Here is a 144,179-nt window from a genome sequence, read left to right as displayed (position 1 = left end):
TTTTTTTGTCGGTCACACAACATTTTTTGCCAGGCTACAATTAAAAAAATGCCACTGACCCAAACACATCTCTACAAAACACCTCTACAAAAAAGAAAGCCTGTTTGTCCTATGTTTAATATTTCCCATTGACTTTCATGCAATATCTGGAGTTTGCAACAGAAAAAAGAACTACGTGTGACACCAGCCTAGGGCCTCTTTCACACGAGCATGACGGATTATATCTGGAAGCGTTCAGGGTGCGTTCAGTGAAACTCGCACCATTTTGCAAGCAAGTTCAGTCAGTTTTATCTGGAATTGCGTTCAGTTTTTTCTGCACGAGTGCAACATCTCTTAGCAAGCATCAGTGAAAAACACATTTTTCACTGAAGACCCATTCACTTCTATGGGGCCAGGGCTGCATGAAAAACACAGAATATAGAACATGCTTCATTTTTCAAGCAACGCAGAACTGATGTGTGAAAAAAAACGCTCATGTACACAGACCCATTGAAATGAATGGGTCAGGATTCAGTGCGGGTGCCATGCGTTCACGTCATGCATTTGACCCGTGCGGAAAACAGGCTCGTGTAAAAGGGGCCTAAGGCCAGTTTCACACAAATGCATGCCTCTTTGGGAAATATTACCCATATGATGGTCGCATTTTCCAGACCAAACTTAGTTTTGCTGAGCTGAACGCACTGCATAAGCGCTCATGCACATGACTATTGGTGTTTTTGCGCTATACGCCAAACACAGATACCGGCCGTGTGCATTCTGCATTTTGTGGAACAGAATGTCCTGCCCTCTATAGAACGGTCCTATCCTTGTCCATAAAACGGACAAGAATGGGACATGTTCTATTTTTTTGTGGGTGCCGTGGAACAGAACACGGATGTGGACAGAACGCGGTGTGCTGTCCACATCTTTTGCGGCCTCATTGAAGTGAATGTGTCTGCATCTAATCCGCAAAAAATGCAGATCGGATGCCGACAAAAAACATGTTGTGTGCATGAGCCTTTATAATGATTTATGATTCTGCTAGTTCCAGCTCAATCACAGGTCTACTGTCTTGTACTCAAATGCTACTTCAAGTACAGGACAGTAGTCCCAAGATTGAGCTGGGACTCACAGCATCATAGATCACTATGTCGCAGTGAGGCCGTTCCGTGCATTGGGGACCGCAATTTGCAGTCCCCAATGCATGGGCAACTTGAATCGGTCCGTGATCCGTCCGCATAGAAAAAAAATGGAACATGTTCTATTTTTTTGCGGTGCGGGGGCACGGACAGAAACACCACAGACTCACTACGTAGTGCTTCCGTGGGGTTCCGTGCCTCTGTTCCGCACTGCAGCTTCGGATTGCGGACCCATTCAAGTCCCATGGGTCAGCTGCAGAGTGGTCAGAAATGAAGAAGTTACACAGATCGTATTTTCAAAACCACACACGCCATATTAAGGTCACTTTCACAAAGTCAGTAGGGGAGATTTATCAAACTGGTGTAAAGAAGAACTGGCTTAGTTTCCCATAGCAACAGATCACATTCCACCTTTCATTTTTTACAGTCCTTTGGAAGATGAAAGGTGGAATACGACTGGTTGCTATGGGCAACTAAGCCAGTTCTACTTTACACCAGTTTGATAAATCTGCCCCTATATTTCCACAGGATTTTGCATCAGTATTTGCAATACAAAAGGGTGCATTCACATGACCTTATGTATTTTGAGATGCGCAAAATGCAGATCTGCAAAAAATACAGATGATGTCCGTACTGCATCAATTTTTTTGTGGACCCATTATAACAATGCCTATTCTTGTCCGCAAAACGGACAAGAATAGGACATGTTGTATCTTTTTGCAGGACAATGGAACGGACATACGGACAGCACATGCAGATCGGATGCAGACCAAAAATACGGTGATGTGAATGGGGCCAAACTGAGAGAACCTACGCAGAGAAAAAATATTATGGAATCCATGATTATTTATCATGCTGTCAGCTTCTAGCCTGATCGTTGGTTTACTGTCCTGTAGTCACAGACAATTTGAGCATGGGACATCAAGGGGCGGGTTTGTCATAGACCTTACAGGGAAATTTCCCGGTGGGCCGATGCCCACGGGCCAACCTGAGCCCTCCTCACGGCTGGCCAGTGGAAGTTTTTGGGGATGTATTCTGTGCTGCAGGCAGTATTTTGTGATGGGCTGTAACAGTGTCGGACTGGGGTACCTAGGGCCCACCAGTGTAACTGATTCTGGGGGCCCACCTTAGGGCTCCTGCACACAAAGTATTTTTTTTTCTGTGTCCATACCATATATATTTTTTTTGTGGCCTGTATATGAAACCAATCACTTTAATGGGGCCGCAAAAAACGGAAATGACTTCATGTGCATTCCGTATTTGTATGTCCGCATGGCCGTTATGCAAAATTATAGAACATGTCCTATTATTGTCAGCATTACAGACAAGGATAGGACTGTTCTATTAGAGGACAGCTGTCCTGTTCCACATAATGTGGAATGCACACACCCAGTATCCATGTTTTGCAGATCCGCAATTTGCGGACTGCAAAACATCCAACAATCGTGTACATGAGCCCTTACAGTGATAACAGAAATATTAAAGATGAAATATGATGGTAGACACTTACAGAAAAATGCACAAACATACATGTGGCAGAATTTAGGCTACTTTCACACTTGCAGTAACAGGGTCCGGTAGGATGTTCCGGCAGGGGAACAGCCTGCCGCATCTGTGCTAACGCTAGCCCACCGTGCCGCTGGAAGTCCGCTGTAGTGTTTGTCCAGCCGCCTCTCAGCAAGTTTGCCGTGCTGCGGCCGGACCTCCGGCCCGCCCCGATTATAGTGAATGGGTCTGGAGCGGACCTCTGGCGGCATGGTGGCTAGCGTAAGCACGGATCTGGCAGGCTGTTCTCCCACTGGAATAGCCTGCCGGACCCTGCTAGCGCAAGTGTGAAAGTAACCTTACACATATATGGATATCCTGCTCCTAAGTCAGTCAGAAACAAGACACATGCACTTCTTATCACACATAGGAAACATGTAATGCACGCACCAAGACATTTTTTTGCCTAACTCTATTAAGTGTAGCACACTTAAAGGGGCTGCCTCACTTCAACAAATGGCATTTATTATGTAGAGAAAGTTAATACAAGGCACTTACTAATGTATTCTGATTCTCCATATTGTCTCTTTTCCATCACATTATACACTGCTCGTATCCATGGTTACAGACCATCCTGCAATCCAGCAGTGGTGGCCGTGCTTGCACACTATAGGTAAAGGTGTTGGCCTATGCGCACTTGCAGTAAGCCGGATTGGGACTGATGCACATTGGTGCAATATTAATAGTTTTTGTTTGTGACGCTAATTGCAAGGTGCGCAGGTTATAGTCTCAGGGCCCTTTAAGGTGTTATAACTCACGTACCAGATGAGGAATGCCAGAGTGGGGATAATGTCTCTGTGTAATGTTAACGGTGTCTCCTACCTTGGTACGGTTGAACTCCTGGATCCTGGCTCACATGCAATAAAATGAGTGTTGTCAGTAGGAGTAACTGAGGAACTTTGATAGTAAGGAATGAGATCCAGACTGGTGGTATAATCCAACTTGTCTTTACTTAATGCAGCTTGAATCCATACGAGTAACAGCATTAGCCTTGGGTTCCAGCAGGTATTGGCAATATGTGGCAGGAATCAATATATATATTCTGCTTCTTATCATATGCCTAGTGAATCTGGCAGGTATCTATCTTCTGCTCTGTTTGTCTTCTGCTTGATATGGGCCTGACTAGCTGAGGAGGAATTTGGCTTCTCCTGGTCTCTGGATCTGTTACTCACAGTTCTGCTCGCAGGGAATGTTTCTTCCTGGAGATCTGTAGTACTGGAGGTGCTGCTTGCTTTCTACCAGCACTGAGGCAGGTGGCTCAGTCTGGGAATGGAGATCTTTGGCCTCAGCCGAGGCTGGATCCTAGGTTGGGATCCATGTAACTGGGAACTCCTACCAACACAGCCTTCCCCTAGCAGGGGGGCTGGTACACTACTAGAACTTTCCTTCCTCCCCATGAGACAGGACATGGGCCAGCCCACTTCTGCTCAAAGAGGGGGGAGCTAGACTGGAATGAACTATTCCAGTCTAGCAATACTAAACTGGATAAGGTCTTGCTAAACATATTGCTGCCACCTGCAGGTGCACATTGAAATTACAGCATAATATACAAAACAGGCTTAGAAAATACATATAATGAAGAATGCAATGTTAGATTACACCAGATGACAATATACATACACCTAACATGTTGTAGCGGGGAGAAAGAGTTTAGTGACATACTCCGGGATGTTACATTCCCCTTTACTTTAAGGTAAGCCGTCCACGGCGTATGCTTAGGAGGGTGAGAAAGAACCAGCTCTGGGTACCCAATAAATACAAAGTGCTGCATTAAATTACATATAATAACATACATAGACAAAACATGAAACGGATTTCCCCAGGTTCCTGCCCGCTAGAGTAAGGTGTCCAACACACAGTTTCCTTCTCTTGGTATAACAAGGTAACCTAAATACTGCACAAAGCAAAACCTTTACTGACTGACTTTGTATGTTCTGGATCCTTTAAACATCAAAGAAAGCATGGGGGTGTCTTTACTCCGTAATCCCACCATTGTGTAATGGAATGCCCGCAAATGAAAGGGTGGCTTTATCCTGTATTCCCTTTCCTGCACCATAGCCTGAGAAATTTGCTTGTAGCACGATCACTATGATGACTGTGGGGTAGCTAAATTATGGCTCTAAGGCTTGAGGCGCCTTAACTTAGGCAAAAGGCTCAGAAGGGGAGGTATTTATCGTCTCCGTATACTTCTGGCAAGTCACAGGAGGAGGGCAGTACGGTCCAATGGATCTCCTGGAAATGAGACACCTCAGGATGGGAGCAATCCTGAAAATTTAACAAGCGGGAAGGAGCAGCCTAGGGCTTCTAACGATTCCCGAAGCAGCAGGGGTACCTGTGTAGTAACTGGATCTGCCAGGACTTACCACTTGGTCCTACCCTGGGTACCTATGGGTATATATCACCGGGTGTAGGCCATTAGTATTCAGCGTCCGTATGAAGACAGTCCGTATAAAAGGGGGAGAGAACAAGAGCTGTTAAGTTAAGGCATACAAAAGTAAGTTGCTACATTTTTGTTAAGTGCAATGGTAAGTGCAATCCTCATAAACAGTGCATAACTTCACATTGCGGCACCTAGAAGGATAATACACACAATGGGCATGTTATCTTGAACGTTGCATAAAATGTAAACTGGTACTATAAGTGCAAAAACATTATGCAAATATCAATGCAATAATACGTTCAAATATGACTTGAGTCCTTTTACTAGAAGTACTTGACTGTGGACAGGAACAAAAAGTCCATAAGTCACTTGTAATCCAATGGGCAACGATAGAGTTAATTGTAATCCACACAAGGTAGTGGGTAATTGCAATAGTGGGTAGTTTTCCTCACAGGAAAGTCTGGAAAACCTCCTCCTGGATCCCATGTTTGAGGAGGCAAAAGTTCTTCTTTAAGCTGTCTGGCGCTCTCTGCAGCTGTAATGGTGCACCACTGCCATCTTGTGGTGTCTTTTGGAATTGGCTGAGCAGTCAGCCTGGTGAATGCAGCTGTGACATGCTGCAAGCCGGGATCCCTTGCCGGTGCAGAGGTGGACAAAACCTCTGGCTGAAGGGGTTCTGGAAGGCAAACTGAGGGTGCCTGGGACAGCTTCCAGAGCAGTACGTAGGGTTGCACTGTGGGATTGAAAGTCAGGACAGAGTTATTTATTTGCCCCACCTGTAGAGCTGGAGCCGCAGGGATTTCAGGGATCACTATGGGGACCTCAGGATTTAAACGTCCTGGCGGTATTAGCTCTGGGCGGCGGAGTGGAAGTTCTGGCCGCCTCCGCCGCACCAGTATGTGTGCATGGCGGAGCAGGCTTGGGCCTATCAGGGGTATCGGGACCCATAGGGAGCGGTGCAGGGGCAGCTTCGGACTGGGCCTGGGCCTCAGGGAGCGCGTCTGCTCCTACCTGATGTCGCCTGGTGGTGCGCGGGAGCCTCCATGTTAGGTGACGTCATGGTGGCTGTCTCTGAAGCTGTAGATGCCATCAGCGATGCAGGTATGTTCGAGGCCTGGGCAGCTTGGCTGGCGGTGGTATCCGCAGGAGCAGGCTTGATGCTGGCGGCCATCTTGGAGGACGTCTTGTCTGTGCGTTCTGCCATCGCGGAGGGATCCACAGCCTCCGGGGTCCAGACTCGAGATACGACGTCTTCATCAGCGGGAGCGGGTTCAGGAACGGCGGCCATATTTGTTTGAGCAGCGGCAGCCGTCTCGCCACCAGTTGAGGAACTCACAGCCTCCGGGGACACTCCAAAAGCGCTGGGGCCAGCTCTCTTCACAAGCTGGGAGACCCGGATTTCTGGTAGGTGAGCCTTGTACACTGGTTCTTCTGGTACAGCGATGGACTGGCCATCGGGAGTACCGGGAGAATCCCGGTGGGCCGATCGAATTATGGGCCGGCCAGGGCCGCCATCAGGGGGGTAAAGCCGATACCCCAGTAAGGGGCCCGGACCCCGGGGGGGCCCGGCCGGTCCCGAGCCATTTTAATTTTTTTGCTGTCAGTGTGTTAACTAAGTTTAAAATCAGCGCTCATCTCTTTACTATCTTACACTGACTCAGCTCCAGTAACAGCAGGCAGTGTGGGGGCGGCGCTCACTCATTGACGTCACACGCCTGCTCCTCCCACTAGGCGGCGCAGGCGCGTGACGTCAGTGAGTGAGCGCTGCCGCCCGCACTTGTTACTGGAGGCTGGAGGCGGGAGCTGAATGTAAGGTAGTAAAGAGATGAGCGCTGTGTTAAAAAAAATTAAAGTTACTGTCTGCAGCCTGCAGCCAGGATACCGATTTATTAATGTATACTACTGTGAGTGGCGGGGAGGGGGATCTATGGATGACGGCACTGTTATAGGGAGGGGGAGATCTGTGGATGGCCCTGTTATGGGGGGGGGTCTGTCATGTGGATGACACTTATGGGGGGGGGGTCTGTGGATGACACTTATGGGGGGGGATCTGTGGATGGCACCATTATGGATTCCCACAAGTTATTGGTTGAACTGTTTCTTGTTGTTATATTTAAAAATAAGATGTTATTTATAACTGTTTTCCTTATTTATGACACCCGCCATTGAATGGAGTGTAACTTACACATGTCATTCTAAAGGCATCTGTAATGTTGGCATGCATTTTTTTTTTTCTAAATTAAGAGTAAAAATAAAAAACCTGTTTATACTTACAGTGGAATGTTTTTACTTATGTTTTTTTTTGAGTGTGTTTGGGAAAAATAAAGTGGGCCGGTCTGGCTGAAGTCCAGGGCCACTTTATTGTCCCAGTCCATCCCTGTTCTGGTATCGCCATCTGGTCCCACTTTGGCTTTAGGGGCTGCGCCATCTTCCTTGGCTCTTCTGTCACAATCAGTGCAGGAAATCCAGGAAGTGAGGGTGGAGCCCAGAGGGAGGAGTCTGCACTCCCTTGGCTCGCATTGCAAAGTTCTTGGTGGACAGGCTTGAGAGTTCCCGCTTCTAGGGGGGTGTAGTCATCATTTTACATGCTGTGTATAATGTGATGGAAAGGAGGCAATATGGATAATAACAATATATTAGTAAGTGCCTTGTATTAACTTTCTCTACATGATAAATGCCATTTACTGAAGTGAGACAGCCCCTTTAGCCCCTTTAAGCATAAATGTCTGGCATGAAATTTATCAAATCTTAACCTCCTCAGATTGCACATAATCTACAGTATATTTAAAAGGGTTTTCCAACCATAATGACCTATCGCCAATCTACAGGATAGGTGATAAATATCAAATTGCTGGGGGTCTGACTGCTGGAACACCCACTGATCATGAAAAAAGGGGTCCTGAGACATTCAATTACATTACTGCCAATCTATGTACAGAAGGTTCTTAAAGGGGTTGTCTCACTTCAGTAAGTGGTATTTATCATGTAGAGAAAGTTAATACAAGCCACTTACTAATGTATTATTATTATTATCCATATTGCTTCCTGTGCTGGCTGGATTAATTTTTCCATCACATTATACACTGCTCGTTTCCATGGTTACAGACCATCCTGCAATCCAGCAGTGGTGGTCGTGCTTGCACACTATAGGCAAAAGCGTCAGCCTCTCTGGTGGCCGGGACCATGGGAGCGCACATAGGCTAGTGCTTTATCCTATAGTGTGCAAGCACGACCACCACTGATGGATTGCAGGGTGGTCTTAACCATGGAAACGAGCAGTGTATAATGTGATGGAAAAATGAATCCAGCCAGCAAAGGAAGCAATATGGATAATAACAATATATTAGTAAGTGGCTTGTATTAACTTTCACTACCTGATAAATCCGACTTACTGAAGTGAGACACCCCCTTTATTTTAAGACCACATTCCCTTGATCATGGAGGTCCCAGCAGTCAGACCCCCATCAATCAGACACTTATCACCTGTCGTGTCATAGCTATTGGCCCTTTTCACATTCTCTATCCTTAAAGGTTTTCTTTGGGTGTAAATTTTTTTTAAATAAAAATAAAAAATATGTGTCAAACTAAAATAGAAATGCTCGCCTGTTAAAGGGCCTGTGTCCACTTTTCCAGTTATCCTCTATCCACAGGATCAGGAATAACTAAGTGATCCGTGGGGATCTGAATGCTGGAGCCCCCACTTATCCCACTCAAGCATATGCCCTGCCTCTCCATCCATTCTCTATGGGGTCGCCGGAGTTAGCAGAGTACAGCGCTGGCTAATTTCACTGGTCCCAAAGAGAATGAATGGAGCAGCAGGGCGTATGTGTAGCCTGTCACACCATAAAAAGGGGGAACAGGACCCGTTCCTGGGATCAGTGGGGGTTGCAAAATCGGACCCCACTATTTATATAGTTATGCCCTATGGTGTGGAGAGGATAAATTGAAAACCTGCACAACCCCTTTAAATCCTCCACCACTCCACCACCAGTATCTCTTTACATGGCAGCAGTGATGACTGTAAATACAGAATATCATCACTGCCGCCATGTAAACCATACTTTTCAATACTGGAGAATGTGAAGCACTGTGCAGAATTTTCCGGGCATAAGCCCAAGCAAAGGTGCTAGAGAAGCAACGTGAGCAAAGGGCACAAATGGAGGGTCATAACTGAAGCAGAGACATTAGGGTCACCTGAGACAGTGTAATAGTGGGGATCCTGGAGCAGGGGTAACTGGAGAAGAGGCAATATTAGTGGTGCTTTTAGAGTGGGGGCATCTGGAGCTGGGGCACTAATGGGGGTGCACCTAAAGCAGAGGCATTAGGGTCACCTGAGACAGTGTAATAGTGGGGATTCTGGAGCAGGGGTAACTGGAGAAGAGGCAATATTAGTGGTGCTTTTAGAGTGGGGGCATCTGGAGCTGGGGCACTAATGGGGGTGCACCTAAAGCAGAGGCATTAGGGTCACCTGAGGCAGAGTAATAGTGGGGATCCTGGAGCAGCTGCAGGGGTGTTAGGGGGACAACTGGAGAAGATTCAATATTAGGGGTGCTTTTAGAGTGGGGGCATTGGGGGGCATCTGGAGCTGGGGCACTTATGGGGGTGCACCTAAGGGTCCATTCACACATCCGTGGTGTATTGCGGATTCGCAATACACCCAGCCGGCACCCCCCATAGAACTGCCTATTCTTGTCCGCAATTGCGGACAAGAATATGACATGTTCTATTTTTTGGCGGAGCCGCGGCCCAGAAGTTCGGGGCCAAAGCCCGGAAGTTCGGGGTCGCACTTCGGAAATACGGATGCGGAGAGCACATAGTGTGCTCTCCGCATCTCTTCTGGCCCCATAGAGAATGAATGGGTCCGCACCCGTTCCAGATACCTAGGGCAGAGAGCAGCACACATTCATAGATCTGTGTCTGCTATAAACAAATCCCCTATTTCCCCCTTACAGTCTCCTACAGCCCACTACTGTCAGACACCTGAGAAATCAGCCCAGCACCGCAGAGGAGTCCTTCTCTCCAGCAACTACAGTTTTCTGACAGCAGGGAGGGCAGGAGGAGGTAGACACCTTCTCTGCTCCTTCATTGCCAGCAGCCCCAAAAGTCTAGAGCAGGGGTGCACAACCTGCGGCCCGGGGGCCACATGCGGCCCTCGATACCATTCTGTGTGGCCCCCAATCATCTGGTAACAGACATGTATGTCTATGTCTTGTGGCTGCTCACATGTATCTTTCATGTATTTTCCCATTAAATGGGAGTACTAGAAGTGTAACTAGACATTTATGATATATACTGTATGTTCAATATGCCATAAAAATAGTATTTCAGTTGGTATCACCCCTTTAACGTGGCCCCCAACCAGAAAAGGTTGTGCACCCCTGGTCTAGAGGATACTGCGGGGCCTCCTGTACAATGTACACGAGTAGGAGGCTGCATCACTGTGTGATACTGCCACCTAGTGGCTACAATAATTATCTCTCCTGAGAAAGGAGAAATAATTACTCCTCCATTTTATCTCGGGCGCAGGAGACTGGGGACCCACTGAGAAATCCTCCGCCTTCCCGGTGGGCCAGTCCGAGCCTGGACTGTAGTATTTGGCTCTTTTGGGGCGGTATAATGTACCACAACATGGTATTGCTGCCCTGCCTTCCATCAATTTGGACCAACTACAAAACTTTTAGTATTTTTCCAGGGCCACTAAGTTCCCAGTCCATCCCTGGGGACATCAGACCCACAATAGAGCAGGAACTCACAGCATCATAAATCATTACGATGACATATAGACATGTCTGCATGTGGCGTATGTGCTGCCGATTTTCCACAGTGGAATTGTATACCGATAATCCACAGTGTTTACAGAAACAGAAAAGTGGATGAGATTAAAAAAATCTCGGTGCAGATTTTCAATCCTCAACATGGTAATTTTCAAATATAATTTAAAATATGAACAATTCCGGTCACAGAGGATGTCACCTGCAAATCACTGGAGGTAATTGCACTGTAATCACTTAAACATGTCTGTGTACAGCTGGTATCTACCACTTTATGTCACTTAATAGAGGTTATTTTGCTCTTAGTACTGTGTTTCTTTGAGTATTAGGCCTTATTCACACGTTCATGTCCATGATGACATCAGTAACAAGATGGTCAGTGGTTCGTCCTTGAAGATGTCCGTGAAAGATCCATGTTTGATCTGTGTGTCCGTTTTTGGCCCTCCATGTGTCATCCGTATTCCACAAACATTGCTAGGCTGAAAATTGGTTTGCAGAGCATCTCCTACCAACGGTCCATGAAAAACACTGATAGAATGGCTCCATAGACATCAATAAGTGTGTTTAGTCCACATCATGGACCAAAATAGTGTATGTCTCTATGGTTTTTCCACTGACTAATGTTCAGTCGAAAATTACTGATGGGTAAATAAAAACATTAAAATCAATAGATATGTGTGCTGTCCATGGAGAAAATGAACAGCACACGTCCGTGATTTACTGATGTGTAAATAAGCCCTTAGTATGGTGGTAATACTCAGTCACTATGTGGTGGTAAATTTTCATCATGGTCTGGCAATATTATTGTTATTGGCCCTTATCTAGTATTATTATTGGTAAAGCTAGTAAGGATGAGCGAACCAGTTCAGACCAAACCGAGTTTGGTCCAAACTTTGCTATTTTTTTGGACAGCAAGTGAACCCAAATCTTTTGGGGTTCATTTTGGATGAATCCACTAAAACGGCACGTAGCGCCGTTTTAGTGCACATGTTCAAGGGAAAAAAGAACTAGGGAGGTCGAAGAAGGGTTTTCACATGACTCTGAGAGGAAGTTGGGGGAGGGATTGTCCTGATTGGCTCTCAGGCTGACAGACAGCCTGGATGAGCCAATCAGTGCTGCAACAGGCAGAGAAGCGCCCTAGCAGAATGAGCAGAACGGCATTTTGTGCTGGGCTGTGAAAGAGGGTGGTTAGGTCTTATAGTGTCTGCCAGGAAAACGATCTTAGGGAGTCAGGGAGAGTGAAAAAAAATCTATCAGGGACAGTCAGAAGTGCAGGTGCACTACAAATTCAGCTACCTGCAAGCAAATACTTTTACTTTGTTTACCCATTTTTACAGAAATCCTTTTTTTTGTGTGCGGTTCAAAATATAATTAAGCAGTATATATACATACGTGATTACTGCAGCAATACTTACGGTGTGGCAGCAATCTACCTGTGTGTGTTAAGTTGAAAAAGAGCATCACGCCTCAATCGTCCATTTACATATTTTCCGTTTCTACACGGTTGCAATTACATTTTTTTTTGTCGGGGTGCTTTCAATTTAATTAAGCAGCATATATACTGTAAGTGATTACTGCAGCAATACCCAGAGTGTGGCAGCAATCTACCTGTTTGTGTTAAGTTCATCCATTCTCCATTTACGTATTTCCATGCAGTCACAATTTAATTTTTTGGGGGGCGTGCTTTCAATTTAATTAAGCAGCATATGTACGTGATTACTGCAGCAATACCCACCATATGGCAGCAATCTACCTATGTGTGTTGAGTTGAAATTGAGAGTCACACCTCAATCATCCATTCTCCATTTATGTATTTTCAGTTTCCACACGGTCACAATAAAAAAAATTATGGGCAGTGTTAAATGTAATTAAACCAGCCTATATATGTGATTACTACAAGACACAAGATACAGCACTGTGTGCATTAAGCAGAAATTGAGAGTCAAGCCTCAGTCGTCCATTTACGTATTTTCAGTTTCCACACGGTTGGAATTTAAATGTTTTTAGGGACTTGTTCAATTGAATTAAACTAGCATATAGGTGAGCAACACCAATACACAGGCCAGCACACGAAGGTATCTGTGAGGGATAACGAATTTAGACCTAAATCAGTTTCCCTTTATTTCTGTGTTCACAAACACGTTTCCAGTTTTGTTTTTTGTTTTTTTATTGGGAACTGATTAGATTGAAACTAGCAGCATATATACGTGATTACTACACCAATAGACAGCGTAGCATGCAAAATTATCTGGGAGGGAATTTAGACCCAAATCCATTTCTCAATCAATTTTGTTTTAGGGGGATGGTTGATGATTATATTCAAACTAGCAGCATATATACGCGTTTACTACACCAAGACACAGGGTAGTGCACAATATTATCTGATAGGCCCAAAAATGTCTGGGCTATGGAAACGGAAGACCCAGAGCCAGTTTGTGGGTAGTAGCAGCACCATCTATCCGGCCAGAAGTAGCGGTAGTAGTAGTAGTAGGGTGCAGTTGTCCCAGCTGACTTTGGAAAGATGCAACATTATAGTTGAGGAGAAAGAGGATGAGATTTTAGATTAGATGGCTCACTCCTCCTCTCAGTCACAGAAGGATGACGTGGAGATGACTTTAGAGTCCAACACAGTGCTGTGGAGCCAGGGGTCACAGTGTTCCTCCTGCTCCTCCTCTTTGCAACCCCAAAGAAGGCTTTCAAGTCTTCACTGCTCCTTCCTAGAGGGGCGCCTTACTTTTTCCTAAGAAGTGGCAAGAAAACCCCACCACCCTCTACAGCAGATAGTCAAGAGAGTCTCTCTGTTGATGACTTGTGTACGAGCAGTCAGCGTTTGTATGGTGGAGGTAGTAGTAGTAGGTGTAGTAGTGGCCCCCATAGCCATGCTATTGGCATTGGAGGAAGCGATAGTTGCAGTCAGGGAAGAGCAGGGTAGGGGAACCAAATAACCCACCATGATATCCCACAGTCTGATAGAAGCGAAAGGGAGGGTGAGATCTCTGATGACGATTGTGTGCTGGACAGGACCTGAGAGGCAGATCAGGGTGCTGAGGAGGAGGCAACATCAGAGGAGGAGGGGTGGCAGCAATAAAGAGGAGAGGCCACGTACCTCCCAAAGAACAGCCAAGGCCATATCTGATTTGGGATCTGGTGATGCTGCTAACATACCGGGTGGGTTAGGCCCAAAACGTGCCACAGCTAAGCCCAGCTCGGCTGCCTCTACCCCTGTGTGATTATCTCCCATCTGGCAGTTTTTTCCATGCTTCTGGAAGACAAAAGCATTGCCTTGTGCAAGCTGTGCAAGAGCAAAATAAAACGTAGGCAGGCAAACACAAAAGTAGACACCACAGCTCTATTAAACCACATGAAGCGGCATCACCCCATCCCGTGGGCAAATAGAGGTGGCAGCCAGCCAACACAGCAGGAGTTCTCTCCTTCTCCCGGTTCAGCTTGCGGCAGCCATGACGCATCCATAAGCAGTATGGTGTCTTTCACATTGTCATCATCCCTTTCTGCTTCTCCCGCACAGACTCCCACTCCTCCGCTCCACCATCAGCCATCGATAATGAATTGCGTGGCCAGGAAACAGCTCTACGCGCCAAGCAATCTGACGGTGCACAAGCTTTATTCCCACGTGGACAAGTTGCTGACGGTGCAGTTGCTGCCATACCATTTTGACGAGTCTGCTGCCTTTAGAGAGCTAATAGCGTGCGCTCAGCCTTGATGATTCCTAGCTGCCATTATTTCTCCCAAAAAGCCATCCCTGCCTTGCACTCTCACGTGGCAGACAACATGGCACGCTCCCTACGATTCTCACTATGTGGCAAAATTCACACCATGGTGGACCCCTGGAGCAGCTATTACGGGCAGGGACAGTACATGTCTTTCACGGCCCACTGGGTCAACGTATTTTCCAGAAGCGGCGAGGCAGCACTCCGGCAACGAGGCTAGGTCATTTTGACCCGCCCAGGATTGTGTTGGCCTGGCTCCCACACTAGGCACTTATCCACCTCCTCCTCCATGGACATGTTCCCGTCTCCAACAGCAGCTAGGCACAGGATCACTCATACTATCCCTCCTTTCTATCATGTGTCAGGCCAAGCGTTGCCCCGCTGTGTTGGAGCTGATCGGCCTGGGTCAGTAGCCACCCCAGCAAGCAGTTGCTCAAGTACATCAAGCAGAAAACATCCCACTGGCTGTCACTCTGTCGACTCCAACTAGGAAAGGTGGTCAGTGACAATGGGCGCAACATCGTGACCGCCGTGAACCTGGGCAAAATAACACATGCTCCCTGCATGTTGCACGTCATCAACCTAGTGGTCGGGGGCGTGGCCGAGCCAGCATGTGCAGTATCCCAGGGGGTCAATAGAACAGTTTTAGGTATGCGGGGAGTCGTAGTGCAGGGCAACCCACTAACCTGGGATTCACTGTCGTCTTCAATCCGAGTCAATACTGGAACAGGCAGTTGATAAATGTCGTGACGCCAGTGCCAATTAAACGGTGACACACCGTGTAGTGATAAGTGGAATAATAGAGCAGTCCAGATATTCATATAACAGGTCAACTTTACTGGATGAATTTATAGTAGGATGAACAGCCAGTGAATACAGTTCCAGAGTTATTCCACACTTCACCATACAATTAACAGTAGTGGTTCAGGCTTTTACTTACAAAAGGACTAACTTCCAGACAGGCCTCCTAGGATCAGGGATCCCCTCTTATGCTGCTTGCAGCAATACCCTCAAGGTCCAGACACCTAAATCCTGGTGATAACCCTTGAGCAAGGACTTGGTAGAGGTCTTCTTCCCTCCTGATGGCAGGCTCTATCTTTGAAGTACCTCAGGTATAATTAACCTGGAAACTGGGTGGGAATGACCCTCCACACCAGTAGTGCAAGCTCTGCACTCTTGACTGAGCCCTGAATCTCTCAGAACTGACTCTAGAAACTTCTAACTAACTTCCTAGGCTAGGCCCTAGCCTATTTATACTGAACTGGGGGCTCCCTCTGCTGGCTGGAATAAGGATTGCCTGCAACAGGCCTAACTGGCTTAAAGGGGAAATACACATTACAATCTAGCAGTGTCGGGTAACCTACCCGTATGCTGCACACCCCCAGACTTTAACGTGAGTAAGGCCTCGTACTCACACACACCTTCCTGAACCGGCATAACATGGTACATAACTTAAGCATTACATTATAAATATGATAAATAATTATTTCACACAGAAGATGTAACATTTGTAACTCAATGAACAAATAACGCAAGGGAAAGGGGCGTCTTCTTACTTCTTAGACACGGCCGCTGACCTGGCACAGCGGACTTAAGGTGAACCAGGTTAGTCCATTTTTCCTTGGCTGCAGTATAATAACGGAACTACCCAGGGGTTTGCTGCGGGTGTATAACAGGCAAAGGCTCACGTGGGGGAGTCCATTCTTGCGCACAAATGTCCAGCAAGCAATTTCCAGTAGCAACTGCTCGGGAGGAGACACCACCAGCATAGTCAAAGTCCCCTAAACGGACTGGCGGACATCCCCTGTTCATCCGGGTAGACATTCTCAACACAGGGGTCTCCTCTTCCCTTAGCATCGAGGTAGAAGAGAGAGGAGCAACAGGGGGGTCTCCATCAGTGAGACCCTGGTCAGGCACAACAGGAACAACAGGAACAACTAGATCCCCTAGAAGGGGGACTGGATCCGGGGCATCTTGAACCGGCTCATCTGGAGGTGAAGATACAGTAGGGGCCGGAGCGGGCACCAACAAATTCAACCATGGTGTCAGGAGCCAATGCATGGGATCAGTGTCATACCTTAGATTACTGACAGCCTGCATAGGATCCTCGGGCTGTATTGATGGCTCTGACACAGGTGATTCAGATCCAGAACTCTCAGCACTGGGTTCTTGCGTCAGGCAGAGTTTTAACCGGTTTCTGTGCACAATTTGGGATCCCCTGCCTTCCCGGGTGATCTCATAAGTGTGGGTCCCAACATTTGGGATTGCAGTGACAACATAGGGACTCTGCTCCCATTTACTGTCCAGTTTACTTGTACGGCGGTTATTTTTTAACCACACCACAGCCCCTATTGTCAAGGGTTCTGCATGGGCTGCTTGATCATAGTCTCTCTGCTGTCGGTCTCTAGCATAATCCATACGTTCCTGAACAATGGCTTTGGCCGTATTCAATCGCCTTTGGTGCTCAGCAACCCAATCGGTATTAGGTAATGGGTTGATGCAATCAGGTACGTGTATGTCCAAGGAGTGATCAGCAGGCAATGTCCCTTGGCGCCCAAACATCAAATAAAAAGGGGTATACCCAGTGGAACAATGGATGGTATGGTTGTACGTGTACATGAGCTGTGGCAACAGACTGGGCCAATCTCCTCTGGTTTCAGGAGGCACGGCCCTCAGCATCTCTATCAAGGTCTGATTCATTTTTTCACACAATCCATTACCTTGAGGATGGTAGGCTGTTGTCCGGATCTTCTTACAGTTGTGTAAGCGGCACAGTTCATGGAACAGATGGGACTCAAAAGCAGGTCCTTGATCGGTGAGGATCTTTTCTGGACATCCGTAGGGCAGGAGGAAGTGCTTCCAGAACAGTTCGGCTGTAGTCTTGGCCGTCTGGTCTCTCACAGGTACCGCTACAACAAACTTAGTGAAGTGTTCAATAATAGTCATGGCATAAGCATACCCTGAGCGACTAGGCTCCAGCTTCACATGGTTGATGGCGACAAGTTCAAGAGGACGGGTACTTACAATGGGTCTCAGTGGTGCCCTCTGGTCATGGTGCTCACTTCGTTTTAAGGCACAGGCTACACACTCCCGACACCACCTCTCGATGTCTTCTCTCATGCCCACCCAATAAAACCGCTGGCGGATATTAGCCTCAGTCTTTTGGACCCCAAAATGACCGGATTGATTGTGGTACATCTCCAACACCATACCTGCATCTCGTCGGGGTATGAGAATCTGATGCACTCTTTCGTTGGATACTGGGTCTAGGCTTCTCTGTAGCAATAGGCCCTTTTGTATGAAGAGCTGATGGCGCTGTCTCCACAGTTTGATGAGCTCTGGATCGGCACTCTTACGTCTGATTCTCTCAGGAGCTCTGCCACTAGTAATAAAATCCAACAACTCACCCAGCACTCTGCTTTCAGACTGTAATTTCACCCACCTTTCTTCTTTGGGCTCAGGCCTACTGGAGGGTGAAGGGGCTGCGGCTCTGTCATTGGTAGCTCGAGCCTGATCCTGTTGAGCAAATTTGTTATAGAAGGCCGGCATTTCTACATCTTCCCAAGCATCCCGCCCATCATCAGGAGCTGTCTCTGTGGGAAGCCTGGATAAAGCATCAGCATTGTCATTAGTACGTCCAGCACGGTATTTTACAGAGAAATCATAGTTGGCAAGGCGAGAGGCCAATCTCTGCTCCAAGGCCCCCAATTTAGCTGTATTTAGATGCGCCAGAGGGTTATTGTCAGTGAATGCAATGAATGGGGTGGCGGCCAGATAATCTTTGAATTTCTCCGTCACTGCCCACACTAATGCCAGGAACTCTAGTTTGAAGCAACTATAATTCTGGTCATTTTTCTCAGCTCCTTTCAGGGAGCGGCTTGCATAAGCTATCACTCTTTCTTTTCCCTCTTGGATCTGGGCCAACACAGCTCCCAGGCCTCGCTTGCTAGCATCGGTATAAAGATGGAATGGTTTGCTGTAGTCTGGATAACCTAACACAGGAGGCTCGGTCAGTTTCTTTTTTAACAATTGGAACGCTATCTCTCTTTCCTCATTCCACTCAATGGGCACAGGAGTTCTAGGACTTTTCTTGGGTTGCCCCCTCAAGAGTTCCTGGATAGGATCAGCTATCTGAGCAAAATGGGGGATAAAACGTCTATAGTAGCCTGCAAAACCAAGGAAACTCCTCACCTCTTTGACGGTAGTGGGGACCGGCCAATTAAGAACAGCTGCTAGCTTATCAGGGTCAGGCTGCACGCCCTCTGCGCTTACCACATGCCCCAGGTATTTTACTGCAGGTTTGAGCAAGTGACACTTGGATGGCTTAACTTTCAAGCCATATTTGATAAGGATTTCAAATACTTCTGCTAAATGTTTCAGATGGTCCTCATATGTTTTTGAGTACACAATGACATCATCTAGATACAGCAGCACTGTTTCGAAGTTTTTGTGACCCAAACACCGCTCCATTAGTCTCTGGAAAGTCCCTGGGGCATTACACAGCCCGAACGGCATACAATTGAATTCGAACAGGCCCATGGGAGTGGTGAAAGCAGTCTTTTCCCTATCTGCAGGGGCCATGGGTACTTGCCAGTAGCCACTGGTTAAGTCCAATGTGGAGAAATAGGCGGAGGAGCCCAGAGCAGTTAGTGACTCCTCAATGCGGGGCAGTGGGTATGCATCTTTGTGGGTTATTTGATTAATTTTCCTATAATCCACACAGAAACGGATACCACCATCCTTCTTCTTTACAAGGACCAGGGGTGCAGCCCACGGGCTACGGCTGTCCCGGATTACATTAGAGTCTTTCATCTCTTGGATCATTTCTTTTACAGTCTGATATGAAGTAGGCGGTAAGGGTCTGTATCTCTCCTTGACAGGAGGATGAGAGCCAGTAGGTATGGTGTGTTGTATGGCACTAACCTCCCCATAATCAGTAGCATGTTTACTGAAGGCCTGGTGGTGCTCTTTGACAAGCTGTAGGATCCCTTCTTGTTGATGTTGGGGGGTAGTCTCGTCCCCTACATGGAGCTCTTCCCACCAGGGCACTTGTGGCTGGGTCGCCGATGGACGTCCACTGTCTGCAGCTGGCAGCTTTTCTGTCACTGGAAGACGAATGATGTCTTGGAAGGACACCTGGGAAAGCTGGGCAACACGGCAATGCTTAGTAAGCGCAACAGGATGATCACTCAGGTTAATCAGACGGACAGGTACTTTACCTTGGGAGACGTTCACCAGGCACTTGGCAGCTCTCACATAAGGGTAGTTCTCCATCTGGATTGGTTCCACCAGGGCTGGATAATCTTGGCCTTGGACTCCCAGGATAGCACGACACCATAAGAGAGTTTGAGAATTAGGAGGCAAAGTCACAGGCTTAATATCACGGATCCTGGCAGTATAAATTTCTCCTTTTCCATTAGCAAACCTCTGCTGAGCACTTAACACAGTAATAGTCTTCTGAATCACCCTCTTGGATGCAGAGGAAGCAGTGGGCAAAGTCTGGTGTAATACGGCAAGTATTTCAGAATAACAGTTTTTGAAGACATTGGTGCCTAGAATGACAGGATGCCCTCCTCTGTCGCCGGCCTGTACTACTATCACTCCCTGTTGAGGCAAGGTTACTTCTCCCACCTGCAGGGTGGGTTCCCAGTATCCATGAATCTTTACCGGTTTGCCATTGCTGGCGATAATCTCTACCCAGGATTCAGGCGGCTGGGTTAACTGGTTGGTGTCCCAGAACTTTTCAAATGCGGGCAGCTGAATGGCAGTGACCTGGGACCCCGTATCTAATAGGGCTTCAAAGGGGACCCCGTTGATCTTTATATTGATTTTAGGATGGGATCCTACATACCGGGGCATCCAACTTGGATCCTTTGGACCTAATGTTCTACCTCCCGAGGGGTGGTCCTCAGCCTCGAGGGTAGCCCGTTTAACTGCCAGCACGTGGATTCTGTGTGTCCCACCTTTTTACAGTATTTACACACGGGCCGCTTGCGATCTTTGGAACGATCTCTATTACGCCTCCCAGGATCCCTGGGGTGAGTCTCTTGGTATGGAGGTGGGAACGGCCTAGGAGGTGACAGGAACTCTTCCTCTGACATTATGGGTTTTTCCCATTCCTCTATCTTTCTGCACACTCTCTCTAGACTTTCAGTGAGGTGATTTACCTGTTCTGTCAGCATGGCAATAGTATCGGTAGCTGAAGCTTGAACGGCTTGACCGGCCTCAGCTTGGTTAGTGCTAAGCGGTTTTGGCCTGCAGGCTGATGACTCAGGTGGGGTGCTCAACTCAGTAGATACTGCTGACCCCAGAATTCTTATAGCCAGCTCTTTAAAGTCCAGAAAGGTACTGTTAGGGTGCTGGGCTGACAGCATTTTTAATTGAGTCCTTATTTGCTCACTAGACACCCCTGTGATAAATTGTTCCCTCAGGGTCTGGTCCTGATTATCAGCCTCCTTGGGATCTATCTGAATTACAGCCCCCAAAGCCTCCTGAAGTGATAGGGCATAGTCACGGAGGGACTCACCGGACTTCTGCTTCTTGCCAAAGAAGTGCATCTTTATCTCTGAGGCAGTCCTGGTTTCAAAAGTGGCCCTGAGGCGGGTGAATATTTGTTCTAGAGTACTCCGCTCAGCAGCAGGCCAGGATAATACCTCTCTGCGGGCAGCCCCCTCCAGTTGCGCTAGCAGGATTTCCATCTGCTGTTCGGCATTTATGGGGTACAGTTTGAATAATGCCAGCAACTTTTCTTCAAAGTCTCTTAAGGTATGGGTCTCCCCTTTATAGCGGGAGAACCATGGGGCCCCAAAATAGTAAGGCATGGTAAAGGGCATCATGCTGGGGGCTATAGGATGATTAGGAGCCGCAAGCTCTCCCGGGGCCGGCTGCTCGGGAACTCCCGGTTCTGACATGTTAGTTTATTAAGATGTGGCCGTTGGCGACTAAAGGGGCCGGAACAATCCCCTTCCCTCCGGTTACAAGTCCTTACCGGTATCGCCGGGCTTGTGCAGACCAAGTCTCGAGAGACTCCAGACTTCCTGAGTACGCGGTGACGTAGAAGAAGCAGGGCCGCGGCGGTGCGATGATGAAGAGGGGCGGGATTCTCTGTGTCTTTGAAGGGATCCGCCCACGAAGGTCCTCAGCAGCGCGGGAAACTTTACTCCAGGCGGCCGGCGGCCATCTTGGTCACCATTCCCTGACAGCAAGCAGGGTTGTTGACGAGTGAATAAATTGTAATCCACAAACACGATTTTCTTTTCCTGGGGGTAGCGCAACACAGCACAGCGCCTCCGATTCTTCCCAGGCACAATTGTAATCCACCGACTTGGAAATAAAGGGTACAGTCCTTGCAATACGGTGGTGGAATAGTTAAAGCACACAGTTCACACTTCTCTGCACTCCAGAAGCATGCGAATCCTGTTCGTGACGCCAAAAAGAGCGATGCAGTATCCCAGGGGGTCAATAGAACAGTTTTAGGTATGCGGGGAGTCGTAGTGCAGGGCAACCCACTAACCTGGGATTCACTGTCGTCTTCAATCCGGGTCAATACTGGAACAGGCAGTTGATAAATGTCGTGACGCCAGTGCCAATTAAACGGTGACACACCGTGTAGTGATAAGTGGAATAATAGAGCAGTCCAGATATTCATATAACAGGTCAACTTTACTGGATGAATTTATAGTAGGATGAACAGCCAGTGAATACAGTTCCAGAGTTATTCCACACTTCACCATACAATTAACAGTAGTGGTTCAGGCTTTTACTTACAAAAGGACTAACTTCCAGACAGGCCTCCTAGGATCAGGGATTCCCTCTTATGCTGCTTGCAGCAATACCCTCAAGGTCCAGACACCTAAATCCTGGTGATAACCCTTGAGCAAGGACTTGGTAGAGGTCTTCTTCCCTCCTGATGGCAGGCTCTATCTTTGAAGTACCTCAGGTATAATTAACCTGGAAACTGGGTGGGAATGACCCTCCACACCAGTAGTGCAAGCTCTGCACTCTTGACTGAGCCCTGAATCTCTCAGAACTGACTCTAGAAACTTCTAACTAACTTCCTAGGCTAGGCCCTAGCCTATTTATACTGAACTGGGGGCTCCCTCTGCTGGCTGGAATAAGGATTGCCTGCAACAGGCCTAACTGCATTAAAGGGGAAATACACTTTACAATCTAGCAGTGTCGGGTAACCTACCCGTATGCTGCACATGGAGTGAGGAAGCAGGATTGCAGTGCTCCTACAAAATCCTGTGAAATATCCTTTATACACCTGGCATAATCAGGGTTTTTTGAGCGCATTCACTATATGTTGGACCCCTTCATATTTGGGGACACTCTGCCCGGTGCTGGATTGCTGAGTTTTGGCTGTGGTGCTGTGGATGCCGACGGATTGAGGGAGAGGAGCAGAGGGATGCAAACTGAGGAGAGTGTGGAGTGAGGCCGGGACACGATCCGCCACAAGGTACACAGTGCAGGTACGGCTTGCTGAAAGTTGCTAACAACTTACCTTGGACTGCTGCCGATACCTGCTGGAATCTTGAGCCGAAGACCAAGGCGGGAAGAAGCCGCGCGGTGGGCGCCATCTTGCCGTTAAGTGTATGTGCAGCAGCGCTCCTCTCTGCCCCAGCAAACGGAGTGGATCGGCGAAACGCTCTGTATCTCCCTACCTCCACTATTATCCTGAAGTCCTGCAGTGGTAATCCTGTTAGGAGTCCTTATATATGAAAGCTGCAGAGTTCACCACAGTTTATATGAAAGTTTAATGGTGGTGCTGGTGTACTTATCCCCCTCCCCCCTGAGGAATGTAAAGATATCTGGCAGTCTACTTGGCTGTGTGGCAGGACTTGCTGAATTTAACAAAGCCTCATCTTAATTTGCTGCATGAGTGACAAACCCCAGCAGATCTTTAAAGTGTCTGTGGACTATTTCTATGGGCCGCAAAACTTCTTCTGTGGCTCCATCATCTGTTAAACGATTCATGGACGCCATGAGTCAAACTGAACAGGAAAGTGAGGGGTCTCCTGTCCCTGGTTCCTCTGCTGAAGCCTCTCAAATTATGAAAGCTATAGCTGCCTGTCAAGCTGCTCTTACATCAAAGATAGACCATCTACAGTCTGACCTTAGCTGTTTGCGACACGATTTTGACAAAATACGTGAAAGAACATCTGCAGTGGAGCAAAGAGTGAGTGATGTGGAAGATGCGTCCAGAGCAGCTGGAAATAACACCAGGCAGCTGCTGCAACAGGTACAGATGCTGCAAGCCAGGGCGGAGGACGCTGAGAACCGCAATAGACGTAACAACGTCCGTATCCTGGGCTTACCGGAGCGAGCAGAAGGGTCTACCCCAGAAATTTTTGCGGAACAGCTCATAAAAGAAGTGTTACATCCCATCTCACTTTCCAGTTGCTTTGTTATAGAAAGGGCACATCGGATTCCAACCAGGCCCTTACCGCCGGGATCCCCTTCTAGACCTTTCATCATGAAGATCCTGAACTACAGGGACAGAGACGCTATTTTGCTAGCTGCTCGGCAGAAGGGGAATGTCAGCTATGAGAATGTCCGTTTGTCCTTTGACCCGGACTTTACTGCAGAGGTCCAGAAGAAAAGGAAGCAGTTTACTGAGGTCCGAGCGCGGCTGAGGGACAAAAATGTGAAATATGCCATGATCTACCCTTCTCGCTTGAGGGTGCAGGATGGTGAAACAGTCAGTTTTTTTAGTACTCCTGAAGAGGCTACTGAATGGATTGAGAGAAATCTAAATGCAAGGCCTCACCGCTGATGGTTTATACTATAGTGTTGGCAGCTGAAGCAAATAATACTTGATTAAATGTTAAATTGTTTTGCTGACAAGATGGTTGGGGGAGGGGGGAGTATCTGGTTTAAATGCACCATTATTACTCCTGTTAGAATCCCTGTTCTTTGACTTTGTCTATTGATCAGATGTTTAACCCCATATTGGTATGCTGGGTGGCAACACCCTGTATGACTATGCACTGTTGTGGGTAGACGTATATACTTGCTTCCTATCACCAACGTACCTATATGGTATATATGTTCTAATGAGTTAGGGTAGGTTATCGTACCCAGGAGTTGCTAGTTTGGGGTGTCAGGCTCAACCATGTTAGGAAGGTTTGGGCAGGGTGGGTTGGGGAGGTTGGGAGTGGGTGGGTTGGAGAGGGTTTCTCTGTTGAGTGGTTCTTTGATGTGGATTGTGTGTGTGCGTGAATGTGCCTTCATTGGTCGGAAACTATGGAGATGTTATCTTTGGAAGAATAAATGGCGGTAATTAAGCTACTTTTGTGGAATGTTCGGGGTCTGAATGATAAGATTAAACGGTCTTTAGTGTTCAATTATCTGAAGAGGTATAACCCTGACATAATGTTATTGCAAGAAACGCACCTGCAGGGCCAGAAAGTACTAGCTTTGCGGCGCCCATGGATAGGCCCCACATATCATGCGGTTTACTCAAACCACGCTAGAGGCGAGTCTATTTTAATTGCTAAAAGTCTTCCATTTCAAATACTATCTGTGCAGCTAGACCATTATGGTAGGTATGTTATTTTACCTGCTTGTGTCAGAGGCCTGCAGTACCTATTTGTGGGACTATATATTCCTCCGCCTTTCCGCAGAGAGGTCCTAGACTTAATTACAGCTAAAATAGCAGGATTTCCAGCAATACCTTATATTATTATGGGTGACTATAATGCCACTTTAGATCTTATACGGGACAGAAGGGTTCCCCAGGCCTCACACAACAATGTCCTATCACATTGGGCTAATACTTATGATTTAGTAGAGACGTGGCGCTATTTCCACCCCACAGATGCGCAATTCTCTTGCTATTCAGCTTCTACTGGCTCACTCTCTCGTATAGATCTGGCCTTTGTCAGCAGAGACTTATCCCCCTATATCAAGTCTAGTGATTATCTACCGAGAGGAGTTTCAGACCATGCCCCCCTCCTTCTGATACTGTCACAGCCGCTGGCTTCGACTGATAAGCAGTGGCGGTAAAACCCTATGTGGCTTGAGGTATTACCTGTGGTGAGCGAGAGTCTAGATGCAATGGGGAACTACTGGGCAGAAAATGAAGGGTCTACGAATCCTCTGGTAGAATGGGGTGCTTTCAAGTCAGTAATGAGGGGGGCATTGATTGCTGCTATTGCAACTCATAGAAAGGAACTGAATATCAAACGGATAAAACTAGAGACGGAACTAGCTGATAAGGAGAGGTTATATATACTAGATCCGTGCCCTGAGAAACAGACTTTGTGGCTTGAGGCGCAGCGTAGGTTTACTTTGCATTTAACTGAATATACTGAGAAGAAACTTTTAAATCAGAGGCAAACTATTTTTTCAGATGGTGATAAGTGTGGCCGGAGCCTTGGCGTACTTGACTAGATCTGAGACACAGCAAACGGTGGTGGCAGGAGTTCTGAATGACCAAGGGATCTTATTGAGGGAGCCCAGAGATGTCTGCCGACAGTTTGCCTCCTATTATGAGACATTGTATGCCCCCAAGATCACGTGTACTTCGGAGGAAATTGTCAATTTCTTAGCAGGTATTAATATTCCTTCTTTGGACAGAGATGACAGGGGGGCCCTGGCGGCAGACATATCTGACCTGGAGATTGAAACGGCCATTAGTTCCTTAGCAACCAAGAAAACCCCGGGACCCGATGGATTTCCTGCTGAATGGTATAAGCGATTTTCTAAAGACCTGGTTAGTAGATTTGGGAAGCTGTTGAGGTATGCACTGGAAAGTGGTTCGTTGCCACCGTCCTTTCTGGAAGCAACGATAGTAGTGATTCACAAGTCGGGGAAGCCATCTGACCAGTGTAGCTCTTATCGACCTATCTCACTTCTGAATCTTGACGTCAAAATCTTTGCGAAGGTACTGGCGTTAAGATTGCGGGGGGTAATTCTCTCCTTGGTTGGGGTAGATCAATCGGGTTTTATGCCAGGGAAAACCACAGATATTAATTTAAGGCGATTGTTCACTAATCTTCAGGTCAAACATGATAACAGAGGTATGAGGGCTCTTGCGTCCTTAGACAATGGAAAAGCATTTGATTCAGTAGAATGGGAATTTATGTGGGCAGTGCTGACTCAAATGGGCTTTCCGGAGAAATTTTTGTGCTGGTTACAAATGCTTTATAGATACCCTTCGGCGAGAGTCAGGGTGAATGGGTACACATCGGACTCCTTCCCCTTGGGTAGAGGCACTAGACAGGGCTGCCCTCTCTCCCCCCTGTTATTTGCATTAATTATGGAACCTTTGTCGATACTCATATCCTCTAATTCAGGTATAGAAGGCTGGGAAATAGCTGGAATATCAGAAAAGCTTTCATTATATGCTGATGACATGCTGGTTTACCTAGCAGATTCAGGGAAATCCTTGGATACCCTTTTAGGTGTTGTTGATCAATTTGGGGGTTTCTCGGGTCTCCGTGTGAACTGGGCTAAGTCTAGTCTATGTCTGGTTGATGATGTTGACCCAGCTCGCATTTCGGTGAACAATAAGCTTCAGATTGTGGAGCAATTTACATATTTGGGGATTATTGTTCATAAAGAAGTGGCAAAATTTTATGATTTGAATGTTGCTCCTACAATGCAATCCATTACTCGAAAGCTAGAGGCTTGGGAAAACCTTCCTTTAACTCTGGTTGGGCGTATCAATGTGGTAAAAATGATTCTTCTCCCAAAATTGCTATACTTATATAGGGCTGCCCCAGTGTTACTCCCCAAGAGACATTTTGCTACTTTGGATAGAATAATCGCTCCCTTTCTATGGAATAAGTCTTCTCCCAGAATCACGAGATCCACCCTCCAGGCGTCTTACCTGCGGGGGGTCTTGCCTTGCCAAACCTGTACATGTACTATGTAGCAGTGCAGCTGAGCTATGTGGCGTGGTGGGTACGGGCTGACTCAGGTAACCCGGCGGTAGTGTTGGAGGCAGCTTTATTGGGGTCCTATGAGGCACTTACGAACTTGGCGTATAGGAGGGGGGCTAGGTCTGCAGTGCATTACACCCAATCGATGGCAGCTGCAGTACAGATGTGGGTCAAATGGGGTCAGAAATGTAACCCTGATGGGAATGATATTACTTGGTCGCCATATTTGCCTTTGTGGAGAAACAGAGTGCTTCCGGAGCTGTTCTCATTACTGGAGTTTGAATTTTGGCCTCAGAGGGGGGTGCGCTACCTTACCCAACTATATGATAAGGGCCTATTTAGAACCTTTAATAGTTTGAAACAGGAGTTTAATTTGCCCCAGCATTGTTTGTATAGATATCTTCAACTCAGGCATGCCTGTCAGGCTCAGTTTGGTAGAGAACCTTTAAAACTGGAGTGTGGTCCAGTTGAGGCAGTGATTAGGAGGGTTCCGTTGGTCAAACCAGTGTCGACCCTGTATGCGTCGTTGATGGCGTTGCAGGACTCCCCCCTGGACAGGGCATTTGTTAGGTGGAAAAGGGACATTGAAGGTTTGGAAGATGTTCATGTTAAAGAATCTAGCTGTACATGGAGATCTACAGTGGTAAGTGCTAGGGATCAGTTGATTCAAGTTAAATGGCTTCATAGGATTTATTATACTCCTGTGAGACTATTTAAAATGGGTAAATTGCCGAACCCTCATTGTACAAGATGTGGACATGAAAACGGTTGTCTTATACACATGGTTTGGCAGTGTCCGATTATTCATGGCTTCTGGGAAGAGATCCATAAATATTTTAATGACAAACTAGGCTTTCCTAACGTCTGTACTGAACTCACTAGTCTGTTGGGAGTAGCCAACGAGATTGTTCCAACCAAATTTGGCAGGAAGCTGTATAGAATACTCTTACATTATGCTAGGAAAACTATCCTTCTCAACTGGAAACCTCCTAAGAATCCTACTGTGCAACAATGGGTACATCTAGTTAGTGCTGATCTTGAATTATACAAGTTTGTGTATGAGAGAAGAAGGACCCCTGATCGCTTCATGAAGATATGGGACCCCTGGATTGGAGCCCAGACTCTAGTACCATAGATGACTGAAAGACTGTTCTGACCAATGAAGGCGTGTGTGAATGTGTGTGCGTGTGTGCAGTACTTTTAATCTTCCTTAGGATTGATATGTTGGGTACTGTTCATCCTGAAAGTGATATCTTTTTCTTCTGTCCCAAACTTGGGTCATGAGGAACTGTTATGATTGATCCCATGTATTTGATTTGTACTGGACTCAATTGATGATTGTCTGTATTTGATGTGTTTGTTATGCTTTTTGCTAAATTAATAAATAAAAAGATACTATAAAAAAAAAATCAACCTAGTGGTGCAGCACTCTCTAAATAAGTGTACTGGCTTGCGCAAGGTGCTGGCAAACTCCAAAAGACTGTCCAAGCACTTCAGCCACTTACGTGGTTAGAAACGTTCTTTCTGCAGCATCAGAACAGCCTGCCGCTATACCGCTTATTCCGCAACATGCTAACTCACTGGAATTTTACATTGTATATGCTCAAGCGTCTGTATGAGCAGCAGAAAGCCGTGAATGATTGTGTCATGCACCAGAAAGCCTCAGCAGCAGGTAGCATGTGTTGTTTCGAGGTCAGACAGTGGCAGCTCATCCAAGACGCCTGTTGGGTGCTGAAGCCCTACGAAGAGGCCACAAAATTTGTCAGCAGGGACAACTGCGGCATGAACGACATGGTCCCTCTCATATTTATCTTAGAACAGATGCTGACACTCATGCAGCAGGGGTCATGACAGAAGAAAAGCAGCTGACATATCTTGCTGTCCGCCCTATAGCTGTTGGGGATACACAAAGGGAATCTGCCACGGAGGAAGAGGATGACAAAGATGAGGATCAGGAAGATAAGGATAAGGAGCTGCCACTGCAAGAGGACGATGATGAGGATGGCTCCAGCCAAGACACTAATCGTCTCAGTGGGGGCGGAGCTGTAAAGAAGTGGCTTCTCGGGCACAATGGCCAGAATACTGGTTTGTTTACGCAGTGACAGGCGTATAGTTGACATCAAGCAGTCTGATGATTACTAGATAGCCATGCTTTTAGACCCTCGCTACTAAGGCAAAATGGGTGAATGTTTTGGTCTGGCAAAAAGGGAGGATGCTATTGCCAGGAAAGACTGTGTACACAGCTTGCCGCAGCTTACAGTGAGCAGACACCTGCCGCCAGTGTATCTGAAAGGGAGGCCCCTCTCCGCCCCCCGATGAGTCACCCCTCTCCCACCACCATGAGCAGCTGAAGCCGTAGCAGCCATTTCAGTCTCCTCAACATGATGGAGTCGTTTTTCGACAAGCCACGCCTAGCTGAGGCTGGTCAGCAAGCTCCTGCCTCAACGTCCAATTTCAGGCCCACGATGCTAGGGAAGCTTGTCCCCACCGTGGCCTGCTATTGGCCACGTAATGGGTAAATGCAGGAGCGGTGCCCGGGAGCGGGGTAAGTATAATCTATTTGAGGAGCCCGGGCATTGGGGGGCATATGTTAGACTTTAGATAACCATTTTAATACAGAAATTTTCTCACAGTCAAGGCAGGCTGAATGCGATTAATAGACCTCTCCTTGCTGCCGGTGCCCTATCTTTCCACTCTTGCTGTCTGTCTGCTTACCTACCAACACGTTCTGTACAGCTATTGCTGAAGGCACTTGCCAACCATAGCATTCTGAATGGCTGCTGTTGCAGCTTGCATCATGCCACTAATGCCACTTGCCAACCATCACGTTCCCTCAAGCCAATTTTTTTTCTTCTCATAACATCTTATGTGTTTAAACATCATCTGCCCCCGATCAGGGACACGTTTTGGAAACGATGGAATATGAAAAATCATGAGACATGTGCCGAAGCAGTGTCTTTTTAAACACGCTGTATGTTAACGCCGTCAAATGTGCGTTTACCCATTGCTATGTATGTCAGTGTCATTTAGACATCATTTACTATTGCTGTCATTGCGTGCCAGAGCTGGGGGAGGGGGAAAAAATCATAAAAATAAACAACAAGTTTTTCAAAAAATTATGAGTCCTAGGAGGCTATAGGGGGTTATATACCAACTTTCAGGGCAATTGAAGCAACTTCGGTTTGGCCTGAACTGATTCGAGCCCGAACCGAACTTTTTGAAAAATTTGGCGAATCGGACCTAAAAAGAATCTTGACTGGTTCACTCATCTGTAAATACTAGCCTTGGTTACTGTTATTTCTTCAGTAACAGTATGATGGTAATATGTGTTACTTGTACAAGTGATATTTGTTAGTTTTACGACAGTATTATTCAGAGGTCTATTATTAAATGTAGTACATTCTCTTATTGCTTAATAAATGTAAATTGGTGGAGATTTATCAAACTGGTGTGAAGGAAAACTGGCTTAGTTGCCCATAGCAACCAATCAGATTCCACCTTTCATATTCCAAAGGAGCTCTGAAAAATGAAAGTTGGAATGTGATTGGTTGCTATGGGCAATTGAGTCAGTTTTCCTTTACACCAGTTTGATAAATCTCCCCCAGTGTCTTTTGACATTGGATATTTGGCACAGATCCCATGCCAAAAGAAAAAGGGCTGTGGCCGTGCGGACTCCACTCCTATTGTTCTCAACAAAAGGCTATGGTTTATGATGTCATTTGGTGCAGTCATGGCTATAATCCGTGGCCGCATGAACTGCATCGCACTGTCCCACTAAGAACTATAGGAGGAGGATTCTGCATGGCTGTCACTGGCTTTCTGATGTCAAAAGCCTCTTCATCAACAAACCCCCAAGGGTGTATTTAAACATTCCGTTTTTTATCGTTTTATCAAAATCAGACATGTACCGTAAAAAAAGAGCACAAATATATATATATATATATATACCTATATATATATATTTATTTATTTATTTTATTTTTTATGTTTTTGAATCCACTACTGGTTTTGGCTTCTAAAATCTGTCCAAAACCTCACATGGGGTTAAACTTGCAGCCTTCTCCATCAGGTGACATTAATAGGCTGCTCTATAAATCAGGGTGTATAGGAGCTACCTGATTATACATCTGTTATACTGGGCTCAGCTCAGAAGTCAGAAGGCTGCTGTCTAGAGAACTGGGCAATCATGGTATGCAGAGATTTGTTTCTTCCTTTGCCTTGCTTGTGGAATAGGGCAAAAAGCTGTGATGTTTGACATTGTAGTGAAACTGCTGTTTTGCTGTGATTTTTGTGAAAATGTGGGCAATAAACCGATTTGACCACACTAGGTCAATAGACCATAATAGCTTTGATATTTAGTAGGATGCATCCAGATATGCATTTTGCACTGGTGTTCTTGATGTGTTTAGGTCTTTTATGTAGATTTTGAAGCCAAAAGCCAGGAATATCTTCAAACAGTCTCAGCCTTTCCTTTTTATATGCGGCATCTTTTTATAATCAGTTTCTTTCTTTGGCTTCACAAACTGCATCAAAAAGACTTTACGGACAGGGGCAGACTGGCCAGACAGGGAAACTTCCTAATGGGGCCCCTGAGCCTTCCTCCTGATCACTAGCTGTGGTAAGTAATGCTCTGATGCTCCCCTCCTGAATTTAACAGCATTGCTATCCTAAGGAAACTGGAGTAGGAGGACAGAATGTGGCAGCTAGTACTGCTGACCACAGCGGGGTAGCTTTTGGGGAGGTATATTGTGCTGCTGGGGCAGTATTTTGTGATGCATTGCGGTATTTAGCTGGGGTGGTTTTATTTGCTGCAATATGGTATTGCAGGCTCTGCTTACTTGTGTTGACCCTGCTTTGTCAGTTTGAACCCACTACAAAATAGTTTTATATTTATTCATGGCCACTTAAAAAAAAAAAAAAAAAAAAAACATAGCCTTTAGAGGCAGTTTTTTGGTTTGTATTTGGTCTTCATTACAAATATTGAGCAATTCAGTCAAAAATGGTTAACTGTTTTTCTGTGACTGGTACTTTCACTTTCACTTTGACTTTCACTGTGTGCTAGTCCTCTAACAACCACTATCTCTAAACTACCAAGGCTACTTTCACACTAGCGACAGCCTTCTCTGGGGGTGAACAGTCTGCCGGATCCATGCTGCCGCTAGTGCACGTGTGCCGCCAGAGGTCCGCTCCGGCCCCATTGACTATAATGGGGGTGGGCCGGAGTTCTGGCGGCAGCACGGATCCAGCAGGTTGTTAACCTGCTGGAGAAGGCTGCCGCTAGTATGAAAGTAGTGTTGATCGTGACTATTCTAATCGCAAATTTTTTATTGTGAATATTGCCACTTTGAGAATATCTAGAATATAGTGCTGTATCTTAATCGTGAATATTAAAAAAAAAAAAATTCAGCAGTACCCATGATCCCTTGCTGCTTCTTGCTTGTGGGCCAATGAGAAGGCTGCAATATATTTTACTTTAGGAGTAGTGTTGATCGAAAATTTTCCGACTGACAATTTTTGCAATCAAAAAAATGACTGGAGATCACAAATTCTCAATTATGACAAATATTTGCGAAATATTGTGAATTAGAATATTGCCCCTGCCGCTCATCACTGTGTGAAAGTAACCAGAGGTCATAAACACTTATTTAAGCCACATCCTTATGAGAAAGATAAGGATTGAGCTTTGAGTGTTTATAATGACTGAGCCAGTCTGCTCCTCAGATGACGAAAGACCGAAAATTAGAGCATCTCAGTTCTGTACACATAAAAGAATTCCATATTTTTACCTCAAAAGTACAGTGCAATAATAAAAAGCCCCCAAAGGTGTGCAAAGCCTGTAAGTTTGTCCACCCATGTGGGTATGGCTATTTGTGCAGTTTTTGAACCTACATCTGAGTGGCCTAAATAAATAATAGTATCTGTTAAGGCCTCATCTATTTTGTGTTCAGCAAACTGCAGATCTGTAAAACGTGGCTACCGGCTGTGTGCACCCTCCATTGTACCCATTCTGCTCAGCCTGCCCTATGTCAAATGTGTGTTTTTGTTTTTTGTTTTTCCTGCAAAACAGACAAAAATACGACCTGTTCTATCCTCTTGTGGAACAGACAAAGGTATGCGGACAGCACAAGGTGTGCTGTCCACGTTTTGAATTGACCAGTTGCGTGTTCAATCTGAATAGACCAAAAATACAATTGTGCGCATGGGGTTTTATACGTTTGAGTCGCTCAGTTTGGCTTCAAAACGTACACTAAACTTGACTGTTTGGCTGTATCCTAAATGTGGAAGCACAGCCTTGGTGTAAAGGTTTACTTTTATGGCTTTTATTTGAATTTTGCATTTTATTGCTTCAGATGTGTTAGGCAAAATTTTTGTAGTAGGTTTTTATTACATAAAAGTAGTTTTGTTTACATGGCCAGCTGCAGAAAGCTCTTCTGTGATGACTCCTTCAGACTGGCTGACAGCTTGTTCTCCAGCTCTGCTCTTGAATGACGTTCTAAGCTGATTTGTGACCAAATCGGGATAACTTTCTGCAGCTATTAATGTAGTGTAAAACGTTGAAGCTGCATAAGCCATACTATTGCAAAACTTTTACGGTAAATTAACTATAGAACTTCTCTGCTCCTGACCTTTTTTGTATTTTATTTTGCAGAGGGAATGCATTTCTGTCCATTTAGGCCAGGCAGGTGTTCAGATCGGAAACTCCTGCTGGGAGCTGTATTGTTTGGAACATGGAATCCAACCAGATGGTGTTATGTCATCTGATAAGACCATATCAACAGTGGACTCTTCATTTGGCACCTTCTTCAGTGAGACTGGGTCTGGGAAGCATGTGCCAAGGGCTGTGTTTGTTGACTTGGAAGAAACAGTCATAGGTACAGTATGTCTTGAAATTCCAATTAACACTGGAAGATTTATTGAAACTGGTGTAAAAGAAAACTGTATTAGTTGCCCATGGCAACCCATCAGATTTCACTTTTCATTTTTCAGTCTTTTTGAAAAATGAAAGGTGGAATCTGATTTTGGTTTCTATGGGCAACTAAACATGTTTGACTTTACACCAGTTTGATAAATCTCCCCCCACAGTTGCCTATCAGATATTAAAGGTTTTGTGCAGGATTGTAAAGTAGCCCAACAGCAGTGAATATATTCTCCTGAATCCCCCACTGCTCTGGTGCTGCTGCTTTACTGGTCCCCACTGCTGGACTGTTTGATTCCATGCAGAAATGGTGTCTCGCTGGTAAAGACTCAAAGGAACTACTGGAGCAGCGGAGGATTTAAAGGGGTATTCCGGTTAGAGAAGATTATTCCCTATCCATGGATAGGGGATAGCTATTACATTGCTGGGGGTCCCACCATTGGGACCCCACCGATCATAAGAAGCGAGGCCCCACTAAAATGAACTGAGTGGATGGTCAGAAATGTGTACTGCTGCTCCATTCACTTCTATGGGAGATAGCTGAGCCCTGGGAGTGCTGCATTTTTTATATTTTAGTTTATAACTATCTGCTGATCTTACAATTTAAAGAGGTTAATGTTGTAAAATTATTTTCCCTAATCAATTATATTTTTTATTTGTGCTATGCATCAGTACATAACGTGCCCCTGGTCCTAATCTGTGGGCTATGTACATTGTTACAATACTTCTGCTACAATAAGTCTGCTGTGTTTGTAGGGAGCAAGCTGGGGGATGTGACATGATTCACCACTTGCTGTGATGTCCCTGGATGGATCCTTTTCTGCGCTTGTGCAGAACATGTTCATTAATTCAGGGCATTCATGGAAGATCTGTCCAGGTACAGCACAGAAGGCAGTGAATCACATTAACGCCACAATCTTGTGCCCTACGGACACAGTGGACATGGATTGCACTGTGGGGACAAATTATGATCTGAAACGTTTTTCACACAACATATTAGAGGCTATCCGAAAATATTTGTTTAAACTAGCCAATACCTTAATATCTACAGGGTGAACATGTCAACGGTTGTGCATAGGAAAGTCTAGTTCAGAGGTGGAACGACTCCACTTGATGCATTTGCCCTATTAACTATGAATCTTTTAACTTTGTAGATGAGACGAGAACCGGACACTATAGAAGCTTGTTCCATCCAGAACAGCTCATTACAGGAAAAGAAGATGCTGCTAACAACTATGCTCGCGGGCACTACACAATTGGCAAGGAGTTAATAGATTGCGTGCTGGACAAAATGCGAAAGCTGGCAAGTACATTATTCTGACTCCAATTGTTGTAATAGCGATTTATCCCTAGTGAGACCTCTTTGCCTGGCCTGCATGAGCAGATATAATCACTGCGGACAATCCTTATCAGATAGCTTGAACTCACCAACACTGAGTTTATCCGTGTAAGTTGCTTTATTCTGTAAGCCGCAGAACAGATGGATTCTGGTATTGTGCGGTCAAAAGATGATGATTTTGTACACATGCATTCTCATGTAAGCTTACCTGTTCAATGCCTGGAGCAGTAAGGAGAAACAGGAAGTGAGGTACACAGAAGGGGTGGAGCAGTGAAATGAATGACAGATATCACGAACAGAAAAACAAGTGCAATATCAAAAATGGCAACTAGACGGGAGCATATAACCAAATATAGAATATATGAATGGTTTAATGTAATAAACTATAAAGATTTAACTGCATAGCAGCACATACATTCAGGTGTTGACTTGGCCACTGCAATAGCATGTCTGCTTGGCCAGTTCACACTAACTCCTGCCCCACCACTACCAATTTTAATTTTCTACTTTTTTTTTTTTTTTTTTTTTTATATCCATGATATATCATTCGCCATGTTGGTCTGTTGCAGGTTATGAGCGATAACAGCAAAATTGAAGAAAAAAAGCCTGCTCCCTTCCAGAAACTGCACCACACCGGTTGGTTTACTTCCTGGAATTGCAGCTCTGTTCCATTGAGGTGCATTGGTCTGAGCACATTATAACCTGTTGGACAGTTGTCAGTGTTGGCTGCATGCTTTTTTTTATTCTCGAGTTCACTGATCAACAGGCAGTGGACCGGATTCTCAGTCACTCCTTTCGGATTTAGCCCTCTATTAAAGGGATTGTCACCAGGATTAACGCTATAGCGATATTTATGTGCCCATCAGTCTCCTTGCTGTGTTTAAAATGATCCCACTGTCACTGCTCTGTGTTAGATTCTTATAAAAACTGATCTTATTGATATGTAAATTACCTTGGTCAGGAGCCTAAGGGGTTGTCCCGCAATCTGTTGGAGCCCAGCCGCGCCCATTGATCCGCAGCCCAGCACCGCCTACCACTTAATTTATTCACTCCACTTGCACTGACGTAATTTCTTCTCAGTGCCGTAGTCTGCGCCCATGTGGACTACTGGCACTGGCTTCGAGGAGTCGACTGCACATGCACTGGCTCCCTGCACACCACGTTGGCACCAGAAAAGAGCCGGTGCATGCACAGTTGACTCCTCGAAGCCGGTAGTCCGCACGGGCGCAGACTACAGTGTCCACTGTGCCTGCGCGAGACTACGGCACTGAAGAAATTACGTCAGGGCAAGTGGAGTGAATAAATGAAGTGGTAGGCGGTGCTGGGCTACGGATCAATGGGCGCGGCTGGGCTCCAACAGATCGCAGGACAACCCCTTGGGCTCCTGACCAAGATAATTTACATATCAAGATCAGTTTTTATAAGAATCTAACACACAGAGCAGTGACAGTTGGATCATTTTAAACACAGTAAGGAGACTGATGGGCACATATAAATATCTCTATAGTGGTAATCCTGGTGACAGAATCCCTTAAGTGCTGGCAGATGTCAGGAGGGGACCTCTAAAGGGTGGCTAAGCTGTGCTGTAGGGGCCTCTTCCTATGTGATGCTATGCTAACGGCATGGGCAGAGATAATTCTGGCTGCAGATTCAAGGTGGATGTTGCCCTCTGCTCTGAGGTCTGCAGTTAGTGTAAGGTACGCAGGTGGATGGCAACAAACTCGCTCCAACTGAGGGACATGATGGCTTTACTAAAGATGATTTTGCAATTTAGCAACAAACTCTTGTGAAACGGGTAAATTTTATGTTCAATAGGGATGTTGTCTCTCTAAGACTTAGTTGACAGCAAGGACAGTGTAATTAAAGTCGGTGTGGAGAATCTGGCTGGGAACCTCTGAGGCCTTGTCTGTCAGATGTGCTCCATGCACTGGTCCATGTTGTACTCTTCTTTCAGTGCCACATAATGCTGCACTACTTTATTTGGGTGGCCACACCACCCCTGAGCTCTGGTAATGGAAATGAAGATGAGATGTTCAGTGGTCTTGAATAGACAAGGAGGGTTTTGCAGTCCATAAGTACCATCCTTCAAGAGAATAGAAGTTTCCTGATAAAGATTTTCATTCTCTGAACTGTTAAGAGAGATCTGTTAGCTTTAGCCAGGTATACAAAGCTACCAAATTTTGCCTTCTAACAATGGGGGAGAAGAGGTGGATGCTCTGGCCCAACCTTTGGACTTTAAATTGGCTTACAGACTCCCTCCCCTTTCCCTCTTGCTCATGGAGGAACATCTGGGGACAAAGTTGCTCTATGGCCCAAGAAATCTTTTTTTATTTTTTTTCTGTAGCTGAAGTCTCTACAAGGTCCTTGGATCCTTCCATGGATCGAACATCTTTCCCAGGGTTTTTTTTTTTTTTTTTTTTTTTTACCCTAGAATAATCTACATTTAGCAGTTTGGAAGGATAGGATTGATTTTAAAATGGGACTTGGCATTTAGCAGGAAGGGTTTGAAGGCTACAGTCCCACCCTAGTTATGTAATCTGGTATATCTTGCTGTAGTGCCATAGTGGAGGAAAAACAGGATTAGTTACCAGTAATTTCCTTTTTGTGTCCTCCATGACTGCATGTGATATTGCTGCTCAAACTAGCATATATGCCACATGTTAAAATGAAGTGATTAGGTTAAAGGTGCATGTATGTGATCTTAGACTCTCTAGGCTGTCAGTCCAGTAAGACAATGAGGAGGAGGGTCAAATTTATTCTTTGTTCCTTCCTGGTTGGAGGAGGGTCATCTAACTGTAGTGCCATTGCCTCGTAAAAAGGAAATTACCAGTGAGTAATCCAGTTTTTCATTACGCCCCATGACTGCACCTGTAAGACATCCTCCCCTTACAGACAGAAAACAGGAACTTCCCAGATCTTTAAAAGGGTCCTCCATACTCCATGCCTCAAGTTTCTTCCGGGGTTTTTTTTTTTTGGCCCTTTTGCCATGGGTGTGGGGAAGGGGGGGGGATCCCTGACAGCTGCCTCATTCTCTTCTACCTGTGGCTGGGCAAAGTTCCAGTGGGGGGGGAGGAGGTGCGTGCTCTCCTGCATTGCCAGTACGGCACATTCTTGCAGGCCCTGTTTCACGTAGGGAAGGGGAGGGGCCAAGGAAACATGGCGGGTGATGTGCGGCCTGTATAAAGGAGACGCCGGCCAGCTGTCATGGAGGGAAAGAGCAGCAGTGTGGCAAGTTAAGAGAACTGCCAATTTTCCTTCCGGATTCCCCTTTGGTGCACTATCTGCATGCAGGAGGAAGGGGAGACACCACAACACTCTAAACCCAGCATGGTACTCCTGGGGTGTAAGAGGGATCATACCCCACTGTCTCCTATATGGGAGATTATTTTATTTCTGGTGATTTATTGCAGGTTAAGGAGGCCCCCAGTAAAGCTGCCCACAAGACAAAAGGCAGAGTGGGATTTGCAGGAAAAAGGTAAGTCTCTTACCCCAAAGATGGAAGTCTGTTCCTCGGAACAGTTTAAAAAGTTGCTTCCCAGTTATTTTAGGCAGAGGAAGACTCGAGGCATAATCGTACTTTACTGATTCAGAGGAGGGGATAATGGCAAGTTCAGATTCTTCCTCTGAAGATCTTATTGGAAGACCTCTGTTTAAAGTGGAGGATACAGACCTTTTATTAAAGGCGGTGAGGTCCACTATGGAAGTAGAAGAGACTAGATCAAGACAGGAGTTAATGTATGAGAGCCTGAAGCCAAGGAAGGAGAGTGTTCCCTGTTCAGCCTCAGTCCTAACCTCAGTATCTGAGGAAAGGGATTTAGGGGTCATTATTTCAGAAGACTTAAAGGTAGGCAGACAATGTCATAGAGCAGCAGGAAATGCTAGCAGAATGCTTGGGTGTATAGGGAGAGGAATTACCAGTAGAAAGAGGGAGGTGCTCATGCCACTCTACAGAGCACTAGTGAGACCTCATTTGGAGTATTGTGCTCAGTACTGGAGACCATATCTCCAGAAGGATATTGATACTTTGGAGAGAGTTCAGAGAAGAGCTACTAAACTGGTACATGGATTGCAGGATAAAACTTACCAGGAAAGATTAAAGGACCTTAACATGTATAGCTTGGAAGAAAGATGAGACAGAGGGGATATGATAGAAACTTTTAAATGCATAAAGGAAATCAACAAGGTTAAAGAGGAGAGAATATTTAAAAGAGAAACTGCTACAAGAGGACATAGTTTTAAATTAGAGGGGCAAAGGTTTAAAAGTAATATCAGGAAGTATTACTTTACTGAGTAGTGGATGCATGGAATAGCCTTCCTGCAGAAGTGGTAGCTGCAAATACAGTGAAGGAGTTTAAGCATGCATGGGATAGGCATAAGGCCATCCTTCATATAAGATAGGGCCAGGGGCTATCCATAGTACTCAGTATATTGGGCAGACTAGATGGGCCAAATGGTTCTTATCTGCCGACACATTCTATGTTTCTATGTTCAGGACTGTATTAAGGAGTTGTTAAAGCGAGAATGGAACAAACCTGATCCTCCTCTCCCCTCCCTTAAATCAGTTAAAAGAAAATACTCCTTTCATTTTCAAGATGTCAGTCTGGCAGGATGTACCTGGGGTAGATGCCACAGTTGCAAAAGTTAATAAAGTCAGCACTCCATTTGAAGATCTGGGTTCTCTTAAAGACCTGATGTATAAAAGGGCTGATGCCTATTTTAGAAAGAATTGGGAAGCGTCTAGCTCTTCAAGCCGAATAGTGCTACATCGGTTGTAGGGTCATTTAAAATCTCGTTGGGGGAATTAGAATCGCATATTGCTAACAGAACCCCAAGGGAGCAGCTACTAGAAGTGATGCCTACGATGATAGAAGTAGTAGACTTTATTTCGGATGCGTTGGTTGACTCTCTGGTTATCGGCCAGAGCGGCAGCATTGTCAAACTCGGCCAGAAGATCCCTTTGGCTGAAGGGATGTAAAGGAAACGTCGCTTCTAATTCCAAGTTGTGTACCCTTTCTTTCCAGGGAAATTTTTATTCAGCCTGACGCTAGATTATATATTGGACAAAGCATCTAATAGGAAGAAGGGATTCCTCCTCTCCTAAGCAGAGCCATTTTAGTTTAGAGATAAAAGGGAGTAGGCTAGAGTCCAAAAGAAAGGCCCTTTGATTTAAAAGTCCAAGCCCCAGTGTTTCTCAGCAATGATGCCAGGTCTCGGGTGGGGGGTCGACTCTTATTCTTTCAAGCCTGGCAAAATATCACATCAAGTGCCTGGGTAAAAGATATAATAAAGGAAGGATACTGTTTAGATTTCAAAAGGCCCCCACCAGAAAGGTTAATAATTACGTCTTTAGACAAGCATTCTCCCAAACAGGCTGCGTTATTAGGAGAAATAAGAAATCTCCTGGAAAGTCAGTTCTTGTCCCAGTTCCTAGAGTAGAAATGGGAAGGGTTTTATTCAATTCCTCCAAGCCGCATGGGTTTTATCGGACAATAAAAAACCTAAAGGACCTAAATTTATATCTAACGGATCAGAAATTTCAGATGGAATTGATATCCTCAATGATTCTTCAATTTCCCAATTGCATCATGGCTTTTAGAGATATCAAGGATGCCTATTACTACTGTACATGAACATACATCCCTCATCTCAAAAATTTCTCAGGGTAGCAGTGTGGATAGAGGTCAATTCTTCATCTACAGTTCAGAGCTCTCCCCTTTGGAATATTTCAGGCATTGAGAATTTTCACAATGCTGGCACAAATAAGGATCATAATTTAGTTATACCATACCTAGATGACCCTCTTGTGGTAGGACAGTCAAGTTCCCTTTCAGCCTAAATTCAGGAAGTGTTAAAGATATTGATGGGCTTGGGTTGGATAGTAAACTGGGAAAAATTATGTCTGATGCTGAGTTACTGCCCCCCCCTTTAGGAATTCTGCTAGATTCCTTATCCCAAAAGTCCTACCTCCCAGAGGGGAAGTGCCTTTCAATACAGTAAAGGATAGGGAAATTCAGCCAAACCAGGGTGACTACTCTAAGGGGAGGCCAAGTCAGTTCTAGGTTTGACATGTATACCGGCGGTAAAATGGGGACAGTTCAGGTCCAGGAGTCTTCAGGCGCACATTCTATCACATTGGAACAAGGAGCTGTTATCACTAGATTATAAATGTCCGATGCCCATGTCAGTAAGGGATTCCCTTTTGTGGTGGACAAGCACAGAAAACCTAAGTCAGGGAGTGGCATAGACAAAAGGCAATCCTTTAATCACAACAAATGCCAGCCAACAGGGGTGGGGTTCTCGCTCAGTTTTGGAGTTTTCCTAAGGTCAGTGATCAGTGTTTCAAAGCAAACAGTCCCAGAATTAGAGTGCTGAGGGTGATATATTGTGCTCTAAAATAATGTTTTCCCTCCCTCATAGACATGTCAGGATTCTGCCAGTGACAGCAGTAGCCTATGGAAACAGGCGGGGGGACAAGATCACCTTAGTTACTGGATCTGATGTACAAGATTTTCAAATACTAGAAGGGAGTACTTTATCTTTCAGCAGTGCACCTAAAAGGCTTGAACTGTCAAGCAAACTTCCTGAGCAGGCACAAGATCAGTCAGGGTGAATGGTGCCTTTCCAAGGAAGTATTCGACCAGTGCATCTGTGGGGGACCCCATCAATGGACTTTTTTGCTTCCAGAAAAACAGTGCTAGAGGCTTTGTCTCAGCCCAGAGGATCAGGCCCAGGGGATAGATGCTCTATCTCAACCTTGGCGCGAATTACCGTCTACCAGTCACCAGGGTCAAGAAGGAATCTTTTAATGCAGCAATACAACGCGTTTCGGGGAATCACTCCCCTTCATCAGGTACAAAAGAGCTGCACAAAGTTGTGCAGCTCTTTTGTACCTGATGAAGGGGAGTGATTCCCCGAAACACGTTGTATTGCTGCATTAAAAGATTCCTCCTTGACCCTGGTGACTGGTAGACGGTAATTCGCGCCGTGGGACGTGTTTTGTTTTCTTGCACTACTATCTTAAGGGCTCCAGGCTTCTCCTTTTGAAGATCCCTCGTGGTCCCGAGGCTGCAGACCGCCATATCCAGACGTCCAGGCTTGTTTGAAAATACCTACAATAGTGTTGTGCCTATATCCGCACAACCACACAAGGTGAGCCTTGCCAATTCTTTTTGTTCACCATTATACACCCACAGAATTACCCTATGGTGCGCCCATCTGTTTCTCTACAGATTTAAAACCAGCCTGCTACATCACATATCTCAACCTTGGGGCAAGGATCTGGCTTTTGCATTTACGCCTCTCACTCGTAAATGCAAAGGTTACCTCTGATATGAGGATATGGAAAACCTTTTCTTTGCTAGGTTGGATCTGTCAGCCCCTCCAGATCCATAAAATTTTTAGAAGAAGGGTCTCAATAAAAAAAATTAAAGCCTAGCACATTAAAGGTTCAGGTTTCAGCCCTTAGTGGTCTGTTTGACAGCCCATCCCTGGATTAAAAGGTTCATAAAGGAATCTATTAGGCTAAATCCCTCCATTAAACCCAGATCATCGCCCTGGGATTTAAATGTTGTACTTTTATATGCTAACCCAAAGTCCATTTGAACCTTTTAGATTCGATCTCTATGAAGATGTTGTCTTACAAGACAGCATTCCTGGTGGCCATTACGTCAGCCAGAAGGGTAGGGGAGATTTCTGCCTGGTCTGCTCCCCCCACTTATACCACTGTCTTGGAAGACAGGATTGTTTTTAGACTGAATCCTGCTTTTTCTTCCAAAGGTGGTTTATGACTTTTATAGGTCTCCAAAAATCATTTTGCCCTTTCTGCCAAAATCCCAAAAAATGAAGGTGAGGAGAGGTTCCATACACTAGATGTATGTGTCCACCAAAGAATGGAGTAAAGCCCCTTGGGTATTCAATTTCAGGGTCCTAACAGGGGTCTAAAGGTTACAAGTCTTACTATAGACAGGTGGATAATGAGAACAATAGGTCTAACCTATTCGGCGGGTCTTCAAGTTCCTACGGGGTTCTCGGCCCACTCCACAAGAGCTATAGCTTCTTCCTGGGCAGAGGCTGCAACCATTGACCAAATTTGTAGAGCTGCTACCTGGAGCTCTCAAAATACCTTTTACAAACATTATAGATTGGATCTATCCTCTGCTCAAGATTTGTCCTTTGGGAGGAAAGTCTTTGTAGGTGGTAATCCCACGCTAGATTTATCTAGTCTAATCGCTCACAGGTACTGTCGTGGGGCGTAATGGAAATACATTGCGCTTACTGGTAATCCGTTTTCCATGAGCCATGACAGCACCTACATTATTCCACTAATATATAACTTTTCACAAGAGTCCACCCCTCACATGTTTGTAAATATTTTATTATATCATTTCATGGGACAACACTGAAGATATGACACTGATACAATGTAAAGTAGTCAGTGTACAGATTGTATAGCAATGTGAATTTGGAGAGCCTTCTAACTCAATACAGCCATTGTCTAAACCACTGGCAACAAAAGGGAGTATACCCCCTAAGTGAAAATGGCCAAATTGTGCCCAAGTGTCAATATTGTGTGGCCACCATTTTCCAGCACTGCCTTAACTCCATGGAGTTCACTAGAGCTTTACGGGTTGCCACTGGAATCCTCTTTCACCAGCTCCGTGATGTCATTGAGAAGTGTATGTTGGAGATCTTGCTCTCCTCAACCCTCCATTTGAGGATGCCCCACAGATGTTCAAAAGGGTTTAGGTCTGGAGACGTGCTTGTCCAGTCCAGCAGTTTTGCCTGCAGTTTCTTTAGCATGGCAGTGGTTGTTTTGGAAGGGTGTTTGGGGTCGTTAAGTTGGAATACTGCCCTGCAGCCCAGTTTCTGAACGGAGGGTATCATGATTTGCTTTAGTATGTCACAGGACATGTTGGCATTCATGGTTCCCTCAATGAACTGTAGCTCCCCACAGCTGGCAGCACTCGTGCAGCCCCAAACCATGACACTCCAACCACCATGCTAGACTGTAGGCAAGACACACTTGTCTTTGTACGCCTCACCTGGTTGCCAACACACTTGACACCATCTGAACCAAATAAGTTTATCTTGGTCTCATCAAACCACAGGACATGGTTCCAGTAATCCATGTTTTTAGTCTGCTTATTGTCAGCCTGCAAAAAGTTTGCTTTCTTGTGCATCATCTTTAAAGGAGGCTTCCTTCTGGGACGACAGCCATGAAGACTAATTTGATGCAGTGTGCGGCGTATGGTCTGAGCACTGACAGGCTGATTCCCCCACCCCTTTAACCTCTGCAGCAATGCTGGCAGCACTCATGTTTATTTTTAATAGACAACCTCTGGATATGACGCTGAGCTTGTGCACTAAGCTTCTTTGGTCTACCATGGAGAGGCCTGTTCTGATGGAACCAGTCTTGTTAAACTGCTGTATGATCTTGGCCACTGTGCTTCTCAGCTCAGTTTCAGGGTGTTGGCAATCTTATAGCCTAGGCCATCCTTATGTAGAGTAAATTCTTTTCTTCAGATCCTCAAGTTCTTTGCCATTTTGTACTTCCAGTGACCAGTATGAGAGCGACACCTGACATCTTGTAATACTAATGTGAGTCACATGACATCCAGCAGGGAAAATGGCCAAATTGTGCAAAATTTGCTATTTTCACTTAGGGGAGTACTCCCTTGTTTCCAGCTGTTTAGACCTTAATTAAAATATTTACAAACATGTGAGGGGTGGACTCTTTTGTGAAATACTGTATATGTAAATAATTTTAAAGAAGAAATATGCCTGCAGATTTGCATGTTAAGGTTTCACTGTATATAGAAATTTGGCAGTCCTATGGATCTTGTCACAAACTGGGAAATGGAGTATGGAGGACCCTTTTAAAGATCTGGGAAGTTCCTGTTTCCTGTCTGGAAGGGGGAGGATCTCGGGTGCTGTCATGGGCTCATGGAAAACTGATTACTGGGAAGAGTAATCAATGTATTTCTAATATTGTACAAACCTTTTTGAAACCATGCTATTGAATGTAATGGGTAATATTTTAGGAATGTATGGGGGAATGAACTCTAAATTATGCCAAAGTACTTCAGTTGGGCTTCAATCGCTAATGCTCAAGATGTATTACTGACTTAACATGTATATCACTATCTTCTAGAGCAGGGATGCTCAACCTGTGGCCCTTCAGCTGTTGTAAAACTACAACTCCCACCATGCCCTGCTGTAGGCTGTCCGGGAATGATGGGAGTTGTAGTTTTGCAACAGCTGGAGGGCCGCAGGTTGAGCATGCCTGTTCTAGAGCATGGCTAGAAGTCAAGCAAACTGCCTTAGGCCTCCTGCACACGAATGTATTTTTTTGCGGTCCGCAAAAACGGGTCCCGTTTTTCCGTGATCCGTGACAGTTTTTTTTCGTCCGTGGGTCTTCCTTGATTTTTGGAGGATCCACGGACATGAAAAAAAAGTCGTTTTGGTGTCCGCCTGGCCGCCAAGTCAATGGGGACGGATCCGTTTGACGTTGACACAGTATGGTGCCATTTCAAACGGATCCGTCCCCATTGACTTTCAATGTAAAGTCTGGAGTCCCTTTTATACCATCAGATCGGAGTTTTCTCCAATCCGATGGTATATTTTAACTTGAAGCGTCCCTATCACCATGGGAACGCCTCTATGTTAGAATATACTGTCGGATATGAGTTAGATCGTGAAACCTCATTTCCGACAGTATATTCTAACAGAGGCGTTCCCATGGTGATGGGGACGCTTCTAGTTAGAATATACTACAAACTGTGTACATGACTGCCCCCTGCTGCCTAGCAGCAGCCGATCTCTTACAGGGGGCTGTGATCAGCACAATTAACCCTTCAGGTGCCGCACCTGAAGGGGTTAATTGTGCTATCATATCCCCCTGTAAGAGATCAGGGCTGCCAGGCAGCAGGGGGCAGACCCCCCCCCCCCCTCCCGAGTTTGAATATCATTGGTGGCCAGTGCGGCCCCCCCCCCCTTCCTCCCTCTATTGTAATCGTTGGTGGCACAGTGTGCACCCCCCATTGGCCCCCCCCCTCCCTCTATCGCATTAACAACATTGGTGGCCAGTGTGCGGCCTCCCATCTCCTCCCCGACCCCCCCCCCCATTGGTGGCAGCGGGTTACTAGCAATAGTACAATAGTAAAAGATTCATACTTACCTGGGAGCTGCGATGTCTACTTCCGGCCGGGAGCTCCTCCTACTGGTAAGTGACAGTTCATTTAGCAATGACACTTACCAGTAGGTGGAGCTCCCGGCCGGAAGCAGAAATCGCAGCTCCCAGGTAAGTATGAATCTTTTACTATTGTACTATTGCTAGTAACCCGCTGCCACCAATGATCGGGGGGGGGGGGGGGGTCGGGGAGGAGATGGGAGGCCGCACACTGGCCACCAACGAATAATTACAATAGAGGGAGGGAGGGGGGGGGGGCGCACACTGTGCCACCAACGAATTATTACAATAGAGGGAGGGGGGGTGCACACTGTGCCACCAACCTATTACAATAGAGGGGGGGGGGGGGGGGGGGGGGCCGCACTGGCCACCAATGATATTCAAACTGTGTACAAGACTGCCCCCTGCTGCCTGGCAGCATCCGATCTCTTACAGGGGGCCGTGATCAGCACAATTAACCCCTTCAGGTGCCGCACCTGAAGGGGTTAATTGTGCTGATCACGGCCCCCTGTAAGAGATCGGGTGCTGCCAGGCAGCAGGGGGCAGTCTTGTACACAGTTTGTAGTGTATTCTAACTAGAAGCATCCCCATCACCATGGGAACGCTTCTGTGTTAGAATATACTGTCGGTTCTGAGTTTTCACGAAGTGAAAACTCAGCTTTGAAAAAGCTTTTATACAGACGGATCTTCTGATCCGTCTGTATAAAAACTAACCTACGGATGCCAATCTTGTGTGCATCTGTGTTCTTTCACGGACCCATTGACTTGAATGGGTCCGTGAACCGTTGGCCGTGAAAAAAAATAGGACAGGTCATATTCTTTTCACGGCCAGGAAACACTGATCACGGATGCGGCTGCAAAACGGTGCATTTTCCGATTTTTCCACGGACCCATTGAAAGTCAATGGGTCCGCGGAAAACGGCACAACGGCCACGGGTGCACACAACGGTCGTGTGCAGGAGGCCTAATTTGCATAATCTGTCCTCCATGCAGCTGTCAGATATTTCACAAAGAAACCATATATTCTCAAAGATCAATAATAATTTAATGAGATTAAGGGTCACTAACTTTTCACAACCTGATATGTCAGGCATATCAAGAATTGATTGGCGAGTGAGACCCCTCACAATCACTAGACCAAGAGGAGAGAAGCGCACGCATATCCCTCTCCGCACTGAGTACTGAATAGAGACTGGCCCATGGACTTCTATGTATAAAGGAAAGTTTGTGAACGGTTAGGGTACTTTCACACTAACTTTTTTGTTTTCTGATATTGAGTTCCGTCACAGGAGCTCAATACAGGAAAACTGATCCGTTTTATCCTAATGCATTCTGTTCAGGATGCATCAGTTCAGTCACTCTTACATTTTTTTTTTGGGATGGAGAAAATACTGCAGCATGCTGCAGTTTTCTCTCCGGCCCAAAAATGCTGAACACCTGCCGGAATACCGGATCTGGCTTTCTGGTCTGCGCATTCACAGACTTTTAAAAATGCAAAAAAAAAAATACCGGATACATTTTTCCAGAGGTGGATCTGGTATTTCAATGCATTTGTCAGATGGATCCACATCTGGATCCGTCTGACAAATGCCATCACTTTGCGCCCGAATTGACGGATCCGGCAGGCCGTTCGGCAACTTACTGCCTGCCGGAATCCTCTGCTACAAGTGTGAAAGTACCCTTAACTGCAACCTGTCACCTCCAACAAACATCCCAAGCCAGCAGCGTGTTTGTAACTCATTTCATGCACGACAGTTCAGCTGGCTTTGCCAAACTGCCAGCTGTTGGGAAGGGGCATGGTTACCGTGATTTGAAGCAAGTTTGCCTAGAGAAGTGCAACGGGCAGGGGATTAAAGAACATTTTTGCTTCAACTACCAGCAGGAAGAAGATTGTTACAAACATGCAGCTGGCTACTTTAAGGTACTGCTGCCGGCTTGAGATGTTTGGAGGTGACAGGTTCCCTTTCACATTCTGTGTATGTGGCAGGAAAGCTCCTTGGTACACATGCCAAACATATCAACAGGCCACAATGCACTCAGCAAATGCCAAGTATGTTAATCCATATTATGTATAACTTTCTTCTGCAGGCTGACCAGTGCAGTGGTCTTCAAGGATTTTTGGTGTTCCACAGCTTTGGAGGAGGCACAGGATCTGGTTTTACTTCATTATTGATGGAGCGTCTTTCTGTTGACTATGGGAAGAAGTCAAAGCTTGAGTTTTCAGTGTATCCTGCCCCTAGGATCTCAACTGCTGTGGTGGAACCTTACAACTCTATTCTAACAACTCACACAACTCTGGAGCACTCGGACTGTGCCTTTATGGTAGACAACGAGGCAATTTATGATATTTGTAACCGTAACCTGGACATTGAGCTTCCATCTTATACCAACCTGAACAGATTAATTGCCCAAATTGTTTCCTCTATAACTGCTTCTTTGAGGTTTGATGGTGCATTGAATGTTGACTTAACAGAGTTCCAGACTAACTTGGTGCCCTATCCCAGAATACATTTCCCGCTGGTGACCTACTCCCCAATAATTTCGGCAGAGAAGGCTTACCACGAGCAACTGACTGTGCCAGAGATTACAAATGCTTGCTTTGAATTTTCAAATCAGATGGTTAAATGTGACCCCAGACGTGGTAAATACATGGCTTGCTGCCTGTTATATAGGGGTGATGTGGTGCCCAAAGATGTAAATGCTGCAATAGCTGCTATTAAAACCAGGAGGTCCATCCAGTTTGTTGACTGGTGTCCTACTGGATTTAAGGTGGGAATAAACTACCAGCCTCCCACTGCAGTCCCAGGAGGGGACTTGGCCAAAGTGCAACGTGCAGTCTGTATGCTGAGTAATACCACAGCAATTGCAGAGGCCTGGGCTAGGCTGGACCATAAATTTGACCTCATGTATTCTAAGAGGGCTTTTGTACACTGGTATGTGGGAGAGGGGATGGAGGAAGGAGAGTTTTCTGAAGCCAGAGAGGATATGGCCGCTCTGGAAAAGGATTATGAAGAGGTGGGGACAGAGTCTAGAGATCGTGAGGAAGAGGAGGAAGATGAATACTGAACAGTTTCAGCTTTGACTGGTCACTTGTTGCAGTCTCGTGTTGAAAGCCAGCTGTTGTACAGTAGTATCTTAAATATTTATAACAAGAGAACTGAGCACTTAATGTTTTAAAAATTGGCATTTCAGATATGTGAATGGTGTTGAACATCCATTGTATGTCCTGTTAAATATATGGACACCCTACTAAGAACTTATATAATGTATTGGTGGTTGAAATGACAATTCTGCTGTTTTGTCAATAAAAAGTAATGCATCCTTAAAATTAATTCTGTCCATGGATATTTTTATTTAAGATAATTTGACATGCATTTTCATGGACTTGGACACTTGCTTCTACTGATGCACTTCGAAATCTTGAGATGGTGAACCATTGTACACTGACCTCAAGCCACTAGATTCTTATCTACTGGCAAACTGCATTAAAGGCTGTAAGCTAAGGATTACATTACACTGGCTGATTGTTGGCCAGATCATGACTAAGCGTTCGTAGGCATGCTAGTTAGCGATCTGCAGTATTAGGGCTGTTTCACACGAGCGGATGCCGTGCGTGACATCCGCTCCGTGAATGACAGCCAAGACCCGATGCAGACTGCAGAAGCACGGAGCAGTAACATGACAATGCTCTGTGCCTCTCTGATCTCTTTACTACGAAATCACAGTGAGATAAAGTTGTCACTGATTTCGTAGTAAAGAGATCAGAGAGGCACTGAGCATTATCAGTCATGTTACTGCTCCGTGCTTCTGCAGTCTGCATCGGGTCTTGGCTGTCATTCACAGAGCGGATGTCACGCACGGCATCCGCTCGTGTGAAACAGCCCTAATACTGCCGCCGATTACCTGATGGAGGAAGGGGGGGGTGCGCTACCTCTTAATCGAGCAATCGGAATCTTTAAACAAACATGCTTAAAAATCATTGTTTTCCGGCAGCAGTTTGTGCTATCTAAGGCTACTTTTACACTTGTGTTCAGAGCGGGTCTGTCTGGTGTCTGCACAGACGGATCTGCTCCTATAATGCAGATGTTTGGATCCATCTGCATTATAGTTTAAAAAAACTTTCTAAGTGTGAAAGTAGTTCAGACGGATCCGTCCAGACTTTACATTGAAAGTCAATGGGGGACGGATCCGTTTGAAAATTGAGCCATTTGTCTACCGGAGCAGTGGATCGGCGATCTGGGCGTGGAGAGGCATTCCCATGGTGATGGGGATGCTTGAAGTAAAAATATACCATCAGATTGGAGAAAACTCTGATCCAATGGTATATTCTAAACCTGAGGTGTTACCATGGTGATTGGGACACAGCACCTGAGGGGTTCATTGCGTGTACAGCAGCTCCCTGTCAGAGGTCGGGTGCCAGGAATGTTTCTACAATGTTTGCATTGGTGGGCAGAGCACCCGCCCCGTCTCCATCATTGGTGGCAGCGGCAGTTCCAATCTGAGTCCCAGCAGTGTAATGCTGGGGCTCCGATCGGTTACCATGGCAGCCAGGACGCTACTGAAGTCCTGTCTGCCACAGTCAGTTACTCAGCAGCATTATACTCACATGCCTGTGGCTGCCCAGCGCTCCTTGTAACTCACAGGTCTGTGCGGCACATTGCTATAAGCATAAACAATGCGCCGCACAGACCTGTGAGTTGCAAGAAGTGGCACCGGGTGGCCACAGCGCATGTAAGTATAATGCTGCTGAGTAACGGACCATGGCAGAAGGACTTCAGTAGCGTCCTGGCTGCCATGGTAACTGATCGGAGTCCCAGCATTACACTGCTGGGACTCCGATCGGAACTGCTGCCACCAATGATGGAGGGGGGGAGGGCGCACTGCCCACCAATGCAAACACTGTAGAAACATTCCTGGCACCCTACCTCTGACAGGGAGCTGTGATCACATTAAGGCCTCATTCACACCAGGCAGTTCATTCTGGCCTGATTCTGTCCAGAATGCACTGCACTGCTGCCGGCTAACTACATTGTGGGGCAGGAGGGGGCATAGTCTGAAGTGATTGGCACCATAACCATGCCCAACGGATGCAATGCAATCAGCTGCACAGGATTGCAAGGCACATTATGCCCTGCGGTCCAGTCCAAACAAAATGCTGCAAGCAGCATTTTGACCAGACCTCAGGCATAATTGTGCCTTGCGATCCCATGCATCTGATCGCCTGCGGCTGTGGCTACAGTGCCCATTCACTTCAATGGATTGTCACACCCCCTCCTGCCACACAACATGGTGAGACAGCCGTGATGTAGTGCATTCTGGACTTTATCTGGTGTGAACGAGGACTAAACTGTCATTTCACACCACAAAGACTGGAACACAAGCCAGCCACCTCCCTGCATAAGGAAGTGTGGTGGTGAATTGAAATATGGTTTTGATTTAAAAAAAATTTTTTGTATCAGGACAAGTAGATCAAGCCCCCCTGCTTTAGTCCTTCAAGTTTATTTTTATTTCACACCCCTGGGGTAGGTTTAGAACTCCTAACTATTCTGACAGAAAAGCCTGCCAGAATTCACAGGCTATGGCCCAGCCAGATATTGCTGGACACTACTAATCAAAATCTTATAGGCAGTAAATGGCAGTATCATCCAGTCTGGATCTGGTGAACTCTGGAAGACTCTCTACTGGAACAGCTTGCCAGATCCATTAAATGGGCAGTATGAATCAACCCTAAAACATTTTTAACTGATTTGGAAACGTTGAGCTTGGAGGAATAGGAATGTTAGGTTCTCCAGTAAATATGTACGTTTTTAGTGGGCCCCTGGCATTTAGTCTTCCATTGAGGCCCTGGGTTTGGGTGGTGTCTATATTGGGAACCTGTGGCTGACTTTGAACAATCTGAGTTCATTGCCTTTGTGCATGTTAGGCGGAGTTCACACTTCAGTTATTTGGTCAGTTATTTCCATCAGTTGTGAGCCAAAACCAGTAGTGAAATCTGCTCAGAGATGAGGTATAATGGATAGATTTACACCAGTTCTGTGTTTGACCCAAACCTGGTTTTGGCTCACAATAACTGATGGTAAATGAAGTGTGAACTTGGCCTTTGATACAACTGAGTCTTTGGACTTGCTGCCTCTGTCTATGCTTAATAGGGGGCAGTGTCAGACTGGGGTACCTAGGGCCCACCAGTAAAATTCATTTTGGGGGCCCACCGTATGGATACATTCAAATATAATAAAAATAACACGTTTTTATATGAATAGAGGCTGGTTGAGGTGCTGTACATTGAATATATGTATGTAGTGCAGAAAATCTAATGTGTTATGTGCCACTTGTGCAGGGGGTGGGGAGACTTGGGGCCCACCTTGCTCAGGGGCCCACCAGGGTATTCCCCTGTACCCCTGTGGGCCAGTCCAAGCATGATGATGGGGGGGGGGGGGGGGGGGAATGATTAGGGCTGATTCTAGCTTTTCTGCTGCCTGAGGTGAAATGGCCCCCTTCCTCTTTTCCCTTGCTCTGTGTTTTGTGGCCAGGGGCTGGCGAACACCTAGCCTTTATCCTGCCTGAGGTAAATTGAAATCGCCTACATGCCAAATTCTCAACCTAACGCATTCCCTCCAGATCTGCAGGGGGGTCCGACAGCCAGCACCCCTGCCGATCAGCGGTTTAAAGAGAAGGCAGTGCTATGACAGCTGTTTTCTCCTCTGTTCACCTGCTCATCGGAACAATTGCAGTGGTGAGCAGATGGCAGAACTTGTACAAAACAAGCAGACAACCCCTTTAGATGTGCTTGAAAAATTTTACATAGAGCACATAAAGGGTCATACAGCCCCACATATGTACCTCTTACATCCAGTGCCATCTTTTCTCTGTAGTTAGTCTCTTGCCTCAGCTTCTCCTTTCAGACCAGACCACCATGATTTCTTTCAGCCATCTCTTCTCTCTGTAGAGTTTGACGAACATATAATTTTAAGACTCTTCCCAGACCAGAGTTTCTTTAAACCACTGTCAAGCCCCCATGTCAGAATATCCCCCCCCATCTCAGACCAAACACATGATGTATCAGACATCTTAGACCCCAATTAGTCTGACACCTCCAGACCCCCATCAGACCGCAGTGCAGGACCTGAGAAAAGAAAGCAGGAGGAGGGGTAAGTACAGCATTTCACTCCCCTGCCTCCTGCATACTACTGAGTGCTCTCTCTGCCTTTGTGCCTAAATGGTGAGCAGTTGTAAGATGGGTTCAGCTATTCCATGGGGGTCTGGTACTCCAGCAAGTCAGGACCCTTCAGACCCCAGGTCTACACTACCAGAACCACTGCACAGACCCAAGTAGAGAACAGCCAAACCTGCAGGAACTCCCAGATCAGTGGAAAAGAGTATTTAGTTTGCTGGTTTAGCATACTGCTTGTAGGCCATCCAGAATATATAGTCCAGACCATTTTCTCCCTCCCAACTAGGTACATTATAGGGCTTTGCTGGTGCACTATACCTCCACTAAGGGTACTTTCACACTAGTTATTTTCTGGTATTGAAATCTGGTGAAGGGTCTCAATACTGCAAAGGAATGCATCCAGTTTGTCCTAATGCATGCTGAATGGAAAGCAATCCATTCAGCATGCATCATATACTGTCCCTTGTATGGTATTTGACCGGACAAAATACTACAGCATGCTGTGGGTTTTCTCCAGCCAAAATCCCAGAACACTACTGCACTTTCCGGATCCGGCATTAATTTCCATTGAAATGTATTAATTCCGGATCTGGTACCAAGTAACGGTATTAACTGTTGGTGATGTCGCTCTGCCCTGGTCAGTGTGGTGCTGTAGAGCTCCTCCTGAGACTTCCAAGCTGAGTTGCGATTTCCAGTAGCAGTGCAGCTCTTACAAGAGCTAGTAGTGATGTAGGGAACAGCTATAACACTAGTTGAGGGTAAGAAAAACATTTATTGGTGCCACCCTTGGCCTTATATACAAGTCTCCATGGAAGGGACCCTTCTCCGTGGACCTGATGGAGAACTGCGTTACAAACACACACCAATAGAAATGATCACACAATCCGGGACAGTCCCACACAATAGCTCCCCTCTGCCTTGGAGATAATCAGGTTAGACACTGTAGGTAATCTAATCATCTCCAGACAGTAAAACCAAATATTTTTAAAATACGCATTAAGTACCCCAAAATCCACAATATTGCAACAGACATACCGAGGACTTCTGTTACATACCGGATCTGGTTTTCCTGTCTGCGCATGCGCAGTTCTTTCTAGATGGGGGGGGGGGGGAGAAGAATTCCAGTATCATCCGGAATAACGGATCCGGTAATTCAATGCAAAAGTCTAACGGATCCGTATCCGGAAGAAAAAGATATCCAGTTGCATACAGATTTCGGATAGTCAGGCAGTTCCGGCAACGGAACTGCCTGCCGGATTCTTCTAACGCTAGTGTGTGAAAGTACCCTAAGCTATCTAGACTTAAAAGGGTTTTCAGACATTTTTATACTGATGATCGATCCTCTGGATAGGTCATCAGCATCTGATTGATGGGGGTCTGACAACTGGAACCCCCTGCCGATCAGCTGTTTGAGAAGGCAGCCATGGCCTTCTCGCTGCTTTTCCTAGGCCAGTTGCGTCAAGTTGATCGTTCATGTGGCCTAGGACCAGCTCAGCCCCATTCAAGTACATGGGGCTCCGTGCAATACCAAGCACAACTGATATACAATGTATGGCACTGTGAGAAGCTCCTGAGAGTGCTGCTGATTGCCAGGGGTCCTGGGTGTTGGACCCCCACCAATTAGATACTGATGACACTGAATCTTCCATCAGCAGTCCTGTTCCCAGCACAGTGCTGGCACGCAGGTCAGGTGCTGATACTTTAAAGGGGGTTTCCAGGTTCAGGGCTGAACCCGGACATAAGCTTCCCTTCACTCCTTTAGGGCACATTCACGTGACCATAGTGTTTTGCGGATCCGCAAAACACAGATACTGGCCCGTCTGCATGCCGTAATTTGCGGACTACATGGCTGCAACTATAATAGAAAATGCCTATTCTTGTCAGTGATTGTGGACAAGAATAGGACATGCGTTTTTTTATATATATATATATATATATATATATATATGGCCACGGAACAGAACCAAGGATGCGGACAGCACATGGTGTGCTATGCACATCTTTTGTAGCCCCATTGAAATGAATGGCTCCGCAACATGAGGAAGGGATGCGGACTCATTCCTACAGCTGTCTGAATGAGCCCTTAGCAGAGGAGCATCTTAACTTGCTATTATGCTCCCCTTGCCTTGTGCTTCATCGTGCAGGACAAGGCCTGTTTGTTGTGAGCTGGTGACGTATCTGGCTACACAACACTATGCTAGGCGGAGAATGCCACCTACAGGGAGTCCGGTGAGGTCACCGACTCAAGTGGGGGGGGGTTTTAGAGGCAGTTATTTGTGTTTTCTCAGATGCTTAAAGGGGCTATGCAAAGTTTAACACATGCCCCCCAATGCCCAGGCCCCTCATATTGGTTATACTTACCCTTGCACCCGCGTCACTAGGGAAGCTCGTCCCTATTGTAGCCTACTTTTGGCTGCTCCCCCTGTCGCTGGATGTTTTGATTCTCGCAACGGGGAGATGCAGCGACTGTGCGGGGATCTGGAGTGATGTGGGTGCAGGGGAGCGGGGTTAGTATAATCTATATGAGGGGCCTGGGCATTGGGGGGCATGTTTTAGACTTTTTTTTTTTTTTATAAAGGTTTGTAAAAAAAAAAAAAATACAATTCATGGTGTTTTTTAAAAAAAAGCTAAAACGTGAGCCCTTAAAACAGTGATATGCAACCTCCAGCTGTTCTGAAACTACAACTCCCAGAATCCTCCTTTAACTTCTATGGGAGTTACAAGAACATTCCAGTAAGGCCTCATGCACATGACCGTATGTATTTTGAGGTCTGCAAAAACGGATACGCAAAAAATATGGATGACATATGCGTGCATTCCGTATTTTGCGGAACAGCTGGCCCCTGATAGAACAGTACTATCCTTGTCTGTAATGCGCACAATAATAGGACATGTTCTATATGGACATACGGAGACTAAATGCACACGGAGTAACTTCTGTTTTTTTTTGTGGACCCATTGAAAAGAATGATTCTGTATACGGTCTGCAAAAAAAAAAGGGAACGGACGCGGAAAGAAAATCGGTTCGTGTGCATGAGCCCTAAGTGTGCATGCTGGAAGCCGAAGGCTGCAATACCTCCCAACTACTTGGATGGTCAACGAGGGACACTTTTGGTTCATTGTGTGAAAGATCCATTTTTTTCCTGCATATTTATACAATTGAATAGTTTTCTTTTACGAAATTTTGAAAATCCCAACTGCATTAAATAATTGAATAATCTACAAGACGGAGTCAAATAGACAGAGAGGAACCAGAGAAACACTTTCTGGGTCAATATTATGATCAGAAAGAGCAAAGAGGAACACTTAGGAGCAGTGTCGGACTGGGGCACCTAGGGCCCATCAGTAAAATGTATTTTGGGGGCCCACTGTACGGATACATTCTAATATAATAAATAATGTAACATGTTTTTTATATGAACATAGACTGGTGGAGGTGCTGTACATTGAATAGATGTATGAAGTGCAGTAGTCTACTATGTTATGTGCCACTTGTGCAGGGGATGGGAGAATAGGGGCCCACTGGGGGATTCCCCTGTGGGTCAGTCCGAGCCTGCTTAGGGGGGTCTTGGTTTGATTATTCTTTTTTAATATCAGGTAATTTGCATTACCATTTTGTGTTCTAAAAACAACAAAACACAAAGTAAGGACCACCTTCATCTGTGCAATGCACTCTGAAGCAGCTCTGCAGATTTGGAAATAGCACTTGCCTAAAAGCAGAGCAGAACACCTCACTGCCCTCACCTAAAATGGCGCCCGCGTGCACAAAAGATGTGATGCAACCAAAGGAATCTGTGCAGCTCAGCGAGCCCCCCCCCTCCCCGCCCGTTTCTTAGCAACCACGTTCTCGCCATCCTATTGGCTACTGACCAACTTCCGCTTTTTCAAACCAGCGGCGCGGCGGTTGAGTGAATGACAAACGTTCCTGTGTCCGCCGTTTGATAACTGAGCCCACCATGGAGGGGGAGGAGGTGATGGCGCCTCCAGCGGATCCTTCTCCACCCACCGAGAATGTGAAGTCCAAAAGGAGGAATGGACCGAAACGGAAATCTTCCGTCACTAGCCTGCTCGGTCAGAGCACTCCAGAGAAGGGCATCTCCAGGAGGTAGGAGGCTGCAAGGTGTTGCCGGGGTCACACTACAAGTCCCAGAATGCCCCTGGCAGTATGTGTAAATCAAGGTTCTGCACCTTTAATAAGTGCAGCCAGTGTTTTGTATTGTGGGGTGCACTTTCCTGCTGGTGTGACACTACAACTCCCAGCATGCCACTCTCTACCACTCTCCATGGACCTGTGGCCCCCGCTACATCAGCACTGGGACTGGATAGTGGCTCAGATTTAGCTTTAGTTATTGGTGGTCTCCAAATGTAATTTCCTAGAACCTGTGACAGGCGGCCCCCTGTAAAGGAAATGAATGAGGCTGTCACACACCTCACCGAAGAACATGGGCGCTGTAGTCCCTGCCATGTTAGCTTCCGGGGGATGTTGGATGTCAGCAGAATCAACCCAATAAAAACCAGACATATTGCCTGGTAGGGTTGATCTTGCTGAATAAAATCAAACTATATATTTGGTATCGCTGTAAAGTTTTGTTATTTATGTTAAGAATGAACGCCACAGAATTTATTACTCAGTGACAGTATTGCTATTGTTTCCCATCGCCCTCCCAGAAAGAGTTAATAAAAGTTGATCAGTAAGTTCTGTGTACCCCAAAACGGTAAAAACTACAACTTGTCCCGCAAAAAAAAACAAGCCCCATACGGCTACATCAATAGAAAATAAAGTTATAGCTCTTGGAAGGTGACTCCAAGGGACAAACTAATTTTCAATTTTGTATTTTATTAGATTTTTTTTATGGTGCCGTTTCATTGCCATATCGTGTGTGTGTGTTTTCCCCCCCCCCTCCTTTTAGTGGGGTAAAACTGGGAAAAAAACATACAAAGCAATGTTTTTTGGGTCTTGCTTTTACGGCGTTCAGTGTGCACTAAAAATAAGTGACAACCTTATTCTACTACTTTTAAAAAAATAAAAACCTTTTGAAAACTATTCCTCAGTCACAATATTCTGACATAGTAACATAGTACATAAGGCCGAAAAAAGACATCTGTCCATCCAGTTCGGCCTGTTATCCTGCAAGTTGATCCAGAGGAAGGCAAAAAAAAACTGAGGTACAAGCCAATTTTCCCCACTTAAAGGGATTCTCCGGGCTTTTAATATTGATGACCTATCCTCAGGATAGGTCATCAACATTAGATCGGCTGGGGTCCGACACCCGGCACCCCCGCCGATCAGCTGTTTGAAGAGGAGGCGTGCACCGTGCCAGCGCTGCCTCCTCTTCACTGTTTACCTTCTCGCCGTCGCCTCTGCAGTGGTGAGCAGGTGTAATTACACCCAAGCCGTCCCATTCATTTCAATGGTACGGATCGTTCCTATACACTTGTATTGGAGCGATCCGTCCCATTGAAATGAATAGGAAGGCTTGGGTGTAATTACACCTGCTCACCACTGCAGAGGCGACGGCGAGAAGGTAAACCGTGAAGAGGAGGCAGCGCTGGCACGGCGCACGCCTCCTCTTCAAACAGCTGATCGGCGGGGGTGCCGGGTGTCGGACCCCCGCCGATCTGATATTGATGACCTATCCTGAGGATAGGTCATCAGTATTAAAAGCTCGGAGAACCTCTTTAAGGGGAAAAAAATTCCTTCCCGACTCCAATCAGGCAATCAGAATAACTCCCTGGATCAACGACCCATCTCTAGTAGCTATAGCCTGTAATATTATTACGCTCCAGAAATACATCTAGGCCCCTCTTGAATTCTTTTATTGTACTCACCATCACCACCTCCTCAGGCAGAGAGTTCCATAGTCTCACTGCTCTTACCGTAAAGAGTCCTCTTCTATGTTTGTGTACAAATCTTATTTCCTCCAGACGCAGAGGATGTCCCCTCGTCACAGTCACAGTCCTGGGGATAAATAGATGATGGGATAGATCTCTGTACTGACCCCTGATATATTTATACATATTAATTAGATCTCCCCTCAGTCGTCTTTTTTCTAACGTGAATAACCCTAATGTTGATAATCTTTCAGGGTACTGTTGTCCACCCATTCCAGTTATTAGTTTAGTTGCCCTCCTCTGGACCCTCTCCAGCTCTGCTATGTCTGCCTTGTTCACAGGAGCCCAGAACTGTACACAGTACTCCATGTGTGGTCTGACTAGCGATTTGTAAAGTGGTAGGACTATGTTCTCATCACGGGCATCTTTGCCACTTTTGATGCAACCCATTATCTTATTATATAAATCACAGACAAAAATGCACCAAACGGATATGCCACTGACTATACTGGCTAGTCATTATGACTAGCCAGTATAGTCAGTGGCATATCCGTTTGGTGCATTTTTGTCGGTGATTTATATGATTGTATTTTCATCCGCATAATGCTTCGTTGTGTCTAGGATACCTTAGTGGTGCATGTAGACCGCGCCGACATCCTCCATTGTATGCATTTCTTTGCTGGGGATTAGGGCTGCACGATAAATCGAAAAAATAATCGAATCGCGATAATCGTCAAATGCGATATGGCGATTTGGCCGACCCGAAAATGCCGCGATTATATATGAAGGGGCCCCGCGCACATAACTGGCTTTGTGTGTAAAGTATTTTACTAGTGTGTGAAACAATCTCTCTCCTATTGATAACAGGTCCAGCCTCTGTACTCACTTTCACTATGAATGCGGGAGCGAGTGGCCCTGCCGGCGCATGACTGACGTCACTTAGTAACGCTCCTGCTTCCTGAAGTGGGAGGAGCGTTACTAAGTGACGTCAGTCACGCATCGGCCGGCCAGCTCGCTCCCGCATTCATCGTGAAAGTGAGTACAGAGGCTGGACCTGTTATCAATAGGAGAGAGATTGTTTCACACACTAGTAAAATACTTTACACACAAAGCCAGTTATGTGCGCAGTTGGGGACACATAGGGCCATGAGGGGGACCAGCATAAGATGCTATATGTCTTATGCTGCCCCCCCCTCATGGCCCTATGTGTCATAGCACACATCCCCCATAACAGCGTCCTCCACAGATCCACCCCATAACGGCGTCCTCCACAGATCCACCCCATAACGGCGTCCTCCACCGATCCCCCCCCCCCCCCCATAACGGCGTCCTCCACAGATCCCCCCCCCCCATAACGGCGTCCTCCACAGATCCCCCCCCCCATAACGGCGTCCTCCACAGATCCCCCCCATAACGGCGTCCTCCACAGATCCCCCCCCCCATAACGGCGTCCTCCACAGATCCCCCCCATAACGGCGTCCTCCACAGATCCCCCCCATAACGGCGTCCTCCACAGATCCCCCCCATAACGGCGTCCTCCACAGATCCCCCCCATAACGGCGTCCTCCACAGATCCCCCCCATAACGGCGTCCTCCACAGATCCCCCCCCCATAACGGCGTCCTCCACAGATCCCCCCCATAACGGCGTCCTCCACAGATCCCCCCCATAACGGCGTCCTCCACAGATCCCCCCCCATAACGGCGTCCTCCACAGATCCCCCCCATAACGGCGTCCTCCACAGATCCCCCCCATAACGGCGTCCTCCACAGATCCCCCCCCATAACGGCGTCCTCCACAGATCCCCCCCCCATAACGGCGTCCTCCACAGATCCCCCCCCCCATAACGGCGTCCTCCACAGATCCCCCCCCCATAACGGCGTCCTCCACAGATCCCCCCCATAACGGCGTCCTCCACAGATCCCCCCCATAACGGCGTCCTCCACAGATCCCCCCCCATAACGGCGTCCTCCACAGATCCCCCCCATAACGGCGTCCTCCACAGATCCCCCCCCATAACGGCGCCCTCCACAGATCCCCCCCATAACGGCGTCCTCCACAGATCCCCCCCATAACGGCGTCCTCCACAGATCCCCCCCATAACGGCGTCCTCCACAGATCCCCCCCCCATAACGGCGTCCTCCACAGATCCCCCCCCATAACGGCGTCCTCCACAGATCCCCCCCATAACGGCGTCCTCCACAGATCCCCCCCCCATAACGGCGTCCTCCACAGATCCCCCCCCCCCCATAACGGCGTCCTCCACAGATCCCCCCCCCCCATAACGGCGTCCTCCACAGATCCCCCCCCCCCCCCATAACGGCGTCCTCCACAGATCCCCCCCCCCCCCCCCATAACGGCGTCCTCCACAGATCGATCCCCCCCTATAACGGCGCCCTCCACAGATCGATCCCCCCTATAACGGCGCCCTCCACAGATCGATCCCCCCTATAACGGCGCCCTCCACAGATCCACCCTATAACGGCGCCCTCCACAGATCCACCCCATAACGGCGCCCTCCACAGATCCACCCCATAACGGCGCCCTCCACAGATCCACCCCATAACGGCGCCCTCCACAGATCCACCCCATAACGGCGCCCTCCACAGATCCACCCCATAACGGCGCCCTCCACAGATCCACCCCATAACGGCGCCCTCCACAGATCCACCCCATAACGGCGCCCTCCACAGATCCCCCTCATGACCATTTTTAAAGGTGTTATCGAAGAATCAGACCTCCCAGAGTGGCCAACCCATGGTGGGCTTGGTATCTAACGCTCCTGGGTTGGTCCACTGTGGTCTGTGATTGATTTAATATGCTGCATAAACTGAGTTCACCCGATGGGAGCAGCACTTGGTGGTAGCCGGGCCCCAGGGAACCCGGGGTCCTTCAGCCACAACTCTCCTTGCTCCGTTCTCGTTGTAGGTGCGGGTCCCACCTCTGGGACCTGCACCTATCAGACAATGGGGGCATATACTGCATACTCCTTATACTGCCCCCTATACCCCCTCCCCCATGGACTGTATATCCCAGCCCCCCATACTGTCCCTTATATCCTCCACACCCTTATGGACTGTAATACCCTAACCTCCTATACCCTTCCCTTATTCCCAAAACTGAATCCCTCCCCCCCTTGTTAATTCTTTGTTTTGCTTTGGCAATGCTAAATGTATTTGGTCCTGCCAATAAAGCTTTAGAATTTGGTCTGTGATGGGAATACCCCTTTAAATCTCTTACATTGTGTCTTTGTACAGAAAACCCATAGTATTTTAAAGTGGCAACAAAATGGATGAAATTTAAACAAATACCATCCTCAAACAGCTGATTGGAGGGGGGCCCTGAGGGTCGTAACCCCGCTTATCTGATATTGCTGACCTGTCCTGAGGGGAGTTAATCTGTATCTGAATCTCAAAAAAACCTTTTAAGGGCTTATGCACACGGCCGTGGCTGTATTGCGGGCCGCAAACTGTCCGCAATACACAGGCACCGGCCGTGTGCACCCCGCATCACGGATGAGGACCCATTCACTTGAATGGGTCCGCAATCCGGGAGGTGCGGTGCGGAATGAAGGCACAGATCAGATGCACTACGGAGTGCTTCCGTGGGTTTTCTGCCCGTGCCTCCGCACCACAAAAAAGTAGTGCATGCACAGTCAGTCGGATGTGGATCACAGATGAGTCTGCGATCCGTATGCGGCGGGCCCACCGTCGATGCCGTGCATTGCGGACAGCAATTTGCAGTCCACAGCACGGGCCCGGCCGGCACACGGTCGTGTACAGTCGTGGCCAAAAGTTTTGAGAATTACATAAATATTGGAAAAGTTGCTGCTTTAAGTTTTTATAATAGCAATTTGCATATACTCCAGAATGTTATGAAGAGTGATCAGATGAATTGCATAGTCCTTCTTTGCCATGAAAATTAACTTAATCCCCAAAAAAACTTTCCACTGCATTTCATTGCTGTCATTAAAGGACCTGCTGAGATCATTTCAGTAATCGTCTTGTTAACTCAGATGAGAATGTTGACAAGCACAAGGCTGGAGATCATTATGTCAGGCTGATTGGGTTAAAATGGCAGATTTGACATGTTAAAAGGAGGGTGATGCTTGAAATCATTGTTCTTCCATTGTTAACCATGGTGACCTGCAAAGAAACGCGTGCAGCCATCATTGCGTTGCATAAAAATGGCTTCACAGGCAAGGATATTGTGGCTACTAAGATGGCACCTCAATCAACAATTTATAGGATCATCAAGAACTTCAAGGAAAGAGGTTCAATTGTTGTTAAGAAGGCTTCAGGAAAGTCCAGCAAGCGCCAGGATCGTCTCCTAAATAGGATTCAGCTGCGGGATCGGAGTGCCACCAGTGCAGAGCTGGCTCAGGAATGGCAGCAGGCAGGTGTGAGCGCATCTGCACGCACAGTGAGGCGAAGACTTTTGGAAGATGGCCTGGTGTCAAGAAGGCCAGCAAAGAAGCCACTTCTCTCCAAAAAAAACCATCAGGGACAGATTGAATGCAGAAAGTATGGTGAATGGACTGCTGAGGACTGAGGCAAAGTCATATTCTCCGATGAAGCCTCTTTCCGATTGTTTGGGGCATCTGGAAAAAGGCTTGTCCGGAGAAGAAAAGGTGAGCGCTACCATCAGTCCTGTGTCATGCCAACAGTAAAGCATCCTGAGACCATTCATGTGTGGGGTTGCTTCTCATCCAAGGGAGTGGGCTCACTCACAATTTTGCCCAAAAACACAGCCATGAATAAAGAATGGTACCAAAACACCCTCCAACAGCAACTTCTTCCAACAACAGTTTGGTGAAGAACAATGCATTTTCCAGCACGATGGAGCACCGTGCCATAAGGCAAAAGTGATAACTAAGTGGCTCGGGGACCAAAACGTTGACATTTTGGGTCCATGGCCTGGAAACTCCCCAGATCTTAATCCCATTGAGAACTTGTGGTCAATCCTCAAGAGGCGGGTGGACAAACAAAAACCCACTAATTCTGACAAACTCCAAGAAGTGATTATGAAAGAATGGGTTGCTATCAGTCAGGAATTGGCCCAGAAGTTGATTGAGAGCATGCCCAGTCGAATTGCAGAGGTCCTGAAAAAGAAAGGCCAACACTGCAAATACTGACTCTTTGCATAAATGTCATGTAATTGTCGATAAAAGCCTTTGAAACGTATGAAGTGCGTGTAATTATATTTCACTACATCACAGAAACAACTGAAACAAAGATCTAAGAGCAGTTTAGCAGCAAACTTTGTGAAAACCAATATTTGTGTCATTCTCAAAACTTTTGGCCACGACTGTACATGAGGCCTAATGCTGCAGATTTCCACCTTGAATGTCACTCTTTGCAATGCATAGACTGAAATCTGCAGGTAACTCGTGGATTTTTTTCTGCTGCAGGTCGGTGTAATAGTTTGGGGTTCATGTATCGCACACCTGAGGTCATTTAAAACCTTACAAGGAGGAAGGTGACAGTCACAAGTTGTCCCTTGCAGCTTCCTCCCATACACACAACACACACACACCTGGGTCAGACTACACGGGGTCTGTTTGTAGTCTGCATTGTGGCCACAGGACGTTTTCAATCTAGACTGTTTGGATAGTTACTTCATTTTTTTAAAAATTTATTTTAAATTCTGGAGCATTGAGGCAATGAAAAAAATTGCCTTTAACCCCTTCCCGACCCATGACATACTACTACGTCATGGGAACCACTGCGTTCCTGCAATTTGACGTAATAGTATGTCATGGTGATCGTGCGGGCACCGGAGCGGTGTGCACACGCGATCATTGCAGGGGCCTGGTAGCCGGGCCCCTGCTGTAACCGCCGGCATCGCTGTAAAAGCCGATGCTGGCGGATTAACCCCTTCTATGCCGCTTTCTGCGCTGACCACGACATAGAAGGGGTTTGTGTCGGGTGAGTGAGCGCATCGAGTCCCCGCGCTGCTGCCTTGCACGGCATCGGGACCTGCCTTCTACAGGTGCCGAGGAGTTCCAGCCTCAGGCTGGGTCTCCTAGGCAACCTGTTAGGCCCCTTTCACACGGGCGAGTATTCCGCGCGGATGCGATGCGTGAGGTGAGCGCATTGCACCCGCACTGAATAGTTACCGACCCATTCATATCTATGAGGCTGTTCACATGAGCGGTGATTTTTACACATCACTTGTGCGTTGCGTGAAAATCGCAGCATGCTCTATATTCTGCGTTTTTCACGTAACGCAGGCCCCATAGAAGTGAATGGGGTTGCGTGAAAATCGCAAGCATCCGAAAGCAAGTGCGGATGCGGTGCGATTTTCACGCACGGTTGCTAGGAGATGATCGGGATGGCAACCCGATCATTATTATTTTCCCTTTATAACATGGTTATAAGGGAAAATAATAGCATTCTGAATACAGAATGCATAGTAAAACAGCGCTGGAGGGGTTAAAAAATAATAAAAAATAATTTCACTCGCCTTAGGCTACTTTCACACGAGCGTTCGGGTGTCCGCTCGTGAGCTCCGTTTGAAGGGGCTCACGAGCGGCCCTGAACGCAGCCGTCCGGCCCTAATGCGTTCTCAGTGGAGGCGGGTCCACTGAGAATGCATCCGCCTGCCAGCGCTCAGCCTCCGCTCCGCTCAGTGAGCGGACACCTGAACGCTGCTTGCCGTTATAGTAGGCGGGTTCTGCTGGGCGTCTCCTTCTCCTAGGCTGTAGCGCTGGACCATCGCAGAGCTCACAGCCTGGGAGAAAAAAACCTCCCAGGCTGTGAGCTCTGCACTGCGATTGGCCAGCGCTACAGCCTAGGAGAAGGAGATGCCCAGCAGAACCCGCCTACTATAACCAAGTCCCCGAACATACCGGAGGACATAACGGGAGAAAGGAGCGGCGCCCAGGGATAATAGTAAGTGCAGTGAGATCCCTGGGTGCCGCTGTATATGTCATGATACTTGGTTCACAATGTCAGGATCGGTGAAAGGTCCTCTTTAAGTATAAATCACCCCCTTTCCCAATTTCATATATAAACAATGAATAAATAAACATATCACTACGTCAGAAAAGTCCAAACTATTAAAATATAAAAAAAATCTATGCGGTGAACGCCGGAACAGAAAAAAATTAATAAAACTGCGCGATTCACCATTTCTTTTTAATGTGGAATGCACGTGGCCTTTTTTGTTTATTTTTTCGCATGGTATCGAGTATCACAATACTTTTTTATGGTATCGAAATCGAATCAAAAAGTGCGGACAAGAATAGGACATGTTTTTTTTTTGTTTTTTTTGTGGACCACGGAACGGAGCAACGGATGCGGACAGCACACGGAGTGCTGTCCGCATCTTTTATGGCCCAATTGAAGTAAATGGGTCCGCATCAGAGCCGGAAAAACTGCGGTTCGGATGCGGACCAAAACAACGGCCGTGTGCATGAGGCCTTTGTGTCTGTGTGTGTGTGTGTGTGTGTGTGTGTTCGGCAGGGTGTTGATGTGTGTGTGTGTGTGTGTGTGTGTGTGGCAGGGTGTTGATGTGTGTGTGTGTGTGTGTGTGTGTGGCAGGGTGTGTGTGTGTGAGATGTGTCTTTGTGTGATGTCTGTGTGTGGTGCAGGGTGAGATGTATAGTGTATGTGGGGCAGTGTGTGTGATTGGTATGGTACAAGTGGGGCAGTGTGTGTGATTGGTATGGTACATGTGGGGCAGTGTGTGTGATTGGTATGGTCCATGTGGGGCAGTGTGTGTGATTGGTATGGTACATGTGGGGCAGTGTGTGTGATTGGTATGGTCCATGTGGGGCAGTGTGTCTGATTGGTATGGTCCATGTGGGGCAGTGTGTGTGATTGGTATGGTACATGTGGGGCAGTGTGTGTGATTGGTATGGTACATGTGGGGCAGTGTGTGTGATTGGTATGGTACATGTGGGGCAGTGTGTGTGATTGGTATGGTCAATGTGGGGCAGTGTGTGTGATTGGTATGGTCCATGTGGGGCAGTGTGTGTGATGATCACATTACACGCTGCTGTGTCACCTTGTTCTGTCCGAGCTGTAGTCTTCTTGATGTCCGTCCCATATTTGCCACAGGGGTCCTTGGGCAGCTTGCTCCGCCCTCCTTACTATAGCAACCCCCCCAGAGTCGGCCCCTTTTCATTCCAGCTTCCTCTGCTACAGGGGCCTGTATCTTGCTGGCAGCCTGCCAAACCAACCAATAGTAAAGCTCCTTGCTGTAAGGAGCTTTGCTATTGGTTATTGCAGGCACAGGCAGCATTGCTGTGCTGCCCATGCCGTTCACAGCGTGTCCTGTGCTGATGAATTTCAGGGAAAAGTCTAAGGTGTCTTGGTACACCTTCAGACTTTTTCTAGGAAGTAATAAGGCCTGAACAGGCGTCTGATGCTTGTATAGGTGTTATTGCGACTTCTGTACCTGCCGCTTCACTCCGATGCCCTGGCTATTTTGGTCAATCTTCTGGTCCATTGTGTACTTATAGCCTGGTTATAGAAAGGTTGTGATCCTGCTATGATGTGATTCTTAGGGACAGGGTCACCACTGAAGCTAGTCATTGGTTGCAGTGCCGCACATGACCCTGTCCCTACCCCAACCGGAAGTCAACATGCTGGGCACCATACGATTGCTGAACAGAGCCAGGGGGCGGGTGAGTATGATTTATTCATTAGTTATCAAATTCTAAGGGAGCTAATTAAAAATGGTTATAATCCTGGAAAAGCATTTAGGTTGTCCTGCATTTTTGGTGTGGCAAAAAAACGCACCAAAAACACAGCACAGCAGCGATGTGCGGCAGCACGCTTAAAGTACCAATGAGCTATTCGTAGGATAGGATCCTTAGAGATCTTTTGTTTGCAGAAGCCCTGACTCCTGAATTACAGTTTTGTGATGCTGCCATTCAATTCTAAGGATAGGTCATCAGTACTTCAGTCCTGGAGAGCCCCTTTAAACATGGAACGTGTTCCTGTGCAGGTCACCTAGATAAGTTTAAAAAAAAAATATTAGAATGTGCTAGACCAGGGGTGTCAAACTCAAATACACAGTGGGCCAAAATGTAAAACTTGAACAAAGTCGCGGGCCAGCATTGAACAAATGAACCTTTTAACATGGACCCAAACAAGATTTGCTTTAACATTGAATATGGAACAAGCATATTAATTTATTAAATAAGATTTAAATAATAATAAATAATAATAATTTTTAAAATAAAATAACAATTCTAAAATCAATCAACCATTCAAGCCCATGTCTTGGAGTAGCAAGAAAAAGTGCATAAAGAAAACATTAATTATTGCTCAGTTTGCTGCACACTGATCTAATCTGATGTGCCCAAGCCAGATACCTGGCATCTCTTCTTGGATGATAGTTCATCAATGTCTGGGCTCAGGCTTTGAGCTGAGGAAATCCTCAGTATCGAGCGAAGGTGTTCATCAGTCAGACGTCTCCTGTGAGATGTTTTGGTCATCTTCATCGAGGAGAAAAGTTGCTCACATAGATAAGTGCTGCCGAACGTGGAGAGCATCTGAGCAGCTTGGGTGCGGAGCTGAGGCATTGTGTCAGGGATGAACTGTGGAAACTGTGCGGCGCCCACAGCATCATACTTTGACTTCAGCGTGTCATTGCACTGGAGTTCAATTAGCTCCATTTGGAGGTTGGTTGGTGCGTTTTCCACATTAACTGCGAAGGGATTACTGAGCAGTTCAAACCTACATTTCTGGACATCAAAGTCGGCAAATCGCCGGCTAAACTCAGCGCCGAGTACACTGAGTTTTTCAGCAAACTGTGCGCATGGGAACAAGTTGGTAAAGAACTGCGTTTTCATGGTTTGGCAGCAGGGAAAATGGCCAAGGTTTCCTTGCAGCATCTGATTCTCCCACAGGCACAGTTTAGTTTTAAAAGCCCTCACTGCAGCGTACATGTCTGTGATGATGCGCCCGCGCCCCTGAAGCTGCAGGTTCAGCGCATCGAGATGGCTCGAGATGTCACACAGAAAGGCCAGCTCACACAGAAACTTTTTCTCCCGAAGCTCTGCTGTGTCCTTCCCTTTGCTTTCCAGAAACTGACATATTTCCTCATGCAGCTCAAAACATCTATTCAGTACTTTTCCTCGGCTTAACCATCTCACCTCTGTGTGATACGGCACGTCTGAATACGCCGAACCACACTCCTCCAGAAAAGACTTAAACTGGCGGTGATTCAGACCTTTGGCTCTTATAAAGTTAACTACTTGTGTTACTGTGGTCATAACATGTTCCATCTTTAGGGCTTTGCCACACAGTGATTCCTGATGTATGATGCAGTGATAAACAGTTAGTTCACCTGCACAGTTCTCTTCCTGCATCTTCTCCCGGACCCTGCCCACCAGTCCACTTGTTTTACCGCACATCGCTGGCACACCATCTGTCTTTAATCCCACGAGTTTATCCCACGACAGCTTTATTTCAGTTACGCATTTGGAAACCTCCTCAAAGATTTCCTTTCCTGTGGTTGTGCCATGCATTGATTTGAATCCCAATAGCTCCTCCGTAACACACATATTTGAGTCCACTCCACGGATGAAGACTGACAGCTGAGCAGTATCAGATGCGTCGCTGCTCGCATCCACAGCAAGGGAGAATGCATCGAAATCTTTTCCCTTTTCCAAAAGCTGGTCATACAGATTGGTGGCAAGATCACATGTGCGATCAGCTACTGTGTTTCTGCTCAGGCTCACGTTTGAAAAGGCTTGCTTTTTCTCTGGGCACAAACTTTCAACATGCACTTTTTCACAAACTCTCCCTCATTAAAGGGCCGGGCTGATTTTGCGATCTCTACTGCTACAATATAACTAGCTTTTACAGCAGCCTCACTTTGTGATGTGGCTTTTTTGAACCTATTCTGTTGTGAAACCAAACTTCTTTTCATCTCCTCCACTTTCTGGCTCTTTTGAGTCATGTCCAGGTCCTTGTACTTGTCATGGTGTTTTGTTTCATAGTGTTGAATGTTGTACTCCTTAGGCTACTTTCACACTAGCGTTCGGAGCGGATCCGTCTGATGTGTCATCAGACGGATCCGCTCCTATAATGCAGACGTTCGCATCCGTTCCCGAACGGAGCCGTCTGCATTATAAACTTAGAAAATTTTCTAAGTGCGAAAGTTGTCTGAGCGGATCCGTTCAGACTTTACATTGAAAGTCAATGGGGAACGGATCCGCTTGAAGATTGAGCCATATAGTGTCATCTTCAAGCGGATCCGCCCCCATTGACTTCCATTATAAGTCTGGACGGATCCGCTCGCCTCCGCACGGCCAGGCGGACACCTGAACGCTGCAAGCAGCGTTCAGGTGTTCGCTCACTGAGCGGAGCGGAGGCTGAACGCTGCCAGGCGGATGCATTCTCAGTGGATCCGCCTCCACTGAGAATGCATTAGGGCCGTGCGGATGCGTTCGGGGCCGCTCGTGAGCCCCTTCAAACGGAGCGCACAAGCGGACACCTGAACGCTAGTGTGAAAGTAGCCTTAGTTATAGCCACGTTGACTCCACAAATCAGACAAACAGGTCTGTCTTTTACATATGTAAACAGATATTCTGTCTCCCACCTGTCCAGAAAGTTCCTGTTGTCTGCCTTTCTTTTTGCCATTTTTGGGAAGGGGTTCCACAGTGACAGTTGTAGCTTGAGATTGCTATGACTTCTGTCACACAGGAGAGGGCGTTTCTGGGACCTGTCCTTATTGACGCGCCAAAACATCAGCAAGGCATTATGGGATTTGTAGTATTAGCGATGAATGAATGCGCTGTATAATACCGGCGGGCTAGCTCTAGTAGTCATTTGGTATAGCCTCGCGGGCCAAATATAATTACACTGCGGGCCAAATTTGGCCCGCGGGCCAGAGTTTGACACCTATGTGCTAGACAGAGGAATAGCTCCCTCTGGTGGACCCAGCTCACCTGCATTACTTCATCAGCCATTTGTTTGAATGGGTCGCATGTAATTCTACATTTCCCCCGCAGACAGAGGTCTCACTACATTTTTTCCGGAAGAGTAAAAATACTCCTCTTACCAATTTTGAGGAGTATTTTTAGCCGAGGAGGAGTACGAAAAATATATAAATACGTAGTGCTACATAACATTATGGGGTTGCAATTCATGCAGGGAAACCATTACCAGTCTTTTCAATGCAGAAATAACAAATTTTGACCATTTTATATGTATCTCTCAGAAGACTGAATCCCTACCTTTCTTGAAGCACCAAATCTGTCACGTAGGGATCGAAGCGGTAGACTGTGCATAACTCAATGCGATAAGAATTGAACAGGGACGTCTGGTGGTTGTGGCAGGGAGCAGTGGGTGGCTTGGAGGCAGTTATAGGACAGTCCTATGCACAATATATTGGACTGTTGCACAGTATAGTGTACCGTCTACTCCGTCTAGACCTCTCTGTGATCTCTGGACACTGCGCTCATACATAAACCATACGGGAAAATAGACCTCTGGTCCAGGTTACTTGCATAGAAAAACTAATGGCCAAGAGGCTAAAGAAAACCCGGTTTCTGACCCTCATGTTAGAGCAATCAAATGAAAGTTATATTTTAACACCTAAATACCTAAAAAGATTTATTTTTATTTTTATAAAACCTGCTGTTTCTCTAGATGACCTTATGTTGATAGTAGTGTTAATAGAGTCTCAAACGTCTGTAAAAGTATGGTAGCTGCAGTTTATCCGTGTTTCTCTCGTCTTTATAGGTTAAGTCCTATTACACTTGCAGATAATCTTTCAGATCATCACCTTCGTAGGAGTACTCATTAGCGATGATCCGTCAGTGTAATACTGCTGGCGATTATCTGATGAATGAGCAAACACTTGTTCATCAGATAATCAGAGTCGTTCTTCATGTTTAAAAATAATGGTCTGTAATCGCGATTTGCTGCTGCAAACAGTGCTTCAGTATGGGGACGAGCGATGGCATTAGCGCTGCAACAAGTACTCGATTAAATTGAGTAATTTGACACAAAAAATTCCTGATGCATCCGTTTGTGTAACGTGACCATGGAGCGGGAGTGATGCGCTTGCTATTACTCCCGCTTTTTGGTCTCCCGCTGGCCCGCAATGTGCTCGGTATACTCGCCTTTCCAGCAGGGGGCCCCTCCGGACACTCCACAGCACGTCAATGGTCCCGCGCTGCACTGACATACGCACGCCGTGACCTGACGCGCTGTGAGATGTCAGGCCCAGAGCAGCGTGGAACGATGGAGTGTCGGCGGCACCCCTGCTGGAAACGTAAGTTGGTGACACCGAGGGGATGGGGGCACGACTAAGGCAATGCTGTGCACTCCAGGTATCAGGAGGAGGGCAGGCTGGGCTTTTACAGACTGTTTGTCCGTGGTTTAACTGAAGTGTGGTCCGGCCTTGGGGGAGAGATGGCACAAGGGGAAGTGGAGCTGAAGGACCCAGGGTGGGGAAAGCCGAAGGCCCTGGGGGAACGGAGCTGATGGCACTGGGGGGAACTGATGCACTTGAGCTGATCGCACAGGGGGAAACGAAGGGTGTTGGGGACTGAGGGCAGGGGGTTTAATGATTTTTATTTAGTTTTTTATAATATATATATATATATATATATATATATATATATATATATATTTTTTTTTTTTTAAGGAAAACAGTCTATTTATTCATATTTTTTTTTTTCTTATTAGAATACTCGATTAATCGTAAAAATAATTGGTAGAATACTCGATTGCTAAAATAATCGTTAGCTGCAGCCCTAGATGGCATTAGCGATCCCTCCTCCCTATACTGAGGAGAAGATCACTGCATGTAATTGAAGGATCTCCTCCGCTAGTGAGAATTGCCTGCAGAATCTTTAGGTGTAATAGGGCCCTTATCCATATACAGATATAAATACACTGCTCAAAAAAATAAAGGGAACACTTAAACAACACAATGTAACTCCAAGTCAATCACACTTCTGTGAAATAAAACTGTCCACTTAGGAAGCAACACTGAGTGACAATCAATTTCACATGCTGTTGTGCAAATGGGATAGACAACAGGTGGAAATTATAGGCAATTAGCAAGACACCCCCAATAAAGGAGTGGTTCTGCAGGTGGTGTCCACAGACCACTTCTCAGTTCCTATGCTTCCTGGCTGATGTTTTGGTCACTTTTGAATGCTGGCAGTGCTTTCACTCTAGTGGTAGCATGAGACGGAGTCTACAACCCCCACAAGTGGCTCAGGTAGTGCAGCTTATCCAGGATGGCACATCAATGCGAGCTGTGGCAAGAAGGTTTGCTGTGTCTGTCAGCGTAGTGTCCAGAGCATGGAGGCGCTACCAGGAGACAGGCCAGTACATCAGGAGACGTGGAGGAGGCCGTATGAGGGCAACAACCCAGCAGCAGGACCGCTACCTCCGCCTTTGTGCAAGGAGGAACAGGAGGAGCACTGCCAGAGCCTTGCAAAATGACCTCCAGCAGGCCACAAATGTGCATGTGTCTGCTCAAACGGTCAGAAACAGACTCCATGAGGGTGATATGAGGGCCCGACGTCCACAGGTGGGGGTTGTGCTTACAGCCCAACACCGTGCAGGACGTTTGGCATTTGCCAGAGAACACCAAGATTGGCAAATTCGCAACTGGCGCCCTGTGCTCTTCACAGATGAAAGCAGGTTCACACTGAGCACATGTGACAGACGTGACAGAGTCTGGAGACGCCATGGAGAACGTTCTGCTACCTGCAACATCCTCTAGCATGACAGGTTTGGCATTGGGTTAGTAATGGTGTGGGGTGGCATTTCTTTGGAGGGCCGCACAGCCCTCCATGTGCTCGCCAGAGGTAGCCTGACTGCCATTAGGTACCGAGATGAGATCCTCAGACCCCTTGTGAGACCATATGCTGGTGCGGTTGGCCCTGGGTTCCTCCTAATGCAAGACAATGCTAGACCTCATGTGGCTGGAGTGTGTCAGCAGTTCCTGCAAGACGAAGGCATTGATGCTATGGACTGGCCCGCCCGTTCCCCAGACATGAATCCAATTGAGCATATCTGGGACATCATGTCTCGCTCTATCCACCATCATGTCCGCTCTGTCCAGGAGTTGGCAGATGCTTTAGTCCAGGTCTGGGAGGAGATCCCTCAGGAGACCGTCCGCCACCTCATCAGGAGCATGCACAAGCATTGTAGGGAGGTCATACCGGCACGTGGAGGCCACACACACTACTGAGCCTCATTTTGACTTGTTTTAAGGACATTACATCAAAGTTGGATCAGCCTGTAGTGTGTTTTTCCCCAGTCGTCTCCATGACACCAAGTCCTGAGATTGACTTCCTTCTGATTGGACAGGAAAAACACAGAGAGGTTAAAACCCCCACCCCCTCCTCACATCACCAGTGTTTTTCCTGTCCCATCAGGATAGGAAGCAGGAGAGGTGCACGGAGCTCGTTTGGGCTCACCTGGAGTTTTTTTTTTTTTTTTCATCTGGGCCGAGGTCGGATCTGCAGTGCAGCTCTCCCTCCTCCGTTTGGTTAGGCCTGGGCTCGGGCACATAGGTAGTGCCCCTGCGAAGATTCCCTCTGCGGCGGTCCCGGAGGGCTTGATGCAGAGGGAAGGAGGAACACGGCGGATCGGCACTGTGATGTGTCCCTTCCGGCCGGCAGGCGGATGACGTCAGACGCCGGGGGCGGAGCTAAGCGCGCTGACGTCATCAACATGCGCCACAGGTCCTGCAGCATGAGAAGCACATGGAGACACTATAAAAACGCTCAGGACCTGTGTAACGGCGCCCTGCATAGCGCGGCTCACATATTTTGGTGAAGCATCTCTGAAGCGGTCGGGAGTCAAGATGAGCACCCCCCTCACGCCGGGCTCTGGAACCGAGCCTGCATCAAACCCTGGGACAGTGAGTAACCTGTTCTCAGGTACATGCCTTGTATGGTGGGTTCAGTCTGCTCATCCTTTCCTCCCTTACCATTTCAGGGAGAAAAGGATTCGGCTTCTGCAGCCAAAAAAACTAGAAAATGTGGTATTTGCTGCAAAAGATTGTCTAACACTGGATCCAAGCCCCTGTGTAAAGAATGTACTGCCAGTGTCATCAAGTCTGAGTCTTCTAGTCTAATTGAAGACATTAGAAAAGTGGTAAAAGAAGAGGTTCAGCTAGCCTTAACTACCAGAGAACCTACTCCTCCCAAAGTTCCCCCCACTCAGGACGCCCGTAGTGTTAAATCACTTATCCTGGATTCCGACTCTGAGGGGCTGGCGGTCTCAGACTCCGAATCTGTCCAAAAACACCCGGCATCTTCAGATGAAGAGGGCGAATATAAGCGCTTCCTGTTCAATCCTGAAGATATTGATGAACTTATCAGGGCCATCAGGGCCACCATTCAGATGGAGATGCCTAAAACCCCTAGGTCTACCCAGCAAGAAATTTTTGGGGGTCTAGGTGAAAGGAAGAAGGCCGTTTTTCCAGTCCCTGATAGTGTCCAAAAATTAATTAGGTCTGAATGGGAAAAACCGGATAAAGGATCCTTTATCCCAAGAGGAATTAAGAGGCGCTACCCCTTTAGCCAAGAGGACTGTACGGATTGGGAGACCATTCCCAAAGTAGACGCGCCAGTGGCCAAGGTAGCAAAACATACGGCCCTACCGTTTGAAGACTCAGCACAATTGAAAGATCCTCTAGACAGGAAAGCGGAAAGTCTCTTGCGAAAGACCTGGGAGACTACGGCGGCCCTTCTCAAACCGGGCGTTGCCTCCACATGTGTGGCCAGAACACTGAACCTTTGGCTAGACCAGCTAGAGATACATCTGGTCAATAAGACACCACGGGATCAAATTCTAGAGAGCTTGCCTCTATTAAAGATGGCAACCTCCTTTCTAGCAGACGCAGCTGCTGAATCAGTTAAACTGTCCGCCCGTACAGCTGTTCTCTCAAATACAGCGAGAAGGGCACTATGGCTTAAAGCGTGGTCAGGAGATATCACATCTAAAAATAAATTAATCGCACTCCCCTTCCACGGTCAGTACGTTTTCGGAGAAGATCTAGATAAAATCCTAGACAACGCGACAAATAAAAAAAGAGGGTTTCCAGAGGAAAGATATAAACAAAAAAGGCAGCCCTTTCGTGACCGATTTTTTCAACCCGAAAATAAAAAAGATAAAGGGAAGACTGGGAGGTGGAGCTATGCGAAGGGAGGCAGGGGGAGAAGCTTCCTCTTCAACCCAAATCGGGCCGAAGCCTCCTCATCCAACAACAAACAATGACGCCATACCAGTGGGGGGAAGACTCGGCTCCTTTCTAAGATCTTGGGAGCATGTAACAAACAGCCGGTGGATCTTAAGTATTATACAAGAGGGTTATCTGATAGATCTTCTCTCTTCCCCTCCACAGAAATATGTGATCACTACCCTTCCCCCATCTCAAACTGCGACCTTAAAAAACGACATAAAAAACCTATTAACCTTGGACGCCATAGAGCCCGTCCCGAAAAATCAGACAGGACTGGGATTCTATTCCCGCCTCTTCATTATAAAGAAACCAAACGGGAAATCCAGGGTAATTATAAATCTGAAACATCTAAACAAATACGTAAGATATCAAAAATTCAAAATGGAGACCCTGAAGTCAGCAGTGAAACTCTTAAAAAAGGATGCAGTGATGGCCACAATAGATTTAAGCGACGCCTATTATCACGTCCCAATTCACAGGTCATCAAGGGAATTCCTAAGGTTCGCAATAGAATTGGAGGGAAACATTCAGCATTTCCAGTTCAGGTGTCTCCCCTTCGGGATCTCTTCTGCCCCAAGGGTTTTTACCAAAATAATGGCGGAAGCCTTGACAACCTTGAGAGAAAAGGCAATTTGTGTGATCCCCTATCTGGACGACCTACTGGTAGTGGCGGACAACATAGAGACCATGGGAATCCATCTCGGGTTAGTCCTGGATCATCTACAGAGCCTAGGTTGGCTCATCAATTGGAAAAAATCGGATTTAATCCCATCCAAACGGAAAGTTTTTCTGGGCATTACTCTAGACACAGTCTCCCAAAGATCCTTTCTACCACCTCAAAAGATAGTAAAACTTCAGACAGCTTTGAGGAAGTTCAAGAAGGAGAAATTCTGTTCAATAAGACAGGCCATGAAGGTACTAGGGAGTCTGTCCGCTTGCATTCCAGCAGTTGCCTGGGCACAGTTCCATCTAAGACCACTCCAGAAATTCATCTTAGACAAATGGAACAGATCGCAATTAACCCTAGAGAGGAAAATATTCTTAGATGCAGAGACCAAAAAATCACTAACTTGGTGGCTCAGCAATTCGAACCTAGAAAACGGGATTTTCTGGGCACAAGATCTCCCTCTAGTCATCACAACAGATGCCAGCCTCCACGGGTGGGGAGCGGTCGTCCAGGGGAACTCCTACCAGGGAACATGGGGGAATTACGTGAGCCAGCAATCCTCAAATTTCAAGGAGCTGAGGGCAGTGTGGGAAGCACTGAAACACACAAGTCAGCTGGCAAAGGGTCGTCACGTCCTAGTCTACTCGGACAACGCTACAGCCGTGGCCTTTATCCAACACCAGGGAGGCACAAGGCATCGCCCGCTACAGAACCTGGCAAACAAAATCTTTTCCTGGGCAGAAGGCAACATTCAATCTCTTTCAGCGGTTCATTTGAAGGGAGTTTTAAACATTCAGGCCGATTACCTAAGCCGGCACAGACTAGACCCAGGGGAATGGATGTTAGCCCCAGAAGCCTTCCATTTAATCACGAAGAAATGGGGCAGGCCGACGATAGACCTGTTTGCATCCAGGAGAAATCATCAGCTAAACCAGTTCTTCTCCCTCAACCCCAGGGATCATCCTCGGGCAGTAGACGCCCTCAACCAGAGTTGGACAACAAACTTAGTCTACGCCTTCCCCCCATTTCCGCTTATCCCCAGAGTGTTACAGAAGTTCCTAAAAGAAAAGTGTACACTAATCCTGATAACCCCCTTCTGGCCCAAGAGAAGTTGGTTCTCCCTCTTGAAAGCCCTCAGCGTGGAAGCTCCTCTCCTTCTACCTCAAAGGCCGGACCTTCTAAGTCAGGGACCTATTTCTCACCCAGACCTGAAAATACTAAAGTTAACAGCCTGGATTCTGAAGAATCCAACTTATTAAACTTTGGTCTATCAAAAAAAGTAGTGAACACCTTACTCCTTAGCAGGAAACAGAGTACCAACGACAAGTACCAAAAAATATGGAAGAAATTTGCTGATTGGTCTGGGACCTCCTTCAACCAGTTTAGAGCCAACATCTCACTAATCCTGGATTTTCTTCAAGAAGGGCTAGATTTAGGTCTATCCCCCAATACCCTTAGGGTCCAGGTATCGGCTTTAGGAGCACTATATAATACCAAGCTAACGGAACATCCCTGGATATCCAGATTCCTTAAGGCGGCAGATAGGATCAGACCTACAATTAGAAACATGGTGCCACCATGGAACCTTAATACAGTACTAGGGGGTCTAACCTCCGATCCATTCGAACCTCTGGACTCTATCCACATCAGATGGCTTACCATTAAAACGATTTTTCTGGTGGCAATAACCTCAGCCAGAAGGGTCTGTGAGCTGCAGGCCTTGTCCATCCAAGAACCATTCCTTGCAATATTTGAGGACAAATTAATTTTCAAATTAGATCCGACTTTCCTCCCCAAGGTAGTCTCGACCTTCCATAGGTCTCAGGACATTGTTCTCCCCTCGTTCTGTGACGATCCGAAAAACGATCAAGAAATCACTTACCACACATTAGATGTCCGGAGAGCGGTCTTAAAGTACCTGGAAGCTACCAGCCTTTGGAGAAAAGACAAAAATCTGTTTGTCCAATTTTCAGGTCCTAACAAAGGGAAGAAAGCGGCAAAAAGTTCCATCTCCAGATGGATTAAGATGGCAATCTCCGAAGCATATAAAGCTCAGGGAAAAGACGTCCCTGCTTCCCTAAAAGCACATTCTACGAGAGGCATGGCTGCCTCCTGGGCGGAAAAAGCCTCAGCCTCCTTACAACAGATTTGCAGGGCAGCAACATGGAAAAGAGTTCATACTTTCACTAAGCACTACAGACTAGATGTAGCTGCTAATGACGACCTAAGATTTGGACGTAAGGTCCTGTCGGCAGTTGCCCCCCCCTAATTGTGTCTTTGATATTGTCTCAGGACTTGGTGTCATGGAGACGACTGGGGAAAAGAGTATTACACTCACCGGTAATCCGGTTTCCTGGAAGTCTCCATGACACCACATATATCCCACCCTTTTTTTCTGCTATTAGCTATTATCCTTTCATCCTGGGGTTCTTCGTTAAAATACACTGGTGATGTGAGGAGGGGGTGGGGGTTTTAACCTCTCTGTGTTTTTCCTGTCCAATCAGAAGGAAGTCAATCTCAGGACTTGGTGTCATGGAGACTTCCAGGAAACCGGATTACCGGTGAGTGTAATACTCTTTTCCACTTTAATTTTGAGGGTGACTCCAAATCCAGACCTCCATGGGTTGAAAAATTAGATTTCCATTTTTTATTTTTGTGTGATTTTGTTGTCAGCACATTCAACTATGTAAAGAACAAAGTATTTCAGAAGAATATTTAATTAATTCAGATCTAGGATGTGTTATTTTTGTGTTCCCTTTATTTTTTTGAGCAGTGTATTTTCTTGCTATCACATGCAATAATCACACTTGACCATTAGGTGGCAGTGTTTCACTGCAGGCAGTCTGTATTGTACTTTGGTGGCACACTGCCTTTGGTGTGGAAGTTTCTTGTAACATTTTATTTTTATTGAAAATTTTTCATATATCAGGCATAAAAATCACTTATGTCGATATACACTTCTTTTCCAATGTATACATAAAACGATAGACATAATATTGAGTACTTATTATTCATAATCATGCACAGAATACAGTAAACAAATTTGCATGTTATTGTGTACCAAAATATTTTGTCTTGAGAGACTCTTTATTCCTAGATCAGTAAGGACCGAAGTCTTTATTAATAATCTTGAGATTCAAAGTTGGATCTATAATAAACATATCAGTGATAATTATAGAACCTCGGGATTCATTTCATTAACAACCTAGGAAGGACCGTAGTCTTTATTAACAAACTTAGAGTCTGAAAATTAAGTTACAAAATACAAAGCATTAATATTCATGCATGGTATATGTAATATAAGATTCTATAGAAATGTTGTAGACATAAGTCGCGCGACAGATAGGGCACAACTACACTGCAACATTTGTAGCGCAACATTTTGTTGCACCAATGACGCGCAACAATTTTTATAATGGCAGTCTATGGTGTCGCACTGCAACATACTGCGACGCAACAGTCGCAGAAAAATCCATCTCGAATGGATTTTCTGCGACTGTTGCATCGCAGCATGTTGCAGTGCGACACCATAGACTGCCATTATAAAAATTGTCGCGCGACATTAGTGCAACAAAATGTTGCGCGACAAATGTCGTCGTGTAGACCTAGCCTTAATAGGAAGGGGGGCAAATGTCACATGCAGTCTAGGCGGTAGATGCTGCAGCATGAGTGAATATTGGAGCTGACATCCAGCCTAAAATCTGTGTGTAACCTTGTAGTGGGGCAAAGGGTTGCAATACTATTGAAAGCAGCACAAGAAAATAAAAGGTTGTACTTCAGTGCGTCTGTATGAGGGTAGCAGTCATATCTTCAGTGGGTACCCTAGTGTCAGGTCAAAGCGTGCGCTGTATTGCTTAAAAGCATCAGTCATGTCTACGTGCCGGAAGGAATAATAGTCATCGCCACCTGGTGCCTGAGGGGCAATCGGGCCGAGATGCGTCATAGTTGGTGTGCGCTGTGCTGAATGACTCTGCTCATTATTAAAGCGGATTACATTTCCCTGTTAGATTACACACGTCATAACTGGAATCGCATCTCCAGATATTGCTGTTACATACATGTCATTTAGTCCCTCTACTTCCTATGTACAAGAGGATCTCCGCAGTCTGATGGAGCTACTGAGCATGTGTAACCACCTACACTGGACATTCTGACAGGGGTGCCATAGCCATGGGCAGGGATGGTCAGTGGCAATGGTGCAGATTGCACAGAATTATGGTAATGTCATATATTTACCCCAATAATTTGCACCTCTTCCCCTCCTCATAGCCCTGCAACCTCTTCAGTGTTTACCTGCACTCCGTCTACACAGTAGCAGCAGTAATTCACTTGAACAGGCAGGAGCAGTTTCATTGAAGTGAATGGGATGTCTGAGAGGTAACTACACCTGCTAGCCTCTGCAGTTGTGACAGTGAAGAGAAGGCAGCACTTGTACGAGCACTGCTTTCTCTTCAAACAGCTGATCACTCGGGTGCCAGGAGTATCCACCACAGATTTCAACTTTTGCAATGTAGAGTAGGAAGTCCATTGCAAAACCTGCATGTAATTCTCATGGATTTTGTGGTGAAACCCTAGAAAAATCGACAGTGGATTTTTCACTGTATTTTATGTTTGGATGTTCCCTTATACATGTAGGCGCACCCTTATGTCCTTCCCCCCCCCCCCACAAAGTTTAGGTGGCTGGACAACTACTTAAAGGGCTTCTGTCACCCCACTAAACTAATATATATTTTTTTTGTGTGTACTTATAATCCCTATCCTGCCATACTGCCATACATTATGTTATTAATAATTTTCGTTCATTAGATTTAGCAAAAAACTTACTTTTATGATATGCTAATTCCTTTCTACCAGCAAGTAGGGCGTCTACTTGCTGGTAGCAGCCACAGAAAACCGCCCCCTCCTTCTGTTTATTGACAGGGCCAATCCTCCTCCGGCCAGCCCTGTCAGCATTTCAAAAATCGCGCGCCTGTGTTGATTCGGCGCAGGCGCTCTGAGATAAGGAGGCTCGCCTCCTCAGCACTCCCTCAGTGCGCCTACGCCGATGACGTCTTCTCTTTCGGTGACGGAGAGAGGAGGAGATCGCGGCTGGTCCTGTCAATCAACAGAAGGAGGGGGCGGTTTTCTGCGGCTGCTCCCTGCAAGTAGACGCCCTACTTGCTGGTAGAAAGGTAATTAGCATATCATAAAAGTATGTTTTTTGCTAAATCTACTGAACGAAAATGATTACTAACATAATGTATGGCAATATGGCAGGATAGGGATTATAAGTACACACAAAAAAAAAGAGTTTAGTGGGGTGACAGAAGCACTTTAAAAGGGTTTTCTGAGACTTTAATGCTATCAGTATCTGATCATGGGAGTCCAACACTTGGGACACCCGCCGATCAGCTGCTTGAGAAGGCACCTGCACTTCTGTGGGTTCTGCAGCCTTCTCGCAGCTCACAGAGCACAATGCTGTACATTGTATAGCGGCTGTGCTTGGTATGACAGCTCAGCCCCATTCACTTCTATGGGGCTGAGCTGCGCCTAGGTCATGTGACCGATGAAAGCGTCGTTGCTCGCCAAAAGGAAAAGCTGGAAAGGCTGCAGCACTCACAGGAGCACCGGTGCCTTCTCAAACAGCTCAGGATGGTTCATCAGTATTATAGTCTCGGAAAACCCCGTTACCAAGCACAGCGCCATACTTTTCTTCCATTAGTGGCCCCCATTATAGGCCACAGTATTGTTAATGTCCACTTCCCCACTATTCTTGTGCAAAAAAAATAAAACTCGTCTAGGGTTGGGCAATATAACGGTATCAAAGATATACTGCGGTATTAAGAAATGGCGATATCGCTGTTTAATTACCGCGGTCTAGTGACGTAATAGGGGCAGTCACACTTGACAGTGCTGACTGCCATTTAAAAGTTCGGCGCACATTACACATCAGAACGCCCACCAGCTGGCACAGTGGAGAAGGATGGAGTCCCTTCCTCCCAACTGTGACGCGACTGCCGCTGGCCACCAGTGAGGAGGAGGGGAGGGGAGTGGCTATGGCCACTGCGCCAACAATGAATATAATTAACCCATAAATACAAATGGAGGTGGCAGGTGCCAGCTCTATCACACAGCCAGCACCTGGCCTCAATGACAGGACATGGTGATCCCGTGAACTCCATCAATTAACCACTCAGGTGCGGCACCAGAGAGGTTAATTGAAGCGGATCGCTGTGTTCTGTCATTGAGGCCAGGCGCCGGCTGTGTGATAGAGCTGGCACCCGCCACCTCCATTTGTATTAATAGGTTAATTTATACTAATTGGTGGCGCAGTGTGCCCTCCTCGGTGTAATCATTAGTGGCGCGGTGCACTCATTGGTGTAATCATTGGTGGCGCAGCGGCCTCCCCCTCAGTATTATCTTCATTGGTGACAGTGGCCACAGGGTCCCTTTTAATAGTGCACAGGTGGCAACCCTATGCACGGCCCACAGAGTGTTCGGAGTGCCCCCCTCTGGCACATGTGCCATAGGTTCACCACCACTGGCCTAGGGAAAGCTGCAAGGCGGCCACAATGCAACTGTGAGTGCTGGTGCCTTCACAAACAGCTGATTAGTGGGATTCCCAGTGCCATACCCCCACTGTTCAGATACTGATGATCTATCCAAATAATGGCTCATCACTTCAAAAATCTTGGAAATCCCTTAAGGACTTAGCCCACAAACCTTTGTCACCTGTCCACAGGAGATGTGAAGAATGAGTGACTGCTGGGACACCCACCATTCAAGTCCCGGGTCACTGGAACAGTAATGCATTTGTGTGACCAATGCCTCATTCACTGCTTATGGGACTGCGCTTGGGTGTTTCCAGCAGTCACATAGGTGATAACTGTTAGAACATCAGCAGAGATGCTAAACTGATGCCTCCAGTGGACTTCAGCTCCAGCATGGAAGTCCTATCTTATGGGGAATGTTCACAATTTCTGAGACTAGTTATTCCATTCAATACATGTGAATTGGGGTTGTTGCTGCTGCTACATCCACGTGGATTTCTGCAGGCCACTTTCAGATGAGTGGAAGGAGTCACAAATACTTCGGCAGTAAATCTGCCATGTGTGGGTTCACCCGGAGTTTCCACAGAAGTGCCATTTTCTCCACTGACACTAAATACTGGGTCACTCATGAGTAATGCCGGAAGTTGGGAAAAACATAGCCCACCCAGAAATAAGGTTTCAAGTGGAAGATTGCGAAATCTTGTTCTATGATGAAGTCATAACGTTATTTATTGCTTTACTGAACTAAAGTTTCTTTTTTGCTTTTCCCCAGACATTCTCTCAGAAGAGGGAGCTCCTTCACCTTTCTGACTCCAAGCACACCATGGGATTTTACACTGGTTAGTACTGGCTGCCCATGAACATGTTGTGTGGGTGTAGAGAGACATGTGTATGCATGTGATGTCCTTTTATGTGAATTTTTTGTCTTGTGATCTTTTACTTTTCCATTGGACAGTGTAGTTGCAGTCGCTTCATAAGATGTGCACAGATTTCACCCCTTAAAGGACCTGTTACATGTGCACTTGGCAGCTGGAGGCATCTGTGTTGGTCCCATGTTCATATGTGCCCACATTGCTGAGAAAGATGCTGTTTTGTTATATGCAAATGAGCCTCTAGGAATAACGGTAACACCGCCATTGCTCCTAGAGGCTCATTTGCATATATTAAAACATAATTTTTCTCAACAATGCGGGCACATATGAACATGGGACCAACACAGATGCCTTCAGCTGCCAAGCGCCCATGTAACAGGTCAGCCAGTGTCATAGGTACAAATCTGCTGACAGATGCCCTTTAAAGGGCTTTGCCCATCTGTGACATTGATGTCATCAGTGTCCATCGTGTAACTGTAGGTCATGGTTAGGCTTTCAAGGGGTTGTGCAGCGGTAACCTATTGATGACCTAACCTCAGGATAGGTCATCAATATCAAATCGGTGAGGGTCCGACTCTAGGCACCCTCGCTGATCAGCTGTTTGATAAGGAGGCCTTTATGTTCAAGATTACACGGCTCGTCATCTCAAGTCAATGGGATGACCAGTTGTAATTACACTGCGTTGCCTCCGGACCTTCTGTACTTTTTGGCATCCGCATGCTGTCCACATATTTTGCAGCCCCATGGAAATGAATGAATTTGAAAATAGTCATGTGAATACACCCGGACACTGACAGACAGTAATGCTTTGGTATACGGAGTATATAAAAGTGATCAAACGGTTGTGTTGTCCCCTAGTGCCCCCTTAAAAAAATGATTTCATAAATTTTTTTTTATTTTTTTTTCCACAAATGGGTTTTATTTTGTAAAAGTGGTGGTAGATCACACACATATATGCATTAATAAGTCGTAAATATCCAAAAATGGTGCCAAATGTTAACTACATCTTGGCCTGCTATATTAGCGGAAAAAGTTAAGAAATGTTAATCAATTAAATATGTACCTCAAAATGGTTCTGTTAATATAAAATAAAAATACAAGTCCTCTTATGGTTATATTGACAAATAATAAAATAGTTTCTTGCTCTTAGAATGCAGCCAAAGCAATTTGTTCCCATGATGTGTGTTCTTAAAGGGTTTCTGTCCTCAAAAAAATCGTTATGTAGCTGTCTGACATTAGCGATGTTCTAATGTCAGCAGAATAACTGTATGACTTATTTCTCCCTGCCGCCGTACGCCCTAAATAATGACTTTTATAATATGCTAATGATCCTCTAGTGGGATGTTGCTGCAGCACCTAGAGGCTCCGTCCTCTCACCGTTTGGCACGCCCTTGTAAAGGTGATTGACATGCTCGCTCTCCTTCGTGTTCCGCAAGTCCCGCACCTGCGCCGTCCATTTTAGTATTAGGCGCAGTGAGTGAAGGACGGCAGCAGGCAGGGAGATATAAGTCATACAGTTATGTTCTGCTGACATTAGAACATCGCTAATGTCAGCCAGCTACAAAACTTAAAAAATAAATAAATAATAAAACTACATCATGGACATCGTTGTACCGACCCATAGAGTAAAAGTAACACAATTAGCTATGCTATGCAATGAATGGCACAAAAGGAGAAGTTTTTTCCATTCTTCCCCCATAAAAGTTAAACAAGTTATGTGGCTCTGAGAATGCAGCAACGCAAAAGCAGAAGAAAAAAAAAACTGTGGGCCTTAATGCTAAGACAGGGTTGGCAGTTAAGGGGTTAACACCTTGTACATACGTGGTTCTGGCCTGTGAAGGATTTTCTTTCCGTGTGTCATAATGGCAAACAGCTGTGCGCCATTGCTGAAAGCCTCGTCCTAGACGGCAGCCGTCAGGGGCCATTCACTTTATTCTCTTTAAATGTCCCGACCAAATCCAGATGTTGTGGAGCGGCATTTTCCTCCCCATGACTGCATCTGCAGATGTGTTTATGTCTAGCACAGCCATGAGGCTTTTTTTTTCTACTGTCTAGTTCAGCCCTCCTAGACCTCTTTCTCTCTCCAAGGTCACAGTTGGCTAGAATACATATGGGAGTAGCCAACACACACTCGTCTTTCGCTTTTCCCTGTGAAACCGATTAATACCGCCATATTGGAGATCTACATAACATAGTCTCTGCCATAACGTTACTATGCTGGGAGAATTCTAATAGTAATGTTGTATAAAAGCACTACTCTACTTGTATAGTTCCCTAATGTACACTCCGCACCCTACAAGCCAGAATACAAGTGACTGAGGATATAACCGTACCGCAGCAGCCTACATGCTCCACACACTCGCCTAAATGGTGGTGCCCGTATAGAAACAACGTTGTGGCCTGCCTACAATTCATTTTAATCTGTAAGGGTACTTTCACACTAGCGTTATTCTTTTCCGGCATTGAGTTCCGTCCTAGGGGCTCTATACCGGAAAATAACTGAGCAGTTTTATCCCCATGCATTCTGAATGGAGAGCAATCCGTTCAGGATGTCTTCAGTTCAGTCACAGAATGGCGTTTTGAAAGAGGAAATACCGCAGCATGCTGTGTTATCATCTCTGTTCAAAATTCCGGATCAGTTGCTGGATCAGTTGCTGGAATGCCGGCATTAATTTACATTGAAATGTATTAGTAAAAATACTGCAATGCCGTATCCATCCATGCGCAGACCGGTAAAAATGTGAAAATAAATGTATAACGGATCAGTTTCTCCGGATGATATCCGGAGAGACTGATCTGTTCTTGCAATGCATTTGTAGTACGGATCCGCATCCAGATAAATCTACAATTGCGGTCTGTTTGCATGCAGATTGGTGGATCCGGCAGGCAGTTCCGGCGACGGTCCTGGGTCTATATTACATATGTTCTCGAGCTTCTGGGCAGGTGTGCTGAAAAGTATTAATAATGCATACCAGGTTGTGGTACCGTCACTCCTAGAGCCTGCGTTTTGGGAGTGATAGAAATTACAGATCATAATATGCGCCTTGGTGTGCAGCGCCTATTATTCCAGGCCCGGAAACTGATAGCCCGACACTGTATTCGTCCACAGCCTCCCTCTGTAACGGAGTTCCTTAATAGAATGGACGATATACTTCGCCTTGGAATAGGTGTGTATGTAAAGAGGAAGCGTGAAGCTACATTTACAGCACTGTGGGATAGGTGGTTCTCTGCCAGGGCCAAATCCTCCTCCCTCCCCGTGTGGTGGTGGTGGGGGTAGTCTGGGTAGAGTCCCTGGGTAGTCGCATATGTGAGGGAGCTCAGTATGTCAGGAGACTGGACGGGTTGTTATGGAGGATAGTGGATGTGCCTTAACCGAGTAACTGGGAATGAACATTGGAGGCTCATGTACATGATGGATATGCTCCTGGAGGATATGCAATGGTATTTATGGCGAGGTGTGATACTCATGTTAAAAATGGCGGGACTGTCTCTTTTCTAGGGGGTGGGGGGTTCTGGGACTCAGTTATCGGGGGTCATTTTCATGTCATGTTACAATTATACCTGGAATGCATAAGTCCCTACTGTTTGTACAATTTTCTAAATATGTTGAATAAAAAATATCTGATTTAAAAAAAGAAATAGCCGAGCGATGTACTCTATCTCCAGAACATGCCCCTCCATCACCACCCCTGTTCTCGGGGTCAGTTAGTTATCCATTATCCTATGGATGGGGTAATGACTTTAAAACTTGGCACGACCCATTTGGTAGGGTTCTCCGAAACTTTAAAAGTGTAGGCCCATCCTACAGATAGCCACATGTTAAACGCAAACCGTGCCGTGTGGTGACACAGACATTTCAGGATCTGCTAAATCCATCGCCTATGACCATAGATAATGTCTAATATTCATTTTATTTTTGTACTTTCAGAAGAGGAAACGAAAAGAAAAGGACGATGACACTTTCAGCCTTTGCAGCTTTGATCTAAAGGTAACAAGAAGTAACAGACAAATGTACAAAAATATTGAATTGCCTCGAATGGCCAAAGAGCTTGGTCAGAATCCAGACTTCATTAGAAAGTATTAGTGGTGCATTTCTCGTAGAAACATTGTCTTGCTGCTGTGAATTATAAGGGACAGTCACCAGGACCGTCTTTCTATTCACTGTTCCTACTAGCTTTGTCCAGCCATCAAGTCAATACAGCTAAACTGTAGTCAATGATGATTGCTGAGCCTTAGGCCTCTTTCACACGAGCAACATGAACGCGTAGCACCCGCACGGAATCCTGACCCATTCATTTCAATGGGTCTGTGTACGAGTTTTTTATTTTTATTTTTCCCAGGCATCAGTTCTGCGTTGCAGAAAACGCTAAATATAGAACATGCTGCGTTTTTCACGCAGCCCTGGCCCAATAGACGTAAATGGGTCTTCAGTGAAAAACGCCTTACATCCGGAAGCAAGTCATTTTTCAATTGTGGTTTCCAAGAGATGTTGTTTGTAAACCTTCAGTTTTTTTTATCATGCCCGTGAAAAACACATCGAAACGCATTGCACCCGCGTGGAAAAAACTGAACGCAATCGCAGACGAAACTGACTGAACTTGCTTGCAAAATGGTGCGAGTTTTCTTGAGCGCATCCAGAGCCAATCCGTATTGTTCGTGGGAAAGAGGCCTTAACCACCTCCGGACCGCTGTACGCACAGACGCGTCCTGGAGGTGGTTGATTCATTCCGAGTGGACGCGCCGGCGCGTCCTCTCGCGAGATGCGAGATTTCCTGTGAACGCGCGCACACAGGCGCGCGCTAACAGGAACGGAAGGTAAGAGAGTTGATCTCCAGCCTGCCAGCGGCGATCGTTCGCTGGCAGGCTGGAGATGTGTTTTTTTTAACCCCTAACAGGTATATTAGACGCTGTTTTGATAACCGCGTCTAATATACCTGGTACCTGGTCCTCTGGTGGTCCCCTTTGTTTGGATCGACCACCAGAGGACACAGGTAGCTCAGTAAAGTAGCACCAAGCACCACTACACTACAATACCCCCCCCCTGTCACTTATTAACCCCTTATTAGCCCCTGATCACCCCATATAGACTCCCTGATCACCCCCCTGTCATTGATTACCCCCCTGTCATTGATCAACCCCCTGTAAAGCTCCATTCAGACGTCCGCATGATTTTTACGGATCCACTGATAGATGGATCGGATCCGCAAAACGCATCCGGACGTCTGAATGAAGCCTTACAGGGGCGTGATCAATGACTGTGGTGATCACCCCATATAGACTCCCTGATCACCCCCCTGTCATTGATTACCCCCCCTGTAAAGCTCCATTCAGACGTCCGCATGATTTTTACGGATCCACTGATAGATGGATCGGATCCGCAAAACGCATCCGGACGTCTGAATGAAGCCTTACAGGGGCGTGATCAATGACTGTGGTGATCACCCCATATAGACTCCCTGATTACCCCCCTGTCATTGATTACCCCCCTGTAAAGCTCCATTCAGACGTCCGCATGATTTTTACGGATGCACTGATAGATGGATCGGATCCGCAAAACGCATCCGGACGTCTGAATGAAGCCTTACAGGGGCATGATCAATGACTGTGGTTATCACCCCATATAGACTCCCTGATCACCCCCCTGTCATTGATTACCCCCCTGTAAAGCTCCATTCAGATGTCCGCATGATTTTTACGGATGCACTGATAGATGGATCGGATCCGCAAAATGCATACGGACGTCTGAATGAAGCCTTACACGGGCGTGATCAATGACTGTGGTTATCACCCCATATAGACTCCCTGATCACCCCCCTGTCATTGATCACCCCCCCTGTCATTGATCACCCCTCTGTCATTGATCACCCCTCTGTAAGGCTCCATTCAGACATTTTTTTGGCCCAAGTTAGCGGAATTATTATTTTTTTTTCTTACAAAGTCTCATATTCCACTAACTTGTGTCAAAAAATTAAATCTCACATGAACTCCCCATACCCCTCACGGAATCCAAATGCGTAAAATTTTTTAGACATTTATATTCCAGACTTCTTCTCACGCTTTAGGGCTCCTAGAATGCCAGGGCAGTATAAATACCCCACATGTGACCCCATTTCGGAAAGAAGACACCCCCAGGTATTCCGTGAGGGGCATATTGAGTCTATGAAAGATTGAAATTTTTGTCCCAAGTTAGCGGAACTGGAGACTTTGTGAGAAAAAAATTAAAAATATCAATTTCCGCTAACTTGTGCCAAAAAAAAAAAATTTCTATGAACTCGCCATGCCCCTCATTGAATACCTTGGGGTGTCTTCTTTCCAAAATGGGGTCACATGTGGGGTATTTATACTGCCCTGGCATTCTAGGGGCCCCAAAGCGTGAGAAGAAGTCTGGTATCCAAATGTCTAAAAATGCCCTCCTAAAAGGAATTTGGGCACCTTTGCGCATCTAGGCTGCAAAAAAGTGTCACACATCTGGTATCGCCGTACTCAGGAGAAGTTGGGGAATGTGTTTTGGGGTGTCATTTTACATATACCCATGCTGGGTGAGAGAAATATCTTGGTCAAATGCCAACTTTGTATAAAAAAATGGGAAAAGTTGTCTTTTGCCAAGATATTTCTCTCACCCAGCAAGGGTATATGTAAAATGACACCCCAAAACACATTCCCCAACTTCTCCTGAATACGGCGATACCACATGTGTGACACTTTTTTGCAGCCTAGGTGGGCAAAGGGGCCCATATTCCAAAGAGCACCTTTAGGATTTCACAGGTCATTTACCTACTTACCACACATTAGGGCCCCTGGAAAATGCCAGGGCAGTATAACTACCCCACAAGTGACCCCATTTTGGAAAGAAGACACCCCAAGGTATTCCGTGAGGGGCATGGCGAGTTCCTAGAATTTTTTATTTTTTGTCACAAGTTAGTGGAATATGAGACTTTGTATGAAAAAAAATAAAAAATAAAAAAATCATCATTTTCCACTAACTTGTGACAAAAAATAAAAAATTCTAGGAACTTGCCATGCCCCTCACGGAATACCTTGGGGTGTCTTCTTTCCAAAATGGGGTCACTTGTGGGGTAGTTATACTGCCCTGGCATTCTAGGGGCCCAAATGTGTGGTAAGGAGTTTGAAATCAAATTCTGTAAAAAATGACCTGTGAAATCCGAAAGGTGCTCTTTGGAATATGGGCCCCTTTGCCCACCTAGGCTGCAAAAAAGTGTCACACATCTGGTATCTCCGTACTCAGGAGAAGTTGGGGAATGTGTTTTGGGGTGTCATTTTACATATACCCATGCTGGGTGAGAGAAATATCTTGGCAAAAGACAACTTTTCCCATTTTTTTTTTATACAAAGTTGGCATTTGACCAAGATATTTATCTCACCCAGCATGGGTATATGTAAAAAGACACCCCAAAACACATTCCTCAACTTCTCCTGAATACAGAGATACCAGATGTGTGACACTTTTTTGCAGCCTAGGTGGGCAAAGGGGCCCATATTCCAAAGAGCACCTTTCGGATTTCACAGGTCATTTTTTACAGAATTTGATTTCAAACTCCTTGCCACACATTTGGGCCCCTAGAATGCCAGGGCAGTATAACTACCCCACAAGTGACCCCATTTTGGAAAGAAGAGACCCCAAGGTATTCGCTGATGGGCATAGTGAGTTCATGGAAGTTTTTATTTTTTGTCACAAGTTAGTGGAATATGAGACTTTGTAAGAAAAAAAATAAAATAAAAAAATCATCATGTTCCGCTAACTTGTGACAAAAAATAAAAAGTTCTATGAACTCACTATGCCCATCAGCGAATACCTTAGGGTGTGTACTTTCCGAAATGGGGTCATTTGTGGGGTGTTTGTACTGTCTGGGCATTGTAGAACCTCAGGAAACATGACAGGTGCTCAGAAAGTCAGAGCTGCTTCAAAAAGCGGAAATTCACATTTTTGTACCATAGTTTGTAAACGCTATAACTTTTACCCAAACCATTTTTTTTTTAACCAAACATTTTTTTTTTATCAAAGACATGTAGAACAATAAATTTAGAGCAAAATTTATATATGGATGTCGTTTTTTTTTTGCAAAATTTTACAACTGAAAGTGAAAAATGTCATTTTTTTGCAAAAAAATCGTTAAATTTCGATTAATAACAAAAAAAGTAAAAATGTCAGCAGCAATGAAATACCACCAAATGAAAGCTCTATTAGTGAGAAGAAAAGGAGGTAAAATTCATTTGGGTGGTAAGTTGCATGACCGAGCAATAAACGGTGAAAGTAGTGTAGGTCAGAAGTGTAAAAAGTGGCCTGGTCATTCAGGGTGTTTAAGCACTGGGGGCTGAGGTGGTTAAAGGGCATCTGTCAGCAGATTTGTACCTATGACACTGGCTGACCTGTTACATGTGCACTTGGCAGCTGAAGGCATCTGTGTTGGTCCCATGTTCATATGTACCTGCATTACTGAGAAACATGAATTCTTAATATATGCAAGTGCACATGTAACAGGTCAGCCAGTGTCATAGGTACAAATCTGCTGACAGACGCCCTTTTAACGAGATTGTCCAAACCTTTACAAGTGATGGAGCATCCTCAGAATAGACCACCATGATAATTATTGGAGCTGGTCTGTCACCCTGGCTGATCAGCTGCTCTGCAGTAGTCTGCATCGGAAATACACAGATCGGTCCATTATGTAGTTAATGGGGCTGGTTATTGCTGCCCCCCTCTGATCAGGTAATGATGTCCTATCCTCGGGGTGGACCATCACTAGGGATGAGCAAACCCAAACTTTGTGAATTCGGGTTCCCGAACCCGGACTTTTTCACTGAAGCCCGGCTTCGGTGTTCAGGTCATTTTATTATTTTCCGTTATAACATGGTTATAGCGGAAAATAATACCATTCTCAAGACAGAATGAAAGAGTGTGGCAATTTAGGGGTAAAAAACAAACAACCAACTCACCTTGTCCACTTGATCGTGCTGCCGCACGTGGTAAGCGCTGTGACGTCCTCGCAGGTCCTGCTAAAAGAAGATAAACACTGCGGCAGCGCGATTAAGTGGATAAGGTGATTTAAAAAAAATAATAATTTTAACCCCTAAATTGCCATATTCTTTTGCATTCTGTCTTAAGAATGCTGCTATTTACCATGTTATAACGGAAAATAATAGTGACGTTCGGGGTAAAGTTTGGGTCCTGGACCCGAACTTTGACCTGAAGTTCGGCCAAACCCGGCGAACCCGAACTTCCACGTGTTCGCTTATCCCTAGCCATCACTTGTAAAGGATTCGACAAGCATCCAGACTGAACAGACACATGAAAGTCCATTGTTTTCTTCACATCAGGTTTTTTCACTAATCATCTGTTCATTCTGAAAATAACACAGCATTTTCTATCATCTTATGTTTTTCACGCATGGCTAGTCCGTTCAAGTCAATAGATCTGTGAAAAAATAAACTTGACGACATCCATGTGCAGTTAATTTTTTTCACTGATGGGTGCCAGGAGAAGCTGTGTGTTGTTCAGTCTTCTTCACGTGTATGCAAAATGGATCAAAAACTGATTACATCTGCATAGAAAAAATGCAAGAGCTTAACGGTTTTGTAGAAAAAAAATAAAATAATGAGGCAAACTGAAGGAAATCCGAGAGACAGAACACACATGAGTTTTGTATCTCTTGTGTGAAAGTGCCATCAAGGCCTCCATTTCCGTACTCTAAAAATGAATGGTGTACAGGTCTCATTTCTATTGGCACATTGAATAAGGGAAGTGGGCTCCGAGCAGGTCTACCTTAAGTGCTTTAACCCCTTTTAGATCTGCACCATATAATGTACGGTGAGCTGATCGAGTGGGCACAGAAGCTGTGCTCGCTCAATCAGTGATGGTGGGGCCTGACTTTTACTAACAGCTGGGCCCCTGCTATATCTGTAATCTGCATTGAAAACTCAGAGAACTCTGATTAATCTCTTAGATGCCATGGTCAATGCTGACCTCCACATCTAAGGGATTTACAGAGGGAGGGGCTCCCTCGCTCACCATATCTGCTCCTCGCAATGCGTTTGGGGGTGCCAATGGCTGCTATGGCAGCCTGAGGCCTTACAAAGGCCTTGGGGCCTGCTAGCTATGGAGACCTACGAGGCCCAGCCCCCAGGCTTGGGTCTCAGAGGCAAACTGAGTGTATTACTGGCAGTTACAATGCAGTACAATACAACACGTGTCTCAGATGGTACCAGCTGGGCACAAAATATTGGTCACTGAAATGCCATATATATTAAATTTTTACTTTGCACAGTTCGCTGTGCATTTATTTCTGCACAATACTTGTGGCTTCAAAATGCTCACTCTACCACTTATTACCTTGAGGGGCGGCGGTTCCATAATGGGGTCACTTCTTGGGGGTTCCATTTATTATCTCACCCCAGAGGCTCTACAGTTGTCAGCACAAGCGGTTTAAATCACCACATTGGGCCTCAAAATGAGCATGTTGCACTTATACTCATGAGCCCTCTTATACATTCAGGCAAAAAATAGGGCCACTTGTAGGGTGTTTCTAAAACCACAAAACGGTGTAATAAGAGGGCTGAATTTTCTCACCGACACACGATGGGGACAGGATATTAGGCACTAAAATGGCATATCTGTGGAAAAATTGCTACTTTCACTTGGCACCATCTGCTCTGCATTCATTTTTACAAAACACCTGTGGGGTCAAAATGTTCACTACACCCCTTGAAAAATTTGTTTGGGAGTGTAGTTTCCAAAACAGGGTCCCTTTTTTGGGTTTCTACTGTAGAGGTATCTCAGGATCTCTTCAAATGCAACATAAACCCCAAAAACCATTCAAGCAAAATCTGGCTTCTAAAAGCGATATGGCGCTCCTCCCCATTTGGACCCTGCAGTGTACCCATACAGCAGTTTACAACGACACATGGGGTGTTGCCACATTTAGAAGAAAATGGGTAACATTTATGGGGTGTTCCCCCCCCCCCCCCCCCCTTCACCTTTTTACCCCTTGTAAGGCCTCCTGAACATGAGCGTTCCGTTTTTTGCAGTCCGCAAACCGCGGATCCGCAAAAAAAGAAAGCCGCAATTTACGGAACGGGCGGCCCATTGTAGAAATGCCTATTCTTGTCCGCAAAACAGACAAGAATAGGACATGTTTTATTTTTTTTGCGGGGCCACGGAACGGAGCAACGGACGCTGACGGCACACGGAGTGCTGTCCACATCTTTTGCGGCCCCATTGAAGTGAAAGGGTCCGCACCCGAGCCGCAAGAACTGCGGCTCGGATGCGGACACGAGCAACGGTCGTGTGCATGAGGCCTAAAAGTGAAAAATTTTGGGCTAAAGCAGCACTTTTTGGGGAAAAAAACTTCATTTTTTATTTTCACAGCCAACTTTTCTAATTTCTATGAAACCCCTGTGGGATCAAAGTGCTCACTATACCTCTTGAAAAAATCCTGGAGGGGTGTAGTTTACAAAATGGGGTAACTTTTGGGAGGTTTCCACTGTAGGGGTACCTCAGTGTCTCTTCAAATGAAGCATGGTGCCCCAGAACCATTTCAACAAAATCTACTCTCCAAAAAACATATGGCGCTCCTTACATTCCGAGCCCTGTGGTATGCCCATACAGCAGTTTACAACCACATATGGGAAACCACTATCCTGCAGCAATGTCATAACGTACATCATTAATATGTCCATTGCAGCCACTTACTGGCTGCAATAGTCGCGTCAATGATGAATGTGATGTTATCGCTGCAGGACTACCAGGGACCTCCACACCGTGGTGCTGGATTGGTTGGGGATTGAACAGGTTAGAGTAGTTTTTTTATCACATTATTTTCAGTGGTTTCTAACCTTTTAGGGACCTCTGCTGATCTCAACAATAGAAAGGCTTCTGTCTTACTACCCAAGTCCACAAGATCTCTCTTGGTTTAGGGCAGGGGTCTGCAACCTTTAAGACATAAAGAGCCACTTGGACCCGTTTCCGAAGGGAAAAAAAAACTGGGAGCCGCAAAACCATTGCGACATTTAAAACAAATATAACACTGCATATATTGTTTCTTACCTTAATGCTATATACAAGATCGTGCAGTCGGCTGTCAATCTGAAGAAAAAAATGACTTTTTCACTTAACAATGTAAAATATATTTTTGCAAATTAATAGCTAATTAAAATATTTAATTTACCTTTACCAGACCCCCCTCCAATCATGTGCCAGTAATACCAGACCCCCCTCCAATCATGTGCCAGTAATACCAGACCCCCCTCCAATCATGTGCCAGTAATACCAGACCCCCCTCCAATCATGTGCCAGTAATACCAGACCCCCCTCCAATCATGTGCCAGTAATACCAGACCCCCGTCCAATCATGTGGCAGTAATACCAGACCCCCGTCCAATCATGTGCCAGTAATACCAGACCCCCCCCTACAATCATGTGCCAGTAATACCAGACCCCCCTCCAATCATGTGCCAGTAATACAGACCTCCCCAATCATGTGCCAGTAGTAATACCAGACCCCCCCAATCATGTGCCAGTAGTAATACCAGACCCCCCCAATCATGTGCCAGTAATACCAGACCCCCCTCCAATCATGTGCCAGTAATACAGACCTCCCCAATCATGTGCCAGTAGTAATACCAGACCCCCCCAATCATGTGCCAGTAGTAATACCAGACCCCCCCCAATCATGTGCCAGTAATACCAGACCCCCCTCCAATCATGTGCCAGTAATACAGACCTCCCCAATCATGTGCCAGTAGTAATACCAGACCCCCCCAATCATGTGCCAGTAGTAATACCAGACCCCCCCAATCATGTGCCAGTAGTAATACCAGACCCCCCCAATCATGTGCCAGTAGTAATATCAGACCCCCCCAATCATGTGCCAGTAGTAATATCAGACCCCCCCCAATCATGTGCCAGTAGTAATACCAGACCCCCCCAATCATGTGCCAGTAATTCCAGGGGCCCCCCCAAATTCCCCAATCATGTGCCAGTATAATACCATTATGTGCCAGACTGCCAGTTAAAAAAAAAATTAACACTTATACTTACCTCTTTGGAGCGATGCGATGCAGGCCTCTTCCGGCCTGTGTCCCGACTCCAGCGCTGTACGGCTCAGGTGGCGCGATGAAGTCATCGCGCCGCCTACGCCGGCCTCTGATAGGCTGCCGGCCTAGTAGTGCCGGCAGCCTATCAGAGGAACAGGAAAGGGACACACCTCCCTGCCCTCCTGAGGACGGCGATGCAAACAGATCACTATGGAGATGAGCGCTTCGCTTCCACAATGGAAGCGCTCATCTCAGTGCCTGCCCAACCGCTGCCGCACAGTGCCTGCCCCGCCGCTGCACACACACTGCTCATGCCCATGCCAGAGCCGCGGCAAAGGTTCAAAAGAGCCGCATGCGGCTCTAGAGCCGCGGGTTGCTGACCACTGGTTTAGGGCTAACTTTTGTAAAAGCGCACCAAATTTTTTTATTTTATTTCCTGGGTCTCTGTTAAAACAAACAAAGTTGCTCCTCTGTGCCTTTTAAGACTGACATTCATGACTAAAACGATTGATGTAACCGACTGGATTCCTGTAGTTGGTGAGTCAGCTCCTTGTTCACCTCTTCAGGTCCTACCCTTGTTTTGTAGCAACAAAAACCAATATACAACAGAGAGAACCTGATGGAGAAAAATGTGAGCTCTGCGGTCCAGGAAACCATAAGTAATACACTTGAAAATAAATAAATAAAAAATTCAAAAGAAGAGCTGCTAATATCATTCATATGTATGCACAGTAATGCATGTTTACCTGGAGATCTGTGTATGTGAGATGGACATTTTCTGTGCTTCTTGCCAGTCATTGCCTTGAAGAACACTACAATCAGACCCTTCCAGACCTGAAGTGGATTTGTGATAAAAATGATGTGTGCACACATAAGAATATACCATGAGTATAATATATTGGTGTGTGCACACACTGAAATGTAATAAGTTTCATGGGCCTTATGAATGTGGTGTGACGCTGACCACACACAAATGTAAAACTCCTACAGGTCCATTCAGACGTCCGTAGTGTTTTGCGGACCGCAAAACACTGACAACGCACATGGCCAGCACTATATAGAGGATTCCTATTTATTTCCGCAGCTGTTCTATTTTTTTGCCGAGCCGCGGACCGGAAATGCGGATGCAGACAGCACACTGTGTGCTGTCTGCTTCTTTTCCGGCCCCATTGAAAATAAATGGGTCTGCTCCCATTCAGCGTAACTGCGGAACGGATCTGGGCCATTCATATGGACATGTGAATGGACACTAAAAGAAGAAAATGTGAGGCCCAGACCCTAAATAAAGAGTGCAATTTTTATCAAAATGCTGGGGTACCATTTTGTTTGTATAAAAATGCCCCATGTTCATATGAAGAGTATAATTGGATGTCTTCACATGTCATGTTCACACCCAATGTAGCCATAGGCCCCATTTACCAAACATAGGTGAAGTATATCCTTTTGACCTCCATCAGCAGGGGCAGACTTGGAGCTTAAAGTGGGTCCAAATTGACAGGCGTCAATGGGGCAACAGAAGTAGGTGGGATCAGCAGAACCTCATAGTGCAGAACAAAATACTGAAGCTCGTGCCACAGTATGAAACTGTATCTTGAGGAAGGCAATACAGTTGAATTCAGGAGGGCGGATGCTGGCCAGGTTCATAAGTACCCGATGGTCCTACACTAATGCTGAGAACATCAGATCTTTATGTACCTGGCTGGCAGCCATGAGGAGGACTTGGATGGCCCCCTGGGAAATGTACTTTTAGGGTCTATGGCCAGTCCGCCCCTGTCCATCAGGGTGGTATACGTTTTCATAGTTTCCTTAAAACTGTATGGGAAAGCTTAGCAGACTGTTTCCCTTTACAATCGGTGACAATGATAACATTCTGCATGGTGTATGTTCTTACATTGTGGCCGATGAGTGTTGTCTACTACCATATGGCTGTATAATGGTATTTGTTGAAGCCTTGCTTTGGGGGATACTCCTGAACAGACTACCTGTATGTATTTAAAGGGGTTGTCCAATCTCGGCCAGGGGAGGTGGAGTTACAGAAATATCCAAGTGACTGGTGTTTGCTGTTTCTGTAACCCCTATAGCACTGAATGGGAGCTACACAAACGAGGTAGAACAGTAAGCGACACTGTTTCTATGATTCAGGAGTACAGATATAGCATAGCTTGCTGTGCTACCCTGTTTAGTTCCTATTCACTACTATAGGAGTTAAAGAAACTGCAGAGCAACGGAAGCTCAGATATTTTTGTAAGTATGTCCGACCCTCGAAGAAGACTAGAAGTACCTATCTTTTCAACATCTCATACGATTTAATAAAAACTGTGGAAACGGTGCAGGAACAACGCTATAAATGTTAGCTACTTTTGGTTGATGGATCTGTAGAAATACCAGGGGGAGCCAGACACTGTCTTGTGCCAGAAATAATCCTAGAGTGCAGGCCAGGCCTGGCAGCTAGTAAGCTCTTGTCTGCTACTACAGACTGTATTAGAGCGCAGTCTTTGTTCCTGTGCGAGTGCTGAGTGTGTATGTGCTTTGTTTGCCTTTTTGTGTGTAAATCTGTTGCTTAAAACAGTAGTTCTTTTATCTTTGGTTGTAAATAACATCTAAGGAGATGGCTAGAACCTGGACGGTAGTACCTATTAGGATTGACCTTCATCCATAGTTTGCCATTAAAATGTGACTATAAAGGGGATTTCTAGGAATTAACTATTTAGCCATGGCCCCTAGCATAGATCACCTAAGGAAGGATTCATACTTACCTGTTCCCCGCCCCTCCCATTCTGTCATGTTCCAGTCCTTGGCTTGTTTTCTTCTCGTTGGGTATGGACTTGGACACCTGATTCAGTATACATCACTGCTGAAGTCAGTCATGGGCTACAGTAGGTGACCCTGTCCAGAACAAAACAAGCTGGGGACCAGAAGATGACAGAAAGGGGCGCAGGACCAGAGTGAACAGGGTTTGTAATATATATCTATGTCCCAGAGGTGAGCCCTACATCAATATCAAGAGAAGATGTCCCACTTAGGGAGGGGGCACTTAGGTGGGGAATGAATGGTGGCTTGGCTGCTTATGGGCACAGCTTTCTCCATTCTTGCTGCGGATGTGCCATGAATGTCTGTGACCAGAGTACCCCTTTAATGATGGAAAAGAAAATTGCAAGCCATCTTACCAAAATCTGAAAGGTTCACAAACGACCCTTTTCTTTTTGTAAGGAAACATTGAAGTTGTGGCGATGTTGCAGCATTACCACAATTTGCGGGAGACCAACTGTTGCTATGGAGGCTTTATTTGATGTTTCAAGGTTTTCTCACTCAACATAGTGGCCCATATACAGCCTAAGGCTGGGTTCACACGGGCGTTGCGGGAAAATGTGCGGGTGCGTTGCGGGAACACCCGCTATTTTTCGTTGTAATTGTACATTGTAATGCGTTTTGCACTCGCGTGAGAAAAATCGCGCATGTTTGGTACCCAAACTTCTTCACAGAAGTTCGGGCTTGGGATCGGTGTTCTGTAGATTGTATTATTTCCCCTTATAACATAGTTATAAGGGAAAATAATAGCATTCTGAATACAGAATGCATAGTAAACTAGCGCTGGAGGGGTTAAAAAAATTTTTTTTAACTCACCTTAGTCCACTGGATCGCGTAGCCCGGCATCTCCTTCTGTCTCCTTTTGCTGAACAGGACCTGTGGTGAGCATTAATTACAGGTAAAGGACCTTTGGTGACGTCACTCCGGTCATCACATGATCCATCACCATGATCAAAGATCATGTGATGACCGGAGTGATGTCACCAAAGGTCCTTTACCTGTAATTAATGCTCACCAAAGGTCCTGTTCAGGAAAGGAGACAGAAGGAGATGCCGGGCCGCGATCAAGTGGACTAAGGTGAGTTAAATTATTATTATTATTTTTTTTAACCCCTCCAGCGCTAGTTTACTATGCATTCTGTATTCAGAATGCTATTATTTTCCCTTATAACCATGTTATAAGGGAAAATAATAATGATCGGGTCTCCATCCCGATAGTCTCCTAGCAACCGTACTTGCTTGCGGATGCTTGCGATTTTCACGCAACCCCATTCACTTCTATGGGGCCTGCGTTGCGTGAAAAACGCAGAATATAGAGCATGCTGCGATTTTCACGCAACGCACAAGTGATGCGTGAAAATCACTGCTCATCTGAACAGCCCCATTGAATTGAATGGGTCGGGATTCAGTGCGGGTGCAATACGTTCACCTACGGCATTGCACCCGCGCGGAAATCTCGCCCGTGTGAACGTAGCCTAAGTGTGCCTAGCCGAGCCAGATCCGTTTTTACGACCAATCTAACGGGTGCCAAATGGACCACATTGGATGTGGTCCATTAAGAATTTTGTGGTGTTCACTGCAAAAATAACACAATAAGCTGCACTGTTCTTGCTACTGAAAGTGTTGGGACCTTTCCCTGAGGTAACAAACTGTGGTGTGATCAGAGGCTTATTCAAGCTTTCCTCCAGATTCAGTAGAGGAGATGGGTATGCTTCCAGACTGCAGTGGCTGCCTTCAGAGAACTATAGACTGTATGCATTTGTATGGCCGTTTTATACAATATATATGTTAGACCGAATGCAGACAGCAGGAGCGCACGGTGTCATTGGTTGCTAGGACGCCGTGCGCTTCATGCCGCCGCTGCACTACAGTAATACACTCGTATGATCTATATATTACTGTATTGCAGCGGTGGCATGAAGCGCACGGTGTCATAGCAACCAATGACGTCAGCAGGATGCCAGGCCGGGATAACACGGACCGCTCACAGTGTGCTGTTCGCGTTTTTTGCAGACCCGTTGAAATGAATGGGTCCGCATCCTATCCGCAAAAAAAAACGGAACGGACATGGAAACAACCAAGGTTCGTGTGCATGTAGCCTACTAAAGCTGAGAGGCAAATCCCATGGATAGTGATTGTCTGTTTCATGTCTTTTTCTAATCCTGGACGGCTCCTTTAAATATTGTTCTACCAGTTACCTGACCTCTTTCCTGCTGGCTTTGCACTGCTGGTGTAACTTGATCTGTAGCATGTAGGTGTACCAGCTGTCAGACAAATGACATGGTATTCCATGGACACCCGCCCAGAAGGCAGCTGGAGCAGCTCCTCCCAGCTTCAAGTTGAGACCAGTTGCTGCACTTTGTGGAGCTCACTCCATTTGAAGCAAGGGAAGTATGCAGTATGGGAAGAAGCTGTGAGTGTTTCCTAGCACACCGGAGACTCGTCTACGAAAAAGTAGAAGCCCCACAAGGGCCTGGGCATCAAAAGTGGATTAGCAGCTACCCCTGCCAGGAACATATTATAAAGTATGGTGGCTCATGATGAAATCGGTGGTCTCTTGCCTATTAAAAGGACTATTCAGGTGATAGCAGTTCAGAACCCGGCTTCAAAGGAATTGGAGGTATGTACTGGTGGTCTCATCTGTGTACATGTAGGCTTGCATGTATTGTATAACGCCAGTGCAGGAAGAGCCCTGCTGATTCTCCTTGTATCTGTCTTATACATGTATATTATGTGTAGAGATGTGTTCACCTTCCCAGGCTTCTCAGCCCCCTCGTGTCTCATGAACTTCATACAACATAATGGCGTTCGCTTTAGTCATGGTTTGCAGCTTTCCATAAAGAGCTTGAGGCAGTGTGTTTGGCTTGTAATGAAACTGCTTGCCTTGCATGAACGGAATCAGTCTGGTCAGTGGTTGAAGCAGTTCTTTGTACTTTTTAACCACTTTTGAGCCTTATCTGAAGCCTCAGTTTGCTTTCCTGTCCTCCTCTTGTAGCCTTTAGTCTTTCAAAGTGACTTTCCTCAATGCATCCCTTCAAGAGAGAACAAAGTGTGATATTGTGCTGGCCAGCGTGTAGGACTCGGGGCCTTAGCATATGATGAATAAATATCAAAATGCTGATTTTTCCATACGTTTTATGGCCTCTTGTGTGGGAAGTACAGTTGTTACTCTCAGCCCGCAGTGTGGTTTGCTGTGTACAATAAAGGCACCTCTCAGGTACCTCCAAGAGGCTTACTAGTTCGTGATGGCAAACGAGATTTACATTCCTAATGATATTATTATATATTTTATATCTTTACATCATATGGCATGTGAAATAACTTTATAGCGGCTGTATTATTTTATTGGAGTGGCTTCAGTTTAGTCATGCGTAGGGGCAGCCCTTCACGTACATGGACTTTCAGGCTTAACCTGTTTTTTTTCCGTATGCCGAATACACAGATTACATCTTGCTGGCAGTTGGTTTTGATCCATGAAGACAAGAGGCCCCTTTGTCTCTTCTCCATCATATGTTAAATGTGGTTACAGATGAAGTCTGTGGCCCAGTAATATGAATCTGAGGCATGCGACATAATGGCTTTCACACCTGTCTTTAGGGGCACAGAGAAGACTATTGTCCTCGGTTTGACTCATTAAGGGCTTGGATCAAAGAGGGGAAGTTTTCGTTTTACTTTTTACTATGCATACAATGATTTAGCTCATTGTGGAAAACATAATTTATAGATAAGATTTGGCGTCAGGTGAGGGATTGAATGCAGATGATGTATCCTGTACAGATGAGGAGTCCGTGGAGCTGTTCACACTTGTCAGTAAAGCCATGAGATGATTGATTTGATATCAGTGACTAAAAGTGAAGTCACTGGAGATGTGTAAAGCGCGTTAGCACCGAGCTGGTAATGCATGGTGCTCTGTTGTGACGCTGCACACATAAGCTACAATGTAATGACCGGTTACTTAGAATATAGTACTGTAGTATTGCAGTAAGGGTTACTGAAGCCTGCTTTGTAATAAATTACGAGGGGTCGAGCAGATCTTTTTGCCCCACTTCATTTGGCCTACTGCTGTCCAGTCTTTGAGTAGCCGTCCCCTGTATGCGCTAGGTGTATTTCTACGTGAAGCGCTTGCCCTTTGGACCTTTACTTGGATTACTTTAGTTTTTTTTTTTTTTTTGCTTAATGCAGTTTGCGTGCAGACAGGCCAAACTACGTAAGCCAGTATTGTCTGAGCGCCTTTACACGCTAGTTAGCATTTCATGTTTGCTTTGTGTTGAAGAATGCCTGTGATTTGATAGCATTCACATAGCACCAAGGCTTGAAAATTCAACACTTCATGCTAACGTTAATGTGGGCGTTTTTCTGAATTTTCAGGAGCCGAGCAACAAGAGAGTCCGGCCGTTAGCACGAGTAACATCACTTGCAAATTTGATATCTCCTGTGCGAAATGGCGCAGTCCGTCGCTTTGGCCAAACCATACAGGTAAGTTTAATATATATATTTTTTTTTTATACAGATTATTGCTTTGGTTGATATGCTACTTGCTGCTCATACATCTAGCGTGCCACCTTACGTGGACACGGAGTTTTGTTCCACTGTTGACACTGATTGGATTTCCCTGAAATCCCATTTGCCTTTGTGCTTGTAACAAAGTAGGACTCCATGTGCATGACATAACAACACTGTAGGACCATGAAAATAATGCGCCTTCAAATCCTTTATTTTACATATACTGAAGAGTTCCTATGTTTGCTCCTTTTTAGTCATTCACAATGCGAGCTGAAAACAAGTCTCCAGGCAGTACGCACAAGTCTTGTAGCAAAATGGCTGCACCAACCCCTCCAAAACGAAGAAACAGTGTCCTGTGGTCAGAGATGTTGGATGTCAACATGAAGGAATCATTAAGCACCAAAGAAATCAAACGGCAAGAGGTATGCTTAGAAGTATACATGCTACATCCTATCTACTAAGGGAAAAAATTGTAGACTGGAGAGATAATGGTTTCATTGAAACGCAAGACCTGTGTGTGGTCTACACATATGTAATGCAGCTTGATAAATACATATGAATGTGTTGATGGGCTTAGAGGGTAAACCCATTTTGATCCCAATCCTCATATTTACACCCTTTCTCTCTTATTTAAAGGCAATATTTGAAATGACCAGAGGAGAACAAGACCTCATTGATGACCTGAAGTTGGCAAGAAAGGCCTACCATGACCCAATGCTTAAGCTATCCATTATGTCTGGGGAGGAGCTGGCACACATATTTGGAGATCTGGATGCCTACATTCCCCTGCATGAAGGTACATTTTAAAGCTGCATATAATGTGATTTACTGTCTATCTTGGCCTAGTATTTGTGATTTGATTTATAACTGAGGCACTTTGTTTCCTTTTAGAACTTTTAACTAAACTTGGAGAAGCAACAAGACCGGATGGAACAGTTGGACAAATTGGTCACATTCTTGTTAATTGGGTAAGTTCTGTTCAGTTTTGGCTAAGAACAGAATTCCTGCCTAGTATTATTGTGGATGTGTTTTCTCTTTGTACTAAAGAAAATTAATATATATATATATATATATATATATATATATATATATATATATATATATATATATATATATATAAATAAAATTTAATTTTTTTTCTCCATAGCTGCCGCGACTCAATGCATATAAAGGTTATTGCAGTAACCAGTTGGCAGCAAAAGCTCTTCTGGATAAGAAGAAGTTGGATCGCAGGGTTCAGGATTTTCTACAGAGGTGTCTTGAATCCCCATTCAGCCGCAAGTTGGACCTGTGGAGTTTCCTTGATATTCCAAGAAGCCGTCTAGTCAAATATCCACTGCTTCTCAAAGAAATTTTGCGGCACACTCCTAAAGACCATCCAGACGTGAAGAGTTTGGAGGAAGCGGTAAGTTGTCATCAGTGATGGTCAGTGTAAACAGGACCTGTCATCTTTCTTGACATGCCTGTTTTAGTATATAACCGATGACTATTCTTATGACTCTAAGTGGTGCCATTCCTATATTATTCCTGCTAGAAGTTTGAGTAGGAACAGCTAGGTGTTATCAGTTGAAGAGTGTGTCCCTGCATAGTCTGCCACTGTCAGACTTTTTAGGGAATCTCCCCCCAAGTTGTGTAAATTTCTTCCTGCAATAATAGCGGAACGACTCTAGAATTCTTATTGCATGACCACCTGGAAAAAAAATATTACTTTTTAAAAAAAATTTTTTTTTTTTAAATTCATATTTTGTTCATGAGAATCACATTACCAAATAACCATGTGGTCACATGATGGGCTGCTGGCAACATGTAGCTTGGAACTGATCAGATTTGTGTGACTTGGCATAACCGGGCTCATATGGCTCTCATACAGCAGAAGAATCCCTTTAGTCCTTCCCATAGTTTTCAGCCTTGCTTTATTGTGGATGTAAAGAAATGTATGTCATACTTTTTCAAAAAATGCATTTCCTTTGTCTCTTTACAGGTGATCTTAATCCAAGGTGTCCTGTCAGACATCAACTTGAAAAAGGGCGAGTCTGAATGCCAGTATTACATCGATAAGCTGGAGTACCTCGACGATAAGCAGAAAGACCCGCGGATAGAATCGAGCAAGTCGCTACTGTGTCACGGAGAGTTAAAGAATAAAAATGGCCATGTAAGTGTCTGACGGTGACATTGCAATGAGATGAGAAGCTTTGCAGCACCTAGATACCACTTAAAGTCACGTGGCTTGGCGGCATTCTTCTGCTGTAAGGCGTCCAAGGAATGGGCAGTAAACAATGAGATCACACATTCAAATGTGTGTTACCCATGTAAATACGTTTCCTGCCGTGTCACACACAGCTAGAACAGAGTGGCAGCCAGGTTGTTAATAAAGGATGGGACATGAAGTAGTTTAATTTGCAGGCTAATTTTCAGAACTTCTATTTCCTTATCTCATGCTTTATGGAGGAAACTTTTTCTACTGCAATGCCAATGCATTAAAAAAGCCATCATTTTACTTGACTGCAAGAAAGTGGAAAATCCCTTCAATGTATTCCTGTACAGTGTAATTGCAGTTTGCCTGTGGTGAAGAAAACTGTTCGGTGTAAGCTGGAATAAGCTCATCTGGCATTTTGTTTCTTCACAGAAACTGTACCTGTTCCTGTTTCAAGACATTCTGGTTTTAACACGCCCAGTTACACGGAACGAACGTCACTATTACCAGGTTTACAGACAGCCGATCCCTGTCCAAGACCTGGTGTTGGAGGATCTTCAGGATGGTGACGTCAGAATGGGAGGCTCCTTCAGAGGGGCATTCAGCAATTCCGATAAAGGTATGCATATTTGCGTTAGAATGTTTAATTAGTAGGCTGTGCTGCTCTTGTATTTTAATCAGGAAATTCAGCACTTTAGAGATTCCGCCCAAAATATATATCCAAATGAGGAGTAGTGGTGGAAAGGTCATTTAAAGGGGACCTGTTATCAGCTCCTTAACCACAGGCAGTAGGAAATGTCAACAGGCTCCCTCTTACAATCAACTAGGTTTTACTTTGAAACTGCACATTGTTTGTGAGAAAGGGAAACGTATTTAAAGAGCCAGACCAGGGGGAGAACTGTCTGCTGGGCAACTTCCCTCTGGCTCCTTCCTGTCCTGCTCGGCTTGATTGACAGGATTCTGTCTATACACATAGGAAGATACAACTCATTGTACTGAAGCCTGTCCGTTTTCTATGCAGTTTGTGGTTAGGTCAGCATCAATCTGCTGACTGGTTTCCTTTAAAAGGGGTTGGTCAGTCTGTAAAAATATTACGCAGTAGCCCCTAATCTGTTTTTGGTGTGACATACATCCTCTTCTAGGCTTGTGCCGAACATGTTTATTTACTGAAAATAATCCGTCCAGGGACAGCATAGAAGACAGCGAGGGAGGTGAATTGCATCACCACTTTCATCTTGTTCCCTTTGGGTGCAGCAGCCCAAATATGGGGTCCTGAGGCCTTCTGCTACCCAGGAGGGGTAAGTCATGATGTGGTATCTGTATGTCACACCAAAAATAGATTAGAGGCTACTGCAACATATTTAAAAAAAAAAAAAATGGCTAAACCCTTTAAATACCACTATAGGGTCATAAGAACAGTGTAACTCCACTGTGATGCAGGAGACCTCAATACGTAGCAGTAATTGTATTGAGTTCTGTGCTATCTTTTAAGCTGTTGGCTCAACTTATATATTTTGCATAATGTTCAATTTACATTTAAAGCCTTTATTTTATAGCGTCTAACTTTTTATTATTTTTTATTTTTCTTATAGCTAAAAACATCTTCAGAGTTCGGTTCCAAGAAGCCTGCCTTGGCCAAAGTCACACACTCCAAGCCAATGACATCTTTCACAAACAGCAGTGGCTGAACTGTATAAGAACAGCGGTTGCTCCGTATCAGCATGCATCACCAACTGAATCCAAAGAGCTGCCTGACCTCAGTGAGGAATGTGAAGAAAATCAGCCCCCGGTGCCAAACCCCAAAGTACAGAGGCGATCGTCCACCATTTCTGGAGTGGTAGAAATGGACTTTGAAGCAAATGCTGACTGTTCTATTATTGCAGACTCCCCAGAGGAGCCTAAAGCTGGGAAAAACCAAAAGAGCAGCAGTCGGAAAACACGAGACAAGACGCAACAAAGCATAAAGCGGAAGGAGACGTTGGTTTAAGTTGCAGATTTGCCTTTTGGCTGGACTTGTGTGTGTATAGATATGTACATTTTTTATTTTTTATCTTTTCAATGTGAGTATACTGGGATTACGTCATGGATCCTACTGTATTTGTTACCCTTCCCTTTCAGCGGCAGCTACTGGTATGCAGTTAACACTGTTAAAGTAGAGTCTTCTTCCTCCAAGTAATTAAAAAAATATATTATTTATTGTTAACATCCCGTCAATCACTGTTTTGAAATGATTCCTATTTTAAGAGTAGGGCATTACAAATCTGTTGGATAATAGAGCGTCTGTAATGTTGTGGGAATCCAAGCGTAACATGAGATCCAGTAACTACAGCCATATTTGGTGTTGTGTTCACCTTGGACTCCTCCAGCAGTAAGGTCATGAAATACACTTAGACTGTAATCTGAGCCAGTAATTTGTTCTTTTTCAGAATGTCAGAAATACCTACAGGATTGTTATTTTTACTTCTGAAGTTTGGATGAGCAAATCCTGAAGACTCTGTTTTAGCAGGTTTTCTATGTTACCTACTGGAATTTCCCCCCCATTTGTTTACTGTACATTCCTTCCTTTATGTGTTTTTTGTGGTATTTAATTTTTTATGTAGTGTAGAGGGTTTTTCTTAAGCTGATTTTATTGTAGTTTTGAAGATTTTTTTTTTTTTAAAGCCCACCCGTTGACTTCCTACGGACGCAGCTTTTTCTCATCGAACACGGCGGTTGACTTTAACAATACTGTCAAGTTTCTGGGTTGTTTTTTTTAAAAAAAAAATCACCTTTTAAAAGGATGTTTTGGAAGTAGATGTTTTGTAAGAAAAGTAGAAACTAGTGAAGGGTTTAGGAGATGTAGTCTCTGCAGACTAATGAATACTGTGTTTTGGCGAAAGACTTTCGACTTGATGGGCCATGCATATGGCAAGTGGTTGAGTTAGATGGGACTTGTATGTCGTAGAAGGTCAGGAGGTATGTTGTGAAGAGAAGCAGATATTGACTAATATAGTTGATTATGAAATGGTAGAGGTTTTACCGTATCTAATTGTAGGTCGTATTGGAAGAAACTAATTCCATATGTTGTGAAATTGAGACAGTTACAATAAAAGTTATTTTTACATTATGATTGCAGTTAGTCAATCAGCGTTGTACAGAAATTCACTGCCGTGTTATTTCCTATGCTGTAAACCTTCATATACTGTAAATACTTTTGTATCCCGGGGAAGACTGTGATGGATTGTTGGGTTTTCAGTCACTGTACATAAATGGAATGCATGACTTTATGTAAATGTGTACAGAATACATCTTCAAGTACAATAAAATGGAATCCCTCATCACTTAGTTGTCATCATATAGGTAAATCGCATGTAACACACCAAACCGGCTGCCTCATATTGTATAGGTTCCCCTTTTGCCTCCAAAACAGCACTGGCTCATGGAGACATGGAAACTTCTGGTGTCTAGCACCAAGATCTTGGCTCTTTTCACACTGCGTTCTACAGTTTCCATCTGAGGTGTAATAGGAGCCTATGGACATGTTTGACATATGCATTGGGATCTATTGTGCCAAATGTACAGGGAGACACAGTGTGAAAGAAGCCTAAGTTTTTTAATTTAGGGCGTCTGTGAATTGGACTTGTTTTTCCAGCACAGTTAACAGGTTGCACAATTAGATTTCTGGGAGATCTGGGGAATTTTGTCAGCACCTTGAACTCTGTCATGGTCCTCAAACCATTTCTGAATAATTTTGGCATTGTAAGAGTCCACTGTCATTAAAGGGGTTGTGCAAACCTGTGAAGAGAAGCATGCTTGGCTCTTTCCCAGCACTGACTCTTGACGTCTCCTCTTCCTGTCCTTGGCTTCTCCACTCTGCTCCAAGGATGTAAACTTCTGTTTTGATGCCATTGCAGCCAAATACTAGTGGTGACCTGCTCCCCTTGTGTCATTTCAAATGGTCATGTGACACAAGGGGGCAGTTCACCACTTCGGGCAACAGTGTCAAAATAACACCCACATGATTACCAGGACCCAAGGTTTCCAAGCATAACATTGCCCAGAGCCTTCATGCTGACTTGCCTTCTACCTATAGTTTGTCCTGGTGACATGTTGTCCACATGATTTATCGGACTTGGAAACGTGATTTATTGGACTTGCCCACCTTCCATTGCTCCATGATCCAGTTCCGATACTTATATGCTCATCGTAGGAGCTTTTAGTGGTGGACAGTGGTCAGCATGGGCACTGTTTTGTGGGATCAGACTAGACGAGTAAGCCTTCTCTTCCCATGATCATCCATGATACCTGGGGCCCTGGTGCAAGACTGCCTATTCTGCCTTGATTGACATTTGGCAGGTACTAATCACTGTATATTGGGAACATCTGACAAGAACAACTGTTTTTTGGGATCCTCAGACTTGGCATCTAGCCATCACAACTTGTTTATTATCAAAGTCACTCAGCTCTTTACGCTTACTCGTTTTCCCTTTCACCCATAATAGCACCATAAGACATTTTCTTGTTCCTTACCTGGATGACATCCTGATTGTGGGTCCCTCACAATCAGAGTGGTGGTTCCAGGAATAGGCAATTGATGCTGTTGATTTCACGCAGCTGCTGCAAATCTCACGCAGTCTGTGAGGGCCCACAGAAAGGAAATGTGTGTCTGCGTGGTCTGTTATCTTCTGCAGGCAGTGGCCTCATTAAGTGAACTGAGCATGTGCCAGCAGCCTGAGTGAGATTTGGAGCGTCAGCGTGATGATGTCAGCGCAGTTGGGAGGTGGAAATAAGAGGAGGAGGGGGGGGGGGGGGGGGAGTAGGGCTCACTGCTGATGGGTGCACATAAAAGTAGAGTCCTTTTTGGGCTCTTTTCAACCTAATTAGCATGTGTATAAACGTGTATTTTCCCTACGCCTCCACAACGGCAGTAAACATGGAGATTATCCCGCCTTCTCAGGGACAGGAAAACAGCTTTGTGGACCAGCCCATATAAGGCCCCCTCCCTCTTACCTCTCCAGTTGTTTTCCTGTCCCTCAGAAGGTCAGGACTTGCCGGATGGATCAGTCACGTGCCCAGCCTTTTCGGTTTGTTATCCCGGCTCTGGCCGGAGGGCTGAGGCAGGGGATAGGGTCGCGGAACTCTATTAAAGTTCCTCCTTCTCTGTGGTTTAAGCCCAGCGTTGCTGGCCACCCCGGGCTATGGACCCGCGTCCAGTGCGGACCGCACCTGTTCTGCGAGCCGGGGGAGCGTTCCTGGGCCTGGGAGCGCTCCCCACATCTTCCCCTATGCGCGCGCGCCGGCGGTTGGATCCTATGTGACGTCGGTGGCCGGCGCGTGACGCGAGGGGGGGGGGGGGCGGAGCATATGTCGTCATCATTGGGAACCAGGAAGTAAAGGAGCGTGGCTGCCGGCGTTCCAATGCAGCTCCTGCGCTCCTCTCCTGAGAAAGATGTCCCAGCAAGCTGACGATTGGCCCAGGCGGCCCACAGATACCTCCAGGCCCTCTAGCCCGGTAAGCCTCCTCCCGTTACTAAATATATCTGAGGGCCTGGAAATCCTTTCTACTTTTCGGGGAGAACAAATACGACCCATCAGGAGAACCTGAAATGTCCCTCATACTGGACTTTCTCCAAGCAGGGTTGGATAAAGGCCTCGCAGTAGTACATTGAAAGTTCAGATAGCAGCCTTGAGTGTATTTATGGACTGTAAACTGGCTAACATGGAAATAATAAAAAGTTTTTTTTAAGGCGGCCATCAGGATTCGCCCTAGGTTAAGATCCCTAGTGCCTCCCTGGGACTTAAACTTGGTACTGTCCAAGCTTATGTACCCTCCATTTGAGCCAATTACAGATAAACCCTTAAGAATTCTTACTCTTAAGACATCATTCCTGCTAGCCATCACTACGGCCAGAAGAGTAGGCGAAATACAAGCCTTTTCTATCCTGCCTCCATACCTTTCTGTTTCAGACGACAGGATCACGCTAAAACATGCTCCTGAATTCCTTCCGAAAGTAGTCTCTAAATTTCACTGCCAACAGGAAATTATCCTTCCCTCCTTTTGTTCTCAGGCAAAGAACGAAAAAGAGACTTTTTCATAACCTGAACGTCAGGAGATGTATCCTCCAATACCTGGAAGCCACTAAGGAGATTAGGAAGACTAATCAACTTCTAATTCAATATCTGGGCATGTTGAAGGGGAAAGCTGCCAGCAAGACTTCAATATCAAGATGGATCAAGTCCTGTATCTATCTAGCCTACCAGACAGAGGGTGTTCCTCCTCCACCGTTTCTCAAAGCTCACTCTACCAGGGCCCTAGCCACATCCTGGGCCGAGGGTGCTTCAGCTTCCTTAGAGGACACATGGTCCAATCCATGTACATTTTTTAGACATTACAAGTTAGATGTTTCTGCAAATAGGGATTTAGCCTTTGGGCGGAGGGTCCTATCTGCAGTTGTCCCACCCTAGGCTATTCTCCTATGTTACTTCCTCCATGTTTACTGCCGTTGTGGAGGCGTAGGGAAAAGACTTACATTACTCTTACCGGTAATCGTTTTTTCCCTTTAGCCTCCACAACGGCAGGAGGAATTCCCCCCCCCCCCCAAAAAAATAAAAAAAATATATATATATATATATATATACACATTATTTAATATGTATTCATGCTTATATGTGTATATTCTATTGGTGAAATATATATGTTCTTCTAATCCTATAAGTTAGAGCAGACTGGCTCTGATATTTGTTACTTTTGTTCTTTATTAAACCTTCCTTGCATTTATCTCTGAGTACTAGGTTACTAACTGGAGAGGTAAGAGGGAGGGGGCCTTATATGGGCTGGTCCACAAAGCTGTTTTCCTGTCCCTGAGAAGGCGGCATAATCTCCATGTTTACTGCCGTTGTGGAGGCTAAAGGGAAAAAACGATTACCGGTAAGAGTAATGTAAGTCTTTTGGAGGATGGAGAACATTGATTTGGACATAAAGGTAAATTTGAAAACTGCTATAGCAGAGCTACAGTGCCATATAAACCGTTAAACATGGTCTAGGGTGGTGACAGATTCCCTTTTAAATGTAATGCTAAATCCACTTGTCTTGGCACACTATGAAATATTAGACTCCTTTTGCCATTAAAAACCTTTATCCTTAGAATAAATTTTCTGGTCACCGTCACCACTGCGAGAAGATTGAGGGTGCATTCACACATGGCAGATTTTGCTGCCGAAATTTCCGCCACTGAAATTCAGTTCCATTCATCTGAATTGGGTTGTTTTGGTGGCATACAAATGGATTCCTGCAAATCCCATTCAGATAAATGGAACTAATCTTCAGTGCCAGAATTTTCTGCAACACAATCTCCTATGTGTGAAGGCACCCTAAGTGATCTACAGTCCTTATCAATATACTGGAGGAAAGGGTGGGTATTGGGGATGAGCGAATCGACTTCGGATGAAACATCCGAAGTTGATTCGCATGATACTTCGTTTAGATACTGTACGGAGCGAGTGCTCCGTACAGTATTAGAATGTATTGGCTCAGATGAGGCGAAGTTATTACTTCGCGAAGTCTCGCAAGACTTTGCATAATAACTTAATGAATCAATTTCTACTGTAAAAAAACAATTTCCCGAACTCTGGTTCGGCTCCAAAGAAGTTATTATGCAAAGTCTCATTATTATGCGAAGTCTCATATGAGCCAATACATTTTAATACTGTACGATTCGCTCATCCCTAGTGGGTATCAAACCTGGTTAAGCCTTTGAACCCAAAGTAGTCTCTGGTTTTCATAAATCCCAAGAGATTTTATTGTCCTCCTTCTGTAATAACCCTAGATCAGGGAAGAAGTAATTTCTATGAAGAATAAAAAGGAAAGGTGCTATCATGGCTACAGAAAATCAAATTACCAGTGAATGTAATTAGCATTTTTCATGTTTCCACAACACACACTTTAAGAACTGTCTGTTCTCTTGTTGCCTAATTTATCCCACCCCTTGACAGGTGCTGTTGTCAGTAAAATATTACATTATGGCTGATTAGTGTATCCAGTACAAAGCAGAGGAAATAACATTTCTATTGAAACTGCTCATGCATCCAGTTTAACCCCTTAAAGACTAATGGGGTCATTTATCAAACTGGTAAAGTAGAACTGGCTTAGTTGCCCATAGCAACCAATCAGATTCCACCTTTCTTTTTCCAAACGAGCTGTCAAAAATGAATTGGAGAATCTGATTGGTTGGTATGGGCAACTAAGCCAGTTCTGCTTTACACCAGTTTGATAAATGATCCATTGAGTGATTTTCTGCATTAGCTTTGTACTCCCTGCATTCCCAGAGCCATAACTTTATTTTTCTGTTCACATGTCCTGCAAAAAAATAAGCCCTTATAAGGCTAAGTTTTAATTTCTAGGCGGCGCTCCTTAGGGCTCGTTCACGCGACCGTGCCGTTTTGTGCGATCCGCAAAACACGGATGGCACGCGTGTGCCTTTCGCTATTTGCGGAACGGAACAGGAGGCCTATTATAGAAATGCCTATTTTTGTCCGCAAAACGGACAAGAATAGGACAGGACTCAAAATTTTTGCGGGGCCACGGAACGGAGCAACTGATGCGGACAGCACACAGAGTGCTGTCCGCATCCTTTGCGGACCCATTGAAATGAATGGTTCCGTATGCGGCCCGCATACGGAACACAAAATACGTTCGTGTGAACGAGCCCTTAGGAACATGCCTATAGCAGGACGCAGATCCTTCAGAAGGCCTGAGGCTGCTACAGCAACAACTGAATGGCTCCCTCAATCTTGGTGCGAGAGAGCCATTCGGGCCACATGAGTGCAGTGCTCCCAGGCTTTCACCACTCAGATGCTGTGGTCACGATTGATCACAGCATTTGAAGGGTTAAATCGCTGATCATGGACATTGTCTTGTCATTGTTAAAAACTGCAGAAAATTGGCGGATTGGCGCCTGCTTCGAATGTTTAAACCCTTGAAATCTACTGTACATGTGCAGTGGGAAGCTGTCCTTAAGGTAAAGGAAGCCCAGAAATGCAAAAGACCTCTTTACTTTAGGGGCCTTCCAAAGTGATTTTTTATTAACATGTTGCCTCCCAATTATGACTCCCTTGGCTACTACACAGAGCACGGATTGGTTTTGTGAAAAAGCTGTGAAGCCGCTTCTATTCAACCACCTTCTGGACTCACTTGATTAACCCAAAAGTTAAAAGTTTTATAGGGCATAACATGAGCATCATAGCTGATCCCTTTTTTGAGCCATAAAAAATACCTGATAATTAAACATAATTAAATAGTAATTTAGTTCTGTCACACACTGAGCATGTATTTAATGGCACGCTCATGCAATGTAGAGGAGTTCCTTAAAGGGGAATAAACTGCTGTTACACATCTGTCATCAGTACTAACGAACAGGGATGTTAAAATCGAACGAGCCCTATTGTTCGATAAGGAAACTATCAGGTAAGCACTATTTACATGAGATTGTTAGCAGTAACCTTAAGTCGTCAGGTTCATGTCGGTTGGTCTAAATATGTTTTCAATTATATGATTGCAAGCCTTATATTTTAGAACAAGGAAAAATCTAGATTATTCACCTTGGGATATAATTGTACACTGAAGATCAGCTGTTTAGCATTGGGACACCTACGTATTACATGTAAAGGAGCTTTTATAGCACCATATTCTAAATCCATAGGCATTAATGTGGAGTCGGCCTCCTTTTGCAGCTAAAACCGCTTCCACTCTTCTAAGAAGGCCTTCTACAATTTGGAGTGTGTCTGTGGGAACTTTTGCCCATTCATACAGAAGAGCATTTATGAGGTTTGGCCCTGATGCCGGACGAGAGGTCCTGGCTCAGTCTCCTTTCTACTTCATCCTAGAGGGTTCTATGTAGATCAGTCAGGTTCTTCGGCACCAAACTCACCCAACCATGCCTTTATGGACTTTGCTTTGTGCACTGGGCACAGGCATTCTTTAACAGAAAAAGGCCTTCCTCAAACTGTCCCCACAAAGTTGGAGCATGCAATTATCCAAAATGTCTTGGTATGCTGAAGCATTATGATTTCCGGTCACTGGAACTAAGAGGCGTAGGCAAAACCCTGAAAAACAACCCCATAACATTATGCCTCCTCTATCAAACTTTACAGCTGGCACAATGCAGGGAGGCAGGTAATGCCAGGTTATTGAATCGGCAGAACTTTGGTGATTTTTGTACACTATAGGAGTCATTTATCACTATAAGTTGCGCTGCTCACGGCAGGTCTAAAAAAGGGAGGGTGGCGGGGAATGAGACAGGCTGGTTTCAGACATACAAAAAGGTCTAAATGTAAGACAGTTCGGTCTTACATTTAGAAGCGGCACTGGATACGCTGAAGTTATGAAGAGGCCTGCGATGGAGCTTTATTAAGGCCAGCGTCTAAAACACCGGTCTTAATAAATGTGCCCCTATGTCCCTCAGTACGCTGCTACCCCACTCTGTAACTTTATGTGGTATGCCACTTCGTGGCTGAGTTGCTGTGATTCCTAAATGCTTCCTTTTACAAGAATACCACTCACAGTTAGGCCTCATGCACACGACCGTTGTGTGCACCCGTGGCCGTTGTGCCGTTTTCCGTTTTTTTTTCGCGGACCCATTGACTTTCAATGGGTCCGTGGAAAAATCGGAAAATGCACCGTTTTGCAGCCGCATCCGTGATCCGTGTTTCCTGGCCGTGAAAAAAATATGACCTGTCCTATTTTTTTCACGGCCAACGGTTCACGGACCCATTCAAGTCAATGGGTCCATGAAAGAACACGGATGCACACAAGATTGGCATCCGTGTCCGTGATCCGTGGCCGTAGGTTAGTTTTTATACAGACGGATCCGAAGATCCGTCTGCATAAAAGCTTTTTCAAAGCTGAGTTTTCACTTCGTGAAAACTCAGAACCGACAGTATATTCTAACACAGAAGCGTTCCCATGTTGATGGGGACGCTTCTAGTTAGAATACACTACAAACTGTGTACAAGACTGCCCCCTGCTGCCTGGCAGCCCTGATCTCTTACAGGGGGCCGTGATCAGCACAATTAACTCCTTCAGGTGCGGCACCTGAAAGGGTTAATTGTACTATCATATCCCCCTGTAAGAGATCAGGGCTGCCAGGCAGCAGGGGGCAGACCCCCCCCCCCCTCCCCAGTTTGAATATCATTGATGGCCAGTGCGGCCCCCCCCCCCTCTATTGTAATTATAGGTTGGTGGCCAGTGCGGCCCCCCCCCTCCCTCTATTGTAATAATTTGTTGGTGGCACAGTGTGCGCCCCCCCTCCCTCCCTCTATTGTAATAATTCGCTGGTGGCACAGTGTGCGCCCCCCATCGGCCCCCCCCCCTCTATAGCATTAACAACATTGGTGGCCAGTGTGCGGCCTCCCATCTCCCCCCCCCCCCCCCCCTCCCCATCATTGGTGGCAGCGGAGTTCCGATCGGAGTCCCAGGACGCTACTACAGTCCTGGTTGCCATGGTTACTTAGCAATAGTACAATAGTAGAAGATTCATACTTACCTGCTGCTGCGATGTTCGTGTCCGGCCGGGAGCTCCACCTACTGGTAAGTGACAGGTCTGTGCGGCGCATTGCTAAATGAACTGTCACTTCCCAGTAGGAGGAGCTCCCGGCCGGTCACAGACATCGCAGCTCCCAGGTAAGTATGAATCTTTTACTATTGTACTATTGCTAGTAACCCGCTGCCACCAATGATCGTGGGGGGGAGAGATGGGAGGCCGCACACTGGCCACCAATGTTGTTAATGCTATAGAGGGAGGGGGGGGCCAATGGGGGGCGCTCACTGTGCCACCAACGATTTATTACAATAGAGGGACAAAGGGGGGGGGGGGGGGAGGGGCGCACACTGTGCCACCAACGATTTATTACAATAGAGGGAGGAAGGGGGGGGGCGCACACTGTGCCACCAACAAATTATTACAATAGAGGGAGGAAGGGGGGGGGGGAGGGGCGCACACTGTGCCACCAACGATTTATTACAATAGAGGGAGGAAGGGGGGGGGCGCACACTGTGCCACCAACGAATTATTACAATAGAGGGAGGAAGGGGGGGGGGGCCGCACTGGCCACCAATGATATTCAAACTGGGGAGGGGGGGGGTCTGCCCCCTGCTGCCTGGCAGCCCTGATCTCTTACAGGGGGATATGATAGTACAATTAACCCCTTCAGGTGCGGCACCTGAGGGGTTAATTGTGCTGATCACGGCCCCCTGTAAGAGATCGGGTGCTGCCAGGCAGCAGGGGGCAGTCATGTACACAGTTTGTAGTATATTCTAACTAGAAGCGTCCCCATCACCATGGGAACGCCTCTGTGTTAGAATATACTGTCGGAAATGAGGTTTCACGATCTAACTCATATCCGACAGTATATTCTAACATAGAGGCGTTCCCATGGTGATGGGGACGCTTCAAGTTAAAATATACCATCGGATTGGAGAAAACTCCGATCCTATGGTATAAAAGGGACTCCAGACTTTACATTGAAAGTCAATGGGGACGGATCCGTTTGAAATGGCACCATATTGTGTCAACGTCAAACGGATCCGTCCCCATTGACTTGCATTGTAATTCAGGACGGATCCGTTTGGCTCCGCACGGCCAGGCGGACACCAAAACGACTTTTTTTTCATGTCCGGGGATCCTCCAAAAATCAAGGAAGACCCACGGACGAAAAAACGGTCACGGATCACGGGAAAACGGAACCCCGTTTTGCGGACCGCAAAAAAATACGGTCGTGTGCATGAGGCCTTAAAGGTGGAATATCTAGAGGGGAACACATTTCATGATCTGGCATGTTGCAGCGGTGGCGTCCTATTACAGTACTACATTGGAATTCAGTAAGCTCTTTAGAAAGACCCATTCTTTAAAAGCAGACTGCATGATTGGCGGCTGGATTTTATACACCTGTGGCAATGGGACTAAATGATACGCCTGATTTTAATGACTAAGAGATGTGTCCTAATATTTTTGCCCATATAGTGTATCTATGCTGTCATAAATATGGTCTATCCTCCCACTGTGTCATTTTTTTTCTCTGAAAGAATAGGATTGGATCTTGGAAGAAGGAAACTATTCTTCAAAGTAAAGATAAGATTGGAAGATAATACTTTTTTCTTTCAGAAGTCCTGGATATAACAAGGAAATTTTCTTCTCAAGTCTCATGGCAATGGGATTTTCACTACTCACAAATATTGAAAGTAGTTTAGGGGGCCATAGAAAGGCTGATATCTGACACCTACATTACATAAGTACTGACCCTTCTGCACCCCCATAAAGTCTGATTCATACAATTCCCTTTTTTAATTTCAATCTTTTTATTGACGTTTTTCTCATTAACATATAAATTATGCAGATTTTCAGTGGACGCAGCCACATTAATATATCACCTTATGTTTATGCATAAGAGTCGACTCCAAGGTTTTCAAAGAGAACGACCAATTTTTAAAGCTATATACATGTTGCCTGAGTCTATGCACCACGACATCCATATTGGATGCTGACAAAAATGGCACACGACCCGGCTATTCGCAATATCTTTCAAAATATATTCGGATGATAATTAGAATAGTGACAATATTCAAAAAATAAAAACTAACAACTACAACTGTCTCTCTGTGTATATGTGTTAGAGTATATCTGTGTACCCATGATACCTATGATGTTTTTTCCAAGGTTCCCATGTACTCTCTATTTTCCTCTTATTAATCATCCTATTCGGAATCATGTTCTCGTATCGACAACAATTCCCTTTTTTAACTCTGTAAAAACATCCCTTCATCTTTCCCCCTTCTCTATGATCTAACCCTACTGTAATAACAAAACAAAAAAAATGCAAACACTGCTAGATTTTTTGTGACTGCAAAATTACAGATGCAGGACATGGCAAGTAGACATGCGATGTCATGGGCCCCGATCTTATGCTAGAGACCATACAGCACTATGTTCTAACATCAATACACTTGTGCAGTTATTGGTCTAATACCTTTCCATCATTTTTGTAATTTTCATGCAACTTCGGAAAAGCGTGTTTCAAGAATATTTTAAAATTCATTTTTCTTACTGAAGGGTGCAAGTCGTTCATCAGAGAAGACAATCTCTACTTGTCAGAATTTTTTTTTTTAATGTAAAATAAGGTTTCCTTCAGGACTAAACCAAACCGCTGCAGGCAAGAAAGTAGACTGGTAAGGATCTGTATCTTCTTTCAGCGCTCTATCTAAGATCTTGGCATTCTTTGGGAACATTGGCTATCTGACCAAACAATAAGAGTCCCTCAGGCTTCTTCTAATTATAGTAATCACAGCATTCCAGAAGGGCTGTGGCACTCTGGTGCAGTGGCCTCTCATTGCTTAAGGAGCTCGGATAACGGAGATTAAGACATCCTTGAATTGCATGTGTTTTAGAAAATACAGGAGACTGTAAACCCCCCCATAAAAGCCCTTTCACATGGCTCATAGTCATATACATTGCTATTGTGATGCACCTTTAGGAAAGCACATAACATAATCCTTATGGCAATATACATATATACTGTATATTCACATACAGTGCTGCCCATAATTATTCAGTGCTGCAAATTTTGACTTAAAGTTACTTTTATTTAACCAGCAAGTAATGACATGACATAGGTGTCTCCCAAAAGTTAATAAGACGATGTACAAGAGGCATTATTGTGGGGAAAAAAAAAACATTTCTCAGCTTTTATTTACATTTGAGCAAAAAGTGTCCAGTCCAAAATTATTCATACCCTTCTCAATAATCAATAGAAAAGCCTTTATTGGCTACTACAGCAATCAAACGCTTCCTATAATTGCAGACCAGCTTTTTGCATGTCTCCACAGGTATTTTTGCCCATTCATCTTTAGCAATGAGCTCCAAATCTTTCAGGTTGGAGGGTCTTCTTGTCATGCTGAAATGTCCACTGGTGCCCAAGGCCAAGTTTCTCTGCAGACTGCCTGATGTTGTCGTTGAGAATACTCATGTATTGCTCTTTTTTCATGGTGCCGTTTACTGTGATTAGGTTCCCTGGTCCATTGGCTGAAAAACACCCCCAAAACATTAGGTTCCCACCACCATGTTTGACAGTAGGGATGGTGTTCTTTGGGTTGAAGGCTTCTCCTTTTTTACGCCAAATGAAGGAAACCTCATTGTGACCAAACAATAAAATTTTTGTTTCATCTGACCATAACACAGAAGACCAGACTTCTTCTTTGTCCAGATGAGCTTTTGCAAAGGCCAAGCGAGCTTTTGTGTGCCTTATCTGGAGAAGTGGCGTCCTCCTTGGTATGCATTGTGCAGTGTCTTTTGGATTGTCTGCCTTGAGACATTGCCACCAGCAGAGCCCAGATTCACCAGGATGGCCTTGGTGGTGATCCTTGGATTATTTTTCACCTCCCTAACTATCCTCCTGGCCAGCACAGGTGTCACTTTTGGCTTCCGACCACATCCTCTGAGATTTTCCACAGTGCGGAACATCTTGTATTTTTTGCTCAAATGTAATTAAAAGCTGAGAAATGTTTTTTTTTCCACAATAATGCCTCTTGTACATTAGAATGATCAGGAATCAGCGGTCAAAGGGAATCTGTCACTAAATACCTCTTAATAAAAATAAAAAAAACATCTGACTGATGTGCCCTTGTCAGCTGAATCTAAAGGTGTTGGTCCCATCTCACTCCGCATTGCAGAGAAAATGTTTTAATAATATGCAAATTAGCCTCTGGTTGCAACGAGGGCATTGCCTTTGCACCTCGTCGTGATCAGAGGCTCCGCTCACTCTCCTACAGGCTGCAGGTGATGTTTGGTCAAAATCAGAAGTAAAGGCGCAGGTGCAAGATTTTGGGTCCAAGTGTGCAACGAGGTGCAAGGCAACACTCTCATTGCACCCAATGGCTAATTTGTATATTAGCAAAACCATGTCAGCTGCTTCTATTCAGAGGTATTTAGTGACAGGTTCCCTTTAACTTTAGTATGGCACTGATGTACTGCTGAAAAAAACAATGATTAGTAGTAGCGCATATTAGTTTCTATCTCATGACAAAATACAGCGCAGATGCAGCTGTCAACACCTCAAATTATGTTTGCAGGGCCATATTACTTGTTGGCAACAGGAAATTTAAAACGCCCTACAAACATGGCACTTTTTAGTGGCATTTTAAAACCAGCTGTTTTATTTTTGAATTTATGACAAGCTATACACCACTTTTGTGGTGTACATGTGGCGCAGATTCTGTGGCACGCAATGGTCTAAAAAAGTGGAAGTGGCGTGGAAGGGGACAGGCTGGCTGGCCCATCTCATTCATCATTTTCTACGCCTGTTTTAGGGCTCATTCAGACGGGACATCAGGACATGACCTCATTGAAGTCCATGGGTCCACAAAAATGCAGAATACAATCCGTTTTTTTGCGGACATGCTGAACTGTCTGCAAAAAAACAGATCCGCATTTGTGTGGACAGCATAAGGCCATCTGAATGAGCCCTTAGGTGTAGAAAATGGCCTAAATGTAAGACAGCTAGAAGCAGTGGTGGATATGCCGAAGCTATGTTGAGGCCAGTGCCTCTACATAACTCCGGCGGGTCCACCGCCAGCTATAGGACTTATTAAGACCGTCATCTATAACACCGGTCTTAATAAATGTGCCCCCATGTATCTACAATTAAGTCTATGCCAGTTCGAATCTTGTATGGATTTCAGTCATCATTCTTGTGTAAAGTATGATTAATCTGCCAGGGCCGATGAGTCTGACCCCACCCACATCATGCCCCCTTTTCAGAAGGTGGTGAGGGTGGCATAGAAACGCCTTTTGTGCCAAACAGTATTCTGCATGATAACTATAATAAATAGAGCAGGAGCATAAAACGCTTCCTAAGACTTTCAGAATTCACATATCCTGTACAAGCAGTAGAAAGCCAAGAGTCTGCAGTAGTCCTATACAGTATGTATATTGTCCTATACAGTTAAAGGGAATAACCCTTTAAATCTTTGTAATGGTTTTCACAGGCAAGAATGAACTTGTTCCTCAGAAAAACATAGGATGGTCTTGGTAAGATTCAGATAATGGATGCTTGGGCACAATCCCAATCTGAAAGAATCAGATATCAGTTCAAATTTTGGAGGAAATGCCTCAGGTTATTCAGGAAAATGGAAAATTGCCCTAAATGTCTCATTACTTTAACAAGGAAGAAAACAAAGCAAAGAATTTTGTAGAATCCTTTAGTATTGGTAATCTCACATCTCCATGTAAAAATGTTCATTTAGCTCAGTGATATCCATACAAAAAAAAGCATAACTATAAAACTATTTTTGATATAGAGGAATTTAAGGTTCATACACGGATCCATGACCTACAAGTTGATAATATGGCACTAGTATCAATCCAGGGGCCTATACTGTACTTCTATATGCTTCCAATTTCACACAGAGTTTTTTTCCCCCGCATAGATTCATACAGAGATAAAATGGTGGCATGTTCCATGGCATGCTATATTATGGAGGGCTTCTGGGGGATCATTTGTTGCTTTCCCCGCTAAGTCACCATACAGCGGCTCAGAGAGTGCCCGCAGCTCCGTAATACAGAACCACAGGGGCTCACCATGCTGCCATAATACATTTTATTTAAATATAAAATGGACAGTTAAATAGTCACCATTTATTATCATAGTCCCAATCAATGGCGTACATAGAGAAGTAAGGGCCCCATAGCAAGGATCAAACCAGCCCCCCCCCCCACAGGACAGAAGGGTTTCTGCCTAAACTCCTTTCAACGACCCTTTGGCCATTTTTCCACTGCTTCATTTTTTAAAAGTTGTTCTTTTAGAGCAGGAGTGCACAACCTGCGGCCCTCCAGCTGTTGCAAAACTACAACTCCCAACATGCTTGGACAGCCTACACCCCTGCTTTAAAGGGGAGAGTCCTGACCAAGGTTTTCACTCCTAGCAGAAGAGGGGATGATCCCAACTGGGCCCCCTCTTGCCCTGGGCCCCATAGCAGGCGTATGGTCGGCCGTTATGGTAGTTACGCCCCCAATTATTTTCATTCAGTATGTAAGTAAATGAGATTACAATATGATGACAATATGGTTTCCACTTTTTTCGTGCCCGCACCCCCTTTTTCTGCAGTTCGGGAAGTGCAGCATGAATACCATTTACACCTACTCATCTACAGCTACTCCTGTTGCAAAATTATAAAGTGTGAATAGCAATCGCACCATTTTTAGCAACTGGTAATTGACAAACAAAAGAATTACGTTCCTCAGTGAAACTGCTGGACCTCTGAAGCATCTCATAATGCCGGCATTGTGTAAATACAGGAAATATTTCATTGTTGCACAGAATGAATTATCATGAAATTGTTGGCCTTGAATGGACATTGTGTTTTTGAATATTACAGTAGACCGTAGACAAATTAAGTCTATTTTTAAGGTTGTAGTTAGCACAGATCAGAAATTGTATAGCTATCTGATTGGTTGTCCTGGACAAAATGACTATTTTTTTGCTGCCTTAGGCCCGTTACAGAGAGCCATGTACAATCCAGAAATAAATGGTCTGTATGACAGGTGCATTTTCCAGAACAGTCGCAGCTGGTCAGACCTGATCTCATAGCATCATAGTGATTTATAATGCTATGAGTTCCTGGCTGATTATGGGTCTGCTGTACTTACATGATGCTATGAATACTGGACAGTAGACCCGCAGATGGGCAGAAACTGAGAGCATCACATTTCACTATGCTGTGAGTTTGGTTCAGAGGAGCCACATTTGTGGGCATCCCACAGACCATTTTCCTGGACTGCGCATGGCCAGGTAGGAACTCATAAAGGGGTAGTTTGGCCTAAGTAAAAAACTTATGTCAGTACAGTGTAAAAAATAAAAAAAAAACACTCATCTTTCCAGAATCCCTCCAGCATCATGGCGCATCAGCAGTTACATGCCTTTTTTACACAAGTTGCTGCTGAGACCATTAGTTTGGCTTCAGCGATCTCACAATCAGAGAAGCTTTCCTGTCACTTCTGGTCCATTGGGGAATGGAGGGCACCTGGAAAGGTGTGTATCATTAACACATTCCTGTCCGACAAAAGTTTTTTATTTAGGTCAGACAAGTCTTTAAGGGCCTTTTACATGGGGAAACCATTGTTCTCAATCATTACACCTCTATTGATCCAGCAATGCACTATGCTTGTTTGTCATTGATCATATCTTTTGTGCTAACCCAAAAAATCATATTCGGTCAGGTATAAATCCATAAGTGTAAACAGGTACTAAACTGTCACTTGTAATGTAACTGTATGGGGGATGGGAGACAACAAAAATTATATATTTATTATTATTATTATTAAAAAAATAATGATTGCATTATAATGCCAATAGATGATGCCAATAAATGCCAATAAATGAGCTCCGAATGACTTTCTATAATGTTGATCAGCACTTGTAATGGGAAATGTATCTGCTTGTGTGGTTTCCCTGTGCAAGTTGTGATGATAGTTAGCACTTGCTTACACAAGCCCTACCCCTATGACACCCATCCATTAGGTGGAGGTGAGATCTTGTCAGCTCTAATAGGTGAACTTTTGCTGAATTCTGTAGTTTTTTCCCCTGCAGTGTTTCTTCAAGAAAATAACCATCAGGCTTAATAGCTAAAAACCTGATAACCTCATTGAACTACCTCCCGCAACCACAGAACCCATCCCTATAAGCTATGAGTATTATGTCCCTTGGGCTAGTCAGACATATAACTCCATCACTGACAACAGGTACAGTTATATTTTTCAGTATGTTAAAAAAGTTGAGTCATTATGTCAACCACTCATGATGACATCTGTCCATTTACCACTAGTGCATAATGGCATCATAGAGGGAGGGTCTTCACTCAGAAGCCTCCTCTTTGAGCCAAAACGGTCCTGAGCTGTCAGCTTTTTTTCAGAGCTGCAGGGGTCCCATAATGACCGTTACTGTGCAGGTGGATCCACTGTGCAAACCACCTGTTATCAGCTGCTGACCCATGGGCATCAGAGACACCAATGTAAGGCACTAGGGGGATCAGACAATATGCAAAGTCAAGATACAGGCAGAGATCAGGGCTGGCAGCAGTCAGTACACAGAAACAAACAGGCTATAGCTCTTTCAGCAAAGTCTAGCAGAACCAGACTGGGCCTGTAGATCAGGTAATGAGTGGAACAAGGAGCCCAGCATATATAGAGGAGTTATTGAGTTCATTAGTCAGCAGCTGGACAGCAGCACCCAACAAGGAGAGAAGGCTGTGACCCCTGCAGCACTGAACAGAGTAGAGACACAATGAACGAAGATCCTATTCACACATACACACACAGGACAGACAGACACATGGGGAGTGGAGAGGCGGACACAGGCAGCGTAACAGTGGTCAAATGGCAATTGAAAGGGGTTGGTTATCTCTGAAAGGACAAGACCTTTATTGTATTACCCTTTTCTCTGCTTTATAAGACCCATTTTCCCCCAAAAGTTGCGTCTTATTGTCACGAGGGTGTCGAGGACCACGCCTGACTCCGTTATACCCGGGGTCAGGAAGTCGCAGCGGTTGGCTGCACGCTCTATTTAAGATAGGGCTGTTTTCCTTATGGTAGCTTTCTGGGTTTGCTTAGCAAACCCTTTTGGCTCACTCAGGGATCCGTAGCTCCTTCTCCTCAGCTGTTCCTTGTCCAGCACTCCCAGACCCCCTTATATTTCTCTCTCACACTTCTCTGGTTGCCAGAGATAGAGCTTCCTGCCTGGACATCTATTCTGACCTTCTGGAGCTGTGTTGCTGCGTTCGCTGGTAGTTGGTCCAGTACGCTACCCTCCAGATCCCTGTTGGACCTTTTTGGTTTATTGTGGTCGCCCACCTGGGTGTATGTGTTTGTATGTTTTGTCTGTCCTCTCCCTGGTGTTTCCCTCTTAGTGATAGTGGTGTGGACTAGCGATCCCACCGGCCTGTTCACTATCCAGGGCTCATATTAGGGAAAGCCAGGGTTTAGGCACGCGATCGCCGCACGGGTGAGGAACCCGTCTAGGGATGTCAGGGCAGTCAGGTGCCAGCCGCAAGGTGAGTTAGGGGTCACCACCTTTCCCTCTCCCTTGGGCAGGGCTTTCCCTGTTTTCCTCCCTGTGCGTGTCGTCGGTCATTACATTATCTCTGGCCATTATTTTGTGTAGGTAAAAAAAAAATAAAAATTTTTACCTACTTAGAATCCAGTATGGATCAAATTGCTGCTCTGTCCAAACAATTTCATGGCCTGTCTTTGGAGGTGGTAGGATTGAAGGCGTCGGTCCTCCAGCAACAGCAGCAATTACAACTGACTGCAAGCCCAGCGGTTGCTACTGGTAACCAGGTTGTTGCGGAACCCAAGGTCCCTCTCCCTGACAGATTTTCTGGGGGAAGGGACAAGTTTTTGACATTCCGTGAGGCCTGTAAGTTATATTTTAAACTGCGCCCTTACTCCTCTGGTAATGAAGATCAGCGGGTGGGGGTTGTTATTTCCCTGCTGCAGGGGGATCCGCAGTCCTGGGCGTTCTCTTTACCTACTGATTCCCAGGCTCTTCGTTCAGTGGATGAGTTTTTTGGGGCCTTGGGTCTCATATATGATGACCCTGACCGAGTCGCCCTGGCTGAATCAAGATTACGGAGACTCTTACAAGGAGAGCGGCCGGTAGAGGAGTATTGCTCTGAATTCCGTAGGTGGGCTACGGATACCCAATGGAACGACCCGGCTCTCAGGAGTCAGTTCTGCTCTGGGTTATCCGAAAGGGTTAAGGATGCGCTTGCATTATATGAGACCCCCTTTTCCCTTGATGCGGTTATGTCCCTTTCTATCCGAATAGATAGACGCCTTAGGGTCAGGTTGAAAAAACCGGAGCAATTGGTAACCCCTCCCAAGCAGCAGTTAGTCTGTACGGACTTAGACGAGCCTATGCAGCTAGGAGGAACTACTCGTCAGGTCCTTCCTCCTGAGGCTCGCCGTAGGCGTGGGGTTTGTTTTTTTTGTGGGGAGGGGTCATTTCATTAATGTCTGTCCTTCTTTCCTCAGAAACAAAAGACCGTCGGAAAAACTACTAACCCCAGGCTGTGTGGAGGATGTCAGCCGGGGGGTATACGTTTCATCCATACGTACATCGCAATTTGTGTTGCCAGCGGTTATTATTTTTGGTGATAAGACGGAGACTATTTCTTTCTTTCTAGACAGTGGAGCAGGGGTAAATTTGATAGATGCCCATTTTGCCCGCACTTTGGGTTTGTCTCTCTGTACTTTACAGAGACCCATTCCCATATTCGCTATTGATTCTGCTCCCCTGTCTCAGAGAAACCTCACGCACATGGTTCATAATTTACACCTTCGGGTAGGGGACCACCATAACGAGATGCTTTCAGGTTATGTTCTGGAGGGGCTTCCCACTCCGGTAGTGCTGGGTCTTCCCTGGTTGGTAGCGCACAATCCAGTGGTGGATTGGCAGGCCAGGGAGATATTGGAGTGGAGTGAGCAGTGCAGAGAAAATTGCTTAAATAGCAATTGCTTAGTCGCCTCCATAACTACCCTACCTACATTTATTTCGGACTTTGAGGATGTTTTTTCTGAAAAGGGTTGTCAGAAGTTACCACCTCATCGTCCTTATGATTGCCCGGTTAACCTTATTCCCGGCGCAAAATTACCCAAGACCAGGTTATATAATCTTTCGGGTCCAGAGAGACAAGCCATGAAAGATTATATCTCCGAGAGCTTGGCTAAGGGACACATCAGACCCTCTTCTTCACCCGTGGCTGCAGGGTTTTTCTTCGTTAAAAAGAAAGATGGGGGCCTGCGTCCTTGCTTAGATTTTCGCGAATTAAATCGGATAACCATCCGTGACCCATACCCTCTTCCTCTCATTCCTGACCTGTTTAATCAGATTGCGGGTGCTAGGTGGTTCTCCAAACTTGATCTTAGGGGTGCCTACAATCTGATTCGTATTAAGGAGGGGGATGAGTGGAAGACAGCGTTTAACACCCCTGAGGGGCATTATGAAAATCTAGTTATGCCTTTCGGTCTGACCAATGCTCCTGCCGTCTTTCAACATTTCGTTAATGACATTTTTAGTCATCTAATCGGCAGGTTTGTGGTAATATACCTAGATGATATTTTAATTTATTCGTCTGATCTGAAAACACATGAGGTGCATGTCAGACAAGTACTGCAGGTCCTACGGACGAATGAATTATATGCTAAAATTGAAAAATGTGTCTTCGCCGTTCAGGAGATACAATTCCTGGGTTATTTTTTATCTGCGTCAGGTTTCCGTATGGATCCTAGGAAGGTCCAGGCAATTTTAGATTGGGATCTTCCTGAGAACCTCAAAGCACTACAACGGTTCTTGGGCTTCGCGAATTTCTATAGGAAATTCATTAAAAATTATTCACTTATTGTAAAACCGCTTACTGACATGACTAGGAAGGGGACTGATTTTTCTAAATGGTCTGACGCCGCTAAAGTTGCTTTTTCCTCTCTAAAAGAGAGGTTTACCTCAGCACCTGTACTGGTCCAACCTGATGTCTCTCAGCCTTTTATTGTTGAAGTCGATGCGTCAGAGGTGGGAGTGGGGGCGGTGCTGTCTCAGGGTCCGTCTCCTGGCAAATGGCGTCCTTGTGCTTTCTTTTCTAAAAAACTATCTGCAGCAGAAAAGAACTACGATATTGGCAATAGGGAACTATTAGCTATTAAACTTGCGTTTGAGGAGTGGTGTCATTTCTTAGAGGGGGCAGTCCACCCCGTCACTGTAATTACGGACCACAAAAATCTTCTGTACCTCGAATCAGCTAAGCGTCTCACCCCTAGACAGGCTAGGTGGTCGCTATTTTTTACCAGGTTTAACTTTGTGATTACCTATCGTCCTGGGGCAAAGAACACCAAGGCTGATGCACTATCTCGTTGTTTCCCTGGAGGGGGTAATGTGAGTGATCCGGTACCCATTCTTCAAAGAGGAGTGGTTGTTTCTGCGGTACACTCTGTTTTGGAGGGGAAGGTGTTAGAGGCCCAGGGGGACGCCCCGGTCTCTTGCCCCTCAGAGAAATTGTTTGTACCGTTGAACTTACGTTTCGAATTATTAAAGGAACATCATAATTCGGCACTTGCTGGGCACCCGGGTAGTAAAGCAACCTTGGAACTATTGTCTCGTCGTTTTTGGTGGCCAAGGTTGCGTCAGGATGTATTGGATTTTGTGTCTTCTTGTTCTACCTGTGCGCGCGCAAAAGTTTCACATACACGTCCTGCAGGGTCTCTATTACCACTCGTCATTCCCAATAGACCGTGGACACATCTGTCAATGGATTTTATCACTGACTTACCTTTGTCTGCGGGTAAAACAGTTATTTTGGTAGTAGTGGACAGGTTTAGCAAAATGGTTCACTTCATTGCGTTACCCGCACTACCTAATGCTAAGACTCTTGCTCAGGTATTCGTCAGTGAAATCGTGAAGCTTCACGGGGTCCCCTCCGATGTTGTTTCGGATCGGGGTACCCAGTTTATTTCTAAATTTTGGAAAGCTTTTTGTTCTCGTTTGGGGGTACACTTGTCCTTTTCCTCTGCTTTCCATCCTCAGTCGAATGAGCGTACCAACCAAAACCTTGAGACATATCTAAGATGTTTTGTGTCTGAAAACCAAGAGTTGTGGTCATCATATTTACCGTTAGCTGAGTTTGCCATAAATAATCGTCGTCAGGAATCCACTGGCAAGTCACCATTTCTTGGTGCATATGGTTTTCATCCCCAATTCTGTACTTTCAAAGAGGGGGGGTCTTCTGGGGTTCCCGAAGAGGAACGGTTTTCGTCATCTCTTTCATCGGTATGGCAGAAGGTGCAAGCTAACTTGAAAAATATGGGAGGTAAATACAAATGCATGGCTGATAAGAGACGGTCGCCAGGTCCGGACCTAGGAGTGAATGACTATGTGTGGTTGTCTACTAGGAATATTAAATTGAAGGTTCCCTCTTGGAAACTGGGTCCTAGGTTTATTGGCCCTTACAAAATTGTAGCCATCATCAACCCCGTGGCTTTTCGCCTGGAGTTACCTCAGACTTTTAAAATTCATAATGTTTTTCATAAGTCGTTACTCAAAAAATATGTTCCACCTCTAGAACCATCACCGCTGCCACCCCCTCCTGTTGTCGTGGATGGTAACCTAGAATTTCAGATATCCAAAATTGTTAATTCTCGTCGGGTCCGCCGCTCTCTTCAGTATCTGGTGCATTGGAGAGGTTACGGTCCCGAGGAAAGAATGTGGGTTCCTGCGTCTGAGGTAAACGCCGACAGGTTAGTTCGGGTTTTTCATGCCTCTCATCCTGGGAGACCTGGTCCTGAGTGTCCGGAGGCCCCTCGTAGAGAGGGGGGGTACTGTCACGAGGGTGTCGAGGACCACGCCTGACTCCGTTATACCCCGGGTCAGGAAGTCGCAGCGGTTGGCTGCACGCTCTATTTAAGATAGGGCTGTTTTCCTTATGGTAGCTTTCTGGGTTTGCTTAGCAAACCCTTTTGGCTCACTCAGGGATCCGTAGCTCCTTCTCCTCAGCTGTTCCTTGTCCAGCACTCCCAGACCCCCTTATATTTCTCTCTCACACTTCTCTGGTTGCCAGAGATAGAGCTTCCTGCCTGGACATCTATTCTGACCTTCTGGAGCTGTGTTGCTGCGTTCGCTGGTAGTTGGTCCAGTACGCTACCCTCCAGATCCCTGTTGGACCTTTTTGGTTTATTGTGGTCGCCCACCTGGGTGTATGTGTTTGTATGTTTTGTCTGTCCTCTCCCTGGTGTTTCCCTCTTAGTGATAGTGGTGTGGACTAGCGATCCCACCGGCCTGTTCACTATCCAGGGCTCATATTAGGGAAAGCCAGGGTTTAGGCACGCGATCGCCGCACGGGTGAGGAACCCGTCTAGGGACGTCAGGGCAGTCAGGTGCCAGCCGCAAGGTGAGTTAGGGGTCACCACCTTTCCCTCTCCCTTGGGCAGGGCTTTCCCTGTTTTCCTCCCTGTGCTTGTCGTCGGTCGTTACACTTATAAAGCGAATACTAGTGAGTGCTAGAAGTAGATGCAAGGAGTGATGCGATGTGTGCTGTGTGAGTGCTTCCTGTACGCACCCTCCCATGGTCTTCTTCCATGGGACCACGGTGCACTGTCCTGACTGCATACAGTGTCAGGGTGTAGTGCGCGCACTATGACCTGATGCTGCACACAGTCAGGTCACAGTGCTGTGCAGGATGGAGAAGACAAGGGAGTGCGACTGGAGGAGTGAGAGGAGCGGCGGAGAAGGAGAGGTGAGTAAAGTTATTTATTTTATTTCTGATCTGAGGTCTGATGGGGGTCTGAAATGGAAGTCTGATACGAGGGTCTGGCATAGAAGTCTGATCAGGGTTTCACATGGAAGTCTGATGGGGCTTCTGAATGTGCCCAGGGGCTGGAGCTTCAATGGGGTTTTTGACCAATCACATTCTCCGACGCTCACTATTGTATGTGAGGTTGTAACAACAGGAGTCTTACCGGTTCTTTAGGACAGCGACAAAGGAAATTCAAGAGGCAGGCACTATACCAGATAACTGTCCATTTACTCAGGCAATATAGACAGCCCTGGCCACAGCGCTTAAGTCAGCAGGAGGGGTGGGTAAAGTACAGCCCAAATGATTCTGCTTGGACAACTGTTACACTAAAGTTTCTGCTTTCTTGGCCCCAGTTTATTGTACCCTACTCTGGCCAACACTTTGCCTGCTCAGCTACTGATAAACTTGACTGGGCCACACACCACTTTTTTACACAAACTGCTCTTAGCGCTGTTGCTGACCATGTCCAACCGACTCCTTGACAGGAACGTGGTCCAAAGAGCTGCAGCAGCCACTCTTCCCCTTCCCTAGCACATACTGTACATAACGTGCTGTTCTCCCAAGATGTGCTTGTACCAACTCATCCCACCGTTACAAAGGCAATCAATAAACTTTTTTATAACAGTTTTTTTTAACCAAGAGGGCACAAGTTAGCATAACTTTGCCGAATATGGCAAATACTTTCCCACATCACGTAACAGGCTAGTCAACTGTCAGCATGTAGAGGCAGATGCTAAATTATTTGTTCGTGAACAGTTCTTTTAATTAAGACACAAAGATGAACATTCAGGAAAATTATTATGAAAGTTTGATGAAAAAAAGCACTCTAAAAATATCAGAAAAGAAAGAAAAACAGCGACTGCAGATTTTTTAGAAAGAAAAATCTGTGTTTTTGAGCTTTAATTTTTTGTTCATATATTTCTCATTCCTGTCAAGAAACAGGAACACCATACATAGTGGCTAAAACATGGTTGAAGTGTTTTTGAGGCAGTCAAAAACTAAACTGTGCTGGCATGCATTTAATGCAAATATGCTTTCAAGTTGACTTTTAAGAGGCTAATTTAGACGAACGTAAGGGCTCTGTGCCCCTGCTGTAGACCGCAAATCGCAGTCTGCAATGTACTGGCAACAGCCGTGTGCACTTCGTGGTGCGGATACAGACCCATTGACTCAAATTAGTCCGTGATCCACAAGATACGGCAAAAGATAGGACGTGTCCTATCTTTTGCGGTGCGGAGGCACAGACCCGAAAGCCCATGGAAGTGCTTTGTAGTGCCTCTGTGGGCTTCTGATCCATGACTCCACTCGGCAAAAGATAGGACATGCCCTATCTTTAGCCATATCTTGTGCATCTTGTGAATAGGGCCAAAGTCTGTGAGGTTTAACAGGTAACACTGTTTACTGCTGCTTACCTACAAAACTGTGTGAACATTAAAGGGGCTTTCCATCTCTATATTTGTGGCATATCGTTAGCATATGCCACAAATATCAGATAGACCCATGTCTCTAATATCTAGAACGGGGCCCCTGAAGTGAAGGTAGGGCAGCTATCCGTAATGCGCGGCCACCTTTTTATTTCACTGGTATTGGAGTTCTGAAAATTAGCCAAGTTGGCTTGGCTATTTCCATCAGTCCCGTAGCAGTGAACGGATAGGTGGCTGTGCCCCTTGCTCTTCATTCACTGCTGTGGAACTTCCAAAAATTGCTGAGTAGGTTCTTATAGAAGTGAATAGAGAAGATGCCACACCTGCATGGTGTTCTCTACTTTACTTCGGGGGCCTTGTTCTGGAGATAGGAGTGGGTCCTAGAAGTGGGACCCACACCGATCTGACATTTGTAGCATATCCTTACTACTTTAACAATTCATTTTACAACTGCACCAATGTGTGCTAAAATGCTGGCACATTTTGGCTGCATTGTGACCACTACCTGTGTCTGAACCTTGAGTCCCATTTACCAAGTTGCACAGATCTGAGATGCGGTGGCAGGCTGCAAACTTAAACTGGCCCCATGTTGTAGGTGAGTTAAAATTGGCAGAAGGAGGGGCAACACAAGAAGGCATGGCCAACACATGTAGGCATGGCCAACAGAAGTAGGTGATGCCTTCAATACCGTAGTGCAGAAAAAAATACCTCCCTAACAGAACCACATACCAGAGTACAGCACAAAATACTGCCTCCCACACCGCAGTATGAAACTGCATCATCGTCTTGAGGAAGGCAATACAGTTGAATTCAGGAGTGCATGTGTGGCTGATGCTCCTAACCTAATTAATGCTGATACCATAAGGCTACTTTTTCGTCTTCGTTTTTGCTGGATCCGTCATGGATCAGCAAAAACCTTCCATTAGGATAATACAACTGGGTGCATCCGTTATGTTGTCTTTCATGCGGGATCCGTCATGGGAACGCAACCAAACTGAACAGAATGCATTCTGGTCCCTTTGACAATGAATGGGGACAAAACTGAAGCGTTTTCCTCCGGTATTGAGATTCTATGAGGGATCTCAATTCCGGAATGGAAAAACGCTGATGTGAAAGTAGCCTAAGATCTTTATGTACCTGGCCGACGGCCATGAGAGGGGCTTGGGCAGCCCTTGGGCATCGGCCCACCTGAAAATTTCCCTGTAGGATCAATGGCCAGTCCACCCCTACTTAGAGGCCTGACTGCCATGGAATAAGCAATCTAAGGCTGAAGAGAAAATGGGACATGATTCTTGTCTATTGCATCGTGCTTTACTACAAATTGCATAAAGGCTTGATGTTTTCATCCAATTGTAGATGCCATTTCTGAAAAGATGAGGTTGGGTGCTGACCTGGCCTCATGGATGGTGCACCCATAATGAAGAAAGCAGACTACAAAGCGGCACTTGCTTGCTGGAGAGGATAAATGCTTTTTACCATCTTTGCTTTACTTGCTATGTAACGTAATCATTGACTCTCTCTCCTGTATTATAGAATCCTCTTTAAATGCACAGTCTATAAATTAGGATTATGTGTTATTTGGACGCTTCCAAATTTATCGTCTGTATCTGTACATAACTTTCCTTTAAAGTTGTGTACTGGGTAGAAATTATTGATGTTGTAAAATTGTTCTTTGCAGTGTTTGGGTATAGATTACTGAGACAGCATTCTGGGTTGCTATTATTTAGATGTTAAGAAAAGAACAGAATCTCCTAATCACTTGCCAGCATTTTATCTCTTGATTACATCTAATGGAATTCCTTTAAATGTCAACACTATGCAGACATGTCCGATTCAGACACTCATTGCACAGTTTACTTGATGCGCTGCAATTATTTTTTGTTAACCTTTTGAAATTAGAAATCACTGTACGCTGTATATACTCCATGTAGTTTTGGAGCACAATTTTTTTACTTTTTCACTTTTTTCAACACCCTCGCCACTTTTCCAAAAAGTGGGTGCAATGTGGGCAGAGGAGATGGTAGGAGACCAGACTCGTTTTAACAACACGTCTGCCGCAAAACTAGTCCTGGATGGGAGTACATTTCTGTTCTGGCATACTGCCAACAGAAGATTTATTAAGAGCACAACATCTCCTAATAAATTACTCAGATCTTCCACCAGTGAAGTTTTTACCAAGGCCAGTGTGTGAAATGCCAGTTTTAGTGAATTATCCCCAGTATGTTTCAATGCATAAGAATTGTATTGAATATACTGCAAATAATGCTAAAATGTGTACAGAGCCATTAATGTCCTTTACGACACAGGTGCACAACCTTATCTGGCCACATTGTCTAATTATACCCCCACATGGGGCCACAATAAAACTTACAGGTATTCCCATTCATGGGAATATATGATACAAATGTCTGCTAGGTAGTCCTAGATTTTTTAGCCCTACCTGTTGGGAAAGTAAGGGCAACCTTGTTCGCCACTACAATGGAATTCTCATTTAAAGGGGTTGACCATCTTGAACATTTATGACACAGCCAAAGGATATGCCATAAATGTACTATAGATGCAGTTTCGGACTGGGTTTCCTTGGGTTCACCAGAGGAAATTATTCTTGGGGCCCAAGGCCTATATCATCAGCCTATATAATCAATAAAGTCTAATACGTTTTGAATCACAGAAATAGATCCTGGTAGCAAGTGATTAGCTCCAATTGTAGCTTGAGATGTTTTTTTTTCTCCTGGATCTTTGGGGCCCACTATGGCTTCAGAGTCTGGCCCCACCTGAGGATCCTTTGGTATTCTGGTGGGCCAATCCAACCCTTAATAGGTGTGGGTTCCACCTCTGAGACTTGCTCCTATCTCAAGAACGGTGTCCTGTGGATATGCCATTAATGTCTTGATGGGAATAAACCTCTAAAGGACCAAGCTGGGTACCTACTACAGGGCCTGAGAAGGCAGTGCATGACAGTCATGGTCGGCACTTGGCACAGCACAGTAACAGTTTTCCCCGGATTGCTCTTTTAATTTGCTGTTCCCCCTAAAAGAGTGCCATTCACACAGTGCTCCTTCCCAGCCACAGTGCTAGCCTGATGGCTGGGGCCACACAGAAAGGCATGCATGTGACCCCTAAGCTACAGGTTATGCACCTCTACAAAAGCGTAGAAGCACTTGGTGCATCACGGTGGCTCAGTGGTTAGCACTGGCGCCTTGCAGCTCTGGGGTCCTAAGTTTAATTCCGACCAAGGACAACATCTGCATGGAGTCTGTATGTTCTCTGTTTGTGTGGGTTTCTCCGGTTTCCTCCCACACTCCAAAGACATACTGATAAGGAGCTAAATTATGAGCCCCATTGGGGACAGATTGATGTTAATGTTTGTGAAGCGCTGCGGAATATAGTAGCGATATATAAATGTGTAAAATAAATTCTCTAATAAACAAATTTAATGATGAATCAGCTCATGAAAATCTGTATTATTTGTAGTGGGGAGAATGATTGCTTAGTGGAGACATTTTTTAAAGATGCTCATATTAAAGGGAATCTATCAACTCTGAAACACCCCCCAAACTAGTGGTGGATAGTGTAAGTGATGCAGAGTCCGGTTATGTAACTTTTATCTTCATATTTACTTGCATTCCAACACTGTGCTCCCACAAACGGGCAGTAAAATGCATTGAGAGTCCTCTCCATGATATGAGCACAGGAGTCCTCCCAATGCACATTACAGCTGGTTTGTCTGAGAACTGCGTCAGAATGCAAGTGAGTATGGAGAGGCATCACAGTACACAGTATACACTGCTTATTCTAGTATGTGGGATGTTTCGGAGCTGACAGATACCCTTTAAAATCAGACCCTCACTATTAGATATTGATGACCAATGCAAAGGATAGGTCAACAGTATAAAACTCCCATACATCTGCTTTAAGTGTGCACTAACTTTGCAGGGAATTTGCAGAGCTGTAGGGTGTTATGGCGCATAGAATATATGTATGCATTGTCTCCATATTCACTGCCATGGACATGCAAGTGTCCCTGCCTCCAGATGCTTTTCTTTGGCATCAACTTCTGGAAGCAAACTTTAAACATTGGGGGAGATTTATCAAAACTGGAGTCTTTCATTTTCAACAGAGCTGTAAAAAAGGAAAGGTGAAATCAGCTATGGGCAACTAAAGACAGTTTTCCTTTACACCCGTTTTTATAAATCTCCCCCAATATATTACAAATGTAATGCACATTTAGTATTCAGTTGAATAAACCATGGTTCTAAAAAGAAATATATTCTGTAATCTTTTGTAATGTGCAGCATACTTTACAATTACTCACAATTTGTGCTGGTCTTCGCCCTTATCAGCCATATTTTCCTTTAGATGCACTATATTCAGGATTTAGTTGCCCCTAGGTCTTGTCAATGTATTTATAGTTACATGCCGGAAAAAAACGATTCAGTTTTGTCCTCATTCATTGTCAATGGGAACAGAACGGAACGCACCAAAATGCATTCCGTTCCGTTTAGTTGCGTTCCCAGATCGGAGAGCAAACTGCAACATGTTGTATTTTGCTTTCCGTCATGGCATGCGGACCAAGACAGATCCAGCATTATTCCCAATGGAAGTCAATGGGGACGGATCCGTTTTCTCTGCCACAATCTGCCACAATAGAAAACGGATCTGTCCCCCATTGACTTTCAGCGGAGTTAATGACGGATCCGTCTTGGCAGTGTTAAAGATTATACAACCGGATCTGTTGTAACGGAAGTTATCCAGCAAAAACGCTAGTGTGAAAGTAGCCTAAGAACTGGAGGACAAAGAGACGCAAACTAGCTAAAGTCAGTAATTCAAAGTACAAGGATAATACCCATGACATCTCCTAACAGATGTAAGGCTTGGACATACATACAAAAAGCTGAGGTAGTTGAATCTGGGAATTTGTCAGCAGAAGCAATCTTCTACCACATCAATGTATTTAGAATGCAGCAAAAATCTGCATCATCTTATAGGGTTAACCATGCCAAGGCCTCTTGCACACAAACGTTTTTTTTCCCGTTTACGTTTCGTTTTTTGTGTTCCGTATACGATCCGTACACAGAATCATTAATTTCAATGGGTCCACAAAAAAAAATGAATGTACTCCGTATGCATTCCGTTTCCGTATTTCCGTTTTTCTGTTCCGTTCAAAGATAGAACATGTCCTATTATTGTCCGCATTACGGACAAGGATAGGATTGTTCTATTAGGGGCCAGATGTTTCATTCCGCAAAAAACGGAATGCACACGGATCACACCCGTATTTTTTGCGGATCCGTTTTTTGCGGACCACAAAATACTGAAAAAGCCATACGGTCATGTGCAATAGGCCTAACTTGTTGCAAACTAGGGGGTCATACATAAGGACCCTGTATGTAGGTCCTATGGGGTCATATTATGGACTCTTTGGCATTACATTTACTGCCACATACTGCTTCCATGATGCACCATATTTGCCTAATCAAAAATACTATTAGAGGAGAAAACTACCTTAATACAGCATGAGATGGAATACGTCTGATGAATAGACGTATTTATTTCTAATGAATATATAGCTGAATTATTATCTGTTATGTTAGTGAACTCGCCATTGTCAATGCATAAAGTTATTGTGAAACTTTGTATTTTATTATACAGTAATTCTCTTAACTTTCAGTTCCTTTTCAACTTCATCGTTTCTGTTCATTAAAATGAAGACAAGTATTAATTATCGCTTCCTGTAAGTTAGTTCCGTTTTCCCATATGAGTGATATACGGTACCTGTTTTCTGGAATACATTTGTTGATACCTTGTAGAAACGTAACCCCAATGGTTTTCAGCTAGGTTTATTTTTAGTATTTTTAGTATAATTCCCATACGACAGGTGCTTCAGAAATCACTTGTCTCCTTCCTGTAAACCAACATTTGCCCTATGTCTCATGAACACGAGCTGTATGGATATGTAGGGAGTCTCTGTAATCTTCATAATACACATAATACATCTGATGAACCATGGCACGACTGACACTAGAGTTATACAGAGGTGCAGTATTGCAGTGAAGCAGTAAAAAACTATGTAGATTCAATTGGCATGGGCCAAGGACCCTTTTACACTGGCAGATGATCTGGCCAATAATGAACATTTGTATAAATGCTAGTTCCAATGATTTGCCCCACATTGTTTATGCGAGCATGAAAATGCTCTCCAATTGGCTGCCTATCTCTCCAAGTAAATATGGAGTCGTCTACTCGCTAACGATCTCATACATGCCTTTTGACTAAGCATCTGTCCCCCATCTTTACATGTAATAACAAGGAAAGATTTAAAAGCGAACGAGTAATGACCGAAACTACCAACGATTATCTATGTATAATAAGTGAAATTTAACGAGTCGCTACATCTTCAATAGTTAACGTGATCTGTATGACATCTGCTGGTGTAATAGTACCTTAACAGTTGTTCATCTCCTCGAGAAGCACCATCAGCTTGTGTGAAGTCCTACTAAACGAATGCTGACTGACTGGTTTTATCGTCCATCAGTGCTCATTATTGTCTGGAATCTGGTCAAAGGACCATTACTGCCATAACATTTTAGAAGTATGTGTCTGATATTAATACACAGTTTGGATGGGGCATGTCAAGACCAATTATCTGTCCTGCATTCAATTTCTCCATAATTTACCTCCGATGAGAGAGGCAAGAATTCCCTTGGACCATTGATTGACATTGTATGGGTCTGATTATTTAGAATGAATTCAGGCAATATATTTACTCCTACTGATACACGGTGAACCTCCTCCATATATTCCATGGTCATTTGTTATGTAAAATCCTTCACTATCACAAACCAAATGTTACCCCTTCTTAAGGAGGCTTGATTTTCAGCCAGTGCATATGTGCTCATGACACCTAGCAAAGACAAATGCATATACTGTGTACAGTAAATCAGCCAAGTTTTTCTTTAGTGTATTACAGGGCATAAGAAACATCTCTTTGAACATGGCAGATGGCTAATAAATTGCGCAGCTTCAGGAAGGAACGTTGTGGCATAAACTGAAGTCAACTTTTCTTAGAAAGCTTCATTAATAACATTGTTTATTTTGCACAGTACATCTTGTCAGAGGTACATTGGTAAACTAGAGATTACCTCCAAAGTGAAGCAGTCTAAAACTGACCTTCAGAAGTACACATGAGCATTAAAGGGGTTGTCTGTGGAAAAATCCATACTCACCTGCTCCCCACCTCACTGGCTTTATACACTGGTCTTCTGGTTTCAAAGGTGAAAGAAGCTTTTCACACACTTGGAAAGGACATACGGGAGGTTGCATCAACTGTTTCATTCTCTGCAGTTTTGCCTGTGCATAATCTTGTGTCTCATGTTAGCTCTTGTTGGAATGGAAAAGAACTGTACAAGAAAGATGGTTTGCATCTTTCTCTCAAAGGAACGAATGTCCTCTGTGAACAGTTCCAAGTATTTGGAAGGAGCATTTAAACTAGGAAAGGGGGGCAAAAGAGTGATAATCCAGCAGTCCAACTGCCCCCCGGAACAATGCCAGAAGATACCAGTAGCACAAAGGTTAAGAAATGACAAGCTCAGATTCTTATCTACAAATGCTCACAGTTTAGGTAATAAGATTAATGAACTTGAGGCTATAATGGAATCTGAGAATATAGATGTAGTGGCTGTTACTGAGACGTGGTTCAAGGGGAGTAATGACTGGGATATATCAATACCAGGGTTCTCTCTATACAGGAAAGACAGAGAAGGCAAGAAGGGGGAGGGGTGGCCCTGTGTGTGAAAGACAGCATAAAATCTAATTTGATACAAGTTAGCGAGAACAATTTAGAGTCAGTTTGGGTTACCTTGCAGCTTGATAATCATAAGATAACTCGTGTAGGTGTGATATATAGACCACCTAGCCAAGTCAAAGAATTAGATGATCTACTAGTTGAGGAAATAGCTAAAATGACATTGAAGGGGGAAGTTATCAATCTTCCTGATGTAAACTGGAAAACCAAAATAGCTAGTTCTGCCAGGAGTACAGATATTCTAAATTTCCTACTGGGATTATCTCTACAGCAAGTAGTTGAGGAGCCAACCCGGAAGGAGGCCATTTTAGATTTAGTATTCACAAATGGGAATTTGGTATTTGATGTTACTGTAGGGGAAAGCTTGGGATCTAGTGATCACCAGTCAGTGTGCTTTACTATAAGTACAGGGACTGAGTCACACCACACAAAAACAAAAGTTTTAGATTTTAGAAAAACTGACTTTTCTAAAATTAGATTAGTGGTATACGAGTCCCTATCAGATTGGAACAGTTTCATTGGAGTCCAGGAGAAATGGGACTACTTAAAAGAGGCACTATTGAAGGCAACAGAAAATTGCATTAGACTTGTCAGTAAAAGCAAAAAAAGGAAGAGACCACTGTAGTACTCAGCAGAAGTGGCCAAAATCATTAAAAACAAAAGATAGCATTTAGGAATTATAAAAAAAAAAAAAAAAACGAGGATGACAGGCTAATTTACAAGATTAGGCAGAGAGAGGCCAAACAAGTTATAAGAGCTTCTAAAGCACAGGCAGAAGAGAAATTAGCTCAGTCAGGGAAAAAAGGCGATAAGGCATTCTTCAGATACATAAATGAAAAAAGGAAACTAAAACAAGGAATTACAAAACTAAAAACAAGAGAAGGAAGGTATATGGAAGAAGATAAAGAACTAGCTGA

At 45.3% G+C, this 144,179-nt stretch overlaps 3 protein-coding genes across 4 annotated transcripts; all 3 read left to right on the top strand.

Annotated features, from left to right (window-relative positions):
* The first annotated feature begins 34,165 nt into the window (after positions 1-34,165).
* LOC120984531 (tubulin alpha-3 chain) lies at positions 34,166-49,938 on the top strand. The gene is made up of 3 exons (XM_040413387.1): positions 34,166-34,301; positions 35,500-35,648; positions 48,961-49,938. Exons 1-3 carry the CDS (start codon positions 34,181-34,183, stop codon positions 49,936-49,938), a joined length of 1,248 nt encoding a protein of 415 aa, XP_040269321.1. The 5' UTR covers positions 34,166-34,180.
* Positions 49,939-57,947: 8,009 nt separating this feature from the next.
* Positions 57,948-110,781, top strand: NET1 (neuroepithelial cell transforming 1). 2 transcript variants are annotated; one of them, XM_040413383.1, is made up of 11 exons: positions 57,948-58,148; positions 85,022-85,088; positions 89,050-89,109; positions 105,347-105,454; positions 105,736-105,903; positions 106,118-106,277; positions 106,373-106,449; positions 106,629-106,886; positions 107,463-107,633; positions 108,108-108,294; positions 109,268-110,781. In XM_040413383.1, exons 1-11 carry the CDS (start codon positions 58,000-58,002, stop codon positions 109,660-109,662), a joined length of 1,800 nt encoding a protein of 599 aa, XP_040269317.1. In that variant the 5' UTR covers positions 57,948-57,999; the 3' UTR covers positions 109,663-110,781. The 2 variants fall into 2 exon arrangements, with proteins under 2 accessions (XP_040269317.1, XP_040269318.1); XM_040413384.1 differs by lacking the exons at positions 57,948-58,148; positions 85,022-85,088; positions 89,050-89,109 and adding an exon at positions 103,333-103,598.
* Positions 75,301-78,237, top strand: LOC120984516 (lamina-associated polypeptide 2, isoforms alpha/zeta-like). The gene is made up of 2 exons (XM_040413385.1): positions 75,301-75,726; positions 75,804-78,237. Exons 1-2 carry the CDS (start codon positions 75,670-75,672, stop codon positions 77,085-77,087), a joined length of 1,341 nt encoding a protein of 446 aa, XP_040269319.1. The 5' UTR covers positions 75,301-75,669; the 3' UTR covers positions 77,088-78,237.
* Positions 110,782-144,179: the final 33,398 nt, after the last annotated feature.

Source organism: Bufo bufo, chromosome 1 (assembly GCF_905171765.1).
Source record: "Bufo bufo chromosome 1, aBufBuf1.1, whole genome shotgun sequence".
Lineage (NCBI taxonomy): Eukaryota > Metazoa > Chordata > Amphibia > Anura > Bufonidae > Bufo > Bufo bufo.
This window is presented reverse-complemented; position numbering and strand designations above follow the sequence as displayed.

What these genes read in the sequence shown, in the direction of transcription:
- LOC120984516 (XM_040413385.1), top strand. Translation starts at nt 75,670, where the DNA reads ATGAGCACCCCCCTCACGCCGGGCTCTGGAACCGAGCCTGCATCAAAC. An exon ending in CTGCATCAAACCCTGGGACA is followed by an intron (nt 75,727 to 75,803) that starts GTGAGTAACCTG and finishes TTACCATTTCAG; the next exon opens with GGAGAAAAGGATTCGGCTTC.
- LOC120984531 (XM_040413387.1), top strand. Translation starts at nt 34,181, where the DNA reads ATGTCATCTGATAAGACCATATCAACAGTGGACTCTTCATTTGGCACC. An exon ending in CTTGGAAGAAACAGTCATAG is followed by an intron (nt 34,302 to 35,499) that starts GTACAGTATGTC and finishes TTAACTTTGTAG; the next exon opens with ATGAGACGAGAACCGGACAC. An exon ending in TGGACAAAATGCGAAAGCTG is followed by an intron (nt 35,649 to 48,960) that starts GCAAGTACATTA and finishes TTTCTTCTGCAG; the next exon opens with GCTGACCAGTGCAGTGGTCT.
- NET1 (XM_040413383.1), top strand. Translation starts at nt 58,000, where the DNA reads ATGGAGGGGGAGGAGGTGATGGCGCCTCCAGCGGATCCTTCTCCACCC. An exon ending in TTTGCAGCTTTGATCTAAAG is followed by an intron (nt 89,110 to 105,346) that starts GTAACAAGAAGT and finishes CTGAATTTTCAG; the next exon opens with GAGCCGAGCAACAAGAGAGT. An exon ending in AAGAAATCAAACGGCAAGAG is followed by an intron (nt 105,904 to 106,117) that starts GTATGCTTAGAA and finishes TCTTATTTAAAG; the next exon opens with GCAATATTTGAAATGACCAG.